Source organism: Taudactylus pleione, unplaced genomic scaffold (genome assembly GCF_031769625.1).
Source record: "Taudactylus pleione unplaced genomic scaffold, aTauple2 ptg000652l, whole genome shotgun sequence".
Lineage (NCBI taxonomy): Eukaryota > Metazoa > Chordata > Amphibia > Anura > Myobatrachidae > Taudactylus > Taudactylus pleione.
In genome coordinates, this window is record NW_028285054.1 from 2,040,994 (window position 1) to 2,178,809 (window position 137,816).

Below are 137,816 nucleotides of genomic sequence, written 5' to 3' on the forward strand. Positions count from 1 at the left end.
TCAGAAACTGAGCATAGTCTGGTAAATACAAGATCAAGGCAGTGGCCCTCCTTATGAGTAGAGGAGTCAGTCCATTGGGAAAGGCCAAGAGAGGAGGTTAGAGAGAATAGTTTGGAGGCATGAGGAGATTGTGGACTGTCAATGGGGATATTGAAATCACCTATAATGATGGTGGAGATGTCTGAGGATAGGAAGTGTGGGAGCCAGGCTGAAAAATGTTCCAGAAATTGGTGCGGTGGCCCAGGCGGGCGATAGATAACAGCAACTCGCAGAGAGAAAGGGGTGAAAGTCCTGACAGAATGTACTTCAAATGATGTAAATGTGAGTGAAGGTACCTGTGGGAGAACTGTGAATGTGAAAGATTGGGAGAGTAATATTCCTACCCCACCTCCTTTACAATTGCCAGGCCTGGAGGTGTGTGAGAAGTGTAGGTTACCATGTGAAAGTGCAGCAGGGGAGACAGTGTCTGATTGTGTTAGCCATGTTTCTGTTATTGCCAGAAGGTTGAGGTTGGTTGAAATAAAGAGGTCATGGATGGATGTTAGTTTGTTGCAGACAGAGCGTGCATTCCATAATGCACATTTTAGTGACTTGGATGGTGAAGGGAGGCATGCAATATTTATGAGGTTAGCTGGATTTATAGTTCGTTGTGGGTGTGGCATGTGGGTTGGGCCTGGATTTGGAGATATGTCACCAGCTAATAGAAGCAGCAGGAGAGAGATATAAATATATTTGTGGGATTTGACTGAATGTTTGTTATGGCGAGAGGTTGTGGATGTTATTGTCAATGTGTTTAGATAAGTTAAAAGCTCATATGTGTTTGTAAGAGATGAGGAAAGTACTGAGGCAGCAATATGTACAAAAGGATGAGCTGCAGGGAGAGTAAAGGATGTAGTAGTCTTAGAGATGATTCCATGGAGTGAGATCTTTAATAGAAGTTTCTGATACATTTTTGCAATACATTCAATAATGTACAACACACAAACTACTGGTAAGGTATGATATTGTAATTACCTTGTTGTAGATGGTGTTCAATGTTTGTTCAACTGTTTTTTTTAACTGTTATATAATTACACTTTGTGTTATAATAACACACTTAGTGCTTATAATACATGGCTGCCATCGACATCCACGGCTGCCTCTATACTGATTCTAAACTTAAAGAAAGTCTGATTGAGACATGCTACAGCTGAGCACAAATGCTAACTAATCAATGAAGAAATTTGGCACTGGGTTTGTGTAAACACAAGCAGTATCCTACCATAAACTAGGCATCACTGAACAACATCCCCCACCCAGGTAATACAAAATACAATCAAGTCATTACATCTAAATCTTTGCTAACAGAAATAAATTCCATTATGCAGAAATGTAAGAGCAATATGTTGCTTGCTAGATGGGAATGGGTAACATACTTTTTAAAATCCAAACAGCTGATCTGAGTGATTGCAAAGCACTAGTTAGACTATGCAGCTTGTAGAATGGGTAACATACTTTTGTTGCTGCATTGCTATGGAAATGTTATGTAGCTGCTGTGTCAGGCTCTTACTAAAAGGAGCCCATTTATGAATTATTGGGTTTTAGACCCGATTTGTGATTGCTTACCGCAGCAGTAACAAATTATGCACCACCGGGATATATTAAAATACACATGTACAGATAATGGCTCCCATGTATGGGGGAAGACCACTTTATTTATTATTATTATTATTATTATTATCCTTTATTTATATGGCGCCACAAAGGTTCCGCAGCGCCTTACACAGTACATAAATGAGCACACAAGAAAAACAGTTAATAGTAATACAAAACAATGCAGGACAAGGACAAGGTTATAAACTCAGCTGCAAAACACAAGCAGCAGGACATGAGCAACCAGGTGTTAGGTGCCGTTGTGGGGAGTTAGGAGTAAATGATACTATAAGTAGGGGGAGGAGAAACACGTGAGGATGAGGGCCCTGCTCGTGAGAGCTTACATTCTAAAGGGGAAGGGCAGACAGACAGGGGCGACACAGAGGGGTAGATAGTGAAGAAGGAGCATGGAGCAGTGGGTTAGGATATGTGCTGCGGAATGTGTGTGTATAAGATGACCTGATGTTATGTAAAAATTAAGTCATTCATACATCTATCTCTATGATAGAAAATAGATTGTTTGTGTTATTTACATGAGAGATGTACAAAGTAAAGTAGAAGCACTTTAATTTGTGTGTTACATTTTAGCATCTATATACAGCCTGACAAGAGAAAGATGATGTCTGAAATGCTTTGATAATATCTGGAGAAGTTTCTCTTTTTATATATAAAGCGACATCATTAAGTGACATCATTGAGAGGTTTCACATTTACGTGATCACTAAGTACCAGGGAGGGTGATTGAACTAGTCATGCACCCCCACATCACTAGTTATACACCCCTGGAACTCGTCACACCCCCAGCGGCAACATGCAATAGGCCCTTCAGCAATTTCAGCTCCAGGCCCACGTGGACCTTAATCTGGCACTGCCCTAGTCACAGGGAAAATGTCCGCCGCCATTTGCACACTAGATACTCCTGCAAAACGAACTTTCACTAAACTGAGCATTGGCCCCACTGTGGGGGCGATTCAATTGTTTTTTATGACGGGATAATTAATGAGCGCCCAGTGCTGCAATTCAAATGTTCTGGGTGCTCATTATCGCCCTCTTCACCCCCTGTGAGACCGGGTTTAGCCGTGTAAAATCCATCTAAAGTTCTGGTTAGGGCGTGCTAACTGCAGTTAGGGGGTCTCTCACACATTTCTGCTCGCAACCTCCTGAGGGTGCGAGCAGAAATGCCGGTGCCAGCGGCAAGTCTTGTGATGGCAGAAATGGATAGATAATAGAGACTGCGAGATATAACTTTGAGGGTAATGAACAAAACACATTGGTTACCCTCTGCTCTTGACAGCTATTTTAACGACAATTAAATGCAGTGCAGAACAGGTAATAACTGCTTCAGGTGATTGCAGACATGGTGACAAACGGCAGAGGTCGTGAAACAAGGGTTATACTGAACAGAACTAGTGATAAGGAACCGAGCAGTACATATAAAAAAATGAAACAAATGTTAAACATTAACATCTCTCGGTCAATTAGAGATCAGCGATGTCTGCTCAGGGTGTGGTAGGGCATTGTTCCATCATGCCATGCAAGCTCACCACTTAGTTAGGTCTTATATTTCTACATTTACAAAAGACGTGAGAGAGATTGGAAGCGTTTCACAAGTGGCTGATCTTACTATTAGTATATGGAATTAGCAGGATAAATATTCGCTGCAAACTGAACTTTATTATTGAAGACCTTGAAAAAACAAAACAAAACTGGAGATAAAAGTACCAACCAATCAGCTCCTGTCATTTAACAGACTGCATATTTGAAAAATAACAGTGGCTGATTGATTAACACTTCATCTCTCTCCAAGCTTTGATAAACCTTCCCCTAAAGAAGAATTCATACTCCCACATTAATATTTAGAGACAACCTAAAAGTATAAAAAAGCAGACACGATTACTGCCTCCTTTGTACAGTATGTACATGTTCTATACCAGGTTTGACGAAGCTGTGAGAAAATTGGTTTAATATTGTACATGCACCAGAGAAGTTCATAGACCAGCAGATTACAGATGAAACACACAGGGAATGAATCTAAAGGTTGATTTCTTGTGTGGAGACTTGGTAAGAAGGGGCGGATTATCACGTGACACGATCAACAGATCAAGTGAAGGCAAAGTTCACTTTTTACAATGACCAGGAAAAATAGCTCTTCAATAAAAAAATAAAAAAATACCAGCTTCTTACAACAAATGGGTTTATCCCATCAGGGGTGAATCCAGATCTATCCAGATATAGAAAACGTTTCCATGTGCTATCTGCAGCCTGGGTAGTTATAAATGGTCTCCGCCAACATCCTCGTACAGTGGACTTATCTCAATGACTTAACTTTAATAATTCAATGCTGCCGCAACATTTTCTAAAATCATACTATGAATTCCTTCTAAAAATGTGACTGATGATTTGCTATTTATCATTTTGTTCCCCCATTTGCTCCAATTTCTTTGCAGTGACACTAGGTTGCCAAGGTGCCAGAGTTTCAACCATTTACCCAGCTTCTTCATTTTTGCAAATGCATTTAAATCAGGCTTGCCTACCCTCCCGATTTGGCCGGGAGCCTCCCGATTTTCGGGTGCCGCTCCCGGCCCCCCGGAAAGGCAGGCAAGCCTCCCGGACGTTTGCGACCCTCCCGACCTCCCCCCTGAAAACAACGGACACCCCCGCAGCGGGGGGCCTGGTGACACGATTCGCGCAGAATCGCGTCATCGTGGCCCCGCCCCCTGCTTCACAACGCTGAAAATAGCAGCATTGTGAAGAGGGGGCGGAGTCACGATGATGCGATCGTGCATCCCCGCCTCCGTCCCCAGTGCACCACCAAATGGCCACCCCCACCCCCGGCTCCGCCCCCAATGGCCGGCCCTGCCCCCTGCTATTAGCCGACAATCAGCTCCCTCCCGGAAGGCTGGAGCTGATTGTCGGCAAGTATGATTTAAATGCACTGGAAAATGTGCAATGTCGGTGTAACATAACATCGCCGATTACTGAATAATTCCTATGGATGATTTCCAAAAACTGTAGGTACCGCAGTGCATGTACGTACTGCTTGCACTAATTTGTTTTTTTTTGCAAATGTATTCAATATTGAGCAACACACAAACACTCAAATGCAAAACTATTTTATTTAGCTGGCTGGTATTGTTAAGATAGTGGGTGGAGAAGGACCCTTTAGAAAAGGAGGTACAGTACATGTTTTCTCCCAACAAGGGACTTTTGTTTTCCATGTTTTCAGAAGTGGGGAAATGGGACCTTGATTTATTTAATATAATTACTTATATTTAATAGAAAGCACTTTTTACATCCTGGTGCATATAACAGCATGCAGATTTTATGAATATTCAAGCGGGTTGGGTACGGGATGCCGGTGGGCAGAATACAGAGAGCAGCACCCTGACAGTTAGAATCCCGACAAAATTGGGAAAGTATCCTAACCCTCCCCCCGTCTCTAACCCATTTTTCCCGCAGCCTAACCCTAACCCCTCCCCCCACAGACTTACCCTCCTCCTTGTGCCTAATCCTTACTGTAACCCTCCCCCTAACCCTAATACTTACCATCGGGATGTCAGCGGTCAGGATTCTGGAGCCGGGATTCCGGCACCGGTATTCTGACCGCCGGCAACCTGACCGCCAGTGCCAGCTACATCCCAACATCAGATACGTCCAACTCAGCATATGTGCGGAAATATGCTATTCTTACATGCAGTATTCAGAGTGCCGACATTCAGAAGATCGACGCTTGAACGCAAGTAAGCTAACCCTAACCCCTCCCCATGCATCCTAACCCGCCCCCTCTGCAGCCTAACCCTAAGCCTCCCCCACCACAGCCTAACGCTAACCCTTCCCTCACGCAGCCTAACACCCCCCCTCTGCAGTCTAACTCTAAGCCTCCCCCACCACAGCCTAACCCCCCCTCCTCTGCAGCCTAACCCTTCCCTCCCGCAGCCTAACACCCTCCCTCTGCAGCCTAACCCTCCCCCACCAGCGCCTAACCCTTCCCTCCCGCAGCCTAACACCCCCCTCTGCAGCCTAACCCTCCCCCACCAGTGCCTAACCCTTCCCTCCCGCAGCCTAACACCCCCCCTCTGCAGCCTAACCCTAAGCCTCCCCCCACCACAGCCTAACACACCCCTCCCCTCTGCAGCCTAACCCTAAACCTCCCCCACCACAGCCTAACCCTTCCCTCCTGCAGCCTAACACACCCCTCCCCTCTGCAGCCTAACCCTAAACCTCCCCCACCACAGCCTAGCCCTAACCCTTCCCTCCATGCAGCCTAACACTCCCATCTGCAGCCTAACCCTAAGCCCCCCCTGTAGCCTAAGCCTCCCCCACCACAGCCTAACCCTTCCTTCCTGCAGCCTAACACCCCCCTCCCCTCTGCAGCCTAACCCTCCCCCACCAGCTCCTAACCCTTCCCTCCCGCAGCCTAACACCCCCCCCTCTGAAGCCTAACCCTCCCCCACCAGCGCCTAACCCTTCCCTCCCGCAGCCTAACACCCCCCTCTGCAGCCTAACCCTAACCCTCCCCCACCACAGCCTAACCCTTCCCTCCTGCAGCCTAACGCACCCCTCCCCTCTGCAGCCTAACCCTAAACCTCCCCCACCACAGCCTAGCCCTAACCCTTCCCTCCCGCAGCCTAACACTCCCATCTGCAGCCTAACCCTAAGCCCCCCCTGTAGCCTAAGCCTCCCCCCACCACAGCCTAGCCCTTCCTTCCTGCAGCCTAACACCCCCCTCCCCTCTGCAGCCTAACCCTTAGCCTCCCCCTAGTGCCTAACCCTAAAATAAACTCTTCCCCTCCCTAATACCTCTGGTCGGGATTCTGGTGCCGGCATCCTGAAGCTGGGATGGTAGCTACATCTCATTTCAACCACTGCAATGAAATCCTTTAAATGTACAAAAATTTACATATCTAATAATGTTCTGATGCCGTTACTGTGAAAACTATTTTAAAACATAAATGAAGCTAGATAATACAGAAGTTGAACTGAATGAAGGGGTTATCCTAATAACGCTTTTACTTTTCTTTCAGGTTGCGCATGTAAAAATATGGGCTCCCTTTTATGGTGGCAGATCTGAAGACATTCACCTGACATTGCATAACAAGGAGCATTCCTGCAATGACAAAGCAGAGCCGGCCTGTGTTCTTGGTGGTAAATGACCTTCACGGTCTACAAATGATAGAGGAAAAAAAATGACAGGCCTATGATAAAGTAACAGATCCCATTCCAATTGGGGGCGGAATATTTTCTCGACACTGATATTATGTCAACATAGGGCTTGTTTCCGAGGTGTACGCTTGGCCGATATGTGCGCAGTTGGCCAATCTTTTTATTACAGCACAGGCTTCTAAGTCGCGCGGTGCATGTGCTCTGTTGTCTCTGCGATATCCCTCGAGGAGAGGATTTAGTCAGTTATGTACTGTTTGTGGGTAGTAACGGAGGGGTGGTTAGAAAAACGCGGCTGTGCCGCAACCAGTGTGTAAGCTCAAGAAACTGCGTCTATGTACGCAGCTTTACTGGTGCCGGCGTCTTAGTTCCGTCGTCCATTCTGAGTTGACATAGGGTTCCTCAGGAGGCTGATAATCGACTGATCTGCGACCAAAGCGGAGACCTTTTTTACGCAGATGCTGCAAGTGGGCGTCTCACTACATCTCCATTTCCATAATTTCGCAGCTAAATAAAAAGTCTCAGTTGCAACGGGATTAGCGTACATCTCTGCATCAGACGCATAGGGCGGGATGTACTAAGGGTGCAGTGACCATTCCGCCAGTCACCGCAACCTAACTAATCGCATATGTATTAACATATGCGATTAGTATCTCAAAGGACAGCTCTTGCGATAAGAGCTACCCTTTGCGAAATAGCCGAGGCCGGGTGACGGGGTCTCCGTGGGACCCCATCGACTCCAAGCCCCAGGAGCTTCCTGCTGGTCACATGTGCAGGAAGCCCCGGGCTCCTCCTCCTCCCTGCACCCGGAAGAAGATTAGGAGGAGGAGGATGACCCAGGAGGAGCGTGGGCCGGCGACAATGGAGTGCAGGTGAGTGGGGGCCAGCGCTGGGCAACGGCGGGGCGGTGGCAAACCGTCGGGAGTGGGGTGCGGTAAGAAGCCCATAGGCTTCTACAGGGTAATGCCAAGTTTTTCTGGAGTTACCCACCGTGCCGAAAAAAGGGTGGCCAGGACTTAGTACATAAGGAAATGCTGTATAAACCCCGAAAACAGTGTTTTTACCGCATTTTTCCTTTAGTACATCCCGCCCATAGTCTTTGTACTGTTATTCTGTCAGTAACACTAACCCAATTGGAAATACCAACATTCGGTCAACATTTTGCAGGTTATTTGAACCATATCAACCTCATCAATTTGGACCTATAGCTTTCCATATTGTAAATGTCGATTTCTGAAAGGAGACATCCTGACTGCAGACAGCGCCTTCCAATTACACTTAAAGACTAAAAAATGATTGAGAGAAGCCACTTGCTTTTACCCCTGCTAAATGTGTTATGTATAACCCATATTTATGACCTGACACATGAAGCAAGAAAGACAGCTATTGATATAACAGATGTGTATTGTCCCACTTAAATACCAGATAACAGGTAAATAAAGGCCCCATATAGTAAGTGATACTGCTGGTGAGATAAATGCTCACTTTCTAGGGCAATGCTGAGGCAGGTTACACAGTCACTGCTACTAAGAGTTAAATCACTGATGACTTAATTGCAATCACACGATTACTATGTAAAAATAGATCTATCTCCTAGTACAGGGAAAAAGCTGGTTTCTGCAATTAGGTCAGGAAAGTATCCGGTAGAGGGGAACTGTTGTATCATGAAACGAGGCAAGAACAATACATTTATGTTTAATCTTCCCATGAAATGATTGTCAGCGAATGCATATGAGGATTCTGGGTAAAAGTTAATATATTTGTATTCTCATTTGATGAATATTTTATGCATTTAAATGGATTTGCAAAAAAATGAAGACGCTGGGTAATTGCTTCTGCAGTTGCACAGGGTACTATTTGCCCAGAGCAATATTATGTCAATTGGGTTGATTTAGAGGTTATGAGTTTTTGCTAATCCCCTCCCCCCGACACACACACACAAAATGATATCCATTTATTGAAGACTATTGTGTTGCCTTCTTCGTACAATGGAGGAAGTCATTTTGCGGGATGAACCTATATTCATGACAGGCAGCCTCATGGACAATGGTTCAGGTCACAAAATGGCTGCCACTGCATATCAATGTTTTGGAGCAAATTTATGTAAACGCCTGTACATATCATTCACTAGAAGACACAGATCCCACCCTCAGAAAGCATTGCAATTCCTAAAATTAAAAGCACAGATATTGAATTTTCTAATCTTTGTCTCTCTCCCCTCCCACTGAAATGTTATAAATATACGAGTCTCCTTAATAGCTATGCAGGCCAAGTACTGTAGGGCAAACAGATGCAGACCAGCACAGATACATATATACGCCTGTGAACAGGGACGGACTGGGGCTGTATATCAGCCATGGCAGTCCGCCTTGCACTTCTGTGTAGAGGAGGGTGTGGTAAATTCAAGGGGGCGTGCTGCGAGTCACGGGGGCTGGCCTCGCGGCATGCCCGTCTCTTTTCGGCCCAGCACAGCCGCCGCCAGCTCATACACGCCTCCACCCCTTCTGGCTCCATGAAATCGTAATGATTTCGGAGCCGTTGGGTGGAGGGCGGGGATCTTTTCCTTCACCCCCTCCTCGAGCCGGTCCTTAGGCCATCGGCCCTTCTGGCATATGCCAGAAGTGCCCGATGGCCAGTCCGGCCCTGCCTGTGAAAGCCTTATCATTTGTGGGCAGTTGATAGGCTTAAATGTGGTTTCAAATATATAACAGGCATAAAATAATTAGAAATAAATTAAGGAAAAAAAAATAGCATTCACCTCACTTGATTGAAACTTTTGGCAAGCTGCACTGTTAGAGAACGGCACGTTGTATCACCCAAAACATATATAAACATTTCCATATTTTTTTCAGAATTGAAAAGGGGAAATATTGCCTGTTACAGAATTACTTTATGTTGCCTTTAAATGTTTACTACTATATACAGCATACATGCACAGAATTGTTTGCATATTCATAATGAAGTGAGTTCTGCAAAAAAAAGTAAACTTTCTAACAATAGAATAAAAGGTACTTGTGTACTTTACTGACTCATTGCAGAGAGAACCCAATAAATGTTTTAAATGGTACGTGTGTACTTTACGTACACAAGTATCGAAAGTTGTCCCCACCTAAAGGAGAAAGTTGTCCCTTCACGGGCTCGCTGCGCGTGCCACGCTTCTGGCTTGGTGGCTCGCTACAAGGTTATATTCCCCCTCTATGCCCACTTGGATGGTAGGGAATGACGCTGGAAACTGGCTGATGACATCATGGTCCTCTCCGTGAAGGGGATTTAGACATTATTATTATTATCATCAATCATAGTAATGAGTGTAGGACACTTGGGTTTTCTCTGCAATGAGTCTGTAAAGTACACAAGTACCGAATCAAACACACCCAGAGAAACCACTACATCTGGGCAAAGTTCACTCAGATCAACCCTTGTACTAAATCCTTCATTGCAGGTATCATTAATGACATTATTGAAGGATTTAGTTAGACATTAGAAAAAAAAAAAATGGTGAATGCCTACATTAGACAAAATTAAATAATCAGTAATAATGTGAAGTCATATTTGCAAAAAATAAAATAAAATGAAGATATCTGGGGATTTAAGGTATACAGCACGGATGGCCAAAGCGCCAATCGCAATAGACTGCGAACAATCTACAGGTAGATTGTGGTGATGTCCTGTAGCAGCCAATAAGAATCAGGCTGATTCTTACTGGCTTGCTGTGCTGAAGCAGCGGCTGTCACTTGACTGCAATAGCCAATAAGGATGAGGCTGATTCTTATTGGCTGGAGCAAACCTGTACCCGGCCGTTGTGTTTTCCAAAGCCGTGATCTTCTCCACCACCGACAGTTCCACACTGCATTCAGGAAACAGGCCCTGATTCAGACCCGCTCGCTGGTTCTGTGTGTTTCTTATTTTTTTTTGTTCTCCGGCCGCTCGCAAAGCTGTGGGAGACCACCCACAGCTTGTGCGAGCATCCAGGAGACCACCGCGATAATCACACCATCGGCCTTGCGACGAGACCATGCGGCATGGTCTAGGCTGCCGCAAAGCCTAGTGGACTCCCTGCTCTAATAGCGATGCCAGTTAGACCTCCCAACAAATGTCAGGCGTTCCTTAGGGAACGCCTGCGTTTGTTCAGCCACCCCCCCCCCCTACCTGCCCACAAAACGGGGTCGAGCTGTCACTCACCATCGACAGCCGCCCTGTATTGTTGCGAGACACGTAGCGACTGAACTTCAGTTGCTCAGCGGGGCTCGTGCACGCCAGACACGGCGCATGCGCAGCAACATCGGGCCTCTTGCGAGCGGCTCTGAATGAGCTCCACAGTACGCAGGTTGTTAGACAGCATCTCTGCATCTATAACTACAGCCACGCTGAGAGACACCACATCTGAGCTACACAGTGTCAGGCTCCCGGGAGCACGTTCTTGACAATCAAAAAGCGACATACTGTGTGTACTAAAAGAGTGGGGTGAGAGAACTATCAGCTCGCTGCTATTCAACACCACCTGTGCAAATAACACCTTTTTGCATGCAGTAATTACTAACAATCAGTTTACTGCCGGCTTCTATTCGCAGAATCTTTATCTATCATGCTGTAGGCATACGTTAGTACTGAAATCAGTTCACCAGATATGTTTGTTAGTTTACATCTCATTGGCTCAGAGACCTAAAGAGCATACTCCCCAACTGTCCCAGATTTGACGGGACTGTTCCCACGTCCTTCGCCGCAAGACCACACTTTTTTCGGGTGAGCGTCTACAGCACGTGCAAATGTCCCTATTTGGCAAATTGCTAAATATATTCACCCTTTAAAGTAGATCACAGGGAAGAGATGTAACCCATTGCAACCAACCAAGCATTTTTCACCAAGTCTGTATTGCTAACTAGAAGTGGGATGTGTTATTTTCTTACCTCAACAGAGGTAAACATACAAATGGTCCATCACTACAATTCACCAAAATAAAGGATAAATACAGTCAGGTGCATAAATATTGGGACATTAACAGAATTTTCATATTTTGGCCTCTATTCACCACCACAATGGCTTTGAAATGAAACAAACAAGATGTGCTTCAACTGCAGACTTTCAGATTTAATTTGAGGGTAATTACATCCAAATCAGGTGAACAGTGTAGGAATTACAACGGTTTCTATATGTGCCTCCCACTTTTTAAGGGGCCAAAAGTAATGGGACTATCATCTCAAAAGCTATTTCATGGACAGGTGTGGGCTATTCCCTCGTTATTTCATTATCAATTAAGCAGGTAAAAGGTCTGGAGTTGATTCTAGGTGTGACATTTGCATTTGGAATCAGTTGCTGTCGACTCTCAATATGAGATCCAAAGAGCTGTCACTATCAGTGAAGCAAGCCATCATTAGGCTGAAAAATCAAAACAAACCCATCAGAGAGATAGCAAAAACATTAGGTGTGGCCAAATCAACTGTTTGGAACATTCTTAAAAAGAAAGAACGCACCGGAGAGCTCAGCAACACCAAAAGACCTGGAAGACCACGGAAAACAACTGTGGTGGATGACAGAAGAATTATTTCCCTGGTGAAGAAAAATCCCTTCACGACAATTGGCCAAATCAAGAACACTCTCCAGGAGGTAGGTGTATATGTGTCAAAGTCAACAATCAAGAGAAGACTTCACAAGAGTGAATATAGAGGGTTCACCACAAGATGTAAACCATTGGTGAGCCACAAAAACAGGAAGACCAGATTAGAGTTTGCCAAACAACATCTAAAAAAGCCATTACAGTTCTGGAACAACATCCTAAGGACAGATGAGACAAAGATCAACTTGTACCAGAGTGATGGGAAGAGAAAAGTATGGAGAAGGAAAGGAACTGCTCATGATCCAAAACATACCACCTCATCAGTGAAGCATGGTGGTGGTAGTGTCATGGCGTGGGAATGTATGGCTGCCAATGGAAGTGGTTCCCTTGTATTTATTGATGATGTGACTGCTGACAAAAGCAGCAGAATGAATTCTGAAGTGTTTCGGGCAATATTATATGCTCATATTCAGTCAAATGCTTCAGAACTCATTGGACGGCGCTTCACAGTGCAGATGGACAATGACCCGAATCATACTGCAAATGCAACCAAAGAGTTTTTTAAGGCTAAAAAGTGGAATGTTATGCAATGGCCAAGTCAATCCCCTGACCTGAATCCGATTGAGCATGCATTTCACTTGATGAAGACAAAACTGAAGGGAAAATGCCCCAAGAACAAGCAGGAACTGAAGACATATGCAGTAGAGGCCTGGCAGAGCATCACCAGGGATGAAACCCAGCGTCTGGTGATGTCTATGCGTTCCAGACTTCAGGCTGTAATTGCCTGTAAAGGATTTGCAACAAAGTATTAAAAAGTGAAAGTTAGATTTAGGATTGTTTAGTTTGTCCCATTACTTTTGGCCGTTTAAAAAGTGGGAAGCACATATAGAAAACATTGTAATTCCTACACCGTTCACCTGATTTGGATGTAAATCTGAAAGTCTGCAGATAAAGCACATCTTGTTTGTTTTATTTCAAAGTCATTATGGTTGTGAATGGAGGCCAAAATATGAAAATTCTGTCAATGTCCCAATATTTATGCACCTGACTGTACATCTCAAAAATGGGATTTTGGTACCTACCGGTAAATCCTTTTCTCTGATTCCACAGGGGACACTGGAGGTGCTTACGCTGGGGTATAGAGGCGTGGATAACTGGAGCCGGCACTTTAAATAATTTAGAAGTGTGAAGCTCCTCCCCCTCTATGCCCCATCAGCCCTCAGTTTAGAAAATGAAGACCGAGAGGAGATGGAGAACAAGCGGAGTAAGAAAAGGAGAGAACAACACACAATAACTGTATCATACAACATACGGAACAAGCCGAACAGGCAGGCAAAGCGCGCAGAGGTGGGCGTCCAGTGTCCTCTGTGGAATCAGAGAATAGGATTTACTGGTAGGTACCAAAATCCCATTTTCTCTTTCATCCACTACGGGACACTGGAGGTGCTTACGCTGGGGACGTCCCAAAGTTTTTTTCCCCACGGGCGGGAGCGCTCTGAGGCGCCTGCAGAACTAGGCGGCCAAACCGGGATACCGAAGAAGGAAACATATCCAATTTGTAAAGCTTGATAAACGTGTGAACTGAAGACCAAGAGGTCGCACGGCACAATTGTGACAAGGAGGCTCCTCTACCGGCCGACCATGACGCACCCACAGAACGTGTGGAATGAGCCAAAATGGACGAAGGAGGCAGACGGTCGGCACTAACATAAGCCAGATGAATAGTCACCCGAATCAAACGTGCCAAAGTCTGCTTAGACGATGGAAACCCCTCCGAACAGCATCATAGAGGACAAAAAACGACTCAAACTTAAGGAGGGATGCTGTCCTGGCAACATAGGTGCGGAGAGCCGTAACCACATCCAAGGCAGAAGAACCACCAGAGTCCTCCACCAACGACGGTACAACAGTAGGCTGATAGATATGAAAAGCCGACACAATATTGGGAAGGAAAGCGGCTACCGTCCGGAGTTCCGCCCTATCAGCATGAAACACAAGGTAAGGTGCTTATCAGACATAGCCCCCCATTTTGAAACTCTACGAGTCGAAGCAAGAGCCAGGAGGAGGAACGTCTTCCAAGACAGGTACTTAAGATCAACATCCTCCAAAGGTTCAAACATGGGCGACTGAAGAAACAGAAGCACTAAGTTTAGATCCCAGGGAGCTATTGGAGGTACGAAAGGGTGCTGCGCGCGCAAGACCCCTTACAGAATGTCAGCATCTCAGGAAAGAAGGCCAATTTCCTTTGAAAGGAAAATGGAAAGGTCAGAGACTTGCACCTTTAAGGTTCCTAGACGAAGGTCAGAATCCAGACCTGTCTAAAGGAAAAGCAGAAACCGTGGATAAACTAAAAGTCCTAGACAGAAGACCCCGCATGGAACACCATGAGATATAAGCACGCCAGAAGCGATGATCATGTGCAGCCGAAACTGGCTTCCTGGCACGTATCATGGTAGGAATAACCGCGTCTGGGATGCCACTGCGTCTTAGGATATCGGTTTAAAGAGCCACCCCGTTAAACGCAGTTGTGCTAAGTTGGGGTGTATGAAAAAACCCTGCTGTAGAGGATCCGGGCGCATAGGAAAGGACCACGGATCTTCTGTCAATAGGGACCGAAGGTTCGAGAACCAACTTCTCCGAGGCCAGTTCTGAGCCACAAGAATTACAGAGGCTGTCTCGTTTATCCCCTTTTTAGAAGACAAGGAAGATGCGGAATCGGAGGAAAAAGATAAACAAAGTCGTAGATCCACTGACTTGTCAGAGCGGCTACTGCTTCCGTCTGTGGATCTCGAGTTCTTAACACGTATAATGGGAGCTGACAATTCAGTCGTGACGCCATGAGGTTCACCTGAGGACATCCCCATCGACGCATCAGCGCGCTGAACACGTCTGGATGAAGCTTCCATTCTGGATATCCTGTCGACTTAGGTAATCTGCTTCCCAGTTGTCCACACCCGGGATGAATACCGCCGACAGGATTACTTACTGGTTCTCGGCCCACCGGAAGATCAGTTACTTCTCGCATAGCCGTGCGACTCAGGCCGTTGATGGAAACGACTGCCGTCGCGCTGTCGGACTGAACTCTTACCGGATGAACCCTTTAGAAACTCCAGCGCCTTTATGGCCCACTTCTGTTCTAGAGGGACCCTTGAACCTGAAAGTGGTAATCGAGGACTACTGCTCTCCATCCTCGGAGGCTGGCATCCATAGTTACGATGATCCAGTTCCACACTCCGAATCTCCGGCACGCTAAAAGATTGGTGGATTGCGTCCACCAGAGAAGGCCACTCTGGTAACCAGGCTCAGACGGATCTGTCGTTGTAGAAGCAGATTAGACCCTGACCCCTGGAGTGAAACCAGCGGAACTGTAGTGCCTCGAAAGCAGCTACCATCTTTCCTAAGAGACGCAGACAAAGAAGCATTGACACCTTCTTTGGTCTGAGGACCAGCTGGACTAACCTCTGTGATTGATCTGATAGAAGAGATACTGATGGAGCCTTGAGCAACAGATCGTCGAAATAATGGATTATGTTCACTCCTGATGACCGAAGGAGAGCGATCATGACTGCTATGAGTTTGGTGAATATGCAGGGAGCCGAGAATATGATCTTTCAATATGGCAAAATGCAGAAAAGCTTGGTGTGGTTCCCATGGGAAAATGGCGATAAGTATCCCTGATATCCAGGGTAATAGGAACTCCCCTGGTTCCAAGCTCGCAACAACGGACTGCAGAGATTCCATTTTGAAACGATACATCTTTAGATACAGGTTTAAGGACTTGAGGTTCAAGATGGCCATGACCGCACCCTCCGGTCTGGGCACTACAAACAGGCTTGAGTAAAACCCCATACCTCGCTGATGCTCCGGAACCGGAACTAACACAGATGACACTACTAGAGACCTGATAGCCTCCTGTAGAATTTGAAATTCTTGCAAGTGGGCTCCCACCGCAGGAGACCCCAGGTGGGACGGAAAACCGTCATGCCACCTGTTTCTCAGCTGGTTTAGACTCTGGTCTACGTGCAACCGTGTGTGGACGACCTCTACCTCTTCTCGGTTGCGTAGGAGCACCTCTGGCTCTACCATGAAAGGAATGAGGGGCTCAAAAGGAATGAAACAAAGGTCCAGTATAAGGTCTTCTGGGATCTGGAGCAGTAGACGGGAGGAAAGAGAACTTACCGCCCCGTGGCTTAGGATATCCACTTGTCCAATTCCGGGCCAAAAAGCATGTCACCCGTGAATGGTAAACCCTCAACCGCACGCTTGGATTCTGCGACCGCCTGCCAAGCACGCAACCACAGAGCTCTGCGTCCTGAAATAGCAGATGCAGATATGCGAGCACTAATCTGACTAATATCCTTTGAAGCTTCTCCCAAGTAAACTGCAGACTCACGTATGTGTTCTGCTAATAGACATAATTCTGCTCTGGAAGTACCCGAGTCCAAACCTGAAATCAGCTAGTCAGCCCAGCAAACCACAGCCTTGTTAACCCCGGCGGTAACAAGTTTAGGACTAAGTTGAGCTCCCGTTGCGGTATATATAGATCTTAGTGTTGTCTCCAACTTACGATCCGAAGTGTCCTTTCAAACAGTAGCTCCTGGCACCGGAAGTGCTGTTTTCTTAGTGAGACGGGAAACAGACATCTACAGGAGGAGGAGTTTCCCACTTCTCCATCATGGATGATGGAAAAGGGAAGCTAGACTGAAAACTACGCCCAGATGCAGAACAGGTGCTTTACCCTCTGCACCATCTCTGGATACACATTAGTCAGTGGACGTGGGATCTGAACCCAGGTCTTGAAATTTGGTTGTTTTCAGGCCCTGTTCATTTCTTGTAAAACTTCCTCCAATTCACCCTCTACGGTATCCCCTGTGGCGAGGAATTCTTCGTCCGACTCTTCTGACTGGAGAACAGTCATTAGAGTACGCTTTTGAGACGGGCTTTGGTAGGAAGTGAAGTGTGTAGGCACCGCTGTACCCATCACCTGAACCAGGGTGTCTAGAGACTTGGTTAAGTCAGCTACCCAGGGAGGTTGAGACCTGCGCGCCTCAGCCAACTCCGATGTTAAATTTGACATAACTCCTACCATGACAGTGACCCATGGCGGAGCAGGATAGCTAGTAATCGCCATCTGTGAATCCGTTGTTATACAAGCATCACATAATGTGGACCCAGTGGCATGTGGCTTGGTCTGTTTGTTGTTACACTTGGAACAGAGAAACAGCCTTTGAGAGGCCTTGGTTCTGTTGGACATGGTACACACAGTCACTCAGAGAAACACAGCATAAAACAGAAAAGACACAGACATATAAAAACAAGAAGGCTGTGGGACACAGAGGAGGAGAAACCCCCCTCCCACAGATCAGGTTCCCCTGCACTTACACCCCAGTTACTTACAGCCTCTTTACCAGAGATGTAATCAGGAGATGTTGTCCTGCAGCACAGGAATGGCAGCAGAGGAATCCAGCCTTCTGTGTCTTACACTGCAATCCCCTTTATAGAGATGCAGTATGAAGCTGCTGTGTAATGAAGAGCGGCAGCCCTGCTGTATACAGCCGCTTGCCGCGTAGAGGAGAGAGACCCGCGCTGCCTTTAAGCTCCGCCCCCCTTCTTTATGCCCTAAAGGGCTTTACAAGATGGCTTCTGTGGCCACCGCGTGTACAGCGGACCGCTTACCGCCTCTCTGCCCCGCGTGTAACAGCGGGGAGAGGGAGAGCCGGGCGGAAGGAGGGAGAGCAGGCACCTGGCCGCGCTTGTAGCGCACTTATCAGCTGCCCCGTGCTACTGTAACAGCGGGGAGAGGAAGAGCCCGGCAGGTAGGAGGGAGAGCAGGCGCCTGGTCGCGCTTGGTGAGCACTTATCCCCTGCCCCACGCTACTGTAACAGCGGAGAGAGGGAGAGCCGGGCAGGAGGGAGAGCAGGTGCCTGGTCGTGCTTATAGCGCACTTAGCTGCCCCGCGCTACTGAAACAGCGGGGAGAGGGTGATCCCGGTGGGAGGAAGGAGAGCAGGTGGCCGCACTCAATCAGCTGCCCCGCACCAGGCTGAGCCGGGTGCCGTGCTTCCCAGCGGGAGGAGGGAGAGGGAGAGCATAGTGCTCTGCATTAGCTGCCCAGCATTCTAATTATGTAAAACCGCTGGGCAGCGGCGGGGCTGGGAGCCGGGGGATGCGCAGGTGTTACTGCGTGGTCCCCAATAGCAGTCTCTCTGTAGTCAGCACTTCTCCTCTTCCTTGTTGAGAATGTGCGGTGTTGGTAAGGAGCTGTCAGTGCTTTTCATATAAGCGCTGTGCACTCCTTCCTGCCTCCTATAAGGACAGGGCGCCAGGTACCCGGACCCCACCTTTAGAGAGGTGGCGAAGGGTACCTAAAAGTGTCAAAAGATGTAAAAATAAAATAACCTAAATAAATAAAATAGATGTGTTGCTGGAGCACAGCAAATTGGGACCAGCTCCTAGTAGGCACATTTTCTAAACTGAGGGCTGGTGGGGCATAGAGGGGGAGGAGCTTCACACTTCTAAATTATTTAAAGTACCGGCTCCAGTTATCCACGCCTCTATACCCCAGCGTAAGCACCTCCAGTGTCCCCTAGTGGATGAAAGCGAAATAAATTTTCATAGTTGCTGGTGAAGAAGACAGATATAAACACATCAAGTTATGGAAATCATTGTAGCTATATAGTTACTTTTAACATCGATTTGTAATGCCGCACATCCACTAGCAGACCAAAAAACGACTGCACGATTACGACATTGTTATCGCCAGATTGGTCAGGATGTTCACCCGATGATTGATGTCGGAAACGACCAGCGGGAGCGCACATCGCTGGTTGTTTACAACATAAAAGTGCACGATTACTGAGTGATTGCACGATTACGACATTGTTATCGCCAGATTGGTCAGGATGTTCACCCGATGATTGATGTCGGAAACGACCAGCGGGAGCGCACATCGCTGGTTGTTTACAACATAAAAGTGCACGATTACTGAGTGATTGCACGATTACGACATTGTTATCGCCAGATTGGTCAGGATGTTCACCCGATGATTGATGTCGGAAACGACCAGCGGGAGCACGCATCGCTGGTTGTTTACAACATAAAAGTGCTCGATTACTGAGTGATTGCACGATTACGATGTCGTAATCGTGCAATCGCTCAGTATTATCGGCATGTGGATGTGCGCCTTAAGTAGCCACAGTGCTCCGCAGCGCCTGACAGAGGGAAAAGCAGGACATACATAGTAAGCGCAGTTAATATAATATGCACCATGACAATGAAACAAACCGAGCTGCCTGCTCCCAGTGGTAGGTTTTACTTTTTTTTTTTGGCAGCAAAACACCGGACTGATAAAATTGATTCTCAATACCAACAAACCGCAGGGAACCATTTGATATATGGCACAAGTCGTTAAATTCTATTTTTAATGCATTTTACCCTTACGGTTCATAGATGATTAATGTCTGTTTGGGGATTTAGTTCGCTTTAACAAGTTAATTAAAAGGAAAAAAAAGAAAACATGATTGGAGAGTGATATGTGTGTGTGTGGCCAGTATAAGAGATGCTTAGTCCCGAAGTAGTTTCTTGCAGATGCTATTTAGGTTTTCCATCACTGTTTTCTCACTGTCAATGGTTGATGTGATTTCAGCAGAGCATCACTGCAGATCTCATATACAAGTACTGTGTATGCATGTAGATCTTTTTGTTGCTAACGGAATGTTTTTAACTTCTGAATAATTACAGGAAAATAATAGCCTAAAACCTGACTTAATGAAACTAACGTCCAAGGCTTGATTGATGTGCAGTGTGGCAATGAACCTGATGCAGTGATCACCCCCCTCCCGGAGACAGGTCAGCTTTTAGATGACCGCAGTGCGCAATAATCCTGGCTTATATAACTCAGTGCATGGTCAGGTGAAGCCTCTTCTCTCACTTGTATAACCAGCTTTTTACACAGCTCCCTCACCAGCCTCTGCATACTGGAGGTGCTCAAGCCCCTTCATCAACCAATATATAAATAGCCAATGTCTCATTTTAATTATGAGGGAGAGTAACTGGAATAGAGGCACAGAAATAATAGATTGTAACTTTGTAATGAATATAAAGCAAAGCGGATTTCCCAGCCTTTCATCCAATGATCAAAGATTCTACTGAAGCATTGTGTATACTTCTAATTATGCATAAATGGGCATTGCATATTTACATATATCATCTACCACGCTTATTGTGGAAGATAATATAGCAGTGAACAATCTGGAGGAACGTTCCACAAATAACACTCACCTGCCACTAGTGCACATGGATTTATTTCCTTTTTTGTTTTAGAACAGTTAGTATAGGGGTGGCCTAGAGCCTCTAACATGCTAGATGTGTCTCCAACATGGAGTGGCCATGGGGAAGGCAGAGGGGGGGGGGTTTGCCCCAATTGGATATCAGGAGGTGGTAGATGGGGTGGTGCCTCTGCCTTCAGGGGTTCACACCTGTGCGTGTGAGAACGCCAACTGTGGGACACTAGCATGTGGCATAAGTTGAACTGGTAGTAAATGGACCCCTAAGCCACACACTGAAGTATCTAAGCAGTGTTAGGAGATAAAAGTGAATGGTGATAAGGTACCAGCCAATCAGCTACTAACTGTCATGTCACTGGCTGTGTTAAAAAATGGTAGATAGGAGCCGATTGGCTGGTACCTTATCAACGGTCACTTTATCTCCTAACACAGATTAGTAAATAGATTCCTTAATGTCATATTATTGGTAGAAGATTCCACAAGTTAGTTGCCCTGGGACCCACACAACCCTGCCATTAAGGCACTGGTTCATACCAACTTGATACGTTAAATTAAAATAATGTGGCATCCCCAGTGTAGGGAACAGGTACACTTTAAAATATTACTATGCAGAACAACATGTCCATGTTTTCTGCTCTCATATTAATGCATTAATGTGTGAGTATGATAAGCATCAACAATGTAGATGCAATAGTAACATTCTCTGGGATTTTTGTGGGTGAGGGTGAAAAGCCCAACAATGTTTCTGTGATTTGTGGAGTATTTCTAAAGACCACAAAATCATGCATTCAACCAACTGCATCACTAATCACCAAACTAGATCAGTGAGCAAAATTCCCCTGAGGTATATATACATACATACATACATATACAGCAGACTTTCCAGTAACCGTTTTATATATTCACCCTCACACAAATAGGTAGGGGGTAAATTTACTAAAGTGGAAGTTTCAGAAGTGGATTTGTTGCCCATAACAACCAGTCAGATTCTAACTATTATCTTCTACAAGGTGCTAGATAAATGATAACTAGAATCTGATTGATTGCTATGGGCAACAACTCCACTTCTAAAAACCCACAATTTAGTAAATATACCCCGTAAAAACTCTTCTATAATAGAATTTTACTGGGTCTAAGTATTGTGCACTGGGTGAGAGATCATTATAAATAATAAAAAAAAAAAACGCCAGTCAAATGCGGAGATTGTAAATGTGATGTAAATCTGCATAATATACTCATGTATTAGCTTCCCACGTATGAATACTGCAGAGGCAGCTCCATGGAGTCTTAAAAGCTATGTTTTGTTCCTTTTTGCAATAGTTCAGTGATAGTCTAAAAAAGGAAATATTTTACCTTCATCTGAGGAGAGTGGGACTGACTCATGTGTACAAAATCAGACAGGACAGATATTTATTCAGAAATTATAATATGAACTAAGCTCTTTCCAGACTATTACTGAGGCTGCATTCTAGCTGGCTCAGAGTTGAACAGTTATATGTAATGCCTTACATACGATAATATGAAATATGGTAAGAACTTACCTTTGTTATCTCTATTTCTACGAAGTCCATAGGGTTCCACAGGATACCTTGGGGTATAGGTGATGACGTCAGGCATCGGGCACCATAGAGTTAAAGTTTTCAGCCTCCCAGGATGCACTAGGGTCCCCCTCCTATACCCCGCCCCCGAGCCAAGGCATCTCAGTTACGTACCAAGCCATAGGCCGGAGGAGGAGAAGGAAGAGAGAGAAAAAAGATCTGGACACACACAAGAATCACATTCTCACCAGAGGGAGACGGAAAAACCGGTGACCAGAGCAAAGCCCATCTGCAGCACAGGTGCGACAGGGCGGGAGTCCTGTGGAACCCTATGGACTTCGTAGAAATAGAGATAACAAAGGTAAGTTCTTACCATATCTCATATTTTCTACATCAGGGTCCATAGGGTATCCACAGGATACCTTGGGGATGTCCCAAAGCAGTATCCTTTAAGGGTGGGGACGCTCCTGTGCTGAAAGGAGAATCCGCCGCCCGAAGGAAGCATCCTGAGAGGCAAAGGTGTCAAACGCGTAATACCTCACAAAGGTATGGACTGAGGACCATGTGGCAGCCTTGCAGATCTGGACTGCAGAGGCACCACATCGAGCAGCCCACAAAGGACCCACAGACCTAGTGGAATGAGCCCTTACAGAGGAAGGAACCGGAAGGCCTTCATGAAGATAAGCTTCTGAAATGGCCATACGAATCCAGGCCGCCAAAGTTTGTTTTGAAGCAGGCCAACCCTTTTTACGGAAGCCATAGAGGACAAACAAGGCGTCCGACTTCCTAAACGAAGAAGTGCGGTCAACATAGATCCTCAAGGCCCGCACAACGTCCAAAGTGGCCTCATCCACTGAAAGATCGGGTGAGTTAAAAGCCGGCACAACGATTTCCTCGTTGATGTGAAAGCTGGAAACAACTTTAGGAAGGAAACCAGGACGAGTGCGCAGCACCGCCCTGTTCCTATGAAAAATCAGAAAAGGGGGTCTACAAGAGAGCCCCTAAGTCAGAAACACGTCTGGCCGAAGCAATGGCCAGAAGGAAAATTGTCTTAGCTGTCAGCCACTTGAGGTCCACTGAGCTCAGTGGTTCAAACGGCGGTCCCTGGAGAGCCCTCAGGACCAGAGCTAAATCCCAAGGCGCCACCGGTGGAACAAAAGGTGGCTGAATTCTGAGAACACCCTGCACAAAGGTGCGCACATCAGGGATTGCCGCAATCCTACGATGGAACCAGCCGGACAGGGCAGACACCTGCACCTTCAGAGACGCAAGGCGAAGCCCATGGTCCAGTCCCGTCTGCAGGAAGGCTAACACTCTAGACAGACGGAACTCCCGAGGGGCATAACCTCTCGGTCGACACCACTGAAAGAACGTATGCCACACTCGATGGTATATCCTTGCAGAGGATGGTTTCCGAGCCCTTAGCATTGTTTGCACTACAGAGCAGGAAAACCCCCTGGATCTTAACATGGCCGTCTCAACAGCCACGCCGTCAAAGACAGCAGAGTCAGGTCCGGGTGAAGACAAGGATCCTGTGACAGGAGGTCCGGTCGTAACGGCAACCGCAGAGGAATGTCCACAGACAGTCCCTGGAGGTCTGAGAACCAGTGCCTCCGGGGCCACGCAGGAGCTATCAACAGGAGCGTCCCTCCTTCCTGTTTGAATTTCCGGATTAACTGTGGAAGAAGGGAAAACGGAGGAAACAGATAAGCAAACCAGAACGTCCACTGGACGGACAGAGCATCCACCAGAGACGCCTTTTCGTCTCTTGTGCGAGACACGTACACCGGCAACTTGTTGTTGTGCAGTGACGCCATGAGGTCGATCTCTGGAAGACCCCACCTGTCCACCAGAAGTTGAAAGACGTCCTGGTGAAGAGACCATTCCCCCAGATGAACGTCCTGGCGACTGAGAAAGTCCGCCTCCCAGTTCAGGACTCCCGGGATGAAGACTGCTGATATGGCCGGGAGATTGCGCTCCGCCCAAACCAGGATTCGGGACACCTCTACGAGAGCCGCCCGACTTCGGGTTCCTCCTTGCCGATTTATGTAGGCCACGGTGGTAGCGTTGTCCGACTGGACGTGCACTGGGTGACCTTGGAGAACCCGATGTGCCTGCTGGAGAGCATTGAAACCCGCGCGGAGCTCCAAGATGTTTATTGGAAGCTCCGCTTCCGCCCGAGTCCACCTGCCCTGGAACAAGTGTGGACCCGTGACTGCTCCCCAGCCCCGAAGACTGGCGTCCGTTGTCAACAGGACCCAATTCGCCACCCAGAACGGACGACCCTTGTTGAGATGGGTCATCTGCAACCACCAGGCTAGAGACAGGCGAACCTCCGGAGTGAGCACCATCGTCTGGGATTTTAGACTCTGAGGCAGTCCATTCCATTTGGACAGGATCAATTGCTGCAGAGGTCTGGAGTGAAACTGTGCATATTCCACCATGTCGAATACTGACACCATGGAGCCCAGTAACCTCATCGCCGAGTGCAGAGACACACGGCGATTCTGCAGACAACTGCGCACCCTCAACTGCAAGGCAGAGATCTTTTCCCCCGTCACAAAGATCCTTTGCTGTCCGGAGTCCAATAAGGCTCCGAGGTGCAGAATCCTCTGAGACGGGATCAGGGTGGACTTCTGCCAGTTTATCAACCAGCCGTGCCGTTGCAGTACCGCAATGGTCAGGTCCAAGTGGCAGAGAAGGAGCTCTGGAGATCCTGCCACCAACAGAAGGTCGTCCAAGTACGGTAACATGCGGACTCCCTGCAGCCGCAGAGAGGCCGCCATGACCGCCATCACCTTGGTGAATACTCGTGGTGCTGTCGCCGCCCAAAAGGTAACGCCCGGAACTGAAAGTGGTCGCTGCGGATTGCAAACCTGAGGAACTGTTGATGGCGTAAAAGAATAGGGACATGCAGGTAAGCGTCCTGTATGTCCAACGACACCATGCAATCCCCAGGTTCCAGCGCCAGAATGATGGACCGCAGGATCTCCATCCAAAACCTCGGCACCCGCAAAGACTTGTTGAGTGCTTTGAGGTTGAGGATCGGACGAAACGACCCATTGGGTTTCTGCACCAAAAACAGATTGGAATAGAAACCCTAGCCCTTCTGGGAGAATGGAACAGGTACTATAACTCCAGCCTGGAGCATAGTGTGCAAAACCTTCCGCAGTTCCAAGGCTTTGTTCCGGTCTGATGGAAGACCCGTGGTGAAGAATCGAGATGGGGGCCTGTGCCGAAAGGAGAGGGTGTACCCGAGAGAAACCACCACGAGAACCCAATTGTCTGTCGTGGTAACCGACCAACACTGGGCGAACTGCAGCAGGCGGCCTCCCACTGTGGGATCCCCCAAAGGGAGGCCCGGACCGTCAGGCCGTCAAGCCTGCTTCTGGGGCTTGGCCGATTTTTTGGGGCCAGCCTGTCGAGGAAAGGACTGTGCTTTAGGCCTACCCTGGGCCCTATAAGGCCGAAAGGACGACGTACCAGAACTGGAAGGAACTGCAGCAGACGGGAGACATGCAGATTTGGCTGCCGCCAGCATGGCTACAATTTTGTCCAGGTCCGGACCAAACAGGACTTCTCCATTAAAAGGCAAAGCTTCCAAGCCCTTTTTGGAAACAGCGTCCGCCTTCCAAGATCGCAACCATAAGGTGCGACGAGCAGCTACAGCTGCCGAAGAAATCACAGAGACGCCAGGGTACTGATATCCAAGGCCGCCTCATTGATATAAGTGGCCGAGTCCCGGAGATTGCCTATCAACTCGGTCTGCTCAGTCGGAATCGAAAGACGCCTCCAAAGTATCAGCCCAGCGCCCATGGCTCTGGCTACCCAACAAATGGCCATAGCCCACCTAGCTGCCCCCCCGCAAGGGAATAAACGGACTTTAGGCAGATCTCCACCTTACGGTCCGTAGCATCCTTCAGGGAAGACGAGGGCATGGGCAATGTGGCACTACGGACTAGGCGTGTCACATGAGAATCCACCTGTGGAGGGGATTCCCACTTAGAAAATTAATTATCCACAAACGGATAAGCCACTGCCAAGCGTCTCTGAGGCTGATATCGTTTGCCAGGCTGTTTCCACGCCTCCTCTAAATGGTCCACTAACTGACCCAAAAGAGGAAACACTTAATATCCTTAAAAAAGGCATATTTAGATTTGGACACCGGAGGATCTTCGTCCTCAATCACTAAAGCTGCGTGGACCGTCCGAATGAGTTCAGGAATATATACCTTGGACCTAGCGTCCGACTCTTTAGTACGGAGAGGTTCCTGGTCCAAAAGATCCAGAATCTCCCCATCATCAGACGTCACGTCGTCATCCTCATAAGGAGCGGACAGAGACGCCACCGGCCGCTTATGTGGCCGCAACACAGACTCCCCTTGTAAAACGTTCGACAAGTGCTGTACAGAACTTGTCAGCGAATTAACCCACGCAGGCTCCTGAGAGACCTGGGGAGGAGAAATAGGGAGACTGTGGGGTACCATCAATTGTATCTGGAAACCCTGCATGGGTGACGACACCACTGACTGCTGGGACAATCCCATCTGTGAGAACGCAGACTGCTAACTGGCCCACCAGGGTTGTAAGCGCTTTGGCGAAACAAGCCCAGGGCGGCTCCTGTACCGGTGCCGTGACAGTAATTGGCTGCGCCAATAAATAACACTGCCGACATAGCCCCTCCGCGCTACCCTCCCCCTCCACTATCGGTACCTTACACGTAGTACACAGAAGCTGAAGAGGAAAGTCACTCTCAGACATGATGGTAAGTATGTGACCCCTCCCACTGATACTTGTTAGTATAGTGTGAGACCACCCTGCAATCACGGCACCGCAAGGGCTTTAGCAGAAAAGATCAGGGACAGTTGAAATGGCTGACAGTAGAAAATGAAAGTACAGGCAGCAGCGCTAGCAGAAGTCACATACAATGCAAAGAAAATCAATTCCTGCACTATCAGCGCTGATAATCAACTACGCAGACACAAAGCCTGGTAGGACACAGCGCTGCATACACAGACCTGAACCAAACGGAGGAGAGGTATGCCGGGGAACCCAGACAGCGATGCCACCGCTTCCAAGCTTCCAGCAGCGTTCACCATGCGCTTGTAAAGATGGCCACCGAGGAGCATAGAGGAGGCTGGCCTGGGGGAGGAGCGCTGCCACAGGGCCAGTCGGCGTGTGCAGAGGGGGCTGTGTGCAGCAGGGGAGGCGCCGGCTGTGAGACAGGGAAGGCGCGCTCCCCTGGCATGCATTTAACCCCTGGGACGCCGCAGCGCTACCGCTCTGCCGCGGTCCGCTGTCCCAGGGGGGTAGTGGAAGCGCAGGTTAGTACCTGGCTCCACGCTGCAGCCAGTCCCCAGGGAGCCCCCTGCCTGGGGACTCTGAACCATGTTCAGCAGGGTCCCAACCGCGGGACCCCGCTGCTTACCTTGCTATCCCCCTTAGATCCGGCCATGGTCCCAAACATCTGGGGTCACCGCTAGCTGTGACCCCAGATGCTTACCAGCATCCCCGGATCGGTACCGGCGTTCTGGTACCGGCGGGGGTGTAGGGAAGACAGTATGGACGTCAGAACTGACTGTCCATGCTGTACTTCCAGATGTGCAGCCACAGCTGCATTGTAGAAAAACTTCAGGGGCTCTTCTTAGCCCCCCTCTAACAGGTGCATCCGACTCCTGCCGGGAACCAAACGAAACTGGGATGCCTTGGCTCGGGGGCGGGGTATAGGAGGGGGACCCTAGTGCATCCTGGGAGGCTGAAAGCTTTAACTCTATAGTGCCCGATGCCTGACATCATCACCTATACCCCATGGTATCCTGTGGAACCCTATGGACCCTGATGTAGAAATCACGTTTATATTTTAGTAATAATTTTAAAAAAAAAGAAAAAATTTAATGAAATGTGCCCGTTACCTACGCAGACAGGAAGAGGTGCTTTTGGTGCCTAAACCCAAATAGTACACAATAGTAACAAAAGTACCCAAATGAATACATGACAGTGAAAAAAGGGTGTCCACAGTGGCAACGCCCGTAAGTGCTGAAGAAATCTTGCAATGAGCGTCTATCAGAGTGAGGCACCAGTCAGTGCAGGGCCCCCCGGAAGCTAATATGATTATTTTTCTGTTGGTGCCAAGGTCTGAGACAAGTGGAGCAGGCAGACGGCCTTGGTCACTGCCCAGATTATCCACATAACCCTTCCTCCCCTTGTAGGGATCATGGAGCCTGTTGCTGCATTGCATGGCTCCTGCCTCCTCTTCACCCTCTACACCAGGGGTTCCCAACCACAGTCCTCAAGACACACTAACAGTCCAGGTTTTAGGGATAGCCATACTTGAGCACAAGTGACTTAATTAGTACCTCAGTTATTTTGATTTAACCATCTGTGCACAATCATGGCTATCACTAAAACCAGGACCATTAGTGTGCCCTGAGGACCAAGGTTGGGAATCACTGCTCTACACTGTCTACAGGCACAATGGGACTTGCTACTCGTGGTTGGAAGAAGTCTATTTGAAGTCCATCTCCTGTTATTATGTTCCAGTGACAGTAGCACATAAGTACGAGATATCAGATCAGCAGGGGATAATCTGTAAAGTTTAGAGAAGAATAAAATGGCATGTTTTATGTGGCTTTTATTGTGAGGGTGAGTGATGGATTTACTAGAGCCATTTATGAGGGAGTTAATGTCTTAAATAGCGTTAAAGGTGAAGATTTTGCACTGGGCGAGAGATTATTTTTGTTATTAAGACAGTGAGGTTCTGTGCAGATTAATGAATATTAATTTAAATAATTAGTGATGCAGGGATTAATTAAAGGGAATTAATTTAAGGGGCTAATTATATTGAATGGGTTGTTACGACTATGCTGAAAAAAATTAATGATTTTTGAGGGGGGTTAATTAGTGATGAGGGGAATGATTTGTGTGTCTGCCACAAAAATGCTTTCCATATTGTATGGCGGTCTCAAGAATGCTCACAAAAATGTGCTTTGTATTGTATGGCAGTCACACAAAATCTCTCTCTGTATTGTATGGTGGTCACTGCAATGCTGTGTGTACTGTACGCCCATCACTGGAGGCTCTGCTTACTGTATGGCGATCACAGATCTGGCTGTGTTTCTTTATACTATTTCTGTGGTGTGTGTGTGTGGGGCAGTATTAATGTGATGTTAGGGGTAATTATTGATGTAATTTGGATGCAAATAATGTATTTATATGTTGATATTTGAATTTTGAAACACCTGGGCCACCTAATTTTACACCTTTGCGCCTCCACATGTAAAAAGCTGGCTAAGCCACTGGGTGCCAAACAGCTAAACCTTTATTGTCAATGTCAGACATCCATGGTCTTGCTACACTAAGCACTCCTGAACCTGTATCGATTGTTTAAGTATCCCCTTTGTTAAGGCTCATACACACTAGACAATGTGACCAAGTCAGCGACGGACCCGGCGTGGGTGTTGGCATCGGCAAAGTGCATACACACTTGCTGATGCCGGAAGGGGAAGTTCGATGGGCGGGACTGAATTCGGCAGCATGGCATCATTAACGAAATCCCCAGATTGAGCTGCATGTACAACGACCCCCGCGGGAGCCCGCATCTTTGGTCGTTCAGACAATACACACAAGACGATATGTACAATATATCGTTGAACGATATCCTTATCATTCACTAACATCATCTAGCATGTACGCGGCATTGGGGTTCTATCTCCCAACCTAGTGAAGTCCAGCTGGAAAGTTGACAGAGAACCTTGTCCACTTGCCAGTGACCAAAAGTTAAGGGCAACAAAGAGTCATGTCCTTCTTTTCCCAGAGAGTTCCAGCTTTGGGACCATGAACTGCATTAGAGACAGCGGGCCTGATGCAGCATGGATTGCCATTAATACCTCGCAGTCCTGTGTATACATCTGTAACATCAGCCACAGCTCACCCAGGATAGAGACGCCCACTACTGCTATCTCACATCCGTAATACCTCGCAGTCCTGTGTATACATCTGTAACATCAGCCACAGCACAGCCAGCATAGAGACGCCCACTACTGCTATCTCACATCTGTAATACCTCACAGTCCTGCATATACATCGGTACCATCAGCCACAGCTCAGCCAGCATAGAGATGCCCACTACCGCTATCTCACATCTGTAATACCTCACAGTCCTGTGTATACATCTGTAACATCAGCCACAGCTCAGCCAGCATAGAGACGCCCACTACCGCTATCTCACATCTGTAATACCTCACAGTCCTGTGTATACATCGGTAACATCAGCCACAGCTCAGCCAGCATAGAGACGCCCACTACCGCTATCTCACATCTGTAATACCTCACAGTCCTGTGTATACATCGGTAACATCAGCCACAGCTCAGCCAGCATAGACGCCCACTACCGCTATCTCACATCTGTAATACCTCACAGTCCTGCATATACATCGGTAACATCAGCCACAGCTCAGCCAGCATAGAGACACCCACTACTGCTATCTCACATCCGTAATACCTCACAGTCCTGCATATACATCGGTAATATCGGACCCTCACGCACAATTGCAGCAGGTCTGACCTGTCTCGGAATTTGCAAGTCTCGTCGCACGCATTGAGTACTCAAGCTGCGTATTCCGTCACAGTGGCTAATTTATGCACGCCCATACAACAGCATTTTACAACAGCACGACTGCGTTTCTCCGACCACTCTGCCGTCACCACCCCAAAACGCAATGTGGTGCAAGCGCAGTACGCACCATCGGCCAATCTGTGTACACCACAGAATCATGAATCAGACCCAATGTCTGAAGCAATAAGGCAGCCAAGACGGTCCTCGCTGAGGATTACCATTCTGGCTGAACAAGGTAGGAGAAGGAAAACAAACTCTTTTTGCTGCCAAAGTCCAAGATCCAAGGAAACCTGATATAGGTCTCTGGATAGAGTCAGCAGGATTGGAGCAAAATAAGCCACAAACATCAGTAGCCACTATCACAGAATACCCAGAGTTAGCGCTTTCTTTTGATCATGTGGTATAGCCTTACAACGCATATAATAAAAATACTGGGTTATTAGGAACACCTGCCTAGGTGTGAATATTTACACACGAAACAGTGCTGTATAAAAGTGGTAAGGCTGCGATCTAAGGGCCTGATTCAGAGCCGCTCGTAAGCGGCCTCTCGTTCGCTCCGAGCGATGTTTGCCCAACTGCGCATGCGTACGGATCGTTATACGCATGTGCGAACCAGTCAGTGCGGTCGAAATTCATGTGCTCGCAAAATAGCGAATGCCTGATAATTTGAGTGACAGGAGGAGGCGTATGTGGGTGGTAACAGGGGAAGGTGCTTGAAAACGGGGAGTGGAGATCCGAACGCAGGCGTGCTTAAAGGTCAAAACGGGCGTTTTATGGGTGTGCATAATTAAAACAGCAGCGTCATTGACCACCTCACTGGGTTATTTTATAGCCAGAACTGCTCGCAAAATTGTGGTAGCAAAAACCAACCACAAGAATAGTGAGCAGTTCATATGCTGGTCGATGTACTCGATTAATCTAATAAATAGCGGACATGACGTAGGATGCGAGCGGCCAGGGGGCGTATTTTTCCAAAAAACGACCGCAAGTTTTGTTCGCTCGTTCAGACCTAGAGGCGTGAATAGACTGCAGAGAGCAAACGGTTCATTTGAATAGCCACCCCTATTTTCTGGACGAGCGAGCGCTAATTGCGTCCGGCTCTGAATCAGGCCCTAAGCCCAGATAGTGTTAGTTGGGCTTCATGTGACATTGGATCTTTTGCACAATGTGCCTCTTCAGACTTTTCTGCTTCCCTGGAAACCTAGGTCCATTCTATTTTACAAAGCGGTTTACCCAGCGCGTAGCATTGGTATTCCGAGTGATGGGTACTGTAAGGCACACCCAGTGCACTTCATAAAGGGGGTCCACAGTCTTTACACCACTATTTGATCCAGGAAATCATGGTTTGTAATAATTAAGGAGGGTGCTGATAAGGAAGTAGTAGGGTGATTAGGGGAGATAAGTGGACTGATCACAGAAAGACCAATTAGTAATATACACACGATTCATTAGCCCACATTCCATATAAAACACTATGCTGTGTAGATTATATTGCGACAACGCTTAAATTTTGAAGACCGTTCCTGTGTAAAGCATGTCCCCCACAAACCTGCCATTGCACAACATAGCTGATGCCACAGATATTAGAGGAAATAATCAGCTTTTAGGGCTGAGACAGTTTAACAATAGCCAGCAGCAGTGTAAGACACTGTGCTGCTGTATATATACTAATATGGAGAAACGCCAGACAGGCATGCTCCCATATGTGGCCAATGTGCAAGCTCTAGTCACACACTCTAAATAAGGAAAGAGAAATACTGTACCCGCTCTGTCTGCAGTAACATTCAGGTGTTCGAGCCAAAGCCATGAGCGTATTGAAGACAATGTAAAAGGAACACTGTACAATGTATTCAGTGATTGGGGGAGAGCTCAGTACAGCCCCCATACCTGCAGTGGAATATAGGAGAGCTCAGTACAGCCCCATGCATGCAGTGGAATATAGGAGAGCTCAGTACAGCCCCATGCATGCGGTGGAATATAGGAGAGCGCAGTACAGCCCCATGCATGTGGTGGAATATAGAAAAGCTCAGTACAGCCCCATGCATGCAGTGAAATATAGGAGAGCTCAGTACAGCCCCCATGCATGCGGTGGAAAATAGGAAAGCTCAGTACAGCCCCCATGCATGCGGTGGAAAATAGGAAAGCTCAGTACAGCCCCCATCCATGCAGTGGAATATAGGAGAGCGCAGTACAGCCCCATGCATGTGGTGGAATATAGGAGAGCGCAGTACAGCCCCATGCATGTGGTGGAATATAGAAAAGCCTAGTACAGCCCACATGCATGCAGTGAAATATAGGAGAGCTCAGTACAGCCCCATGCATGCGGTGGAATATAGGAGAGCGCAGTACAGCCCCATGCATGTGGTGGAATATAGAAAAGCTCAGTACAGCCCCATGCATGCAGTGAAATATAGGAGAGCTCAGTACAGCCCCCATGCATGCGGTGGAAAATAGGAAAGCTCAGTACAGCCCCCATCCATGCAGTGGAATATAGGAGAGCGCAGTACAGCCCCATGCATGTGGTGGAATATAGGAGAGCGCAGTACAGCCCCATGCATGTGGTGGAATATAGAAAAGCCTAGTACAGCCCCATGCATGCAGTGAAATATAGGAGAGCTCAGTACAGCCCCATGCATGCGGTGGAATATAGCCCCCATGCCTGCGGTGGAATATAGGAGAGCACAGTACAGCCCCATGCATGCGGTGGAATATAGAAAAGCTCAGTACAGCCCCATGCATGCGGTGAAATATAGGAGAGCTCAGTACAGCCCCATGCATGCGGTGGAATATAGCCCCCATGCCTGCGGTGGAATATAGGAAAGCTCAGTACAGCTCCCATGCCTGCAGTGGAATATAGGAGAGCTCAGTACAGCTCCCATGCCTGCAGTGGTATATAGGAGAGCTCAGTACAGCCCCATGCATGCGGTGGAATATAGGAGAGCTCAGTACAGCCCCATGCCTGCGGTGGAATATAGGAAAGCTCAGTACAGTCCACATGCATGTGGTGGAATATAGGAGAGCTCAGTACAGCCCCCATGCATGTGGTGGAATATAGGAGAGCGCAGTACAGCCCCATGCATGCGGTGGAATATAGGAGAGCGCAGTACAGCCCCATGCATGTGGTGGAATATAGGAAAGCTCAGTACAGCCCCATGCATGTGGTGGAATATAGGAGAGCTCAGTACAGCCCCATGCATGTGGTCTGACATATGAGAGCTCAGAAGAATCCCATGCATGCTGAGGATATAGTACTATGCATGCAGTGTATGTATACAAGAGTGAACAGTACGAGTACCATAGTTAGTACTATATATAAGATTACTACAATATCATGCCCTGCATTAAAGCTTAAAAAAATAACCTCACTACAATTGAGAGACTGCGTACACAAGGCAATGTCACTGCCTTGCAATGCAGCACCATGGGCTCAGTGCAATGTACCATGTGATGTAATGATGCAGCTCAGTAATGATCAGTGTACTGTGCTACACCTGGCACCATGGCTCTCTCTCTTATAGCAGGGGAATAATGAATCATCAGCGCTGCGACACATTAATTGTATGGCTGTTGTAGCCATCCACACATTGCGCTTCATGCGTAACATGAAAGAGTGCTAAAATGACTCTTATTAGAGGTGCTGCATGCTAGAACATCATCTTGCCATATAAATATTTACTTTGGGTGGACACCACCTTAAATGCGTGTAACAATGCAATATTAAGCATAGAGATCTGTATATTACTGGGCAGTGCACTACAACACATTCTACACCAGTATTACATGAGAGCACTATGGCAGTACAGTGCAGTAGTTACTTGCAGTGCAGCAAAAAGCAGCCTAGTACAGTACTCGCTAACACTGTTCAATACATCAGTCTTAGCCCAGTTACAGTCATACGCTGACACAATAAGATAAAAAAAAAAAAAAAGTTTATTATTTACATACACTGATAAACGGATGCGATAGTCCTATGCTAGCAGAAAGGACAATCAGCACTGGAATCTCCAGCAGCCTCTGCCATGTGAATGTGCTGTTTACATGAACGCATTCTTCAGCTGAGCCTGGCTATATATGGGGTTCTCTGCTGACAGATGTACAGTATGCATGCTTCTCTGTCTTTCCAGAGGAATACCTAAAATAAACTCTTGGTGGCAAAGGTCAAGTAGCCAGTATGACCCACGGTTTCCCTGGGCGAAACGCCACTTTTAAACACTGTGCTCTCCTGTTGGAAAGTAGGGTCCTGCTTGGACTTCTTGCTGCTCTCTGTGCATCCTTTATCTTCCTCAATGGTCCCAAAGTTTGGGTTCTGCAAAGATACTGTCCTTACGTCATACACACGGAGGAGGATTTCCAGGGTGGTTATGTCTGTAAAGCCGTGTTCCATCAGAGCCAGGCAGGTTCTCTGCACCTGCTCAATGCAGGGAGAGAAGGAGCACACCCTCCCGCCTGCAAAAAGAAACAAAAAATACATGTGGATAAAATCGCTTTACTGATGACCAAGACAGATCCCTGACTACAACGTTCTGCGCTTTGCCGCAGGACGTCTATACAATATTATGCGGGCTTGATTACTTCTCTCAGGCAGCATGGCAATAAATCTACAGCCCATTCCGCTATAGCTAGAAGGTAATTAGAATCCTATACAAAACCAACCAAGGGAAGGGATCATTTAACAGCGGAGCATTAGTGGAAAGCAAAGCAGGTTTATAAAGCATTGTAATTCTAGGTGTTGCTCAAGACTGCATAAATATGGGCAGATCTAATAAGAATTCTTCAGCCAAAGACATCTAGTGCCTGCTAAACAGATAGAAAACTAATTACAAATAGTGTTTGATTTTAAATATGAGCTTATTTTATTATTAGGCAGATAATCTTATTTCTCGGATGTCATTGTCATAACTTTGTAGAGATAAACGTAAAATGCACGAGTCCTATACAACGGGGTGGCAGACATTTTACAGGATGATTGTTATGCATGGAAATACAGCCCCATCAATTCTCTAATGACCAGTGTTTCCAAATGATCTCACCATTTCTTAATGAACTGACATGATGCTGCCTAAGTATTGGTTTTGTTTACCAAGCAGTACATTTTTCAACAAAGCCTCTCAGACTAGGGAGTTTCCCCATTTTGTGCTGTATATATAAGTAATGCAAACAAATATAGACTACATAGAAAAAAAGGAGAAAAGAAAAACAAAATAAAACAAAAACATTCAAATGCTGGCAAGCAAATGTATAATTATGAGGGAAAATTATTTTACTTTTAGTAGCAGTAACTATTCTTTATTATTTGGGTTTATTTTTGCTCTTATGATGTAGATTTTACCACAAAATGGCAGCTCCCACTACAAAAGCATAGATAAATCTGTATAAACACATGACAGCATTCAGAGAGGCTCCAGTCCTCTATATAAAGCAAAGGACAGCAACGTATGGTTAACCAGGTGATTGAACTTAGACTGCCAACATACTGGGCCATCTAGACTGGGCATGCTGGGACTTGTAGTACCACAGCAGCTGGAGTGCCTTAAGTTGCCTAGGTCTGCTTCAAAGCATAAAATAAACTAGTGCAAAATCTGCACTCAAAAAGCAGGAACTATATTTCTTTTGATATTTTTCTTTTGAACAATTAAAAAAAAAAAAAAAAAAGAGCTGATGTTTCCACTTTTATTAGCATGAGCTACTGATCAAAGTCTAATCCGCAGATTTGTTTCTACCCTAATCAAAGAAATTATTGTTTAGATCATCATTGATCGGCTCTCCCGCTGAAAAACACCAGTATAAATACAATCCAAAATTAAAGAGCTAGCGTAAAAAAAAAAAAAAGAAAAAAGTTAAATGAATATGTGATATGTCAACTGGAAATGTGCCATATCCATAGTAATCAGCATAGATAATGTACATTTATAACGCCCTGTATATTCAAATGGATCCTAATAAGCACAATTTCAATTACAACTACTTTGGTCTAAATCAGGTGAACAGGAAAGACTACTTGGGAAGAATATGAGATAGGGGCCACAGAAAAAAAAGAAAAGGAAATTTGTGTGGGGGGGAAAAAAAAAAAAAAAAAAAAAAAAAAAGATTTCAAGTAAGCGCCCCAACCCCCCACTTCCAAATATTCCACAGGCCAAAGCCCCTGACCCCGAGCAATCCATTCTGCAAGGGTCCCTCACCGATGGGACTCAATGGACCGGGCATAAAATCCACCGCACACTACAGGAACCTAACCAGTTAATCTGCACATATCCAATTAACAGCCCTAGTTATGAACTGTACGTATACATTGCTAAATAGTGTGTGTTCTAAATATCAATTTCTGCAGACCATCTCAAGGAGTCTCTGAAAGTATCTTGAGGGGACTCAGCAATATTAATGAGGGACTATCAACATACTTCAGTGTACCAGTCATCTACATGAAGTGAAGGAGGCCATTTTGTAAGCCGAACAATTATCCATGAGGATGCTGCCTAATTATTTCACCAAGAGCTGGCAACACCTCTGAGACAAAAAGACAAAGTACCTCATGCCTCAGCTAGTATTCAATTCATTACAAACTAGACACACAGCTTTATGTCACAGTGGTGTGATAGCAAGAATTGTTATGCATATGGATCAAGCCCACAAAATGGCTTCATCCACTCTGTGTAGGCTAAAGGCACCGTTTAGCTGATTCATTATATAAAAAGAATTTCCCTACATCAAAAAGAGCTTTCAAGCGGCTGATTTTTCTTTTCAGTAACACTGACAACATAATGAAGACATAGAAGAATTTTCCTCATGTGGGGCTCCCTTTAAACATTAATGACTAATCCATTGTTTGTGACAGTCACAGTTACTGTAGGAACAAAGCAGGAACACTTATTTCCTCAGAGGGGGGGTTGCCAAAATGCTACATATATTTTATTAACTCTATTCACTATGCTACAAGCAAAGCAAATATACTGTAGTACATTCACAACACAAGTAGTGACCTGCATAGGTTTAGCTGCAAATAAATACATTTCTAGACACATTAATAATGGCCAGTATATTACAGGGCCCAGAGCTTCCAAGAGCCACGCCATGGATTGATAACTTTTTAAATCAAATCGGGGATATAAATGATGTATGCTGATTTTGCAGCTATCCAGTTTAGCATCGGGTTGATTCAATTTGCATCCTACTTTGCAGCGGATTTTAGAATGACCTTCAGGATTAATAGGAAACCTGGCTCAAGGGAGACCATGCAAATGAAATATTGAATTGTTTGTTCTTTGCAGGAGACTAGATCCTGAACCAGCTTTTGTCACTGTTTTCTTAAATGGAAGAAAAAAAAAAAAAAAAAAGGGTACAGCATGGCATATATAAAGCTCACACTTCTGGGCACAACAGATGCCAGGACCAATGTGGCAATGAAAAAAAAAAAGTTTTTATTTATACATCTATATTACACCCCCCTTTGTACAGTGCAGTGGTTCCATTTCTGTGGCCCACAAAACATTAAACAATACAGGGGGTCCCAGGACACAAATAATGCACCAGTATTGCTGTGACTGCATCCCGCAGTCTTTCTGCACATGTCCTGTAATTGTATCTGGTCTCCCACTGTCACTGTGGGGGAGAGAGATAAAGTAGAGTAGATGCCCAAAACAACCAATCAGCATCTGTCATTTCAAAGACTGTGCCAGATAAATGACATCTACAAGCTGAATAGCTGCTTTATGCAATGTCTCAACTTTATCTCTCTCCAAGGCTTGATACATCTGGCACTAAGGGGTCTATTTACTAAGCAGTGTTAGGAGACAGAGTGAAAAGTGATAAGGTGCCAGCCAATCAGCTCCCAACTGTCATTTTTCAAACACAGCCTGTGAGATGACAGTTAGGAGCTGATTGGCTGGCACCTTATCACTTTTCACTCTGTCTCCTAACACTGCTTAGTAAATAGACTCCTTAGGTCTTGATACTTCTCCCTGAGTGTCAGAATCACTGCCATACTATCCCTGTACAAATGTAGGGCTTAGAAACGCAAGACAGATAAAGGAGAACAGGCAAGAATGGCCGACAGCAGCTGGCTGGGAGAGGGAATGCTGCTCTATGGCTATGGAGAGGTGAGGAGGGAATGTGCTGCTAAGATTGGGGAGGGGGGGAGTGTGCCACTACAGGGGATGAGTGTATAATGACCTGCTACCAGGAGTACAAACATGGCGCTGCTCGGGTATTTGCTCCAGCCTCTAAATTAGCCTAATATGTCTATCTTTTGGCTCATTTTATTTGCATGAATTGAGGACATAAAAGGATATACACTATGAAAATGTATTCATTGGGTCGCTGACTTGAATCAATAATATGTCCTACTAGCACAATGTATGTACAGCAGACTCTTCCTACTGTTTTTACTGGCTTATGAGAAATTCAGGAAAAACCCCCAGAGCATGTCCATTATATTAGAATATTGTGTGTGCTCAGTATATACAGCATGCTACCACAGACTCAGAGGCATGAACGCAGCACCGGCTGCAGAAAGGAGGTACAGCAAGTCCCTATTGGAAACATATATTTGGTCACGTATGAATAAAAACTCACAAAGTTTTCAGTGTAAATCACCATTAGCAGCCAGCTATACAGACTCCATTTACAGCAACCATCCAATTACTAGTATTTGCACAGATGCAATTCCCTCAATTTTGCCTGAAAATTTATCTCCATATTCAATTCCATTCCGTTTTCGCCTAAGCGAAAAGTCAATGCACTGAAATAGGCGAAACTTTTGAATAAGATGAGAAAAAAAATAAAAAGAAGTGTAAAATCTATATATTGGGGTGCAGATGTTGGGAAACCATTCAGAACCCTTGGTACCCCCCACCAAAGGACAATCCACCCCCAAAAAATAAAAAATCCAGGAACACTCCAAAAAAAGCCTTAGAAATTTGGGGTAAAAATTAAAAAAGTGGGGGGACAACTTCAAAAACTAGCGAAATAAGCTTCTGGGGTGCTCTAGAAGGGGTCAAATATTTTTGGCATTGCAGGTGCTTGTATGTCGGAGGAATTTCACTTTTTCTAAAACTTCACTTTAGAGACATTAAAATATGCTAGTACCCATTTTCACACACCCCAAATTTGAAGGAACTACTTATTTTCACCAAAAAAACATTGCTTTATGCCATTCTTCCACACTTTTACCAAGACGCTACTAGCAAGCAATTACCACCACTTAAGTACCCTAACTAGTTCAATTAAGGCTAATACTAAACTACCATAATGATTTCCGAAGTCAGCCCATCTGTTTCTGGGGTACAGAGTGATTCCCCCCATTCATCCTGCACTTTTTGCCTGGTTCACATTCGAGTAAATCGGGAACGTGCACAAAAAGTTTTCGCCTCCAAAACAGGCGAAGGTGGCGAAAAGTCGGGCAGGCAGAACTTTCTCGCCTATGCGAAACTAATCGAATACGGCCCTGTGTTTGAAAAATGACAGGAGCTGATTGGTTGGTACTTTAACCACTTGCCTGGCATGGTTGCATTTTTCCTGACCACACCAGACAGTGCTTTATCTGATCTGGTCGCAATATTGCGACCAGATCAGATAAACAGTGTTGGCGACAGCATGAAGAGAATCTTCCCGCAGCTGCAGCTCTCAGAGGGACCTTCCCTTCCTGCTTGCCTACACCCTTCCCCCAGTGTCACCCCCCTAAAGTGTACCTGGTGCCTAAAGCCGCTGTGAAATGCAAAGTCGCAATGTTTTCTATATTCCGATGGTGGTGATCCAATGTTCTGATGATTGAAAAACCGATTGTTTTAAATTTTATATATATATATTTTTTTTTACAAAATATTTTTTTTTTTTTAAATCATTTTGCATTAGTTGAAATATATGTTCATCTACTTCACTCATATAAACAAAATGACAATTTCGGAGCGGTTAAAAAATAAATAAATAAAAAAAAATAAAAAAAATGGAGCCAGTTAAGTGGTCAAACAAGAAACTAATATTTAGACATCAACATTCCTGTCAAATTGGACTTTTTCCAAAGGAGTTCAACATTCTTCACGATGAAGTCCACACAATACTGAAAATGTAGCTTTGGTTGAGGTCGAATTTAATTAACAATAAGGTTTAATTGTTTCCATTCATGCAAGATTGGTCAATCACAGGAAAAATGCATCTGCCCCCGCCTAACCTTTCATAAACAGGCAGAACAGCAATAAGGACAGAGGCATGGGAGCATTAAAGTCATCAGGGAACCTGGCAGTTCTGGGGAATGGTGTAATCAAGGGGGGCAATTCAGTTCTAACACTGGAATTTAGCTCCCAGACTAAGGAGCTCATTCAGGCTGGATGTTGCCCCACAGCGCATGCGCACGATGGAGCCGGCCCCATCGTGCGCATGCGCGAGACCCGGCTAACGACGGGTGATCCGTCGTTAGGGGTCTCGTCGTAGACGGGGCGAGCTGTCGATGTTGAGTGACAGCTCGCCTCGTTTTCTGGGCGGGCCGGGGGCGTGCCTGGCCAAACGGATGCGTTCCAGTAGGAACGCTTGCCGTTTGGGGGCGGTCCCACTGACATAATCAGTGATGTCAGTGGGGAGCTTCCTGCTCGATCAGAGCAGGAAGCTCCCTGGGGCTTAAGGTTGACGAGACCCTACCTTAGGGTCTCGTCGTAAGCCCCGATGGTCGCGATGGTCTTGACCATCGTGACCATCACCCTTGTCGGTCGTTAGAGCTGTGGGTGTTAACGACAGTCATGGAGGCGGCCGTTCAGGATGCAAGCGGCCGCCCTGTTTCAGAACGACCGCTTGCATCCTACGACCGCCTCTGAATGAGGCCCTAAGTGCCTGGGAGCTATTTAATTAAATCCTGCAACTACTCCCCAAAGCATGCGTTTATCGCAGATTTCTGCTTGCACCGTTCTGGGGTGTAAGCAGAAATCAGCATTAAGTAGAGCTTTGGAACTGGTCTAAGAGCCCGGCACTTAACACGAGAGAGCTGGTAACGAGGCTAAGCCCGAGCATTCTCATGTGAAGTAGTGTAATAGTCGCAGGAATTATGTGAATAAGTTATGGAGCGTACACACAGTCAGATTTGTCAGATGAACGACTGAACGACTGAACGATTGAACCAAAGTTTTGAACGATTTGAACGATTTTTCACTGCATTAAAATGAATGGAATCGTCCAAGTCTGACTGCAAACCCATCAGATGTCAGATATCGTTATCTGACAAACGGGAACGCGCATCGTTGATCGTCCAGGCATGTCAGATATGAACGGTTTTCCTTCAGATATGAACGACTGAACGATTTTTAAATCGTTATCGTTCATATCTGAAGGAAAAATCTGATCGTGTGTATGCACCATAACCGGCACTTAGTCTGGAAACTATGGGCCTGATTCAGACCCACTCGCGAGCGGCTGTCCGCTCGCAAGTGGGTCGATGTTCTGCACTGAGCATGGGCACGACGGAGGGAGCTCCGTCGTGCGCATGCGCCAGACGCGACGAGCGAAGGATTTTCCTTCGCTCGTAGTGTCTCTTCCAAGGGGGCGTGCTGTCGATGTTGACTGACAGCACGCCCCCTTTGGTGGGCGTGCCTCCCTGACGGGGGCGTTCCCACGGGAACGCCTCCCGTCAGAAGCCGGCCCACTGACATCACTAGTGATGTCAGTGGGAGTGATTTTGGCTCTGATAGAGCCAAAATCACTCCGGAGCTTGCGGTTGAAAACCTCAACCGCAGGCTCCGGCTCGCAGTTTCGATGGTCGCGATGGTTACGACCATCGCGGCCAACAAAATGCACGCTCGTATAGGCTGTGGGTGGTGACCCACAGCTATACGAGCGTCCAGGAGGACGCTCCATTTTTATGGAGGGCGGCCCTCATTCAGAGCGTGCGCTCTGCTCAGAGCGTACGGCTCTGAATGAGGGCCTAAGTTTCTACTCAAGTCTTGAATCGCCCCTCAAGTTGTTTTAGACTTTAATATCTTTGCTCATCACGAAAAACAAAATTTTTAGATTAGGAATGCAATTATGCTTTAAAGTGGAAGTTATTATATTTTTAATTTATTTTAATATTTTAAACCAATTCAGTGCAATGAACAAGTCTTGCTCGTCCTTAACATGTATATCAAAAAAGTTATAGACAAGTCCCATCTGTCCTCAGCACTGCAGTAGGTAAGTAGTAAACTTACCACGCCCCCACCAGTAATTACTACTAAATGGGGAGTTGGGGGAAGGGGCAGCACTTTCACGGAGTGGGTGCATCTTACCCTACATTACAGAAGAAAAAAAAATAAAAGTCCCCTATCACCCATATACTGGTATCTACACAATTTGGGACGCCCTGATGTGAAAAGGAAAGTCCACTCTTATTAATCATACACAATGGGGGAGGAGGGGCTTTTTATTTCAGTGCGAGTTTGTTAAATCCCAGGATGAGTGCCTAGAGCAGGGGTGGGCAATAAGCAGCCCTCCAGGTGTTGTTGAACTACACATCCCAGTATGCCTTGCAACAGTTTTAGCATGGTCAAATAGGAAAACTGTGGGACGGCATGCTGGGATATGTAGTTTTAAAACAGCTGGGAGGGGGGCCGGTCACTTATTGCCCACCCCTAGCCTAGAGCTATTCAATTGCCCGCTCTGTAATTCGATGACTAGCACCCACCAAGCAGATATACACTAGTCGGAGGATGGCAGCACAGGCAATTAAATAGCTCCAGGCACTTATCCAATGAATTGAATGCATTTTTGAAAGCTAGCATAAAGAGGATGACAATTAAAAAACATTTTTTTTTTCCTTTTTGAAGTGCAGATTTTATGAAACCTACGTTTGTATTCTGGATTTCTGCCGTTTTGGAACGGTGGATTAGGACCAAAGCAAGAATTGTTGCGATTATTAACCTTTACTTATAAGCGCCAGTATATTCCTTTGCGCTTTACAAATGAAAGCAAGAAAGACCTTTGATAAAGCTGGGAGTTGCCTAGCGAAACGCGTCAGTGTGGAGCACCTCTACTCTGTTGGGACTTACTGAAATACAACTCATTGCATCGTGGACGTTTCATGACCTGAACCAGATTCCTGGACATTTTCTCATACTGAAAGTGGATAATGGTTGGATTGCTAGAACATAAAGTATCCGGGAAATGATTCTCCTTTACCACTCCAGGGGATCTGCCAGAGGGAGATTGCTGTTCCGCTCATCTACAAGGACCCTCAGCATCGTGAGTTGGTATGAGACTGTACATCCTATTTGGACCTACTACCAAGCCTTTAACAATTGCTGTCCATTACTAAGGAGTCAGATAGGAACAGGACATTTCCAACATTTAATAAGTCCACTGAATACCCACAATTGGAGTTAAGGTGCATAATGTCAAATGCTTGTTTAATTGCTACATGTGTGTTCAGATTGCATATAGATGAATTTGCATTTTAATTCAATAGAAAATAAATGTTTTTTATTTGTTTACAATACACTTCATCTGGTTGTAATTAGATAATCAAACATCCTCATTACCAGCGCTGTTCATCTTTTAGCTTTTCCTAATTCATGTTGGGACTAGCCCTATTTTATACAGCTGCTGTGGAAAAAGTACCTATTAGAGCGCCTGTTCCAGAAGATATCTTTAGATTTTCTTTTTTGTTTTTACAGGAGTAAATGAAGCCTACGTTTTTTCACTTGTATAGATTTGGAATCGCTGGGTGTAGTTCTCTGGTGTTTCTACAGGAACGCCTAGGTCTCACTGTATGAAATATGATCCTGTTCCACTTATTCCTGAGCTGTCTCAGAAAACACATAACACTATCAGCTAATTAGTCGTAACATTAAGTACCTATTATGCGCAGGACAGTGACAAGTGACAGCCATTGAGAAAGAGATGAGCAACATTGTAGTTCCATTAATAAAACCAGTAAAAAAAAAAAAAAAAGGACAGAGTTTACCATGGCAACTAAAAAAAGAGAGTGTAATATAGGGGACTTTAGAGTATTCATTCTACATTTTTGACCTTTATCTGACTATGCTAGGCAGTAACTCCACATCAGCCAGGAGGATATGACCTTCACAAGTCCGACTGGCCGCAGGGTCGCTGTCGCACGGCATCAATGATGTTCCGAGCAGATGCCCTCGAACCTAAACGCACTACAGACAAGCTGAGACATTTGGACCCATGGCGCAGATAGCTGAAGAGATGACAGGTGGCTTTGTATGGAGCTGCTGAGAGGATGGTGAGAGACTCAGGTAGCGGTTACAGTGCCAGCAGAGGCCAGCCAGGTAACACAGGCAGCACAATGTTCTCTCAGCAGCTGGGCAATGATCAAGACTAAACCCAGCGAGAGAGTTTTCTATATTTAGCCTAAATAGGCAGCATTATAGGTCTCCAATCCCATGTCTGCTGTGCACGTATCTCAGAAGCTGAACAAGAGTTGAAAATGTCATATTGCCCATTCATTTTCACAGCACAGTCGATGAAAGTGTCCCAGGAGATTCTGTATGTGTAGGCTGGAGAGAATATTAACACCTAGGAATTTCAGCTGTACCTTCTGTCTGCATCTACCAGAGGCAAGTTTTAATTGATCACTGGACTAAAAAATAAATAAAAAATAAATAAATATATATATATATATTATACACACACACATATATATATATATATATATATATATATATATATATATTATATATACACACACACACACACACACACACACACACACGAATTCAAAACAGCCCCCTGTGATAAGGACGCGTACAGTCCATTTACAGAAACTTTCTTTCTTATAGGTAACGCATACAGCAGTGATTCCCAAACTGGGTGCCGTGGCACCCTGGGGTACCTCAGGACATTTTCAGGGGTGCCCCAGGTTGGTGGTCCAGTACCAAATAAAATTATTTTTAGTCAGTATGATTGGCAGTTAGTAGCACTGCTTTTGCCTATCGAAAAATATGTGTACCAAAAGAAGTGCAGCCCTGACAACCACCACCTAACTGTACCCAAGGGTGACATCAGCACAATTTACTTCATTTAATGTTTGCTGAATTTTCCAATAAGAAACTTTTGGCCCAGGGGTCCCGTGGAAAAAAATGCCAATACTCTAGGGCACTGGTTCTCAAACTCGGTCCTCAGGACCCCACACAGGTCATGTTTTCCAGGTCACCCAGCAGGTGCACAGGTGTATTCATCACTCACAAAACACATTTTAAAAGATCTGCCACCTTTTTGATATAACAGCATGCTAAACCTATGTGTAGTGCATGCTGGGATGTGTAGTTCCACAGCATCTGGAGGGCCAAGTTTGAAGACCCCTGGAATAGAGAGAGAAACAAACAAGTGCAGAATGAAGAGGAGTTATGGGTATGAAATTTAAAGTACATTATGCGACCGAGGCAGCAAATCATCAAATGTACAGTTCTAGTCATAGAATAAAACGGATTATCAGAAAAATAAATGGCGGGCACGTAGCGACTGGTTGGCTGCTTCCTTGTTAACAGAAATGATCTGTACGGGCCACAGATTGGTGGATACATACATAGGGGTGAGTTACAGCAAGCTTAAAGCTACATATTGAGATTACCATGCGTCACAATGTAGTGCGCTTGTCGCATGCTACGCAATATTATAGAGGGCTGAATGCATGCATATATCGGCATATCTGTCCATGATGCCCAGATTGGCACAGGACATCCTATAATATATGCAGCTCAAACACTTGGGGGCCAAGACATGAAACAGACATTTTGTTTTTGTTCTAACTGGAGCTCATTAACAAGACCGATGAGAAATTAATTTGGAAGGATTCTGCAGAGCTACAGTAAAAAAAGGTCAGATGCCAGAGAGAGAAGTCTAATACTGGGAGTCATTAATCAAGAGGGAGTCTAGAGCCATCCAGGGAACACAGGAATGACTTAACCATTGCCTTATCCACACAGATGGGGCTTGTTGCTAATATATCTATGTTATTATATGCTCTAACAAAAACTTTTATGGAGTTGCTTAGAACATGAAGATAAATTGAAACAAAAACAAACCATACAGATCCACCATTTGCTCTGCAAACTGCTGGTTTGCATTTGACCTTTATAGCAAACCTAGAAACCTTTAATATCTGTTAGCTGATGTATAAGGAGATAACTCTGCGCAGACCTGCATCCGTGTACAACATGATTTACAGCACAGGTAACAGACTAACGGAGCTTGTGTAACGAGCCCCGCACAGACAGATAGTACTGGGAGAATACTGTAGCTATGATAGTATACAGTGGATTGAAAGGTTAATAAGGTAAAACGTAACAGCATCCGCTGGTAATATAATAAAAAACAAACATTCTGCTAATGGATCATTTATCCTTCTAAAACGGTTTAACTCCTCCGCTGCAATATTCTGTGCGCACCGGATTTTTCCGGCTTATACTGTAAAAGACGCACCGTAAAAGCCAGGCTATTTTTAAAAATGGGGTCACTCACACTGGTCATCTGAAAAGCCCTGCGCTCAGCAAGCAGGCCCCCGAAGGGAGCTTTGTATCTATAGAATATGCTGTATAGGTAATGGGGCTGCATCGATTGCTAAACATGGCTTGTATGGTAAACTCAGTGAACGGGTCCCGTACCATTTACTTATTCTGACCTACAACATAATGTATTGAATATTCCTCTGCAGTATGCACGGCACACCAGTGACAGCCATTTTCAATTAATTGGGCCCAACATAATCCTGTGCGCTATGTAATGTGTTATGTATGGCTCCTACACATCAAACCAGCTCAGAGGACCCATTAAAAAGTAGTGTTTCAGGAATGTAGCCTGATCAGGGGAGAGAGAGAGAGGGAGAGAGAGGGGGGGGAGAGAGAGGGGGGGGGGATATGAAAAGTCGACATTCTGAATGTCAACACCAGAATGTAAACACGGACTTTAGGTCGGCATGGCTAGGCAAAAGTATTCAAAAACCTATAGCACCAAAATGTACAGTCAACATGTTAAAAATGATATATACATACATACATATACACACTTTTTTTTTTTTTTTGTCGACTTATGCCCAGGTCAAGATTCAGAACCTGTCGACATTCTGACCAGCAACGATGTTTGTGGGATGTAGATAGATGATATTCACAGAATTACCGTTTCACAGTGGAAGTGACTGGAGACACCCCCTACTGTAAAACCTTGTTTGGCTGCAAGCGAGTAACGTTCCCCTATGGTGGACAGAGATAAATGCATCAGGATAAGATGCTCACTCAGCAAAAAGCGTAGGTAGGCCATCTGTTATTGCATTAGAGACCTCAGCATGAGAGGTAACCTTGTTAAGGAGGTGCTTTAAATGCTCAGATCACATTCTGTACAGCAATAGCAGCTGCGACTTTCGCCCAAGAGGGTGCAGCATTATTACGCAGAGTGTGAGCACATAACTGACCCCAGCCTGGGTCCCATCATTTCATCAGGTGAAGATTACAGAGAGACATGAAATTAGGGTGAACATGTAATTTAGTGTATGTTGGTTATAGGAAGCAGCAACATCAAGACCTTTAGTACAGTATGTGGATTCAACGTTCTAACATTTTAAACCCCCCTCCCATCCTTAAACCACAAATTCATCCAATATTAGACAAGTGTTTGCATAGCTGACCAGCTGCTCTGTACCCGTCACCGATTCCTACATGTGGGTGAGGAGGAGGCTGTTGCTTGAATGCAGAGGCATGAGTCAAGATTAGAAAAATATTAAAATATAATCACAAACAAGGAACAGGGTGCCCTCATAACTTCCATGCTATCTGCTAGCACCTCTGGAAGACCAAGTTTAAATGCCTGCTAGGCAAAAGAGAATCAATAACTGTTAGCAGGCAGGCAATGGAACATTTAACAACTGGTACACAGGTAACACTGCCAAAGAACATTTGCTCTGATTGACTGTAATGTATTACAGCCGACCGGTTCCTGTAGGTGTGTGCCCACCAGCTTTTATACCTGTCCCCCATTAGGATTGGCTACATTCAGTAATAAACAGATAAGGAGGTTCTGATTTGGAGTCTGACAAGTCAAAATGCGGACAGATCTCCTGGATATCGCCTAACTGCGCTCACGCCATACTACGCATATGCGCACAGGGAGGAGATTGAAAAGCGAAAGTGTGCATGGATTGATTCTTCCATTGACAGATCTCTCTGTGAGAAATGGGCGCTAATAGGTGGTAATCATGCGGACACATTAAACAGATTTATCTAATGGGAGTGTCCCGGGCGTATAGGCTGATCTCAGTGCTCTTTTATAGCGTGGGAAGGGGGGGGCGGAACAGGTTTCTGATGGATCATTGGTACCCAATATGGTGTGGGTGTACGTCCCACTGCTATCGATAATGTTTGTGGCCGAAAAAACTGTGGGCAGTCTTGCTATATAAAGACAGACTGATAATCGGCATGCATGGGTGGGTACTCGCTTTGCATTAAAGGTAGTGAGCAGGCTGCCGCAGCCGAACGGTGACGCGACCGCTAATGAGTCAGGCCTGACATGTATTCTCCCGTGTTGTAATGTACATTTACTCTGTTTGTAGCACTGAACAACATCGTAATTTAAGCACAATATAAATGACCCTCAATATTTTATACAGTTTTGGGTTTGGAATAACAACTGGTACCCGCAGGGGTGAGCAAATCCCAGGAGCCCGGTATCCAATGTTACATCAGTACAGTATTATTGTTGGAGCCCTCATATGTGTGGTAACATGTGTAGACCCAGTGTGTTAATTCTATTGACTGCTTCCTCCAATCTATATTATTTTGTCCACACCAATTTATGCACATAAACACCAGACATAACCTGCATCGAATGTACACACAGACATGAACACAATGACATACACAAAATGGTGAGGGCCAGAGTGTTGTAAATAACACATGATTGGCTGATGCAGTCATGTGACTTTGAACACTGGTGGCCCATAGCGACATAAAAAAGGGACAAATGGTATGGCATACTCCAAAAAGTGGAAATAATCTTTAGGCCCTGCGCTATTCAATTAAGCGCCATATCCCTACACATTAAACTTCAAGGGGGTGCACTTAAAGTGGATTTTTCCTTGCAGCTCCAAATATGTGTTAAATGCACCCTTTGGGGCTTAATGTATGGGAAAACCCATACTTAACGTGGAATCTATGGGTTAACGAGAGCTACCCGCGGGTTTACCACACAGGAAAATTGACTAATAGAATTGAATTGCTCTGGACACAATGTATACACTTTGAACCTTAGGCTTTTCTCACCACTCTGTTGAGCCTACTTTGGCACTTTTTTGCCTGGTCATATTCCAACATCAAGAGCTGTAATTTTGTTACGCATACTCACACAAATTCTACCTTGTTGGTTACAGAACACTTTGAATTTTCAGAAAATACTACTAGTTTGTTCATATCTCACAATACAGTAAAGAAAATATCTAATAAAAAAAAAAAATCAGAAAGTGTTATAGGGGTATTCAATATGGGTGCGATAACATCGTTTTTTGCGTTAATATCACTTGTTTTAGTTTTACACCGTATTCAATTTCAAAGACTTATCGCAGTTTTGAAAAGTCTTTGATAAAAAAACGGTGATAACTTTTCACCATTGAATAGGTGTCGAAAAAAAGTGCAGAATTGGGGTTTAGGGGTGCAGGCTTAAAAAAAAAAAAATAGCCTGCACCCCTGAGATTGACATTTAAAAAAGAACTGTGTCAAAAAAAGTAAAAAAAAAAAATAGGGACACCCCAAAAAATTATTTAAAAAATTGGGGTGCAAAAAAAAAAAAAAAAAGGGAAAAAATTGTTTAACAATAGGGAAATAGGTTCAGGGCTATTCTGCATGTATGCGGCAGATGTTTTCTAGAATAGAATTATAGCGGCAGGTGCACAAATGCAGAATTTTTTAAAAATTACTTTAGGGACACAAAAATATGCTAGTACCCATTTTCATGTACCCCAAATTTGATGGGACCACTTAAAAAAATGAAAAAAATAACCTAAGTGCTCTTCTGCATCACTTCTTCAATGTCGGGAAAAAAACACCTGCTGCGGCTATTTAAATCCCCGACTTTCAATTAAAGGCTAAAACGGGGGTACCCATAGTGTTCCTCCATGTTTTTACAACTTTAGGGGGGTCTTACAATTATTTTAAGGAAAAATTCATAACTTTACGCAAATCCAACTTCGGAGTTTGTCAGAATGGCAATCAACGGTAGCAGAAGGGGTGGACTTTTAGGCAATAGTCAACCCCCATCCTTTAAACTCCTGCAGTGTAACTTTGACAAAGCAAAGACAGCCACTTTAGAGTCTAAAATGGCTAATGGCACAAAACGGTAGCGTGCGTTCAAGCACAGAGCACGGCCAGCCTGGTCCTGGAAATGTATAAACATGTATCTTTATGCATGGCTTCTCATACTTCATACTGGGGGGGGCAGACTTTAGTTTTTTGTGATAAACGTTGATTTCTTTGTAGAAGAACCAGTTTCATGAGAACACGACCTAAAAATCCACTAACGACATCAATTTGACATTCGGTACATAAGTGCCTCATGCATCAGAGAGGTCATTAATGCCAACTGAATTCACAGGCTGCATTCTCAGATATTTGCTTGGCCCTGCATAAACTGTGCTTGTTGATTAATAGTATGATGATCAAGTGACATTTATAAAACGTCTGTCCGTTCCCCAGTGCAGGGCGTAACGGTCACTCTCTCACCCGTACCTTCAGTCTTTAAGGCATCCTTAGCATGACCGATGGCCTCCCAGGGTGATGGTATGTCTAGGAATACAGCATCTGCAATGTGAGACACTCCAAATCCATCCTTACATACATCCTGGTTCTTAACGGTGACAAGATGGTCCACCTTGTGCTGCTGGAATTCCTCCATTGCCTTCTCGGCCCTCTGCTGATGGAACTCCACCGTGTAAAGATGACCCGTCGGGGCCACTGTACGTATGATCGCATGGGAGAGCGAGCCACTTCCTGTACCTGAACAGAACACACAGCAAGTAAAACAGAGGCCCTCAATTACCCAGAATTCAAAGCATCAAATTCATTTTTTAACTATCTAGAACAGGGGTCTTCAACCTTTGGCCCTCCAGCTGCTGTGAAACTACAGATCCCAGGAAGCCCTGCCACAGTTTTAGCACGCTGTTATATCAAAACTGTGGCAAGGCATGCTGGGATGTGTAGTTCCACAGCAGCTGGAGGGCCAAAGGTTGAAGACCCATGATCTGGAGGTTTGTGGGTAAAAGATCTTCACTTTACACGCAAATAGATACATTAGAGTGAACTGGTGCATCTCACAGCAACCAAAATTTCCCTAGTACAATCTTTAAACGCTATGGGTAAGGCCACCTTCTTCTTTGCCCACCCTTACACTTTTGCCAGGCATTAAATATGTATTACTCTATGTCCATTTATTTATTAATTTTATGCTTCTATCTCCATTAAAAATAATGTATTCGTATTTAAAATCCTGGACTATTTTTCTTTATTCTGGCAGGCGAACGTCCAAACACACCAACGCCTCCAACACCAGCTGAAGTACAGAGGAGTCTGTGTATGTATTTCAAGCAAGAAAGGTGAAAACAAGGCGTCCTTATATTTCTACAGCAATAGTCCAGGTGCAGAGGCTGTAGATGTCGTGTGTGTGCTGCTTCACTAGGGAAGAGACTAGGATGGGTCAGGCAAACCAGTGAGAGCTGTGAGGGCAGGGAGGGGCCTTACTCCAGATCAGCGCAGTAACAGGGCATCAGTGCGACATGCCAGCCCCGCCCCCTGAACACATGAAGTCGCGCTGAGGGGGTGAGGCAGTCAGCACTGGGAAGTACCGCACTACCCACAGAGTCCAGAGTCCACCGAGCGGCTGTACAGGCTTGAGGGTGCGTGCCCAGAGCCTCCAAAGCACCCTGGTAGCCAGATGCAGGGGCCATGCGGCAGCAATGGCGTGGCTCCCAGGGCCCTGTGTCCCCCGCTCGCATTCCCCTAGCTACTGCCCTACTCCAGATTTCTAGTGGACTTGCGCTAGACACACAGCTCTAGTTCATAATAGAATAGTATTCATATGACTCAATCTTATGCCGGCCATACACGGTACGATATTGAAACGTCACAATATGTTGTACGATTTCCCTTGAGATTCTTCCATTGAAATTCTCCATACGATGTGTTGAAATGGTGTACGACTGATCGTTACGATCATACGGTACGGATGCTAATGTGTATCACATTGAACACATTAGATCGCAATGTTACAGTTTTGCCTTAAGATCTACGATCCAGCTATACGACGTCAGGGAAACACATCGGCATCGTAAACATAGCGTTCCTGCTAGGCTGTTTTAGTGGGGCGCGGTGCCCTGCCCTCCTTCTGGAGGGCAAAAAGCGCCCTGCCCTCACAGCCTGCGGGTGCCGTCTTCACCCGCGGGACGCAGTGTCCCGCGGGTGGAGAAATGTGCGGTGACCCGGTCACCACCGGAGAATAGACGCCGGGCGCATGCGCCCCGCATCTACTCTCCCTGTCTGCAGCGCTTGGGGGCTACCCGGAGTGTCCGTAAGTGCCAGGCATGCCCCCAAACATGACGAAAAGGGGACGCGTCTTATAGACACTCCCCCTTTTCATGGCCACGCCCTTTTCGAGCACACGCGCATAAGTTTGCCCTCTCTAGCTCCGGCGCCCTGCCTGCTGCCGGAGCTAGAGTGAACACTAGTAAATATACAGAATCAAAATCGTCCACGTCGTGCAAAAAAAAAAAAAACGCACCGTGTATGGACCACTTAAGAGAGCCTGGAGGAATTGACAAGTGAGCATGTGTTCCGAGGGAGAAAATCCGGAGCAGGTTAGTTTTTGCAATTTAAAAAAATTGCCGCTATAAATCTAGTGGCTAAATCACCAAATATCCCTCTGCTGCCCACAACTTGCAGACTAGAACATTTGGGCCTTCGAGAACATCGATCGTACAACACTGACCATACTCTTGGAATATTACTTTTTTTTATTTTTTAAACATTTTATTGAGCGAATAAAACACAATCCAGAAACTGGATGAGATGTACAGAAAATAATAATAATATATATTTTTTAACTTGATTCTATACAAAATTGTGTAATTTTTCTTCTAAGTTTTATCAACCTGAGATAGACCAAGCAATGGTCATATTATATCATAATCAATCAGTTAGAACATATGCCTATGTAAGCTAATACTTGCCACCACTATCGTATCAAATTGAGCTTAAGCGACAAGATTATATAGTTTACACTTCAAGCAGCTATATGTTCACAGCATCTCAGGGGGGAAATGGTCTCCCAACACATTTACAAGGAAGAGACGGGACATCTCCAGCCAGGTTTATTATGTGCCGTGACAATAAATCTTTAAAGGAAAAAGGTAAAGAACATAATTAAACCAGTTTTACACAACTCATAATCCACTGTCATCAGGACCCATAAAATGCTATAGAAAAACAGGTGTCCTAAAGGTTTTTCTGCATATAACGAATATCTTTAACATAAAGCAATGCAAATACTTATTTAAATTTACCTTTGAAGTGCAGCAGCCATCCACACACAGTAATGGGCTAAAGTTATATTCATGAGAAAGGAGGTAATCAATTCACTAGGAATCTACACCTCATCAATATAACAGGCAAAAATTATTATCAGTCTCTTTTATTTATTGCAAATTAAAAAGCTACATCCCACAGAATGTGTCACAGGGCAATGTTTCACAGCACTGGGGTCTTGAGTTCAATTACCAACCAGGGCCTTGTTTTTGTAGTGGTCTGCTCTCCCTGTGTCAGAGTAGGATTTCCCATGGTACTCCAGTGTCTTCCCACACTCCAAAAACATACTGGAAGGTTAATCGGCTGCTGACTAAACTATAGTGTGTGTGCGCTTGTGTGTGTTAGGGTTGTGGTTCCCAAACTCCACCATTACAGTCCAGGTTTTAAGGATATCCATGCTTGAGCCAAGATGGTTAAATCAAATTGACTAGAGGTACTAATTTAGTAAAGTTGGGTAGGAAATACCGGCAGCTGAATATCCCGACAGCGGCATCCTGATAAATGAAGATCCCGACAGGGATCCTAACCCTCCCAACCCGAGTGGCTAAGAACTAACAGGCCCCGCTTATCTTCGTTCAGGACGCCGGCTGTCGGGATTTCGGCGCCTATCTTTAGACCCAGGTTGGGATTCTGGCCGCCGGTAATATAAATACATCCCAATTTAGTCAGTCACCTGTGCTCAAGCATGGATATCCTTAATATCTGGACTTAATAATGGCACAGTTTGGGTATTTCTGTGTTAGGGAATTGAGGGGTCTATGTACTAAGCAGCGATAAGCGATAGAGTGAAAAGTGATAAGTCTGTGATAAGTGCCAGCCAATCAGCTTCCAACTGTCAACTTCCAACAGGCTGGGTTTGAAAAATGACAGTTGGGAGCTGATTGGCTGGCACCTTATTACTTTTCACTCTGTCTCCTAACACTGCTTAGTAAATAGACCCCTGAGACTGAAAGCTCCAATGGGGCTTTGGACTAAACATGACAAACATTCACTGTACAGCGTTGCGGTATTTGTGACATTATAGAAATAAAAGTAAATACCAAAATTCTACAATGACAGAATGCTGCTGAATCAGACTCCGCCCCCTAATTATCATATTGGAGCCACCGGCATTAAGAAGAAGATACCAGGATACTGAGAAGAGAATTAAACATTTACAGTACATTCCTGTGCCATGCCGATAACTCGCAGCATAAGGATCTCTTGCCGACTGTTCCAGGATAATGGCGTACAAGTTAAAAATCAAAAGCACAGCTCAGCTTAAGGTTTTGCGGAAAACATGGCTCCCTTCGTACTTCCTGAACCACCACTGGCAGCTGTCCCCTTCACCTTTATGTAGCTGCAAATCGTTCAAAGCAAGAATCACAGATGATTAAATATTTTTTTATTCTAAAGAGGAGGGCAGGGCTGACAACAACATTGCAGGGGAAAATCGAGCGCTTAATCTCTCCTCTAATTCATCGTGCAGGAAAGGATCAATTATACATTCACAACAGTTTTGTCCAGGACGTGCAGCGCTGAAATGTGTGTTTGCTTTGGCACGTCTCAGGTATGGATAAATCAATGCATCAGCGGTTACATTAATGGAACTAAACAATATGGCTGTTTGCAGGCAAACATAAAAAGGCGTTTTCTTTGTGTGTTTGTGGTGAGCAACGTCCCTATGCCCTGTACACATGCACACAGCCCCGTCAGATAGCCTTTGTCTCTTGTTCCGAGAACAATGTCTCAAGTGACACAGGGAAATATGTTAATGCTGACTGCCAAGCAAAGTGCTGCTTAATGTGACTCCAGAGATATCAGGCTGGCGGACTGTGTGTCATGTAACAGAAACGGTGATTAAAAAACAACTTGTGTTTGGTATGTTTTCATACAAAATCTATATTTAGGCTTTATTTGATGAAATCATCAAGTTAAAACAGCCACCAATTTCTAGACGGATCTTTGACATATTAACAGTAGGTAATCATTTTGGCACCAAAGTTGCTTTTTAGGCCGCTTTCATTTTATATCCGGCTTTTCTAGAAGTCCTGCTAAGTGGTGCAGCGAGGACGTGCATTTTCCACAATAAAAAAAGCAGAAGAGAAAATAAAGTTTGATACGCCATCAAATAAAGTACATGAAATAATTTCCTCTATCCAAAACAAAGACGGCGGGATCCATCAAAAAAATCTAAAAAAAAATCCAGCAGAGCGACTTACTAGCTTAAAAAATTAATAAAATCCAAAAACCCTCAAACTTAAAACCTGCAAGAGGAGAGATTTTCGTTCCATAGGGCCTTATGTAATAGCCCGCAAGTTTCCAGAACGTTCAAGAATCCAGCCATTTAGTCTGTAGATTCAAAGCGGTAATAATTTAAAAAGCGGAACCAGGTTGTTTTTGCCTTTAAAATTATTGCCGCTTTAAGAGGGGTACTCAATATGAAACGTTAACTTCACTGTCGAAGTTAACGTTTCATATCAGAGTTTTTTCCTGCGTTAAAGTATGGTGCGCGCTCCCGCTTATCCCCGTATTCAATATAAAATTAACGAAAACGGGAAACTCCGAAGGTGGATTTGCGTAAAGTTACGAATTTTTCCTTAAAATAATTGTAAGACCCCCCTAAAGTTGTAAAAACATGGGGGAACACTATGGGTACCCCCGTTTTAGCCTTTAATTGAAAGTCGGGGATTTAAATAGCCGCAGCAGGTGTTTTTTTCCCCGACATTGAAGAAGTGTTGCAGAAGAGCACTTAGGTTATTTTTTTCGTTTTTTTAAGTGGTCCCATCAAATTTGGGGTACATGAAAATGGGTACTAGCATATTTTGATGTCCCTAAAGTAAGTTTTTAAAAATTCTGCATTTGTGCACTGCCGCTATAATTCTATTCTTCAAAACACTTGCCGCATACTTGCAGAATAGCCCTGAACCTATTTCCCTATTGTTAAACAATTTTTTCCCTTTTTTTTTTTTTTTTCACCCCAATTTTTAAATACATTTTTTGGGGTGTCCCTATTTTTTTTTTTTTTTTAAACTTTTTTGGACAGTTCTTTTTTAAATGTCAGTCCCAGGGGTGCAGGCTATTTTTTTCAAGTCTGCACCCCTAAAACCCAATTCTGCACTTTTTTTTCGACACCTATTCAATGGTGAAAAGTTATCCCCGTTTTTTATCAAAGACTTTTCAAAACTGCGAAAAGTCTATTATATTGAATACAGTGTAAAAACTAAAACCTGCGATAATGACGTCATAGCTCCGATATTATCGCACCCATATTGAATACCTCCGTAAGTCTACAAACTAAATGGCTGGAAAGTTCTAGAAACTCGCAGTCTGTTACATAAGGGTCATAATATGTACAACGCATACAGAAGCCAACTAGCAATTAAGGGGTGATCCTAAGAGGTATATTAACTAAAGTGCAGGTTTTTAGAAGTGGAGATGTTGCCCATCACAACCAATCAGATTCTAGCTATTATCTTCTAGAAGGCGTTAGATAAATAAGTAGAATGTGATTGGTTGCTATGGGCTACATCTACACTTCTAAAAACACACACTTTACTAAATATACCCCTAACTCTTGAGATATACCCAACAAAGGACTGTATTCAATTCTTTTTGCACCTGCGATACTTTTTCGCATGCAAAACTGGCGATGTCGGCGAAAAAGTATCACGCACGCTCTCGCTATTCGCCGTATTCAATCCCAAGGGATGCGAAAACACGTCCTGGCAAAACTCAGACGAAAAGTGCTGTCGGAATTGGGGATATCAGGCTGACACCCCCAAAAAATATGAGATATGGTAAGAACTTACCCTTGTTATCTCTATTTCTACGAAGTCCATAGGGTTCCACAGGATACCTTGGGTATAGGTGTGACGTCAGTCGCTGGGCACCATAGAGTTAAGCTTTTCAGCCTCCCAGGATGCACTAGGGTCCCCCTCCTATACCCCGCCCCCGAGCCAAGGCACCTCAGTTAGTTATCAAGCCATAGGCCGGAGGAGGAGAAGGAAGAGAGAGAAAAAAGATCTGGACACATACAAGAATCACATTCTCACCAGAGGGAGACGGAAAACCGGTGACCCAAGCAAAGCCCATCTGCAGCACAGGTGCGACAGGGCGGGAGTCCTGTGGAACCCTATGGGCTTCATAGAAATAGAGATAACAAGGGTAAGTTCTTACCATATCTCATATTTTCTACTTCAGGGTCCATAGGGTATCCACTGGATACCTTGGGGATGTCCCAAAGCAGTATCCTTTAAGGGTGGGGACGCTCCTGTGCAGAAAGGAAAATCCGCCGCCCGAAGGAAGCATCCTGAAAGGCGAAGGTGTCAAACCTGTAATACCTCACGAAGGTATGGACAGAGGACCACGTAGCAGCCTTGCAGATCTGAACTGCCGAGGCACCACGTCGAGCTGCCCACGAAGGACCCACAGGCCTAGTGGAATGAGCCTTCAGAGAAGGAGGAACCGGTAGGCCTTCATGAAGATAAGCTTCAGAAATAGCCATACGGATCCAGGCTGCCAAAGTTTGCTTTGAAGCAGGCCAACCCTTTTTACGGAAGCCATAGAGGACAAACAAAGCGTCCGACTTCCTAAACGAAGAAGTGCGGTCAACATAAGTCCTTAAGGCCCGCACAACATCTAAAGAGGCCTCACCCACGGAAAGACCCGGTGAGTTAAAGGCCGGAACAACGATTTCCTCGTTAACATGAAACTGGGAAACAACTTTGGGAAGAAACTCGGGCCGAGTGCGGAGCACTGCCCTGTTCCCATGAAAAACCAAGAAAGGGGGTCTACAAGAAAGAGCCCCTAACTCAGAAACACGTCTGGCCGAAGCAATGGCCAGAAGGAAAACAGTCTTAGCTGTTAGCCATTTAAGATCCACTGAGCCCAGTGGTTCAAACGGCGGTCCTTGGAGAGCCCTCAGGACCACAGCCAAATCCCAAGGCGCCACAGGTGGAACAAAGGGCGGCTGAATGCGGAGAACACCTTGCAGAAAGGTGCGCACATCCGGGATTGTAGCAATCCTACGGTGAAACCAGACAGATAGGGCCGAAACCTGTACCTTCAAAGAAGCAAGGCGAAGCCCATGATCTAGTCCCGCTTGCAGGAATGCGAGAATCCGAGACAGACGAAACTCCCGCGGTGCATAACCTCTCAGTCGACACCACTGGAAGAACGTATGCCACACGCGATGGTATATCCTCGCGGAAGACGGTTTCCGAGCTCGCAACATGGTACACACCACAGAGCTGGAAAACCCCCGGGACCTCAGCACGGCCGTCTTAACAGCCACGCCGTCAAAGACAGCAGAGTCAGGTCCGGGTGAAGACAAGGACCCTGAGACAGAAGGTCCGGTCGTGCCGGCAACCGCAGAGGACTGTCCACGGACAGACCCTGAAGGTCTGAGAACCAGTGCCGTCTGGGCCACGCGGGAGCTATCAACATGAGCGTCCCTCCTTCCTGTTTGAATTTCCGGATTACCCGTGGAAGAAGGGAGACTGGAGGGAACAAGTATGCGAACCGGAACGTCCACCGGACGGACAGAGCATCCACCAGAGACGCCCCTTCGTCTCTTGTGCGAGACCCGTACACCGGCAACTTGTTGTTGTGCTGGGACGCCATGAGGTCGATCTCTGGAAGACCCCACCTGTCCACCAGCAGTTGAAAAACGTCCGGGTGCAGGGACCATTCCCCCGGATGAACGTCCTGGCGACTTAGAAAGTCCGCCTCCCAATTTAGCACTCCCGGGATGAAGACCGCTGAAATGGGCGGAAGATTGCGCTCCGCCCAAACCAGGATCCGAGAGACCTCTACGAGAGCCGCCCGACTGTGAGTTCCTCCTTGCCTGTTTATGTAGGCCACGGTGGTAGCGTTGTCCGACTGGACCTGCACCTGGTGACCCTGGAGAAACCGATGTGCCTGCTGGAGAGCATTGAAGACCGCACGGAGTTCCAAGATATTTATTGGAAGCTCCGCTACTGTCGGCGTCCACCTGCCCTGGAACAAATGTGGACCCGAAACTGCTCCCCAGCCCCGAAGACTGGCGTCCGTTGTCAACAGGACCCAATTTGGAACCCAGAACGGACGTCCCTTGTTGAGGTGGGTCGTCTGTAACCACCACGCAAGGGACAGGCGAACCTCCGGGGTGATCACAATCGTCTGGAACTTCAGAGACTGAGGCAGCCCGTTCCACTTGGACAGGATCAGGTGCTGCAGAGGTCTGGAGTGAAACTGGGCGTATTCTACCATGTCGAACACAGACACCATGGAGCCCAGTAACCTCATTGCCGAGTGTAGGGACACCCGGCGGCTGTGCAAACAACTGCGCACCCTTGCCTGTAAAGCAGAGATCTTGTCCTCCGTCACGAAGATCCTTTGCTGTCCCGAGTCCAATAAGGCTCCAAGATGCAGAATCCTCCGAGACGGGATTAGAGTGGACTTCTGCCAGTTGATTAGCCAGCCGTGCCGCTGCAGCAGTGCAATGGTCAGGTCCAAGTGGCGTAACAGGAGCTCTGGAGATCCTGCCACCAATAACAGGTCGTCCAAGTACGGCAACATGCGGACTCCCTGCAGCCGCAGAGAAGCCGCCATGACCGCCATCACCTTGGTGAAAACACGTGGTGCTGTCGCCAGGCCAAAAGGTAACGCCCGAAACTGGAAGTGGTCGCTGTGGATTGCAAACCTGAGGAACTGTTGATGGCGCAAAAGAATAGGGACATGCAGGTAAGCGTCCTGTATGTCCAATGACACCATGTAGTCCCCAGGTTCCAGCGCTAGAATAATGGACCGTAGGGTCTCCATCCGAAACTTCGGAACCCGCAAAGACTTGTTGAGTGCTTTGAGGTTGAGAATCGGACGATACGACCCATTGGGTTTCTGTACCAAAAATAGATTTGAATAGAAACCCTGGCCCCTCTGGGAGAATGGAACAGGCACTATAACTCCAGCCTGGAGCATAGTGTGCAATACCTTCCGCAGCTCCGTAGCCTTGTTCCGGTCTGATGGTAGACCCGTGGTGAAGAATCGAGCATGGGTCTGTGCCGGAAGGAGAGGGCGTATCCGCGGGAAACCACCTCCAGAACCCAAGTGTCTGTCGTAGTGGCCGACCAACACTGGGCGAACTGCAGCAGGCGGCCTCCCACCCTGGGATCCCCCAAAGGGAGGCCCGGACCATCAGGCCGCAGGCTTGTCATCTGGCTTGGGAGCCGGACGTCTGGTACTCCATGCCTGCTTCCGGGGCTTGGCCGATTTCTTAGGGCCAGCCTGTCGAGGAAACGACTGTGGTATGGGCCTGCCCTGGGCCCTAGATGACCGAAAGGACGATGGTCCAGAACCAGAAGGAGCAGCGGCCGACGGGAGACAAGCCGATTTGGCTGCCGCCAGCGTGGCCACAATCTTATCCAGATCCGGACCGAAGAGAACTTCTCCGGTAAACGGCAACGCCTCCAGACCCTTTTTGGAATCTGCGTCCCCCTTCCAGGATCGCAGCCACAAGATGCGACGAGCAGCCACCGCTGCTGAAGAAATTCTAGACACCAGAGTACTAATGTCTAGGGCCGCCTCGTTGATATAAGTGGCCGAATCACGGAGATTACCAATCAACTCCGCCTGTTCGGCCGGACAGTCGGAATCAAAAGAAGCCTCTAATGAATCCGCCCAGCGCCTATCGCTCTGGCAACCCAGCAAATGGCCATAGCCAGCCGTGCTGCCCCCCCTGCAAGGGAATAAGCGGACTTCAGGCAGATCTCCACCTTGCGGTCCGTAGCATCCTTAAGGGAGGACATAGATGGCATCGGCAATGTGGCACTACGGACAAGACGGGTCACGTGAGAATCCACCTGTGGAGGGGATTCCCACTTTGCAAAATAATTATCCGCGAACGGATAAGCCACCGCCAGGCGTCTCTGCGGCTGGTATCTTTTGCCAGGCTGTTTCCATGCCTCCTCTAAATGGTCCACCAACTGACCCGAAAGAGGAAAGACTGTGGCATCGCCCTTCACATCTTTGAAAAAGGCATACTTAGATTTAGCCGCTGGGGGAACTTCGTCCTCAATCACCAAGGCTGTGCGGACCGCCCGAATAAGTCCAGGAATATATACTTTGGACTTAGCATCAGCGTCCTTAGTATGGAGAGGTTCCTGATCGTAAGGATCCAGAATCTCCCCATCATCAGACGTCCCCTCGTCATCCTCATAAGGAGCCGACAGAGACGCCACCGGCCGTTTATGTGGCCGCATCACAGACTCCCCTTGCAACACACCCGACAAGTGCTGTACAGAACTCGTCAGGGAGTTAACCCACGCTGGCTCCTGAGAAACCGGGAGCGGGGAAATAGGGAGACTGTGGGGTACCACCAATTGTCGTGGGAAACCCTGCATGGGTGACGACACCACTGACTGCTGGGATAAACCCATCGGTGTAAACGCGGGCTGCGGAGCTAACTGGCCCACTAAGGCTGTAAGCGCCTGAGCGAAACAAGCCCAGGGCGGCTCCTGTACCGGTGCTGTAACCGTAAGAGGCCGCGCCATGGACAAACACTGCCGGCAAAGGCCCTCCGCGCTACCCTCCCCCTCCGCTAACGGTACTTTACACGTAGTACACTGTAGCCGGAGGGGAAAATCACTTTCGGACATGATGGCACCACGTATGTGACCTCTCTCACCAATTATATCTTAAATAGGCGAGAGACCACCCTGCACCACCGCACCGCAAGGGCTTAGCAGAAAGAACAGGGACAGTAATAAAGCTAACAGTTTAGAGAAAAGTTACAGGCAGCAGCGCTAGCACAGTCACATACAATGCAAAGAAAATCAATTCCTGCACTAACAGCGCTGATCACTCAACTACGCAGACACAGGGCCTGGTAGGACACAGCGCTGCATACACAGACCGACCACAGCGGAGGAGAGGTATGCGGGGGGACCCAGACCACGATGCTTCCTTCCAGGCTTCCAGCAGCGTTCACCATGCGTTCTGGAGAAGATGGCCGCCGAGGAGCAGAGAGGAGGCTGGCCTGGGGGAGGAGCGCTGCCACAGGACCAGTCGGCAGCATGCAGAGAGGGCTGTGTGCAGCGGGGGAGGCGCCGGCTGTGAGACACGGAAGGCGCACTCCCCTGGCATGCATTTAATCCCTGGGACGCCGCAGCGCTACCGCTCTGCTGCGGTCCGCTGTCCCAGGGGGTAGTGGAAAGCGCAGGTTGGTCGCCTGGCTCCACGCTGCAGCCAGTCCCCAGGGAGCCCCCTGCCTGGGGACTTAGGACCATGTGACCAGCGGGACCCACCGCGGGACCCCGCTGCTTACCTTTGTCCCCCTTGGATCCGGCCATGGTCCGGAACATCTGGGGTCACCGCAAGCTGTGACCCCAGATGCTCACCAGCATCCCCGGATCGGTACCGGCGTTCTGGTACCGGCGGGGGTGTAGGGAAGACAGCATGGACGTCAGGACTGACTGTCCATGCTGTACATCCAGATGTGCAGCCACAGCTGCACTGAAGAAAGCTTCAGGGGCTCTTCTAGCCCCCACTCCGACAGGTGCACCCGACTCCGGCCGGGCACCAAACTAAACTGAGGTGTCTTGGCTCGGGGGCGGGGTATAGGAGGGGGACCCTAGTGCATCCTGGGAGGCTGAAAAGCTTAACTCTATGGTGTCCAGCGACTGACGTCACACCTATACCCAAGGTATCCTGTGGATACCCTATGGACCCTGAAGTAGAAAGATGCACTGACATTGGGCATCAATGTACAGGAATCGGTATGATTTCCCGGCGGCTGCATGGCCAGGAGTTCGAATCCCGGCAGCGGCAGCCCGACAAAACAGCAGAGCGGAAGCCTGACAGCGCTGGAAATCCCAATCATCCTAAGGTAAGTATCTACTAACCTAACCTAACCCTCCTTAAGGGTGCCTAACCCTAATTCCCCCTCTAAGTGCCTAACCCTAACCCCTCTCCCTCCCCCTAGCCTAACCCTAACCCTCTTTAAGGGTGCCTAACCCTAACCTCCCCCCAGTGCCTAACCCTAATCCCCCCTCTAAGTGCTTAATCCTAACCCCTCTCCCTCCCCCTAGCCTAACCCTAATCCTCCGGGGGGGGGGTGCCTAACCCTAACCTCCCCCCGGGAGCCCTAAACCTAGATTTAGACGCCTGTCATTTAACCCTCGCCGGGATAATGCAGTCGGGAAGCCGGCTGTCGGGATTACGTCAGCCGGCTTCCCGATTGCATCCCAATGTACATGCCACCGAATAGCCCTACTGAAGCCATTTGGGGTTCTTAAGTGCTGTCAATTGGCTTTAATTAGTGTCTTTGCTCAAGTGGTGAATAATAGCATTAAGCTGTGTTTTTTGGTGTAAATAAGTATTCCTGTCAAATTTGGGGTACATGAAAATGGGATGCTAGCATGGTTTAAAATCGCTAAAGCTAAGCTGTGTGTTGCAATAAGCGCACCTTCAGCAAGCATCTGCAATCAAAAAATCACCTCCCCCATACATGCAGACCCCCTAAAAGTCTATTTCGCTAGTTTTTATGTTTGTAACGCCACTTTGAACTTTGGGCCTGATCCAGAGCCGCTCGTAAGCGGCCGCTCGTTCGCTCCGAGCGATGATTGCCCAACTGCGCATGCGTACGGATCGTTATACGCATGCGCGAACCAGTCAGTGCGGCCGAAATTCGTTTGTTCCCTAAATAGCGAATGCCTGCTATTTTGAGTGACAGAATGAGGCGTATGTGGGTGGTAACAGGGGAAGGTGCTTGAAAACGGGGAGTGGAGATCCGATCGCAGGTGTGCTTAAAGGTCAAAACGGGCGTTTTAAGGGTGTGCATATTTAAAACAGCAGCGTCACTGACCACGTCACTGGGTTATTTTATAGCCAGAACTGCTCGCAAGATTTTGGTAGCAAAACCCAACCACAAGAATAGCGAGCAGTTCATACCCTGGTCGATGTACTCGATTAATCTAATAAATAGCGGACATGACGTAGGATGCGAGCGGCCAGGGGGCGTATTTTTCCAAAAAACAACCGCAAGTTTTGTTCGCTCATTCAGACCTAGAGGCGTGAACAGACCGCAAAGAGCGAACTGTTCATTTGAATAGCCACCCCTATTTTCTGGACGAGCGAGCGCTAATTGCGTCCGGCTCTGAATCAGGCCCTTTTTTCGCCCCCATTATCAAAGTCATTTTTTTGGGTGTTCCTTTTTTTTGTGTTTTTTTGACGCAGTTATCCTTTGCGGGGCTGTCCAAAGGGTGCAGAGTGTGTTCAGCACCACTGCACCCCAAAACAGCAATTCTGCACTTTTTACCGCCAGCAATTCAGAGGCTAAACGTTTTCGCCGGGTACATTGTATTGACTTTCCGCACTGGCGAAAATTCGCAAGAATTGAATACGGCGGAGAGGTCAGTCAATTCAGTCACATTATAAGGGATTAACTTTATTTCACTTTCATTATATTATTTGCAGTTATGATAAGCTAACACCCTGTAAATGGTCGCTGGCTTACATACATGTTTCCAGCAAAAGTGAGTTTTTTATGTTATTTTCTTGTTTAAAAAGAATGAGATTAACGATAATCATAATAGTTGTGGGAAATTCATGTAGCACAGGAGTTTTCTACAGTATCACTGTGTACTGCTGAGCGTATCTCCCAAAATTTCTAGATGAGAGCAGGTGCAGAAACAAAAAGACAGAGGCCCTGATTCAGAGGCGCTCGCTATTTGCGAGCGCTCGCTCTGAATCAGGGCGGGCCAGTTTTTCTTTTCCCACCGGCCTCCAGGCTGCCCGCTAAGCTGTGGGTGACCACCCACAGCTTTAGCGGGCGGCCTGGCGATGGTCGCGATTATCGCGACCATCGGGTTTGCGACAAGACCCTTGTGGTAGGGTCTCGTCCACCGCAAGCCCCAGTGAACTTCCTGCTCTAATAGAGCAGGAAGTTTCCTTACTGTTAGTTTGAGTGCTAGGAAGGCCCATACCTATATTTTTGTCCTTCAGAATTAGTGAGGTTGTGCGAGAGGATATGTCTCACTCACACGATTTTCAAGTCGAATATAACCATGGGGTAAATGAACGCTTGCGTTCATGCAGCCCCAATAAGCCACAACAACAAAAACAACAGCTATATCATTCTGCATTAGAAACAACAAATTTCATGAATATAAAAAATACACAAACAAAACTGCTACTAACACTGGCTAATTGCATTCATCTTATTAGAGATGAGCGGTTCGGTTTTGGCTCAGATCTTCCTGCCAAGTTCAGGTCTGAGAACGAGGCAAATCATCTTTCACGGAGAAAAACTATAACCGAACCGCTCATCTATATTTCTAACTAGCTGATGTGTCCGGTTTCACCCGGGTAGACCATAGACATTTACTGTGTCAATTTTCATCTCAACACTCCAGTAACACATTAATCCTTCACCGCTATAGTAAGGCATCCCTGCTATAGTAAGACATTCCCTTACCTGTGTACTAACACATTCCACTCCCTCACCTCTGTAGTAGCACATTATTCTTGCTTACCTCTGTAGTAACACATTTGACATTCCCCTCTCTCACTTGTGTAGAAACACATTCCACTCCCTCACACCTGTTGTAACACATTACCCTCAGTAGTAACACATTCCCTGGGACTTTCCAGAGTTTCTATCTGGAGAAAACAGGAATTTGCCATGCATTCAAATTAGGTGCAGACATTTTTAGAACTAAGGATCTCAAGATACAGAACTTTTCTACATCACTCTGCAGAAAGGGAAAGAGCATTTTTACCAAAATTAATGTAACCCCCCCCCCCCCCTCCTCCCACACACAATATTCTTTCATCAATTATCTAGTTAAGATATGAAACGTTCCACACTTAAGGCTCCCATACACGTTGTGATATAGCAGCCGATCCGATGGATTGGTACGATATCGCTGCTATATCGTACCGTGTGTGGCCAGGATATCGGCCAGTGCGCGCTCCTGTAGGATTGTACATCGCACTCCAGATTTTACATGCTGCACATAAGATCTGGTGATGCGATGTACGATCCAATGCAGAGATATGCAAGGGGGGAGGGGGTGTCGGGATATCGGGCAGCAGATCGCTCCATGTGTGAGGACCACCCGATATGTCGGCCATCGGATCGGCCGTCACGTCGCAAGGTGCATATCGCACAGTGTACGGGGGCCTTTAGAAGGGACTGTGAAATTGATATAACTTACAAGGGCTTAATCAGTGTTCACAGATATGATTTCATATCAAACCTAATCAGCCAAATCTGCGTTTACCAGGCCCACCAGCAGCACAGGGGTTAAAGGACGTGCAGAGCTGAAGGAGCGCAGCATTCTGCCGATTCCCCACAATAAAATGTTCCTGTGCTGCAGCCGAGATACCATCTGTGACCTCGAGCACAGCGCAGATCACATGTCCTGACTAAGCTTTGTGAACATCGGCTTACAAAGAGGCTTGTGAGCGCCAGACCATTAGCAAAATCAAATATGCAAAAGGTGCACTATGGCAGTGACAGAGCAGAATATGAGCAGGAAGCACGTAATGATCTAGGCCTGTAAAAATCCATATTCAAAGCAAATGCAGATCAACTACAGTAAATGAATAAAACATAAATAAGATTGGGGAGGTGATAATTGCTAACTCCATAAACTGCTCATGTTCAGTATTAATACACAGAATAATAAATATTCAAATAAAAAGACCAGAGGTTCTAGAGCAATTGACGAGTTACTTCATGGGAACTATTGTAGATATGTATGAAAATAATCTTGGCTTCTGCATTTTTTTTGCTATTACTGGTTTTAGTTTTATTCATTATGAAAGATTATATTTTTCATATGGATGAGCGGTTTGCTCATCCATATTAAAAATAATAAAGTCTTGCCATATGAAAAGTTACAACTGACTAAATATCACTAATTTTGAAAAGATGTGTGTGTTTTGTCAGTTATAAGAATAAGCATTGCCGTCCTTTAAATCAGTGCCTCACAAATCCAATCCTCAGGACACACTATGCAATTAGACGGCCCATCAGCAAATTATTGGGAAATCGGGCCATTTTTTCTGTCGTTTCTAAATGGTTTTGTCGAAATGCTAATTATTCAATCGTCCAGAATTTCTGATTTATATCGGCCAAAATGTCACAACCTAGTGCTGTGGGTATTGACGATAATCAGACCATATTTCCTCAACATCCTTGTAGCGTTCCCGCTAGGCTGTTTCAGCAGGGCGGCGCACCCTGCCCTAATTCTGAAGGGCAGAAAGCACCCTGCCCTAATTCTGAAGGGCAGAAAGCACCCTGCCCTAATTCTGAAGGGCAGAAAGCACCCTGCCCTAATTCTGAAGGGCAGAAAGCACCCTGCCCTAAAGCGCAGCGCCCCGCTGAAACAGCCTGCAGGTTCTGTCCTCCACCCGAGGGCCACAGTGTCCCGCGGGTGGGGAAAATGGCGGAGCAGCGGTCACTGTCGGTGAATGGACGCTGGGCGCATGCGCCCAGCATCCATTCACAGTTGTCGCGGTGCTTGGGGGCTGCCTGGCATGTCTGTAAGTGCTGGACACGCCCCCAAGAATGACGAAAAGGGGACGAGTTATAAAGACATGCCCCCTTATCGGCGCGCGCAGATGTGCCCTAGCTCTGGCGCCCTGCCTGCCGCCGGACCTAGAGTGAACACTATCCTTGTGTGCGTACACATGCCAAGTCACTGTGGAGAATGCAGGCTGCCTGTGAATTGAACAAAAATTAAAAATAGCTTAGTGTGCAGCGCCAATATTGGGAACTTTCACTGGCAGAAAAGTTGAGCCATTTATTGGATTGATAGAAAATTTACACTAGTGTGTACCCAGCTTTACAGCGCATGTTTTCCAGATCCCCTTGCTGGAGCACAGGTGTATTCATTACTGACCGACACATTTTAAAAGATCCACAGGCGTTACTAAATATCTTACTTGGATTCTGTGAGAAGACCTGAAAAACATGCACTGTTAGGGTATCTTGAGGATTGGACTCAAGAAGCACTGCTTAAGGTCTCCGCTTTGCTCACGCGTGGGAAAAATTGCGGTGCATGCGCACACCATCTATTCACAGAGAGAGGAGAGCTTGGGTGCAGTCCAGCATCTCCGTAAGTGATGCCCCCCCCCCCCCCCAATAGTGATGAAAAGGGGGCGCGTCTTAGACATGCCCCTTTTCTGGTGGGCCGGACCTAGAATGAATCCTAAAGACGATACTGAACCAAAAGCATAATAAAAAATGGTTTCCTTCCAGCACTTTTGGTAGCTAACACTTAAATTACAGTACCCAGTTTAAACAGGAAATAATATAGTAATTTGATTCATTGTACTAAACTGCATGGATTGTAATATCCAATGTGAACGCCATCTTTGCCATTTGTTTTACGAGACGCAGCCTTTTCAGTAGCCGATGACTAAAATATACTCGGACTACAATTACAGGAGAGACTTCTACAGACTTAAAATTGCTACTCCCCTCCATCACTATGTAGACGTGACCATAACTGATCATTCACCTCTACACTTTGTAATGAGAAGTGACAATTTAGCAGGAAGGCTAGAATACTGGCCAATATCTCTGTAGAGAGCCAGTAATATAGAACAATGACAGCATTACACCGGCCAGAGCCATGACTGCGGGTCCCGTCATCCAGGGCAGGACACGCCCCCTCAGCATGACATCATGCAGAGGGGTGGGGCCACAACCACCAGGAATGGCAGCAATGCCATGGAGCATACTCAGGTTGCTCCGGGGGCCTTTAAGGGCAGCAGCGTGCGTGTCTGAAGCGTCCTAAGGCTGTTTTGGGTGGCACTGCTGCAGAGATTCCGGCTGCAGGGACCATGGGTAAGCGCCTGCAAAGCTCTGTAGGGCAGCACTGCTCACCCACCCTTAGTTACGGCCCTAACACTGGCACACAGTAAGACCTTCCTAATTGTACTCGTAAGAAAACATCAGTACCTGATTCACAGACCACAGATCCCGGTTTTAACTCCAGCATCATAGTGATCATAGAAATGTCCGTAGAATACAGAATCTGCGTGCGGTGAGGAAGGTTCATGGTCCATAACTCCGGGGTTGGATACAAGATGTAGACCCAACCTCCTTTGCTGCAGGTCACCTTGGAGCCATATTTTTTCCCGATTAAATCAGTGGAATGCCTGAGAACTCCGTATCTAGTTTGCGTCTGGCCTCCGTGTTGGATGATCACCGGGGCCATGGAGTCATGGCCCGTATAGATGATAGCTGTGTCTCCATCTTGTATGAACTCTCTGTATTCCTCAAAGCTCATGATGGCGGCAATCAGCTTGGTGAAGCTTAAAAAAATAAAAATAAAATAATAATAATTTTAGTAGGAGTTAGTAGCAATAAAACAAACTAACCAGTAACTCTCACATTAAAACATAGTATTATCAGGCTTAAATAGGAACTACACCTCAGAATACTGTATCAGCCAGAATTGGTTATATTTGTAGTATACTTGGATACCACATTTCAGTAGAAATGTACATTGATATCTAAAGTAGAGACCTCCTAGTCTGGATATATCAGAGTGCAATAAATATAATCTGCCTGGACAACAGAATTCTCTAAAAGGTAGAATTACCCTTTAATAATATATACAAAACCAACAAAATGCATTGCAGAGGATAACTGTTGGCGACTGGTTAATCATTGTAAGTCTTTAATTGTATGTAAAGTGACAAAGCTGTATGTATATATATATATATATATATATATATATATATATATATATATATATATATATATATAAGCTGGGATAGCCTGGTTGAAGACTGGACCCTGTAGTACACCTGCTGCCTTCATGTTTTTACATTGTCCTCACCTATAACCAGGATAACTATGAAAATTAGGAGTAAATGACAGCGCAGGCAGCATGTTCTCATACTGTTTGGAATGCGATATATAAGCAGTAGAATGACTTACAGAACAGAAATCAGTATAGCTTCCAAAATTACTGAGTATCAGAAATCACTGCAGAATGGAGGGGCCGATTCATCTGCGGACGGATAACATTCTAGCAGCGGCGATAGCTGTAATATGGTAATGCAGCAAGAGGTGTTACACCTCCTGCTGCATTACTGATCAGAGCTGCATCCAAGGAAGCAGCATCAGATCATCTGAAATCCCTTCGGCTAGCTGAGTGACCATGGGGTCACACAAGGCGGCCGCTGCAGATGAGTAAAAAAGGCCAGGAAATCTCTATCAGCCAAAGGAGATCCTGGCCTCTTCCGTCCCCCCCCCCAATGGTGGTGACACGGAGGGAGTCACCACACGCTCCCCAGCCAGAAACTACATGCGGGATCGTAGACCTGTACTGCACATGTGCTGTACTGGTCAGGTGCATGCACGGATTCCCGATAATCGGGAATCTGCGTGATCCCAGTCGTGTCCACAGCTGAATCACCCCCTGAAATCACTCTGCAGATCAACATTGAAGACCATGTCTAGCACGGCTGCCATCATGGGAGGGAATGCAGGGACTGGAGTCCTGATCCAGCACAGAAGTGGGCCCGTTCTCAGTTGCTGCGAACTCCCCTGCTGTTTATAATCTCCACTTGCTAAGCTTTTGCCAGGATCAAATATTGTGGATTGTTTATGTTGTCTGCCGCAGTCTGAATGTATGGAATGGAATGTATCAGGTGCTCAGCTGCTCATAAGCCTGCCAGAATGAGTGTGCGTGTATAAAACGAGCCCCAAAACCTGTGTGATTTAAGAGTGTTTCAGTTTCATGGGATTGTGTGACAGTGTGTGGCCCTGACGAAGGTCAAACCTAGGCAAAAACCTAATCCTGGTCAAACTACTGTACACCACCCTGCCAAATTTGGTGGAGCTAGGTCCAAAACTTTGGCTGTGCATAAAAGAGGAAAAGACATGCTTTCTTGCTATAGATAGACACTGACGAATGAGGTGCAGACATGAGACACAGGGTAAAGATTGCCCAGAATGGGGTTACAGCATGCTTTCCGTGCTCTACTTGTAACATTTTACTAATTGTGCACATACATGGCCAGAATTTATCATATCAAAACTTTTTACAGATCTTCTAAAGTAGTTCTCCAGAAAATGTATCAATATATGATTAAAGATGATAAAACATAGCATTAACGTTATGGTTGTTATAAAAGGGATAACACAGAAAGCCAGTTGCGGTGGGCACCTCCTCCCTGCATTATGAGTTACAAACAGGAAACACCCCCCAAACTTCTCTACCCAGTGCCACTGTGCAGACCACTGATACTATTACTTTACTGACTGCATCACTGTCCCCGAAAAGGAACACACACAACTATTTCGCATATATATCAACTGTCCTTAACATCAAGGGACAGCAAGTAACAGGAAGTAAAGACGTGTCTATGAGAAGTGAAAATTGACCTATTGAGTATTTACCAATATTACTATAAAATTGTGATACTTGTTAATTATAATTCCATCCTCTCTAAAACATGGACTATAAACATCCTGGTTTCGCATAAGCAATACAACTCTGCCTGGTGGTGTCGGGGTCAAGATATAGTGGTGGTGGTGGTGCTGGACCTGAGGAGACAGTATAGTGTGTCACATGCTCACACAGCGGCAAAGTGACCCTGGAAACTATTATAAAAGGTTGTCAACTAAGAACCTGTCACCTAAGAAATGTACGGTGGTCTTGCACTTTGTAACACTGGCTTCTAAACAGGACAGATTCGCGTGCACAAGGTTTTTATTTACCATTGCCAAAGACCAGATTTTACAGCAGGAAATGAATGGGCTGATCATTGAATTAGAACATTATATATATATATATATATATATATATATATATATATATATAACGAAACCTGAAGCTAGAGATATGCAATAGCAATACGAGACGATGTGACGATGCACAGATCGGGAACAATGTCACTGGAGGGTTTCCTTTCATGCCTCCGTGTGTCTAATAATCAATACATCAGCTTTCCGTCCGACAGCCGTGGACCATGAACACATCTGACATATACAATTACCTGCAAAGCCTGAGAAGCCGCCCAATAGCCAATGCTAAAATGCATGTACCGAGAACAGAATATAGCTGTCACCAAAGCAGCCGCCGCCTCTGTCACTCTGCTCCGGCTCATACACGTGGTGATGTTGTGCCGTTTCCGGGTCGCTCTGTGATGACGTAGACAACTTCCATTTTTACAAATGTGCAGATTGAAGTGATATATATATATTATATATATCTATCTATCTATATATAGATATATATATATCTATCTATATATCTATATATATATATCTATCTATCTATATATCTATATCTATATATATCTATATATATATCTATATATACACATATATATATATTACACCCATTCAGTACATATGTATGTTGCTTGCCTCTTATCGGTATCAATATGTATGATGTTAGAATTATAATTATGATAGACTGTAATCATCAAAGCCTGACTTCAGATTGTAAAACTACTCTGCTTTTTTTTTTTATCCTTAAGCTTGCCATATACCAGACCAACTTTCCGCCAACCATCTAGTCGGTTGGAGGGGATGAAAAATTCGGTAATGCATGGGATCAAATGACAATCAGCCATTTGCTCCCAAACACTGGAAAACAGATGAAAGCTGTTGTTCAGAAAATTATTTTTTTTGGTACTTCCGTATCTTTGCGGCCCCCTGGTTACGCTACGTAACGAGGAAATACTATTCGGCCCGCTCACTCGCTGCGCTCGCCACGCTGCGGGCACGGTGGCTCGCTTCGCTCGCCACATGGATTTGTTCCCCCTCCATGCCCACTTGGATGGTAGGGAATGACAGACGGTAGGGAATGACGGACACTGGCTCACCTTTACGCTAATGTCCAACATCATTCCCTACCATCCAACATCATTCGCTACCATCCAAGTGGGCATGGAGGGGGAATAAATCCATGTGGCGAGCGAAGCGAGCCACTGTGCCTGCAAGGGGCCGAATGGTATTTCCTCAAGTTTACCCTACTTACGAATCTTCACTGAATAGTGAAGATACGTAAGTAGCGTAACCAGGGGGCCGCAAAGATACGGAAGTACCTTTTTTTTAATCAAACAGATTTAAAAAAATTTGCCTGAACGACCTTTTTCGTGTTTTCTGGTGTGTGAGCAAATTGCTGATTGTCATTTGCTCCCATGCATTACTGGATTTTCATTCCCACCAGCCAACTAGATGGATGGTCGGAGGAAAGTTGGTCTGGTGTATGGCAAGCTTAACAGTTGATACAGTTCAGAATTGGCTATTGGAATATAAATAGGAATATAAATAGGAAAAGCAGAAGCACTTGATTGTTACATTGAAAAGAAAGTATGACTGACCAAAGTGCAGGTTGCATTTATAAACAGTTATTTATACAACGCTTATTTATTCAGTAGCGCTTTTTTAGGCTATCACATCAGTCCCTGCCCCGGTGGAGCTTACAATCTACATTCCTTACCACATGTACACCATACATGCCTACACTCCCGGGACAGTCGGGAGGCTCACGAAAATCGGAAAAGGAGGCAAATCTCCTGGCTGGCCGCCACCCTTTGCATATCCCCGCATCCACATACACAGCACCTGCAGCGGGGGGGGGGGGGAGATTACGCACTTTGCGCTGAATTGCGTCATCATGGCACCGCCCCCTGCTTCACAATGGTGATAATCTCACCGTTGTGAAGAGGGGACAGGGCCAAAAATTGCAGCAACCATGCAGTCACGCCCCCTGCTCCGCCTCCAATATTTTGTCATTTCCCCGCTACACCTCCCTATTGCCGAGTCATGCCCCCCCGCGTACAAGCCCGAGATAAATGCCGGCAAGTATGATGTATGCATACACACTAGGGTTAATTTTTTTTTCAAAAGTCCAATTTATCTACCAGGATTTTTTGGGGATTGTGGGGAGAAAATACGAACTCCACACAGTTAAGGTGCCCATCCACTAGCAGACCTCAGAACAACTGCACGATTACGACATGGCAATTGTGCAGTCGATTGTCAGTCTGTGATGAACCTACACTGAGCGAGCAGTCGTTCAGTGCAGGCTCATCAATCATCTGCAAACATGCTGAACCTGACGTTATCGTCAGGTTGTCCAGCATGTTTGCCCGATGATAGATGTCTAAACGACCAGCAGGAGCGCACATCACTGGTCGTTTGAGACATTTATCTTATCGATTTGCAAACGATTTATGAACGATTTAACAATAATTATATCTTCAGCGTTCAATCGCTCAATTTAATCGTCTAGTGCAGTGGTTCCCAAACGATGCGCCGTGGCACCCTGGGGTGCTTCGGGACACTTGCAGGGGTGCCTCAGGACACTTGCAGGGGTGCCTCAGGTTGGTTGTCCAGCACCAAATCAAATTATTTATGTGGACAAAAAAACCGAAAACCTGTCCACCACCACATAACTGACGCGAAGGATGACAGGTAAGCACAATTTATTTAGCTTTACTACTTTACACATTTTTTTCACAATTTCTCAATAACAAACTTTTGACTTAGGGGTGCCGTGGAAATAATGCTGATACTTTAGGGTGCCGTGATTCAAAAAAGTTTGGGAACCACTGGTCTAGTGGATGGGCCTCTTAAGTGCGGTGGTGGGAATCAAACCCAAGAGTCGACCTCAGTACTCGAGGGAGTAATGCTAACCTAGACACCAACCATGCTGCCCCAGTGGTGTTATCCAGACAGTTGAAGGTAAAATAATGAAAGGTGGTAGATTGAGGAAAGAGAAAGGTTGTCAGAGACAAAAAAAAATAAAAATATTGATAAATATTTAAAAATCCTAATAAATCAATGCATGCATATATTCCAGAATGTCAGATGATGAACAAAGGAATTCCTATAACAAGACACTGTTTTGCACACATTACTGGATGTGTGTACATTCTGTGGATGAATTTTAAATGCAAATCACAATATAAAAAAGGTTTAACTTACACAACTGCAAACAAGCTATTGAGACCTTTGAACTATGGATATTTTTTTTTACTGTGTGATCCCCACTTCATGGTTTTGTATGTCACTAAAATGTAAAATTAGGAATCCTCATAGGAATAATGTGCACAAATAGAGAAACTGCAGACGTGCTTTGCCCCCCCCCAAAAAATGATAATTAGCTAATTGCATCATTAGCATGTCTCCTATTTTACTTCATACACCCATTTATAATACAATAGGCTCACAATTGCCTATTTGCCTATTGCGGAGGCAGCAATACTTACTTTAGCATTGTGGAAGACCAAGTAAATAAAATAGGCAAAATTTTTTTTACTATCCAACCAATCCAAATATGTAGTTTACATCCTTTGGCAGCCCCAGCTGATGGAGCCAACCCCACCATGTAAGCATGCCTTCAGTTTTTGCTTTAGTTCATTGCTTTTTAGTTAATTGTGTTTTAGTTCATGATTTAATCATTGATGTATTTTATTTTAGTTAACCACTATCAGTGTTATCCACATGCACACCAACCGATGTCATCCGTGTCCTTTGACTGACTGTCCCGTGGGCCGATCAGATCTTGGGGGCATGGCTTCATGGATATAAGGGGTGGAGCTATGCTTTGTATCCCGATATCTTGTAAAAAAACAAAACAAAACCCAATTGAGTTATGCTGCTCCATCGATGGAGGGAAACCATCTGGTTCCCCCCTATCGATGGTAAAGAATTCAACATTGGCCATAAACCATTGATGGTTATGAATCATCAATGGTCGATGGCCATCCCTCTTTCTTAGTGGCAACGCTGCAATCACATGCAAGAGATCTGCCTCGTGGGAGTGTCATGGGTGTGTAGCTAGAGGTCCTGCATACAGGGAAGGGAAGCCTGATTCTGACAGATCTCTTGCACCTAACATGGGTCTGGGGCACGTGCCGATACTAATGATGACGGGTGCAGCTGTGGAAAACTCTAGGGGGTATATTTACTAAGGTGCGGGAGTGGAGATGTTGCCCATAGCAACCAATCAAATGGTACTTTAAATTATCTAGCACAGAGGTTCCCAAATTCCACCATTACAGTCCAGGTTTTAAGGATATCTATGCTTGAGTCCACATGGTTAAATCAAATTGACTGAGGTACTACCTAAGTCACCTGTGCTCAAGCATGGCTTTCCTTAAAACGTGGACTGTAACGAGTTTTTGGAACCTCCGATCTAGAACCTTCTAGAAGATAATAACTAGACTCTGATTGGTTGCTATTGGCAACATCTCCACTTCTATAAGCCATACTAGTAAATATACCCCTTGTGATTTAGATCTCCAAGATGTTCAATTAGTCACTGGAAAATGTTGGAATTTGTTTCCATGTAATAATGAAACAATACAGAGACCCATCATTTTGCGGGTAAGTTAACAAAAAACACGTTACTAGGCATTAAGCAGCACCAGGTTACTACATACTTACAGACTTTTAGCTCCCTCCTTCCGGGAGGGAGCTGTCGGTTTTTCACAGTGGAGGGCGTGTCGCGGCAAAAGGGGGCGTGGTGTGGCAGCAAGAGTGCGTCATAGTGGCCTGCCCCCTTTCCACAATGCCGCTATTAACGGCAATGTGAAGCAGGGGGCGGGGCCTCGATGATGCGATTCTGCCCGAATCGCGTTACGTGTCCCCCCTGCTGCCGGGGTTTATCATGGAACTGCGGAGGGGGTCGCCAGGGGCCGGGAGGCTTGCCTGCCTTTCCGGGGGGCCTGGGAGCGGCACCCGATTTTCGGAAGGCTCTCCGGCCGAATCGGGAGGATAGGCAAGTATGGGTTACTATCAGTTTGCAGAGGAAACTTGTCTGTCATCTAACAAGGAGAACTAAAAATAAATTATTCTAAAGTTATGACTACAAATAAAATTGCATTATAGCAAACAGTGCATGAAACATACACAGGCTAGCCTGTTTGTGTATAAGATATAGACAAATTACAAGCAGAGTAATTGTTGGAAGTATTGTATCACTATTCTGCAATAAAAAGCACTGATGTGCTACACAGGATTTGATACCAGTGGAACTGCTGGATGAACGACTTCAGCTCCTATTTATTTAGACCAGGGGTGGCCAGACTTTTGGACTTGGTGATCTACTTTTAAAGCTAAAAATCTTTTGTGATCTACCGAGTATCTACATTAGCATAAAAAATGTGGCAGGGCGTGCAAAACAGGGTTTGTGACCTCGCAACAAGGAGCATGGGGACTGTCGTGACAAAATCACACATTGACCCCCACAGTAAATAAATTAAATACATGGGTCCACACAGGAAAAAAAACAAAAAACATTGTCCCTCACATAAAAAAAATAAACCTACATTAAATTGCCCCAGGCCCCCCCCCCCCACCCCCCACATAATACTGAGCTGCCTGACAATCATTCACTGTGGCCGGGAACCCTCCTGCTTGTTGTGGCTGTGTACTGCTTTAAAATACACACAAGCAAGCAGTCTCTCTCCAGTCCAGTCTCTCCACTGTGATACGGCCGTATCACAGCCTGCTCTCTCCCTCTAACTTTGGCCCTACAGGGCTTCCCTAGCCCCTCCGCAACCCCCTGCCCCCGCACGTGAAAATGGGAGGTTCGGGGGCTGATGGCGTGATTCGCGCTGAGTCGCATCATCATAGACCCCTGTCTGCTTTACAATGCCGGTAATATTGGCATTATAAAGCGGGGCAGAGCCGCGATCGCGCCGGCACACCCCTGAACCGCCCACTTAAGCTGTTCCCACCTTCCCTGCTGCACCACCCTGGCAGCCCCCTCCCAGAGAGAGAATGCAGACTGTCGGTAAGTATGACATAAACAGGAAGCCGGGCGGTCACAGTGGAGTGTGAAACCGCGGCCACCGACAGCTGGATCGAAGACACTGCTCAGATCCCATCAACCACTGGACCACCAGGGCTTTTTTTGTGAGGAGGCGGCCCGACACCCCAAGTGACGCTGTAGCCCGTGGGTACACATGGCACCCTGCACCCTGCCCTGGAAGCTGCTAACTAGTCTGGATCGCAATCAACTGGTTGACTGCAGTTGACTGCAATCTACGTTTTGCCCACCCTGGATTTAGACTCTTGCCATTCCTGAATGTGCCTACTCACCACACATTTGCGTATGTGCAGAACTGGTTGTATGTGCACGCAGGCCCCCATATCTCTCTGCCTGATTGACAGGCGTTTGCGGGGGCAGAAACGGCCTGCGTTCCTGGAAATGGGGGCGTGCACCCCTGTTTTCTGAGAGTGGCAAGGCCAGGATCTGCGTCCACAGACTTCCTTGCCTCGCAGGCTGACAGGACCCAGCCAGGCTGCAGCTAGCTCCAGCTATCACAGCCTCACCAAAAGGGCAACCATCATGACAGATGGTCGCGATGGGTATCCCAGGCTGCGGTAGACAACTCCTGCTGCATTTGCATTATAGCAGGACGGAATGGAAAAGCTACTTGTGTGCGGCTTTGCAATTCCGTCCTCTGCTGAATCAGGCTCTTAGTTCCTTTATCAGAAGCAGGTCAGGGCTTCTCTGTCACTACTGTAAACTAGAACACTGACAGTGCCTAGGAGGCTCTTGTGCCATGTGATACCTTCTGTTTTATATTTCTGAACTTATTCCCAAAACTTTATTTTGCTTCAGAGCCTCATTCAGAGCCCATAAAGCCTAACGTGCTCCATACATCAGGCAACCGTTTCCCCCAAACTGACTGGAACCGCCGATCCACCGGTTGGAAACGCCGTTTGGCGGCCAATGATGATCGTTGATCTGTCTGAGAACCTGGGAATTTCTTCATGTTAAAAATCCCCGATCCTATTTTGGTCGGGATCGGCAAGTCAGGCAAATCCGTTACTGATGTATTGGGCCCTTTAGGCAAGATGTAGTTTGGGCAGGGGCAGTTTAATAGTGGCCATGTCCTGAGTAGACTGAAGAGCGTGCCATAGTCTACTGCACCGATATCCGGGTACATGGAACATGCAACATTTTCCTGGTGATTTCAGATCTGCGCATGTGCGGATCTAAGAGAAAAGGGCATCTGTGCCATTTCCCATTGATTTCTGCGGCGTGATGTAGAGGTAAGTATCATGAATGGGTACAGTGTTTGCTCCCCTGGCCCGATTGCACCACACAAACCGCACCTATTATAGATACACCCATGTATTTGAGGCTCCCTTGCGTCTTCCACTTGTAAAAGAAAACTCTCCAAAACCTCACAAAAACACACATAAAAACAGGTTACTGATATATGGGTCCCTAAGTGTCCCCTGTGCCCTAGGTGGAGGCATAGGTTTCCTAATCAGAGATTACGCTCTGTTTTGGACTCACATTCACAAATTATTCTGCCAGCCATGAAATATTGATATTGAAATAAACTCAAATTTTAAATCAAAAAGTTTGAAACGAGTAGCTTGAGTGTTGGACGTCAGTAAGTAACACTACCTACTGCCTCATAAGACGCTCATCCCATTTGCAGATAAATCAGCGCTATTTGCCTACAAGGTGCTAGATAAATGCTAAGTAGAATCTGATTGGTGGTTGCTATGGGCAACATCTCCACTTCTAAAAACCTGCACTTTAGTAAATATACCCTTCATTCTCTATGAAGAATCCAAAAATGAACTTTAAAGACATTATCACTTCATTCTGTTGCACACTTCCCACTGCAAAAAGCTCCGTGGTTTAGCTGTTCCGTTCCCATTCAGGAATTAACTAGTTCCTGTTGCAGATATATGTCTATTAATATTGCTGTGGAAAAAATGAAACGATACATTGAAGCAATTTTTTCCTTTGATACAGAGAATAACAAACATTATAATAATATAGAATTAAATTGAACTCAAAGTAGACCTGTCACCTACACACTACACAGAGCTGTGAGATAACAATGAGAGCAATTTACTAACATTTATGTGCGGTCTTGTGCTGAACAGTAGGAAACATTCAGATACTGCTTTCATGGAATGGCTCTAGGCCAGTGGTTTTCAACCGGTGTGCCGTGGCACACTAGTGTGCCGTGGCCGGTTGTGAAGTGTGCCGTGGGGCTGTCAGAGCCACCGGGCACATTTTACTGTACTTCAGCATCCCGGGCCGCTTAGCTCCTCTGGGAGACTCAGGCGCGACCGGGTAGTGACCTGCAAAGATGCGGCGGCGTGACATCACAGGTCACGCACGCCGCGTTCACTGCCCTCCAGCCCGCTCTGCCAGCCAACGCCCTGCGCCAATCAGCCAGCCCGCGCTGTGTCCAGGCAGGCTCTGCAGCCTGCCTGGAAGCCCGCCCGCACGCGATCCTGCTGCAGTGTGAGTGACAAGGGGGGAAGAAATGTGGGTTTTGTGGGGACCAGACATTTTTTTCTTCTTCGTGGGTACCAGCCATAGTTTATTTTTTCGTGGGAACCAGTAATGTTATTTTTTTTTACTGAGAACCAGCCATATGTTATCCAGCCCTATATTTGCCTATTTAGTGGGGAACAATGTGTTTTGTTTTGTTTTTTGTTTCTGTGGGGCCAGCCATAGGTTTCTTTTTCTGTGGGGAGCAATTCTGTGGGGTGCAATGTGGTATGGTTGTTTTTTTTGTGGGGAGCAATGTGGGTTTTTTTTCTGTTAGGCCAGCCAGTGGGATTGTTTTATTCTTGTGGGGGCCAATGTAGTGTGTTTTTTATTCTTGTGGGGGCCAATGTAGTGTGTTTTGTTCCTGTGGGAACTAATGTAGTGTGTTTTTTCATAGTCCGCGCTAGGGGTGAGCGGGTTCGGATTTCTGAAATCCGAACCCCCCCGAGCCCCCCCGATCCGAGTCCGATCCGAGTCAGGCTCGACTTTTCCCGCCTGACTCGGATCTGAAATCGAGGCAAAACGTCATCTTCCCGCCTTCCGAGTCTCGCGGGTTTTGGATCCTATATAAGGTACACACGTCGGCGCCATTTTCTCACTCGGCTGTGGACAGTGAAGAGGGAGGGTGGGAGTTAGGGCTGTGTAGTGTAGTGTAGTGTAGTGCTGCTGTTGTCCACTACTTCAAAGTCCATAGGGGCTGGCTGTGTTGTGCTGTGCTGCTGTTGTTAATAGGGGCTGTGTCCACTACTTCAAAGTCCATAGGGGCTGGCTGGACTGTGTTGTGCAGTCAGTTCTCCATAGGGGCTGTGTCCACTCCAAAGTCCTGTGCAGTGTCCCAGTCCTAAAGGAGTGCTGTAGTGTTGTCCAGGGGGTGCTCTGTCCATCAGGGGTGCTCCCCCAAGTGCTAAAAAAATAATATATTTTCTGTGTTTGTGAATTGTGTGCGCAGTAGCCGCACGTGCATCAACAAAGTAGTGCCAAGCGTGCGCCTGTGTCATAAGTAAAGGGCCGGCTGGCTTGACCGTTAAGGGTGCTGTAACCCCCGAAAGTACACTCCAGTCCAAACCAAAAAAAAAATTATTTTCTGTGTTTGTGAATTGTGTGCGCAGTAGCCGCACGTGCATCAACAAAGTAGTGCCAAGCGTGCGCCTGTGTCATAAGTAAAGGGCCGGCTGGCTTGACCGTTAAGGGTGCTGTAACCCCCGAAAGTACACTCCAGTCCAAACCAAAAAAAAAATTATTTTCTGTGTTTGTGAATTGTGTGCGCAGTAGCCGCACGTGCATCAACAAAGTAGTGCCAAGCGTGCGCCTGTGTCATAAGTAAAGGGCCGGCTGGCTTGACCGTTAAGGGTGCTGTAACCCCCGAAAGTACACTCCAGTCCAAACCAAAAAAAATATTATTTTCTGTGTTTGTGAATTGTGTGCGCAGTAGTCGCACGTGCATCAACAAAGTAGTGCCAAGCGTGCGCCTGTGTCATAAGTAAAGGGCCGGCTGGCTTGACCGTTAAGGGTGCTGTAACCCCCGAAAGTACACTCCAGTCCAAACCAAAAAAAAAATTATTTTCTGTGTTTGTGAATTGTGTGCGCAGTAGCCGCACGTGCATCAACAAAGTAGTGCCAAGCGTGCGCCTGTGTCATAAGTAAAGGGCCGGCTGGCTTGACCGTTAAGGGTGCTGTAACCCCCGAAAGTACACTCCAGTCCAAACCAAAAAAAATATTATTTTCTGTGTTTGTGAATTGTGTGCGCAGTAGTCGCACGTGCATCAACAAAGTAGTGCCAAGCGTGCGCCTGTGTCATAAGTAAAGGGCCGGCTGGCTTGACCGTTAAAGGGTGCTGTAACCCCCAAGTACACTCCAGTCCAAACCAAAAAAAAAATTATTTTCTGTGTTTGTGAATTGTGTGCGCAGTAGCCGCACGTGCATCAACAAAGTAGTGCCAAGCGTGCGCCTGTGTCATAAGTAAAGGGCCGGCTGGCTTGACCGTTAAGGGTGCTGTAACCCCCGAAAGTACACTCCAGTCCAAACCAAAAAAAAAATTATTTTCTGTGTTTGTGAATTGTGTGCGCAGTAGCCGCACGTGCATCAACAAAGTAGTGCCAAGCGTGCGCCTGTGTCATAAGTAAAGGGCCGGCTGGCTTGACCGTTAAAGGGTGCTGTAACCCCCGAAAGTACACTCCAGTCCTAACCAAAAAAAAATTATTTTCTGTGTTTGTGAATTGTGTGCGCAGTAGCCGCACGTGCATCAACAAAGTAGTGCCAAGCGTGCGCCTGTGTCATAAGTAAAGGGCCGGCTGGCTTGACCGTTAAGGGTGCTGTAACCCCCGAAAGTACACTCCAGTCCAAACCAAAAAAAAAATTATTTTCTGTGTTTGTGAATTGTGTGCGCAGTAGCCGCACGTGCATCAACAAAGTAGTGCCAAGCGTGCGCCTGTGTCATAAGTAAAGGGCCGGCTGGCTTGACCGTTAAAGGGTGCTGTAACCCCCGAAAGTACACTCCAGTCCTAACCAAAAAAAAATTATTTTCTGTGTTTGTGAATTGTGTGCGCAGTAGCCGCACGTGCATCAACAAAGTAGTGCCAAGAGTGCGCCTGTGTCATAAGTAAAGGGCCGGCTGGCTTGACCGTTAAGGGTGCTGTAACCCCCGAAAGTACACTCCAGTCCAAACCAAAAAAAAAATTATTTTCTGTGTTTGTGAATTGTGTGCGCAGTAGCCACACGTGCATCAACAAAGTAGTGCCAAGCGTGCGCCTGTGTCATAAGTAAAGGGCCGGCTGGCTTGACCGTTAAGGGTGCTGTAACCCCCGAAAGTACACTCCAGTCCAAACCAAAAAAAAATTATTTTCTGTGTTTGTGAATTGTGTGCGCAGTAGCCGCACGTGCATCAACAAAGTAGTGCCAAGCGTGCGCCTGTGTCATAAGTAAAGGGCCGGCTGGCTTGACCGTTAAGGGTGCTGTAACCCCCGAAAGTACACTCCAGTCCAAACCAAAAAAAATATTATTTTCTGTGTTTGTGAATTGTGTGCGCAGTAGTCGCACGTGCATCAACAAAGTAGTGCCAAGCGTGCGCCTGTGTCATAAGTAAAGGGCCGGCTGGCTTGACCGTTAAAGGGTGCTGTAACCCCCAAGTACACTCCAGTCCAAACCAAAAAAAAAATTATTTTCTGTGTTTGTGAATTGTGTGCGCAGTAGCCGCACGTGCATCAACAAAGTAGTGCCAAGCGTGCGCCTGTGTCATAAGTAAAGGGCCGGCTGGCTTGACCGTTAAAGGGTGCTGTAACCCCCGAAAGTACACTCCAGGCCAAACCAAAAAAAAATTATTTTCTGTGTTTGTGAATTGTGTGCGCAGTAGCCGCACGTGCATCAACAAAGTAGTGCCAAGAGTGCGCCTGTGTCATAAGTAAAGGGCCGGCTGGCTTGACCGTTAAAGGGTGCTGTAACCCACAAAGTACACTCCAGTCCAAACCAAAAAAAAAATTATTTTCTGTGTTTAGCCGCACGTATATATCAAATCGATATAACATAAATGGAGGACCAAACTTTCTCCGATAAAAATAAAATAGAGAAAGATCAAGAACCACTTCCTCCTAGTGCTGAAGCTGCTGCCACTAGTCATGACATAGACGATAACATGCCATCAACGTCGTCTGCCAAGGCCGATGCCCAATGTCATAGTAGAGGGCACATACAATCCCAAATGGCAAAGTTCAGGAAAATGACCTTGAAAAAGACATTTAAATCAGCTGAAGAGAAACGTAAACTTGCCAATATGCCATTTACGACACGGAGTGGCAAGGAACGGCTAAGGTCGATCCCTAGTATGTTCATGACTAGTGGTTCAGCTTCACATGACGATGGAAGCCCTCCTCCCACTAAAAAAATCAAAAGAGTTAAGCTGGCAAAAGCACAGCGAAGAACTGTGCTTTCTAAGAAGATATCACAAATCCCCAAGGAGAGTCCAAGTGTGGTGGTGGTTGCGATGCCTGACCTTCCCAGCACTGGACGGGAAGAGGTGGCTCTTTCCACCATTTGCATGCCCCCTGCAAGTGCTGAAAGGAGCACCCACAGTCCACTTGCTGATATGCAAATTGAAGATGTCACTGTTGAAGTACAACAGGATGAGGATACTGGTGTAGCTGGCGCTGAGGAGGAAGTTGGCGAGGAGGATTCTGATGGTGATGTGGTTTGTTTAAATCAGGCTCCGGGGGAGACAGTTGTTGTCCGTGGGATGAAAAAGCCCATCACGGTCATGCCTGGGCAGAAGACCAAACATTCCACCTCTTTGGTCTGGCAATATTTCTATCCAAATCCGGACAACAACTGTCTTGCCATATGTACCATATGTAAAGGTGAAATAAGTAGGGGTAGGGACGTCAACCACCTAGGAACATCCTCCCTTATACGGCACCTGCAGCGCGTTCATAAAAAGTTACTGTCAAGTTCAGAAACTTTGGCTAAGACCGTAAGCAGTCCAGGGACACCTAAATCCCGTTGTCCTGTTGTATCCAAGCGCCTGCAAACCACACCGTCAACTCCCTCCTCGTCAATTTCCTCCTTAGTCAGGATCGGAAGTAGTCCTGCAGGCCATGTCACTGGCATGACTGACTCTCCTATCCGGGATTCCTCTGGAGGATCCTGCATTGCTACGCCTACTGCTGCCGCTGCTGCTGTTGCTGCTGCTGGGAGTCGTTCATCATCCCAGAGAGGAAGTAGGAACACCACTACTTTTACTAAACAATTGACCCTCCAACAGTCCTTAGCGAGGAGGATGAAGTACGACAGCAGTCATCCTGAAGCAAAACGTATAACTGAGGCCTTGACTGCTATGTTGGTGTTAGACGTGCGTCCGGTATCCACCATTAGTACAGTGGGATTTAGACAATTGATGGAGGTAGTGTGTCCCCGGTTCCAAATACCGTCTAGATTCCACTTCACTAGGCAGGCGATACCGAGACTGTACAGAAACGTCAGAAAAAGTGTCCTCAGTGTCCTGAAAAATGCCGTTGTACACAATGTCCACTTAACCACGGACATGTGGACAAGTGGAACAGGGCAGACTAAGGACTATATGACTGTGACAGCCCACTGGGTAGATGTATCACCTTACGCAGCAACAGCAGCAGCGTCACCAGTAGCAGCATCTCAGAAACGCCAGCTCGTTACAAGGCAGGCTACGCTGTGTATCACCGGTTTCAGTAAGAGGCACACCGCCGACAACCTCTTAGAGAAACTGAGGGAAATCATCGCCCAGTGGCTTACCCCACTTAGACTCTCCTGGGGATTTGTGATATCTGACAACGCCACCAATATTGTGCGGGCATTACATCTGGGCAAATTCCAGCACGTCCCATGTTTTGCTCACACAATAAACTTGGTGGTGCAGAATTTTCTGAAAAGCGACAGGGGCGTGCAGGAGACGCTTTGGGTGGCCCGAAAAATTTCTGGCCACTTTCGCCATTCAGCGACTGCGTGCCGAAGACTGGAGCGCCAGCAAACACTCTTGAACCTGCCCCGCCATCACCTGAAGCAAGAGGTTGTGACACGGTGGAACTCAACCCTCTATATGCTTCAGAGGATGGAGGAGCAGCAAAAGGCCATACAAGCCTATACATCCACCTATGACATAGGCAAAGGAGGGGGTATGCACCTGACTCAAGCGCAGTGGAGAATGATTTCCGTGTTGTGCAAGGTTCTCCAGCCCTTCGAACTTGCCACACGTGAAGTCAGTTCAGACACTGCCAGCTTGAGTCAGGTCATTCCCCTCATCAGGCTTTTGCAGAAGCAGCTGGAGAAAGTGAAGGAGGAGCTAAGACGGAGCGATTCCGCTCGGCATGTGGGACTTGTGGATGAAGCCCTTCATTCGCTTTGCCAGGATTCCAGGGTGGTCAATCTGTTGAAATCAGACCACTACATTTTGGCCACCGTGCTCGATCCTAGGTTTAAAGCCTATGTGGTGTCTCTCTTTCCGGCCGACACAAGCCTGCAGAGGTGCAAAGACCTGCTGGTGAACACACTGTCAGCTGAAGCGGAACGTGACACGTCAACAGCTCCTTCTTCATTTTCTCCTGCAACTGGGGCTGCCAGGAAAAAACTTAGGTATCCTAAGCAACCCGCTGGCGGTGATGCAGGACAGGCAGGACCAAGTTTGGACATCTGGTCCGGACTGAAGGACCTGGCAACAATTTCTGACATGTCTACTGTCACTGCATATGATACTGTCACCATTGACAGAATGGTGGAGGATTACATCGGTGACAGCATCCAAGTAGGCATGGCAGACAGTCCATACCTGTACTGGCAGGAAAAAGAGGCAATTTGGAGGCCCCTGTACAAACTGGCTCTATTTTACCTGAGTTGCCCCCCCTCCAGTGTGTACTCCGAAAGAGTGTTTAGTGCAGCCGGGAACCTTGTCAGCGAAAGGCGTAGGAGGTTGCTTCCACAGAATGTGGAGAAGATGATGTTCATCAAAATGAATTATCAGCTCTTCCAGGGAGACCAGCCTCCAGAAGGTACAGAGGGACCTGTGGTGGTGGATTCAAGTGGGGACGAGTTAATACTTTGTGAGGATGAGGATGTACACACTGAAGAGGGTGAGGAATCGGTGGATGAGGAGGATGAGGATGACATCTTGCCTCCATAGAGCCAGTTTGTGCAGGGACACATTAATTGCCAGCTTGTTTTGTGGGGGCCCAAACGAACCAATCATTTCAGCCACAGTTGTGTGGCAGACCCTGGCGCTGAAATGATTGGTTTGTTAAAGTGTGCATGTCCTGTTTATACAACATAAGGGTGGGTGGGAGGGCCCAAGGACAATTCCATCTTGCACCTCTTTTTTTTCTTTGCATTATGTACAGTTTGGGGCCTAGTTTTTCAAACTGCCATCCTGTCTGCCACTGCAGTTTCACGCCTAGATGGGTCACGTGTTTGTGCCGCCCACTCGTGTCGCTTAGCATAGTCATCCAGCTACCTCGGTGCAACGTTTTGGACATAAAAACACTATTGTGAGGTGTGAGGTGTTCAGAATAGACTGGAAATGAGTGGAAATTAAGGTTATTGAGGTTAATAATAGCATAGGAGCAGAAAAACCTACAAATTCTGTGATTTTAGCTGTTTTTATGCTTTTTTAAAAAAAAATACAGATCCAAAACACAAAACCCAGAACCCAAAACACGGAAGGGTGGTTTTGGCAAAACCAATCCAGATCCAAAACACGAAGAAAGATCCAGATCCAAAACCAAAACACAAAACACGAAAAGTGGCCGGTGCACACCCCTAGTCCGCGCACACCGCATCGCCGGATAGTGTGCCTTGGCAATTTTAAAATCTTGTGTAGTGTGCCGCGAGTTAAAAAAGGTTGAAAATCACTGCTCTAGGCAGATAAAATAATGCTGTTTGGTTGCTATGACGTTGAGCAAATTTGCACCTAAATGACCTAACAGACGGTGTAGTGGTTAGCATTGCTGCTTTACAGCACTGAGGTCATGGGTTCGATTCCCACCATGGCCCCATTGTGCGGAGTTTGTATATTCTCCCTGTGTTTCCTCCAGGTACTCCAGTTTCCTCACACACTCCAAAAATATACTGGTAGGTTAATTGGCTCCCAACAAAAGAAAATTAACCTGTGTGTGTGCATGTGACAGGGAACATAGAGTGTTAGCTCCACTGGGGCAGGGACTGATGTGAGTGGCCAAATATTCTCTGTAAAGCGCTGCGGAATATGTGTGTGCTATATAAATAACTAGTAATAAATAAATATCATTGGGCCTGATTTAGAGATAAATACCATGTCACTGTTTGTGGATTTGAGTGTTTTTATTTTGTACTATACATGCCCCAGAGTCACACTGTGCACGCGCCACATTATATTACTATTGGCAGTCACGGGGAGGATTTGGACTCATAGTAATTCACAATCAGTGAGCATTTGTGTAATGGGGGGTGGAGAGTCAAAAGAAGGTGTGTTGCAACCGTTTCGAGGGTGGGGTCTTGGTGAGTCAAAAGCAGGTGAGCCATGACCGTTTTTGGGACATTTACATATTGTAGTACCACTGCTTACGGAATCGCAGTTGTGACGGGATTTGCGTTCAACACTCAACAGGGGAATATTAATGCAGCGAGGGGGAGGGCTGTGTGCGGCAGGCTCCCCCACCCTACTGACCATGGCCAGCACCACCTATGATGGTACATACGCCAGGGAGAGCAAAGTGCCAGAGTCTTTGTTTTCACCACACAGTGCCATCTTTCTGAAGATATCACTGAGAAGATGCCGTCTCCTGCACGTCATACAGCGAGGAGACCTGCTTGTTGTCACCGCCACACCAGGCATGTATCTGGGTGCAGGGCGTGCAGTACGGGGCTCCCCTAGACCCAGGGACCTGTGTGTATCACACTCCTTGCATCCATTATAAATACACCTATGACACTCAACTCTCACTCACTGGTCCTGACAGTGAAACAAGTAGCAGAAGCATAGAAACTGGTGAAGACTCTGGGGCTGCTGGGGAATGGGATGTACACCTGTTTACACTATGCATGCCGCATATGCGGAAATGCAGATATGTGTACATATGACATAAGAGGCAAATCAGGGGATGGCTGGGGCAGATTGCAGTTAGGATGTGCTCACACAAATGCAGGCTTGCAGGGACATACAGATACACCTGTCAGTGGGCGTGTATTTTACAGATGCCTGAGGCTAGTGCAGTGATCCATTCTGTTGATGATGATCAGTAGAAAGGACCTTTCAGTGGCGTAACTCCCGGTGGCAACTGTCGGGGGCACAGAGGAGGTGCAGACTGTTTGAGGCGCACTCTGGGCTGACTCTGTTACTTCCCTAGCCATTGGGCACTATAATCCAGAGCGGCTTGCCAGAGGTGCAACCTCCAAACTGCACCTTCTGTGCATGCGAGACTCCCCGTTGCGTCTTTCTTCTCCATCTGTCAATATCCATCCGTCAATATAGGATAGGGCGTACAAGACTAACATGGTGCACATACAATGTTACTGGCCAGATCTGTTTTACATTAAGTGCATGTGTATTTATAACATTATTTCTATACACGTAGAACATCTTTTAATGTTGTAATTGCATTTTATAATTTGCATAGTTTAGTATGTTGCAATTCTTCTGTTTTGTAGTGAATGCCCCCAATGTGCCTCGTGCCTCACTAATTCCTGGAATTCTTGGTTTGTCAGTATAGGAATATTTGAGTGTAAAATATACAGTATATGATATGTATTCTCACTAAGCTCAGTGGAGTTAAACAGATGTGGAAAGCATGCTAAGCTACTATCTATAAAACTGAATCATTATGATATAACGCTGGACGGTATGCTGGCGCTCAGAAGACCGACAGTGGTATCCCGATCTTCAAAATCCCGTCAGAGGGCGGTAAGTACCCTACCCCTCCCCCTCTCCCCCTTAACCCTCCTTCAGTGGTTCCTAAACCTAACCTCGCCCCGATGCTACCTGACCCTCACCCCCCCTTCCCGCACCCTAAACCTAACCCTCCCAGGGGGTGCCTAGCCCTAACCTCCCCAGGTGGTGCCTAACCCCCTCTCCCAGCAGCCTAACCCTCCCCTTACCCACTCAGGGGTCCCTAATATTAACCCCCTCATCCCTGGGCTAATGCTAGTATGCTTCGTGATGCCGACATCGGTATCTTGATCCCTTCGGAATCCTGACGGGCGTCAGGATTTCGGCATTGGTATATCGACATCTGGCATCCTGTCTGCCGGCATCTTAACCGCATCCCCTATAAAACACCATTCATAGTACATAAGACCGTTATTCCAAAACGTATGGAGTAGAACATCCTTTGCTATTGGCGATTTCCCATCACCTGGTAAATCACCATACAGTAAGACATTGGACAACGGTTTATAATCTTCTCCCATCACTTATAATCCTTAATTTATATGGTGCCACACAGGGGCGTCTTTAGAGAAGTGGGGGCCCATGTGCACTCCCCGTGCGGGGCCCCCTCCTCTCCCCCCGGTGGCCGGCAGCCGACTTACGCGGCTGGCCAGCCACCGGAGCATTAGTAGACTCCGGGCACTAGAGTGTGCCCGGAGTCTACTGTGCATACGCAGAACGCTGGGAAAATGGCCACGGCGGCCATTTTTCCGGTGTTCTAAGCGGCGCTGACAGCCGCCGCGGGACCACGGACAGGTAAGTTTAAAATAATATGGGTGCAGGGTGTGCGGTATGGGGCCTCCCTGGACCTGGGGGCCCGTGTGCCACGCACACACTGCACCCATTATCCTTACCTAGTACAGAAACAGTATAAAAAATTTACTTTAAAAGTACAAAACATTGCAGAGCATGGACAAGGTTTATAAACATTGCTGCAGGTGTCGGAAGAACCCAAAGGTTTGGTGCCGTTGTAGGCATTGGGGAGGAGATGATGGTATAAGTGGGGGAAGGAAAAGCACACGAGAGAAGAGGGCCAGGTGGGCATTTCCATGGTTTGCCCAACTCCAGATCACATTAATTTGTTGGCTTCCTGCAACTTTCACTATAATTCATTGTTTTATTTTCATGGCTTCCTTCTATGTATTGAGCCATGTATTTATATCATCAGGCAACATTGTCTATTTTATCTGCGCTGGTTTCTGACACAGCTCAGTCGCACTCTGGGCCCGATTCAGACCCGCTCGCTAGGAAGTGTTAGCACGCAGCCGATGTTTGCATTGTGCGCATGCGTACGTATCGCAGTGCATGAACCAGTCCGTGTGATCGAGAAGCATTCGCTCGCTGCGCATAGACAGCTCGGCTAAATGAGTGTCAGGAAAAGCCGTTTGTGGGAGGCGACAGGGGTTGGTCGATAAAAACGGGGGAGTGGTGGTGCGAACGCAGGCGTTCCCGAGCATCTTAACGCTGTTTCAGAGGCGTGCATAATTAAGACACAGCGCCATAGTACACGTCACTTTGCAGATTATTACACTGAAGTGCTCGCAATGCTTGCGGTTAGGTATGGTCAACCACAAGTGCTGCGTTCGCTTCCGATGGTACTCGATGTCACCGATGGTTGCATATACATCCTGGAGATGATGTGCATAAGTGAGCATCTTAAGACAGGCTGGTGGGTGTCTGCACACACAGCGCGATCGCACGCCAAGACATAGTGGGCGTGCTAATGCCTTGCCGTGCGATCGCCTGCCTTGCCGAATTTGCATATCTTGGCTGCGTGCGAACGCATCTAGCGAGTGGGTCTGAATCGAGCCCTCTATCCATTGCATGCAGTTGTATTCTGGAAGCAATTTTTTTTTTTTTAATGCAACACAATCAAACAACTCTGCCTGATAATATAAGCACTTGAATGAAAAACACAGAGAAACACTAATATGAAAAACCACCAAATTCAGTAGGAATCGAAAGATGTCAAGGAAAAGCTAATAAACTAAAATTACATGAAGGGGAAAAGCCCTTTTACGTGCAGTAATAGCAGAATTATAATGAAATAACACAGCATTGCACTATACAAAACGTAAAACGTGGTGCTGCGTACCAGAAAACACCTGGTTCTGCACTGCTGGATGATCCTTCCAGCGCACAATAAAGGTGCACACCTACCACCTGCTCTCAGGAGAATCCTAAGTCCCCCAGGTGGTCCCTAAACCTAACCCTCTACCCCCGCAGCTAGATGCTAAGACACCCTGCTTACCTTTTGTTCAGTATGCCGGGTGTCGGGATTCCGTGGTGGGGATAATGTTAGGCATCAGGATTTCAACGCCTATCTTTAGTCCCATGTCAGGATAGCGCCCGCCAGTATCCTGACTGCACCCCGTGTGGGGTTGAGATTGATTTAAAGCAGGGGGATGATAGTGTGCGTATGTGGTGGATTTCAGAATGAGGAAGGGTGACAGCAGGTGGTGGGCAAGGTGGAGGTTTAGGGCCTCATTCAGAGGCGGTCGTAGGATGCAAGCGGTCATCCTGAAACAGGGCGGCCACTTGCATCCTGAACGGCCGCCTCCATGACGGTCGTTAGGCTGTGGGTTAACACCCACAGCTCTAACGACCGACAAGGGTGATGGTCGCGATGGTCAAGACCATCGCGACCATCGGGGCTTACGACGAGACCCTAAGGTAGGGTCTCGTCAACCTTAAGCCCCAGGGAGCTTCCTGCTCTGATCGAGCAGGAAGCTCCCCACTGACATCACTGATGATGTCAGTGGGGCCGCCCCCAAATGGCAAGCGTTCCTACTGGAACGCCTCCGTTTGGCCAGGCACACCCCCGGCCCACCCAGAAAACGGGGCGAGCTGTCACTCAACATCGACAGCTCGCCCCGTCTACGACGAGACCCCTAACGACAAATCACCCGTCGTTAGCCGGGTCTCGCACATACGCATGACGGAGCCGGCTCTGTCGTGCGCATGCGCTGTGGGGCAACATCGAGTCTGTCGTGAGCGCTCAGCGCTCAGGACCGACTCTGAATGAGCTCCTTAGTGTGGTGTGGGTGGAGAAGAGGAGAGGTAACTTGGAGAAAAGGGATCTACAGTTAAGCTCACTCCACCTCTCTATGGGGCATAATTATAAAGTTAATTCTATCCTTAAAACATGCAAAAATGTCTGTTTCCTCATTGTATAAGGATAGAATTAAGTATCACTAGTATTACAAGGAGGTAAACAAGGGGGAGAGGTTGCAGTTGCTAAATTCTATATTATATAAGAGCTGGGATACCCAATGTTGCCTGGGATGAATACTGGACCCTGAAGTACACCTGTAGCCTTTATTTTATTTTTTTTACCTTGTCCTCACCTAACCTGGATAATTATGCATATTAGGAGTAAATGACAGTGCAGGCAGGCGTATTCTCATACCGTTTGGCAAGGCCTTCTCGAGGCATGTTCAACCAGTGCGGTTGAACAGGGGCGCCACCCCTCAACCATCCTGATTTCAGCGGGACAGTCCGGGTTTTCGGGCACTTCCCAACTGTTCCACCCATGGGCCGAAGTGTCCCGCCGGTGGTCAGGAAGTTGGGCACCCCCTCCGCCGCAGCTGTGCGGCGGTGCCGGCTCCGGAGAAGAGGAATGAGGCATCCATCCAGTGGAGGGAGAGGGCGCGGGGGAGCCTAGCTACTGACGGAGTGCTCGGTTCGCCCCCAATCGGACGTGAAATGGGAGGCGTGCCATACAGGCACGCCACAAAATAGCATAATTTAGGGGCGTGGCCTATGGTGAGGTCACGCCCTTTTCAGGTGAGCGGCTTCGCCATGCACAGATTAAGGGGGCGTCGGATTGCGTGGCTGCACAGTGCGCGGCTCCTCCTGGAGCCGGCCCTGCCGGTTAGAGTGTTGTATATTAGAAGCAGACTGACTCACAGAACAGAAATCAGTATAGCTTCCAAAATCACTTGAGTTTCAGAAATCACTGCAGAACAGAGGGGGTGATTCAGCTGCGGATGGATATGCTATTGCAGCTACTAACATTCTGTGATAGCTGTAATATGGTATCGCAGCAGGAGGCGTTACGCCTCCTCATTGCATTACTGATCCGAGCTGTGTCCAAGGATGCAGCATCGATCATCTGCAATCCCTTCGGCTGGCTGATTGACCATGGGGTCATGCAAGCCAGCCGCTGCAGATGAGTAAAAGAGGCCAGGAAATCTCTATCAGCCAACGGAGATCCTGGCCTCTCCACTCCCCCCCCCCCCCCAACGGCGGTGACGCGTCTCCATTTTAGGAGGCGGAGGATGATTTGGCCGCCCGCTCCACGGCCAGAAAAGGCAGTAGACTGACAATCACTGTAGTGTAATGTGTGAGGAGAGCGGGTCCAGGGTGAGCGGTAGGGTAGGTAGTGTGTGTGGGGGGAGCGGGTGCAGGGTTAGGGGTAGTGCGTACGACGCTGAAAAAGAGACGTAAGAGGACAGCGCTGCAGAAGGTGAAAAATTAAGGACTAATTAAAATTTTTCCTTAAAATATGGATTTTAGAAAAAATTAGACCTGCTCTGGAGGCGCTCAAAAAAAAATGTAAGCACTCAAAAAGAGAAAAAAAATTATCAAAACCTTGCACCCAATTTAATACCAAAAAACTTGCACCTGTGGGATATAAACTACTTGGGGGATGCAGTCAATAGGGGATTCTGGCGGTCAGAAAGCCAGCCCCAGAATCCCAATACCTGTCAGAATACCGACCGCCGGCATCCCGAAGGTGAGTAGCGAGGTTAGGAAGTGGGTTAGCGTTAGGCACTAAGGGGAGGATTAGGCACTAAGGGGGAGGGTTAGGTTTAGGGTGTGGGCAATGGGAGGTTAGGCTTAGGCACCTGGGAGAGATGGTTAGGGTTAGGGTAGGGAGAGGGGCAGGGTTTGGATACCGACCGACTGACAAAGCTGTAGATAACTGGAAACTCGTTAGGCAGACCCTATATACAGATCCCGGACTTTTTATACATGAACATACTGGTTTATGAAGATTAAACATCAAGAGACTTTCCTCTCCGGTCCAATCGTATCCTAATTTTGAAAGACACAGGAGCTCAGGAATTACCCTAAGCGGGACTGCACAGAGCTGCAGGAAAGAATCTAACACCCCAGGAATCCTCTTCGTATTTGGTATGGACTCCTGGTTTTGGACACGGTAAATCACTTTACAATATCTACCTGCAGATCAGGAACTTTGTCAACCAGTGACTTTCATTATATTCAACTCAAGTGTCAGGATTTCTGTACATAATACTTTATAATTATTCTCATTCTCACCGAATGTCATATTTTATTTTATTATATTGTTTTATTTTATCTATGAAATGTGAATAAATGTACCTTTTTTATATCTACCTCTGTGCTGTGTTCTAATATACACAATATATTGCGCTGTTCCAACCACGTTAACCTTAGATGTCGGTATCCTAACCCTGTTGGGATACCAGCATCAGGATTCTGACCGCTGGGACCCAAACATGGCATCCCATACCCATCCCCCTATTTGGATATGCCCCTAGATCTGTTATCCCAACTGCTAATTTTGACTGGCGTTAGAGTAAATCTAAGTGTATTTTCTATAGATAAACAATTTATAACTGGAGTACCCGGTCAGAAACCAGATAGAGGAGGGGGTGGGTCCCAGAGGGTATTCAACCAATGCGGTCGAACAGGGGCACCCCTCCCCAACATCCCGATTTCAGCGGCCCCGGGTGGTGAAATCGGGAGGTTGGGGACCACCACCACCACAGCTGTGCTGGACCCCCGGAGTGTGAATGGATGCGCGCGGCATCCATTCACAGACGGGAGAGGGCTGGGGGATGCCCAGCCAGTGACGGAGGGCTGGGCTTTACCCCAGGCTGATGTTATTTGGAGGTGTGCCATGCGGACACGCCTCCAAATAACGTCATGTAAGGGGTGTGGCCTATGGTAATGAGGTCAAACCCCCAATGTTGGTCGCGCGCGAGCAATAGCAGGGCGCAGCGTACCGGGCCAGCACAGGGTGCTCAGACCCCTGGATCCAGCCCTGGGGCAGGGAATATAGATTGTAAACTCCACTGGGTCAGGGACTGATGTAAAAGGTTAGATATTTTCTGTAAAGCACTGCAGAATATGTGTGCACTATATAATTAACTTGTAATAAATAAATAATAAATAAATAATTAGGGTTTGACTGTACCTCAACTTCTCTCAGGTTTTGCTGCACATAAATGAATGTCATTAATTGCATGAGAGAAAAATAGCGACAGTTGCCAAGATCAATGTATTATTATACTCTTATTATTCGTATTGCATATGATATTGTGCCTTTGTCCTATTGCATCTCACAGTATGTTATGTGTTTTTTGCATTGTTAACCTAGTACCATAAAATGCATGCATATCTGAATAAATGACCTGCCTGGCGTCACATAGATCCTGATAGTGATAGATAGTGCACCTGGGAACAGGTGCCCTTAGCAGACACCGCTGCAGGTCGCTATCAGTCACCTGAATGACATTATACAGTGCACAATGCAGCCAGGGCCAGATCTGGCAACATGGAAGCACATTGATTAGAGGTCGGACTGACACTTCCCTCTCCCAGCCTGCCAATCCAATGAATGGAATATAAATAGCAGCCAATGGCAGGGTGGTATGTACATGGTATATAAAGGGGATAGAAGCAACATTTCACACACATCCCTTCAGGTCTGGGTGCTTGTTGGTCCTGAAGTGTAGTCAGGGTCTTTAATAATTTGTCTCCAGTAACAAAAAATTACCAGGTAAGTAACAATTACTGTTACTTGCTGATCATGTATGGAGATGGAAGGGAAAGCAGGCTGCATTTTATGCGTGCATGGGATACAAACGTTCTGCAGATGATGTCTGCCTCTGCAATGACTGGAAGATTGCATTACTGCTCTGGCTATGAAGGGGTTATTGTGGCTGGTACGGAGGCGTTATGCTTAGCAATGTCCCGATTGTTTGGAGGCTCTGGTCTTGTGCTTTATCCGCTAGTCCAGTTTGGATCAGCACACAGTCCTCTGCTGCTGCGTAATTGTCTTTGATCGGGGTGTTCCTGGCGTTATTGCGCACGGGGGGAGCGCACAGGGGAAGCTCCTGGAGGGGCTCGCAGATGGGGAAGCTGCGCTGGAAGCGTAACGTGTCTCATGTCCTTGGGATGTGTCCCTGTCTAGGCTGGGGCGTTGCAGCTTTTGCATTCCGAAATCTGCTGCTTATAGTGGATCCGCAACTGACATTATGTACACTTGCGCGCATGAAATCGCCCTTTAGCCAAGAACGCAGGGATTTTGTGAATGGGTGAGTCAGCACAGGCTGCACCTCTTGCTACACTGTATTTCTCTGCTGCTATCATGATTAGAATGTGCTACTTAGTGGAGGAGGTGGGAGGCAGTCTTCTGCAAACAAAAATGTCTTTACATGGAATACCGTTAAATAGTTAAATTAACTGTTTTGTATTTTTTTTTTTCTTCCTGTCCCAGCTCTACAGTGCCCCCTACTGATACTATTTTATGCTATGGTGCAGCCTGTAGGCTCGGGGCCAACAGCACTTGGGGTGACTTATTATTGCAGCATAGACCATTTTCACTACTAGGCCGTAGAACTGATAGCAGGATAAGGTGTATAGGATGGATACAATCCATGCCACCACTGAATTGCTTTACAAGCCTTTAGTTTCATATTGCTAACAGTTAACTATGTTGCGCAGAAATGAATCTCTATCTGTATTCTGCATCTCCTGTTCCATTGTGTCTTCTGGTGGCTGCTTAAGCATGCACTAGACAAATGCCAGCTGTCTTTACATCTCATATTTATCTGTAAAAGGCGGTTGCTTTTCTGTGATATTTAAAATGTTATAGTCCATTGCTATAGAATTAGTGGAAGGGGTTTATGGGAATATTCTATATGTGGCTCTTTAGCTGACGTTGAACTAAAAGTCCCAGCTTACATTGACTGGCTTTGGCGTATATTTTGTGGCTTCAGGTTCTTAAATCCTACATGTCTGCCTTTCTAGATCAAAATACTATAGTACAAACCTGTTTGGGGACAAAGTGCATTAGTTCTTAATTTTTGTAAATATTGGATATATTTTGTTGGACTATTATATGGGTCTTTGACAGCCAGAATTGCTGCACCTCCTGATTATGAAATGGACACTGATCAAATGTATTGGGCTCTGATTTGCTGCCACCTACGCGATTCTGACCAAATAGCGCTAGATTTAAACAGGTTTTTTTTTTTTCTTTTGCCGGAAAATTGACACTTTAAATCTAGCTTCTATATCGCTGGAATCTGCAAATATGAGCCAATAACATATGGCCAGTGTGATTAAATGGTCACACTTGTTTATCACATAAGTAACCTAGTTTAGTTTCTTGCTGGAGTGTAGGCCATTAGCTGCTCAAGTATGTTAGGCCTCCCTGTGATCTATAATGAGATTACCAGGCCTGTATTCTGTCCAAGGTTTACAGAATGTGTAATACCCCTGGGTGCATACCAACCTCTTGTTTGGGGGCAAGGGCACATATAGTCCAGCAACAGCTAGTTTCTAGGCTGCCCTTCATTGGCATGGATGGAGAACTACTACAGTGCTTCTCAGAGGTCGTGCGTAAAGGTCATGCACTAGATGTGTGTAAAGTTTCACCTTTTGTTCCTCATAATCTTACAGTAAAGTGCAATCATGCCTTTCGGCAACACCCACAACTTGATGAAACTGAAGTTCTCCGTGGACGAGGAGTTCCCAGACTTGAGTGCCCATAACAACCATATGGCCAAGGTGCTGACAAAGGAACTGTACTTGAAACTGAGGGAGAGACAGACGCCGAGTGGATTTACGGTGGATGATGTCATTCAAACTGGGGTTGATAACCCAGGTAAAAAGTCTCTCTTCATCCACTCTGCCATCTGTTCACCCTCATTACTGGAAGTGCTCAAGCTAGATCTCTATTCCGTTCAGTAGGACTTAAAGGACTAGTCCTCTAACACAGGGGTTCCCAACCACGGTCCTCAAGGCACACTAACGTCCAGGTTTTAAGGATTACCATTCTTGAGCACAGGTGATTAAATTAAGACCTCAGTTATTTTGATTTTAACCATCTGTGCTCAAGCCTGGATATTACTAAAACCAGAACTGATAGTGTGCCTTGAGGACCGAGGTTGGGAATCACTGCTCTAACATATAAGTGGTGCTAATATTCTATGATTTATCTGAACTTTTTTTATTTTTAATTACAGCAAACTTTCATGCAAGTAACCTTTTGAAGCACTTCTATTAACAAGGGAGATCAGATTTTAACCTGTACAGTGTTTTACTTTCACTCCAGCAAACTTAACATGGCCCAGCCAATCCCCTTGAGGCTGTCAGCAGATGAAGAATTTCCTGACCTATGCAAACACAACCACCATTTGGCGAAAGTCTTTACTTTTAAAATGTACAAGACCTTGAGAAACAGAATGACCCCCAGTGGCTTCACTCTGGATGGTGTAATTACAGACCGGGGTAGACAATCCTGGTAAAATTAAAAAGCATGCCTGTTAACCTGGTTTAAAACTCAGCCATCGTTTACACACCGTGTGGGCAGCCATTTTGTGAGCAGAGACATTCTGAGAACTCTGTCACTAGATCCTTGGAAATTGATAGGCTGAGGGATAAAGCAACGTGCTTCATGTCTGACTGACTTCTCTAGATCTAATGAATGGAGACTGACTTCTCATGAATACTAGATAAGCCCAAAATGTCTGCCTCCTCTGTGTAAGCGATTAATGTGCTCTATAATTGAGGTTTGCTGGTTTTAAAGCGTGTTTGGAAAAATGTATTCTAACAAGGATATCTGTTTTAGACTGACATTCATAGTACTAATTCTCTACGGTAGAGACTATCTTTGACTGGCGCGCACATTCCAGACACAACTTTGGCGCAAGGAAGTATGTCTGTACTAACAAGCCTTTTTGGTAACTGCATGTAGGCCTATGTCAAAGAACATGTAAGTTTTATCTAAAGGGTATATTTTCAAATTAAGCTCTTGTCACTAAAAATAAGGTGCACGGCGTAAAATGTTGCATGAACGCAGACTCTGTGGTAGTGCGTTAAAGCTGCTTTAATGTGGGAAATATAGATGTAGTCCTTGCGTATGATAGGACACTAATTTTGCATAGTAACTTATGGTAAACGAGTAAAATGGGTCACTTTAGTCTCCGCCTTCCTACACACTCCCATACATACCCCGGTGGCCAGCACTCCTCTCAAGTCTGTCCGGTCTCCATCACAGTAATGGCCGTCGGCACGGTTCCCCAGCCCTGAGCATTGAGGTGACTGACCGGGCCATTTGAAATTGTATATATGTCTGTGTTTCATGGTGGTAGCACACCAGCCAGACTTGCCCATAAACAATATGGAAGCTCAGGATGCGAGTGACAGAACTAGTCCATACGGCCTGTGGCGGAGACGGATGGAGTAGGCCCAGTGGTCATTCTGCCTTATTAAATGAATGCACTTGCACATAATGCGGCTGAATGCAAGGTGGATGTAATTACACTCGCGTTGTGTGCACAGAACTAAATGCAAATGTATGCCTACATGCAGCGTTTTAAGCATCTCTGCGGCTGGACAGCCCTTTTCCAAACTCCCAAATGGCGTGCAGCAGGATATCTACCACTGCCCTTCAACCGTGCAGTGGCCCAGATTTATCAAGGAGTGATATTCTTGTTGGTTATTATTAGTTATTATCCTTTATTTATATGGTGCCACAAGTGTTCCGAAGCGCCTTACTTAAAATGAATAAGTAAACAAATAACTTACAGTACATTACAGTGCAGGACAAGCACACTATTTATATACATTGCTTCAATAGCGATTAAAGCACTCACAATAAGCAGCAGGGCAGTCAAGTGTTAGGTGCCCTTATGGGGAGTAAGGACTAGAAGAAATGTAAAGAGAATCATAAGGGAAGAGGTCCCTGCTCGTGATAACTTACATTCTAAATGAATGTTATCACTTGTTACTAATCTTTTTAAATGGTGCTCCAACCAATCAGCCCCTAACTGTCATGTGTTTGAAAAATGAAAGTTAGGAGCTGATTGGTTGAAGCACTATTTAAGACTAATAACAAGAATATCACTCTTTGATAAATCTGGGCATGTCCTGGAAACTGGGACAATTTGCGTCAATGATTATACTACCCTGGAATGATATGTGCTGTAAATGTCTGCTCTCTGCAGGCTTGTATTGTAACGGCACATGATTCTGAGTGGACTACATAACAGCCTCTTATCTGGATGGGTTTGGTTGCACTTTTCATAACCTGTATCTTAGTGATACGAAAGCTTGGACCCATAGGCCACCCAGTTTCATAAAATGCACGTCTGAGCCTCTTTACACGGTAATGGGCAGGTTAGGGGATCTCTGACAGACTTCCAAGTCCTTCGCCTAATGACTGCTGTACTTGCACAGGTCACCCTTATATTATGACAGTGGGATGTGTCGCTGGGGATGAAGAATGTTATGACGAGTTCAAGGAGCTTTTTGACCCCATCATTGAGGATAGGCATGGCGGCTACAAGCCAACAGACCAGCACAAGACAGACCTGAACGCTGAAAATCTGAAGGTGGGTGGAGTCTGCAACTTCTCACAATCGGCGAAACTGTTGCAGGAGTTTAAAGTAAAATAACTGGTATAGCTTATGCCAGGACAAGGCAGCGTGAAGAACTGCACATCCCAGCATGCCCGAACTGCAAGCTGGAGTTCCACATGTTGCCTACACCTGGTTTATGCAATCTATAGCACAAGCCCAACATTGCCTTCATTACACTTGCTGGCTTGTTCAGTTGCTGACAGCTTTGCTTTAAAGTGTGACTTCTCTAACATCTGTACAAGTGCTTCCCTCAGGGAGAGTTCTATGTCCTGTGTATTGGTATTGCATGGTCTAGAATTCTGAGATTTTGTAATTTATGTATGGGCAAGAGCATCCAAACTTAATATATTTGCAAGTGACATGGAAAAAAATGTAGTGTTTGCCACCACCCATTAAATGTTTTTATGATGTCTATACTTCATGGAGCTTGGTATAGAGAGATATGAATTAGCATGTTCACCATCTGTATTGGGGCTCTTTAGTGCAGGCTAGTATTGTACATGGCAGCCTTGTTCAGCTAGTGAGTAAATCAATGTGCCACCTAAACTACATTTCCCAGAAGTCCATTCTCCAGAGTAATAGTTTTGTGTATTGTCACCTAAAATATCATCTTCCCACTCCTAAAGTTGTATTAAAATATTTACCAAACACTGGGAAATTTAAAGAACTTTTATCTTAATATACCTGAAAATGCCAACACAGAACTAATGTTTAAAGCCTTTTAACCATGTCGGCATTATAACTTTAGACATCATGGTAAATCGTCATGCTCAAAGTTTATAATGCTGACACTGGTCAACATTTTCACTGTCTACCAACTACCTCACCTGTAGACTGCACTATTGTTGTAACATTGTCATTTTATTTTTTAATTTTTTTTATAATAACTCCTGTGTATAAATTAGGGTGGTGATGATCTAGACCCAAATTACGTCCTCAGCTCCCGTGTCCGAACCGGTAGGAGCATTAAGGGGTTTTGCCTACCGCCTCACTGCAGCCGCGGAGAAAGACGAGCCATTGAAACACTCTCCATTGAAGGTAATCTCACTCCTGTAAATAGATGATGAGCCTTACTTTAATTAGAAGTTAAACCTCCGAGTTCTTTCCGTGTGCTCGGTGACTTTCCATTGGTAGAATCTGTAAATAGGACAAACTGAAACCCTAAGCAGAGTAAGGCTGTAATATGCCTGTACATTTTGTATTGATGGCAACCAGTGAGTATGCTCCTGCCATATAAATAATAAACTGTGACATTGTACAACTCCTCGGGTTATCCTTTCATTCAGTAAGGGATACTGAAATCTGGGTGTCACTTTCTAGTAACATACCTTTTTAAGGAAGTAACTTCCTTCTTCCAGATCCTACTGAATACCTGTCTGTATATGGTAATGTCACATAATGGAACTTGGCTTATAGTGGGGAAAGAAAATTCTTTCCGACTTGCTCTAATATGGAATAGGATGGGAAGCTCTGTATCCCGAGTATCGCACATCTCCGGCTCCTGTGATGTCCTTAAGATATATTTGCAGTCTTCTGTTCCTCTTCAAGCATTTGTTGCAGCTATATACTCCAGAGCTGTCGTGGAACTACAGGTCTCAGAACGCCCTAACAGCAGCAATATGAGATTCTGCTTGCTCTAGAGAGCTTATACCCAATATAAGGTTGGTTTGTCCTTGTTTGTGGGGTTCATTTTCTTCCTCTTACACCCCGTCCATGCAGTTTAAATAAACACATTGTACCTGGTAAATATAAGAAATTAATGCTGTCTTATGATCTACACCAGGCCTGGCCAACCTGTGGCTCTCCAGCTGTTGTGAAACTACAAGTCCCAGCATACCCTCACTGATCATCTGGTAAAGCATGCTAGGACTTGTGAAACTACAACAGCTAGGAGCCACAGGTTGGCCAGGCCTGATCCACAATGTGGGATTGTAAGGTGAGGGACATTACCTTATGTATTTTTTTTCAATAGTGGGGAAAAGCGTGTGTTTTGTTGTTGTTTTTTTAATACATGAAGGGGTATGTACATCTGACCATATTTGGAATAGATTATCGGGAACAGAGAAGAAACCTCAGACTCTGATAGTGATGGCACCACCTCCAGGGATTGGCAGAGAGTCGGGGAAAATCCACACTGGCAAACAAATTAAATGTATATAAGGTTGTTACTACATGATGTTTATTCACACAATGGATGCACTTGAATGTGTTTATAGTGCACTCGACACTCATGACTTGGAAACTGATGCAAGGGAAGGGGTGTTTTTTTTTTTTTTGGATCATTTATTTTAGGAGTAAATGTGCAAAATAAGTATATTTTGCAAATAGAACCCCCTATACTGTATCTAAAGCTGGTATATACTATAAATTGTGTGAACCAGCTGACAGTGCGATGTAACATTACATAATCTCTCATGCCCTATACAATCGCACAATCCGGTGAATGACTGTGCAGTGTGTCATTACATTGTGCGTGTAGCACTTGTTGTTCATCTGCACAGCAGATGGGATGATGCAATGAACGAACGTTGTGCATGCGCAATCGGGCGTACACACTGTACGATTGTTTCAATGCGGTTCGGAACAATATATCGTGTAGTGTGCACCCAGTTTGACTGTAAGATACCTGCTCCGGAGTGTATCGTACATGAGCAGCTGCCGCAACAGTTACTTTGTTGCGTGCAGCCCTCGGTCTACTCCTGGCCCAACAGAACCGGGAGCTGTCATTGGTTCAATCTGAGTGGATCGAAAATTTATTTGTTACTCTGTTCAAAGCTGCAGGACAGGGTTCTAAAGTGACTCCAAGGACTGCCATATCAATTGCATTATGCTGGGGACGCAATGACTGACATATCGGCCGTTCAATTGAATGGCCGATATATCGTGGGCATGTCGGTGTTCAGACATATCGCGTTGTCTGGGCAGCACATCCGATGGCCGATACATAGGCAGCTATATCTGCATTGTCTTGTGTATGGGCGGTCAGCTGACAACCTGTACACTTGCTGCAGAGGCCGCTGGTGACTGCCCACCCAGACGTCTGGCAGGACACATCTGGGCGACGATTGGTAAGTGCATACACACTTGCCAATCATCGGATAAGATGGCGGATCAGCCGGAAGCATGGCATCGTTCACGATATCCCTAGGTTGGGCTGCATGTACAGCCGATAGGCGACCCCGTTAATGACTCGCGGGAGCACGTATCATTGGTCGTTTGGACCATACACACTAGAATATATGAACAATATATCATTTAACGGTATCATTCAGTTTTATTGTCTAGTAAAGTGGTTCCCAAACTGTGCGCCGTGACACCCTGGGGTGCCTCAGGACACTTGCAGGGGTGCCTCTGTTTGGTGGTCCAGTACCAAATCAAATTAGTTATGGTCAATATAATATAAATATTACCTGTCCTCCACCACATAACTGACCTAAGGATGACAGGTAAGCACAATTTATTTTATTTATATATATATATATATATATATATATATATATATATTTTTTTTTTTTCTTTTCTGAATTTCTCAATAACAAACTTCTAGCTTAGGGGTGCCGTGAAAACAATGCTGATACTCTAGGGCAGGGGTCTTCAACCTTGGCCCTCTAGCTGCTTTGGAAATACACATCCCAGCATACACTGCCATAGTTTTAGCATGCTGTTATATCAAAAAGGTGGCAGTGCATGCTGGGATGTGTAGTTCCACAGCAGCTGGAGGGTCAAGGTTGGAGACCCTTGCTCTAGGGTGTCGTGATTCTAAAAAGTTTGGGAACCACTGGTCTAGTAGGTATGCCCCCAGGGTTCTGAGCACCCTGTGCCGGCTGTTGAGAGTGCGCCCTAACCTTGTGCGCTGCGAAGCCAAATTAGTGGCGTGGCCTAATTACCATAGGCCACGCCCCCTGTGTGACGTTATTTGGAGGCGTGCCCGCATGGCACACCTCCAAATAACTTCAGGCTGGGGGTAAAGCCCAGCACTCAGTCACTGGCTGGGCTTCCCCCAGCCCTCTCCCGTCAGTGAATGGTTGCCGTGCACATGTGCGCGGCATCAATTCACTCTCTGGTAGTCTGGCACAGCTGCAGTGGTGGGGGTCCCCAGCCTCCCGATTTGACCACCCGCGGGTGGGACAGTACTGTCCCGCTGAAATCGGGATGCTGGGGAGGGGTGTGCCCTCTACGGGTGGCGCCCCTGTACGACCGCACTGGTCGAACACCCCAAGAGCCGGCCCTGTATGCCTCTTAAGAATAGCTATTTTGTATATTGTAATTTTCAAATCTCTTTCCTTATATACTCTGGCTGCAAGTCTTCCTGTTTAAAAGCACAACCTTCTATTACTGGTTTTACCTGTAGCCATTGTAAAGGGAATATAAATGGCCACATATACTAAAGTGTCTTTTTGGCCAGGAACTGTGCAAGCTGTTGACATGTAGCACATTCATTGTGGCAGTGTAACATGGTTTATAACTGAATGGTAACTTGTGTCCTATGTGGGGGCAGAGGGGGCTGCAGTGAGTCTGGGGGCTAGATGTTGGCAGCTTCTAGGAGGAGGTTGAGGTTACAAGGTCTAATTCATAACCTATCATGGAGAGCGCAGTCTACTCTGCACTATAGTGTCTTTCTTTTCCTTTTGGGTAGGTAAAGTGACTTGTGTGAACCCTGTCTTCCAGCTCTCGCTAGTCTGGACGGTGACCTGAAAGGAAAGTACTATGCTCTCAAGAATATGAGTGATGAAGAGCAGCAGCAGCTTATTGATGATCACTTCCTTTTTGACAAGCCAGTCTCTCCTCTCCTCTTGGCCTCTGGAATGGCCCGCGACTGGCCTGATGCCAGGGGAATCTGGTGGGTGATGTAACACTTTTTTTTGTCCTGAATAATACTCAGCCAATCCATTAAGTAGAACGTGTGATATTCAGAACCTGATTTCCTATAAAGTAGTGCTGCAATGATTTCCTTTGCTCATAGTTCATGGGCTGAACGTTATTTCAGCCAGAAAACATCCAATCTGAGAGCAATTATCCCTGCTGGGATGAAATATGCAGATGGGAAGGTGACTGGTTCACTTTAAGACTTTAAGTCTGGTTCTGAGTCTCATGCACGTCCAAGTGCGGGTGGATGCACCATAAAAAGCAATTGCATGCTCTATATTATACATACACACATGGACGGAGATGTTAATGGGAATTCCTGGGCTGTTACTGTGCGGACACATGGAACAGATCAGTCTCCTGGCAGTGGTTTGTGTGTGGGCCAACTTCTGTGATTGTTTTGAGCGTGCCTACGGAGACTGACACCTGTTTGTGATTGCTCTTTTGCACCCAGCATGGAGTGGGCGTAAGTCCTGTTACTAATGACTACTACGGATGGAACAGAGGTGGGAGGGCAGGCCATCTGTATGAAGACTGATAAGCTCTATAGCCGTGTGGATACCTCATTAGCATATGGTAGCAAGCAGGCAGCCACAGATGTGCCCGCATCAGATTTGGGCCCTTTATTAGGAAGTAGCATCTCTGCTCTGGGTCCCCTTCACTACTTGTACTATAATCCCCCACGTAGATCTGTAATGGAACATGGGACGGATAAGTTACACACAACCTTGTGTCCGTTTGGGAAAGCTCCTCAAACCACCTAACTCAGAGGTTCCCAAACTCTCTCATTACAGTCCAGGTTTTAAGGCTATCCATCCTTTAATCCAGATGGTTAAATCAAATTGACTGAGTTACTAATTAAGTCACCTGTGCTCAAGCATTGCTATCCTTAAAACCTGGACTGTAATGGCGGAGTTTGGGAACCTGATATAACGGCTGTCTTGAGTCTTACTGGCTTGCTTCCGGCTTTCACAATAAGCTGGATAAAAGCCTTAATCTGGGCTTCTGCTCACAACCCCTGCACCTTGACCTATACTACAGCTACTTATGAGCTATTTGCAGATGATTGTCATGGAGTTACAAGTTGTGCATTTCAGGATGACTACCACTCATTAATTTAACACCTTCTAGCCAAATGTAGCAGGTTCGGGGGATTCGTCTAGCAGTAATCCGTTCAGCCAGGACTGAGTAGTTGGAACATGCAAAACCATTACTATGAGAGGTGTGAGCAATGCATGAGCCAATTGAATATATTATGTGGAAGTTCTAACAAATGCACTCTATGCTCTATAAGGCACAATGACAACAAGACTTTCCTTGTCTGGATCAATGAGGAGGATCATCTTCGTGTGATCTCCATGCAAAAGGGTGGTAACCTGAATGAGGTCTTCAAGAGGTTCTGCGATGGGCTGACAAAGGTGAGTGGTAAAACATTGCACATTATGTGATTACTAACTGCAGAAGGTGCATGCCAAACAAGAGACCTCCCCTTATTACTAACTGCAGAAGGTGCATGCCAAACAAGAGACCTCCCCTTATTCCTAACTGCAGAAGGTGCACACCAAACAAGAGACCTCCCCCCTAAGCTGTACAGGAGTGATACAATGTCCAAGCTACTCTTGTTTCTGACAGATTTAGCTCATTGTATGTGGTTTTGCCCAGTAGTAAAAAACTTTTGGGATGCAGTCCAAAACTACATTAATATTGAATTTTGTGCATCATTCACGGTTCACATGAGTTGGGCTTTTTGGAATTACAATACCATACCAAACAATCTACATTCTCAAGGCCTTTATTAGTTCAGGTTGCAGTGGCCTCAAAGAAAACTATTTTATCTCATGCTGATCCCATCCCCACTTCTCTCATGCTACCTAGATTCATGGACTTGTATCAAATGGATTGGTTGGTATGTTCATTAGATGTAGAATCTCGAGCAAAAAAAATTCCTATTTGGCTTTCTTGTATATGTCTGTTTCGTTCCCCCAACTAAATTCTTAGGAAGGCAGTTAGTCTTACCACATGGTACAACTTGGTGATACTATCCACAGGATCACCCCATTTTAGTGACTTTAGATATTAACAGAACACCATATTGTCAGTTAGTTATGGCATCAATGCATTGTTATATTATGCCGAATATATTTTCTTTGTACTCTAATTGAAAAACGTTGAATTGTTATCATTCCATATGTATTGTGAAATGTCATACATCAACAATGGACATGGAAAAGGGTGCAAAATAAAGTTGTTTTTTTTATCAATAAACACAATTGAAAAAAAAAAAAAACTTCTACTGACATAACAGATGTGACCGTTTACATCTGATTACTGGCATCCAGCTGTATCATAGATCTGGGGCCGTGCTCCACAGCCAAACTCGCCACATTCATAATGGCTCCAACCATTTACACAGCATTACTGGTGTCGGACATCTTTTTGTGTTTTTATATTGGTTATACAGGTTTTCCTACAAATAAACACATGATTGGTGTAGTCACTTTCATCTTGTGCATGTTCTACTTCCAGCATTATTTACCACATATTGTATATTGCACTGGTGGTGCCAACATCCTATGAACATTCACATATGTACAATGTTCTCTGCTCTCCCCATTCCTCATTATCATTTTGCTTATACATGCAGCGACTAGTGTTTGGTCAAAACATTCATGGTCCTACAAAGGTAGTAAAAATACTTAAAATGTTTTTCCAATACAATTAGCAATTGCCAAGCAGCCTCATCTGACCAGTGCTCAGGGGAGAGCCCACTCCAGTGACCCTATAATAGAGGACCTTACAGGAAGTTATGCAGTACTGGTACTACAGTGAATAGTGAGAATCCTCCACCAACCAGTGCTGGGCACTTCTAATGCATTGGTTGGAGAATTGTAGATGGCACCAGCCAATCAGTGCTGAAAGTGATCTAACGGCTGTGGTAAAGTTAAAAGAGGTCTGCATGGCTGCAGCAGTTACAATTCTTTCTATAAACCAATGAGATGACTGGATTTTCCCATTGTGATTGGGTGCATTCACATGAATATTGGTACAGACTTTTCATTGTGGTCTATTCACAATATGTATCATCTCCATTTCCCACTCCACCCAGCCCGAAACGTGATTAATTGATTGCAGGTTATGACTTTTGAATGTTCTATATGGGAGAGTCATTTTTTTTGGATGCTGCAGATACTAATTTATGGGTCTCCTCCTTGGTTTTTCTCTTTAGATTGAATCTTCTTTCAAGAACAAAGATTACAAATTTATGTGGAACCAACATCTTGGGTATGTTCTAACCTGTCCCTCCAACCTTGGAACTGGCCTCCGTGCTGGTGTACATATTAAGTTGCCAAATTTGAGCAAGAGTGAAAAGTTTGGGGAAATCTTGAAGAGGCTCAGGCTGCAAAAGAGAGGAACAGGTAAGGCCTTGACAATGACCATGGAAACAGGATTGTCTTTTGTATGGTGGATCTAGTCCTTTTTGAAACCTAAATAAAAATAATTGATCATAAACTGTTCTGCTGCCCATCCACTAGAAGACAGGCAAGACTGCACGGTTACGACATTGTAATCGTGCAGTAGTTGGTCGTTCAGTGTAGGCACATTAGACTGACAATCATCTGCAAACATGCTGAACATAACGTTATCGTCAGGCTGTCCAGCATGTTTGCTCGATTTCCAAAACTACCAGCGGGAGTACACATCGCTGGTCGTTATTCATTTTTTGCAAATCGTTCACTAAAATGATTATCGTTTAATCGCCTAGTGGATGGGCAGCATTGGACAGTCTGTCCCAAATTCTACTTAGTACTTCTGCACCCTTAATTTTGAAGATATAATGGAGTTAGATTTCAGGTAGAAAAGGAATGGTCTTGGGAAAAATGGGGACCTAATGGATGCAAACTGTGGCTTAAATGGTTTTGTTTTTTTGGAACCCCGATGTTCTGCTACCTCAAACTTCTCTGATCAGATTTAAATATATCTAGCTTGTGTCTACAATTCCACGCTTCACCAATTTGAATAGGTGTTTAATTGAAGACTCTGTTGGTAGTACATTCAGAGGCTGAATTTCTAGATATTCTAGAAGCCGAGAAACACTACTTGGTGGTCCGATTGTCACACACTAATTCCCAAACATGGTCCTCAAGGCTCCCCAATAGTTCAGGTTTTAGAGATCCATGGTTAAGCAAAGGTGGTTAATTCAAATTGACTGAGATATTAAGTCCCCTGTGGTCAAACATGGATATCCTTAAAACCTGAATTTAGGGAGCCTTGAAGGCTGAGTTTGGGAACCTCTGGTCACAGATTTTACTTATCTGTATCTCTTAAGAGGGGGAAAATTTCCACCTGGTATGAGCAGAGATTTAGGGGGTATACTAACTTGTACAGATGTGTTCATACACCTTTCCTCAAGTCATTAGTCCTAAGTTCATAGTACGCTATTTGCGGACTAAGGGCGGGATGTACTAAAGGAAAAATGCGGTAAAACCCGTTTTCAGGGTTTTTACCGCATTTCTATATGTACTAAGCCCCAGCTGCCCTATTATCAGTGAAGAGGATAACTCCACAAAAATCTGGTGTTACCCTATAAAAGCTTATGGGCATACCGCACCAGATGCTTCGCCACTGGCCTCCACTCACCTGAGTCCTGGTCGCCTCCTGGGTCCTGCTCCTCCTAATCTTCTGGGTGCAGGGAGGAGGAGGAGCCCGGGACTTCCTGCACCCGGCATCCGCTGCTTCGCAAAGGGCAGCTCTTATTGCAAAAGCTATCCTTTGCGATACTAACCTCATATATTGGTACGTTTGCAGTGACTGGTGGAATGCTCACCGCAACCTTGGTACTTCCCACCCTAAGGGCCATATTCAGATTTGTACACTATATGCATCGCCCGGCAATACAAAATTATGCTAATGCCGCAGGAGGTGTCTAAAGGCAACACACCCACTGCTGGCATCACAGATCCTAGGGCTGCATCCGAAGACATCAGGCAGCCATTAGCCATCTGAATAAGCTTGCTTAGAATAGCTTCCTGAACTCCACTGCTGAGGCCAGTAAATCTGCGTCCAGACGTGGGTCAACACTCCCCCATTTTATGACATGGACAGCCTCCCTGCTCCCAAATGGCAGGCTGTGGCTTCACCGAAAACTGACACGAGCTCCATCTCGGCACTGGCTCTGTCACATGTGCAGTCCACACACCATCGGAGTTGTGCGTAAACAATCGGGTTTGCATGCAACTCTGAATCGGGCCCAAAGATGAGAGAACACGGCAAGGAAATTGCGCTGGGCTTCTTGCACTATGTGGTGGAAAAGGGATGGGTGTATGAGGACACAACGTAATTTCAAAACTGTACAAATATAATGGCAATGAACCATTTAATTTGTGTTCTCGGTTTCGTTAAACTCACAGTGCAGCCCCTGGTCTAGGTCTAAAACTCTATTTAATATCCAATTAATGAAAAACAAAACATGGCACCAATTAGCCTCAGTGCGGTGTGTCAGCTATCTGCTTTCTATAATTAAGGGAGTACTCAACCTAAAAAAGGATCATTTAAATAAAACCGATGGTGCTGGCAAGCCATATTTTCACAGGATATTTATTTAAATTCCCAATTTTACTAAAATATGTAAATATATAATATAACACCGGCCAGTATATAATTCTATTTAATCTGAATTTATAGCATTGCTAAAAGAAATACTAGCATTAGATTTATCTGGCAACAATAGTTTTCTTGTCCAATGTGTATGTTATGTAGCAAAAGTAACAATTTCCTAACGATTCATCCAAAATCCCATAAACCTCTTCCTAATGACTGGCTATTATGTAACTAGCATCAATAAAAGATGGTGCCGAATATTCAAGATACTTTTGATCTTGTATAGCTTTCTTTTGTTAATTATAACTTGCTGTTAATAATGGTTATGTAGCAAAAGTAATAGCTATTGTTACCAGATCATTTAATGATGGTGTTTTTTTTGTTTTAGCGATGGACCTGGTATAAATGAATCGAGTGTTAAATAGAGATCTATCACCCTACCCCCCAACCCCCATTTTAGTATAATTGGTGTTAAAGTAAATATCCTGTGAAAATACTGCTTGCCTTTTTATTTATAATATCTATTAGTGTGACTGACTGGCAATTCTTTATTTATTTATTTTTTTAAACCGAATTGGTTCATAAATGTTTTCAAACTGTACATGACTATTTTATTTGGAAAAATTTTTCATGGTACATGTGCAATCTGGGATGTACACACTGTGGATTAAGTAATTTGTAGACTGTTGACTCACTAAACCTAATGTTGTGATTTCCTAGTTTAATATTGATTAGTCTGAAAGATGGGGGGGGGGGGGGGCGTACTGCTCCTCCAGGAAAAGGGGAGTAGGTGTATAAGGGGGTGATTGCCCCAAACTCATATATATATATATATATATATATATATATATATATATATATATATATATATATAATTTCCCCCCGCCGGTCTCAACCAGGAAGAGGGATGTGTGGTATAGAGGGCAATTTCCCTGATTGCTCACCCTTCTCCCTCTGGATTCACTACTGAGAGTATTGACATGGTCTGAATGCTGACATTGTCAACTAACCCTAACCTTCGCTGTCAACATTGTCAAGTCAATTGATAAAATGTATTGTTGACATGCAGGCTGTCAGCAATCTGGCAGCGTAAATATTTGACATTGTGACATGGTAGAACACACCCACCTCAAAGAATGGCGCCTTCACTGTGTGGAAGCAAACAACTGAAACACTTGGGTGTCACTGCCCATGAGGAGTTAATATATATGCAAACCATTGTGCTGGCAGCCTTACTCACCACCAGGTACTTACACAATACTGCCCTCACTATCCGTTCTAGTCTGTATTAACCCTAACACCACAGCCGGGCTTTCTCTGTACATCAGTGTTGGCCACCTTTTTGTATAAATCTGTCTAACTTTATGGCATAGACACTTACCCAATGTTCTCCTTGTCAGGTGGCGTTGATACAGCAGCTGTTGGCGGAATCTTCGATGTTTCAAACGCCGATCGTCTGGGCTTCTCAGAGGTGGAATTGGTTCAGACGGTGGTTGATGGTGTGAAACTCCTTATCGAGATGGAAAAACGCCTGGAGAAAGGCCAGTCCATCAATGACCTCATCCCAGCACAGAAATAAATGCACTTTAATGGCCATGCTTTCTAATTTATTGGATCAATAGCCTCACTGAGACCTTGGGACCCAACTCCTGCTTAGTAACAATGTAGAAATGTCTTCCATCTGTTCATGTTTGGGTTTTATTTTTATTTTTAATTTTTTTTATTTTTCTCGATGGCTGCAATGTTACTGAAATAGAACATTAAACAATGGTCTTGCCTTGATGTGTCTAATTTCTGCAGATCAGATGCAAAATGCAGTTACTGCTTCGGCTTTGCGTCCCTCTTAGAATGTTGACTAAGCAATCGTCCTTTCCTGACACTAAGAATATGCTGTTATTTTATTTATGGATAAAAGCTGCTATTCTGGAAACAAATGAGAGCACAGTGTCTTTTATTTATGTAGCACCTACATATTACCGAACACTACACAAAGAATCCTATCACATTGCTCCCTGCACCAGTGGAGCTTACAATCCTATATTGTCTAATTCAGTGGTTCTCAAACTCTGTCCTCAGGACCCCACACAGATCACGTTTTGCAGGTGCACAGGTGTATTCATTACTCACTGATACATTTTAAAAGATCCACAGGTGGTTATAATTCACTTTTGATTCTGTGAAGAGAACTGGAAAACATGTGGGAGACCTGAGGACAGAGTTTGGGAACCTGTGGTCTAATTCATGCACATGTTAATTTAGTCATAGCGAGAGGAAAACTGTGCATGCATGGGGAGAACATACAAACTCTACACTGTCTTATTCAGAATTGTACCCATGTCAGTGTTGAGAGGCAACAATGTTAACCATTGTGACACCCTCAATTCACCTAAATGTATTATGGCATTGGTTCCCAAACTGTGTGAGATACCTGCAAGGGTACTACAGGTTGGTCCAGGACCAATCAAATTATGGTCAATTGGATCGTCAAAACCAGTGCTGGTGGTTGGCAACAACAAAATATGTTGACAAATAGAAGTGCAACCCTTTGCCCCCCCCACACACACACAAATGAACCTAAGGATGACTGGTAAGCACACTTTTGATCAATTGCTAAAACTTTTGGCCTAGGTGTTCTGTTGAAACAAAACAAAAACTGATACTCTAGGCACCATGATTTTTGAAAAGTTGGGTACTACTGCATCAGTAATGCGGTTGATGGAATAATGTATCTGGATTATAAGGAGTTGTGGCTATCGTAAACAATAAAATCTCTGCAGTTGAGACAACTATATGTGGGACAGTAAATTTGAGTGTAAATTGATTGTATATTGGAAGCAAGCAAGGTGTTGGGCCTATATAAAAACAGAAGGTTGCATGCAGATCAGAGGTGACTCCATAATGTACTGTACAGGGTGCATTATATTAAACATAGAATAGAAGTGTGTTTTGCCATTTTTATATGACTAGTAAATTCCTAAAGCATTTGGAAAATGGCGTGCTCTGCAGGTGAAGTCTGATAGTGTAGCCCGGTAGTAATGACATGACCTGTGGGAACGTGTACGAGCAGAGCTGTAACTAGGAGGTGCTGTCGGGTAGGACCTTGGGTACGGCACATGCATGTGGCTTACAGGGTACCTTGACCTACACTTAGGGCAGCTCTGCAGTATTGCTACTTGCTACAAAGTGTCCGGGCTGAACGTATGTAGAGCAGCCTGGAGCGATGCTCTGTGCAGTGCTCTACTTTCCATAGGCAGCAACTCTGTACCCTATTGTTTTAGGGGGTGTGGCTGGCACTGGGCACACTGCCCCCCCCTGTTATGGCACTGTATGTGTTTTACAATATTAAGCTCTACTCACTGTCACTATATAGGCTGGATGGCATCACTCAGTGCCAGGCAGCTGCCACATGAGCTAATAACACCCAGGCAGGCATAGAAATGTGGCTTTATCATGTTATACATCACATCAGTTTTGAGCAGCTTCCAAGAAATTTTGAAATAGAAAACCGATATCTTACTGAGGACCTAGGGGCTATTTACTAAACCTTGGATGGAGATAAAGTACCAACCAATCAACTCCTTATTGCCATGTCACAGGTTGCGTTTGAAAAATCACAGGAACTTTTTGGTACTTTTTCTGTCCACTGCTTAGTAAACAGATCCCCTAATGTGTTCAGAAGCGATAGGACTGGTGTAAGGAATTTGTCATACCAAGTATGGTGCAGATAACAAGGACACAAGCTTTTACTGTCATGTTTTCTGGATTGCTATAGAAAGGATCTTTTAAGGCAGGGATTCTCGGCTCCAGTCCACAAGTACCACCAGCAGTTCATGTTTTGTGGATTTCTTCAATCATGCACAGGTGAGTTAATCTATTTTTGCTGGGTCAGTAATTATCCCACCTGCTTCTAGAGACAGAAATCCTGAAGGTTGAAAACCACTGTACTAAATGGTACATGATAGCTCCTGTTATGTTACATGACAGGAGCTGATTGATTGGTACTTTATCTGTCCAAGAATGATACATCTTCCCCTTTGTACTTTGGCACAACAGCAAAATATAGGAAGAGACTGTCACTCTGCACTAGTTTAATAGTACAGTACTGTCGGATATATTCTTATTGGGGGTGGAGGCACAAAAAATAGGGTCTGTTCCTTAAAGATGTGGACACCTGATAACCATAGTAGTGAATGTAGCTAAACCCATTTGCATATATTGCTGAATATTATACAACAAAAAAGGTGTAGCACATTGCCTAGTAAACAGTTTGGTAACCATCTTCGACCCGTATTCAATTAGCGGTGAAAAGTCAGAGAAGTTTCGCCTGTCCGATTTTCCGCCCCCTTCGTCTGTTTCAGAGGCAAAAACTTTTCATGCGCGTCCCCGCTTTTTGCCCTATTCAATTCCTAAACTTGAAAGCGGAGAATATGGAACAGGTGGAAAGAACTGTCAGAAGTGGGGTAATCAGTCTGTACCCCCCCAAAAACATGCACTAACATAGCAAATCAATGTAGATATGTCCTAAAAGTGTTTGGGGTACTGAAGTAGTTAAGTTGCTTCTTATTAGCACCTCTGTAAAAGTGGTGAAGAATGGCTAAACAGTATTTTTTGGTAAAAATAAATAGTCCAGTCAAATATGGGGTACATGAAAATGGGTCCAAGCATATTTGAATGTTTCCAAAGTGCACTTTAAAAAAATTTAAACGCACCTGCAATCCCAAAAACACCTGACCCATCCTTGCAGACCCCCAAGAAGTCTATTTCACTAGTTTTTATGTTTGTCCCCCACTTTTTACTTCTCACCCAAAAATGAAAGTACTTTTTTGAGGTGTTAGGTTTTTTATTTATTTTTTGCCAGATTTGGGGGAGTGTGCCAAGGGTTCTGGGTTGTTTGCACCCCAAAATAAAGAGATTGCACTTCTTTTCACACGCTATTCTTTGGAGAAACTTTTTCGACCTATTACATTGCATTGAGTTTCCGCTTAGGCGAATTCCGTCTGGAATTGAATTTGGAGATAAGTTCCGAACAGGCGAAAAGCGATAATAGGTGAAACTTTTTCGCCGATTATGGATTTTCGCCTCTAATTGAACATGGCCCTTAATATTTTAGCCACAGGCCTGTCTGAACTAGCCTGTGTCACCTAACTAGTGTGAGGAGTACTCGGGGACTGGCCAAGGCTCAGCGTACACACACGCCATGTTCCCAGTGCCGTTAGGATGTGTTAATCGCTAATTTCAACTGAAGTTTACAAAGTCTTAATAAAATCTCTGTTTAAGAACTCACGCAATTAATTACACAACATTTCCTCTGTTATACACCCTCAGGCCCTCTGAGCAGCAGTAAAGGGGAGGGGAAAAATAATCTGTTCCATAAATGAATATCTCTGGTAAAGAGTTGTGTTGTTGCCATGGGAACCATGATAATGTCCTCAAGGTTAACCAACCCTTACAATGCGAATCTGTTCTCCTGTTAATATTTAACTACTTTGGCTGATCTACATGATTAACTGTATGTTGTGCTTAAAATGCGAAAATATCAGCAAGAACCTTAATCCAGTGTATGTTCCGTGGATATTGCTCTGATGGGAGTAACCACTATGGTGCTGTGAGTGCCGACACTGAAGGTGGTAGATCATGCCTGTAAGTCCTGTGCAGCTTTTTCCTTCCTTCTTTGTAACTGTAACTGTACTGTGATACCATATACTGCCTATAGACAGGACTGTATTTGTAGAAGCAGCGACATTGTCTCTTTCCTTGCACAAGTCAAACATACATTATTTCCTTTAAGCGAGCTAGCTGCCAAATATGTAAATATGGCCCTATTAATTACATGGGATACAGTCAAAATGGAGACAGCCAGGAAGCTGACTGACTAAATCCCAGAGTTGAAATCCCAACAACCGTCTATATCCGGACGCCAGAATCTAGACAGACGGCTTCCCGAAAGAAGGTAAGCCGGGCAGTGTTAGCGCTTAGCCGCGTGGGGTGGGGGTGTTAGGTTTAGGGACCTCCAGGGAGGACTTAGGGCTAGGCACCACCCCGGGGGGGAGGGCTTGCGGCATCTGGATTTAGTCATACGGCTTCCTGGCCTTCGGCATTTCATACCCAACCCAATTGCATTATATTCTGCTCTGTAAGCCATCAAGGAGTTAAGGTTCAAACACACAGCATAATTTGGTTGTGTGGTTTTATTTTATTTGAAATGGCCAGAAAGCTGTGAGGGCTGCAATCACATGTAATCAAAATTCCTATTGGGTGAATCTTTCACTTCATAAATGAAGGTTAGATGCAGTATGGATATAAACTAGACAGGTCTTAATGTGAGGAAATTGCAAGTCAGTTTACTCAATGAAAAATTATTATTGGTCTAAGGGTATCCTTTTCTTGTTTTTGAATGGGACCAATAAACGGCACTTAATAAAGACATCTGTATGTATATCATAATAATGACCTTTATTTATGGCATACAATTGTTATGCTTCACTGTAGGTAAACTAACCTGGCACCATGACTTTGCTTTTCTGCAAATATAGTTTGGATAATTAAAAAAAAAAAAAGAAAGAAGCAAAACTACTTGTACATGATGTTATGATATCATTTTATAGCGTTATAGGCAGGATTTCTAGAGGGGGGTTTCTAAATGCTTGGTTTCACAGTGTGACCAGCCCAGGAAGAATTAGCACTAGATAAGTCTGCCTCATGCAAAGTGCAGTAGATGTAATACTTCAGACATATACAGATCCAGTGATCACAGTAAACCATTAGATGAGGCAGTAGAATTAGTCTGCCTGAACTGAAAGTTTTTTTTTTTTTTTCTTTTTTTGCCGGAAGTGGGCATCATTCCACACTGGTCTATAGCAGGGGTCAGGGAACTTTTTTATCTTTTACCCTAAAATATATTTAGATACGCCAACGTTACCCCCTTGATTTGAAAGGAAGGAAATCATATAGTAGTGCCCCCATAGTTATGTCCCTGTACTAGTGGCCCCATATAATCCCCTTGTAGTAGTGCCCCCATAGTTATGCCCCTGTAGTGCCGCTTGTAGAAAAAAAAACCCACTTACCTTAATCCCCGCTCCTGCATCTGCCGCCGTCCTGTCCGCCCGCCTGCTCCTCGGAACTATGGGAGAGACGTCATGACATCTCTCCCATAGTGCGCATGGAGATAGGCGGAAGCAGGAGTTCAGAAGAGAACTCCAGCCTCCGGCTAACGCGGCGCTGCAGGGAAGGAGCCGGACGCCCGCTGGTAATAACATCTCAGCGGGCGTCCGGCTTAGAGCCTCCCTGCAGCACAGCCGGGCATGCATATGAATCATTCTATATTATAGAATGATTCATATGCATGCCCGCCTGTCCGTCCATTACCCCCAGGAATTTCATTTTTACCCCATGTGGGGTAATTTACCCCTTTTCCCTGACTACTGGTCTATAGTATAGACTGTAGGTTAGAGTCTAAAAAAATTAACTTTATAAAAAAAGATTTAACTTCTATAAATAACTTGCGTTCAGGAAAAGGTTAAACATCCCATTATAACGATACATGTATAGTAACAGAACTGAGCTTTCTAAGCACACATTCTCCCACTTCATGGTAAGACACCTGTCTTTTCTTACTGGCAGCTGCTCTCTGGTCTCTGTAGTCCACTGCTGAATTACCTCTTTGCTTCAGACACAGCAGACTTGGTAGAAGAAGATGCCGGCACTGGGAATGTGCAACAGCTGCATTCAGTCTCTGCATGTTCTGGTCAGAGCTATAATAACTTTGTATTATATACTACTGCTATTTTAGTTATGATTTGAGTCACTGGCAGTCAACTGCCCGCCCCCTTTTCTCCGAGTTTGCCTATGAGATATATATATATATATATATTATATATGTATATATAATTTGTATTTAGCATTTATGTGTCATGTACAATATATGCCTGTATCAGTGTTTCCCAACTCCAGTACTCAAGGAACACGGACAGTGCATGTTTTCCATACGCCATGCTTTAGCACAGGTGTATTCATTACTGACTGACACATATTAAAGATCCTTAAGGTAGATTTAATTACTTCACTTGTGATTTTGTGACAAAAACTTATAAAAGACATGCACTGTTAGGGTTCCCTGAGGACAGAAGTGAGAAACACTGGGCTGTATGTTGACTAGAAAGCAAAATAAAAATTAAATCTCTTCACCTCCCATTAAAATCTGGTGTTTGTCGCTAAACCAAGGGTGAGAATGAATTAATGGGCTTGACCTGCCAGTTCTAGATTATAAGCAAGAACAGAGGTACCTCACTCACTAAAGTCATGATGTCACAGGTTTAGGGGGCGGGGCCTGCACAGCACCCTGTTATGGCCCTGCAAACAAATATCAGAGATCTTGCAGTTTCCTGCTGGTCCACATGGTTTTATACTATAGGCTACGTGGCTAGCACCAATATTTGATGGGTAACCAAAGACATGCTGCATCGGATCCTTATTCCATACTTACATTCGGGCAAGTAAGTTGCAGGGGGTGAGGCAACGTGAATCTTGTCATTATGGCTTTGCTACCCCCAATGCAACAAATTGTGTCAATGTGCAGATGGGACAGGGCAATGTGAACTGTGTCATCCTGCCCGTGTCCCACCCATTTCACTAAGAAGTCGGCGGGATGCAGGAGTTTGACCTGCTCTCCTAGGTGTCCAGGAAGACTAACCCAAAAGTCAGGAGTCTCACGGGAGTTCTATGAGAGTAGTTAATTATGGGTGTTGATTGAAAGATCTACAGTAAAATGGTCGACAATGTCTAGATAGACATCAGATGTTAGACAGTCAATAGGTTGACAGGGACAACAAGTCAACATGGACAGAAGGTCGACACACTAAAGGTTGACATTTTGTGTCGACCTTTTGACCCCGTCAACCCTCTTACATGTCGACATTTTGTTTGTTGACCTTTTGTCCCTGTCGACCTATTGACCGTCTAGCATCCTGTTGTCTATCTAGACATTGTCGACCTTTTTACTGTGGATCTCTAGACCGGATCCCATTAATTATGTTTAATGCTGGGTACACACTAAATAGATATATCTGCAGATGATGGTTGTTCGTACACACTGAGCAACATCATCTGTGTTCAGTGTGTAGGAGGGGGTGGGTCACACTGGCCGAGGGGCGGGTCTGGCCCCCCTCTCCCCGCCCCTGCATGTGTACAAGCGGTCTTCTTGCATCAGGATCTTCATATCAATACCCTGTGCTACATATAACATATAGAGACTCAGGTAATTATACTGGAAGTAGGCTGAGCTAAGCCAACAGAAATCCAATCTACTTTATAGACCTGACCTCTGGGAGATTCTAGAAGGGCAAGTGAAGTGTCATCTGAGACCCAGTGGACGTGTCATCTGATGACTCAAATGATGTTATCAAGTCCCTGCTCCCACTTCACAAGTAAGAGCAACGGAGTCAGCGACACAAAGCAGTTGGCTGAGCCAAGTCACTCTGTGCTGCTGGTACATTTCTTCCGATTGGCTAAGGCTTGTTCTAACCCCACTCTCACAACGCTGCTCTGCTCTCCAATCTAATCCCTTCCAGCAGCAGTCACTGAATGTGCGTCACTTGACACATGCACAGAAGGACTTCTGGGTCATAAACCTGGAAGTCCTTCTATCACAATGAACAGCTCTTCCTGGGATGAGTGGCAGGATGATTCACATGCAAAAAGCCATACTGCATGCATCCCACCCACACACACTTTTGAAAGAAGAATTGTAATATTTTAATTTTGCAGCACCTCAAACCTGGTACCTCATACAGTTGCTTAACTACATGTAATACAGTATATGGATTTCTTGCCATAGGAAAGATGGACAGAATTGAAAGAAGATTCCCCTGTTTGACAGAATTTCCCAGAAGGACCCAGTATAGGAATTACACCGTCATCTTTCACCAAAATGATACACAGGCAGACCTGTCATCTTGATTTTGTTTTAAATGCTTATCGTTCCAATAGTCACTGTGTGTAGGTAACTGGTCTACAGTAACATTGATATTTAGCGTTGTGGTATGACATTTGGCATTCAGAATGACGACAGTGATATTTTACCCTAACTTCGCGTGACAACATCCTGACATTTTGACAATGTTAACATTATGTCAGTATCAACAATGTGAATGTCAACATGTTATATGTCGGCATTCAGATCATGTCTACATTATGGTGTCAGCATTCTGACTAAATTCCAATGCTTACGACTTACAGTTTCATAGCACTTGTGCCCTTGACATAATGTCCCGGACTGATAGAGCCAGACGTTTCATTGCAGCAATTTATCAACTGGTGAATGTTTGGTCAACCTCTGATTCCTAATCACTTCAGGTCTCCTAGCAACCTATCTAAAATAATGTTCCGCACTATTAGGAAGAAGTGTAGAGCCGTCAAGAGTGACTGATTGCTAGTGTGCAGGCAGAACTGGTTTAGGGATGAATGTAGGTTGGACAATAGGCAGCATGGAACCATTTCTTGCCTTCTGGTCCTCTCCCTTTATAGAACATGTTCCAGAAGATCTCACTCATCCCAACAGAACTTCCTGCTTCGCTATTAAGTCAAGTTCTGCTTGCACAATAAATTAAGGATGGACCAGGACCATACAGAAGGCTGATATAGTGGCCATAAGGAACGGACTGGAGGCTTTTAAAAGGTGGTTGATGTTGCACTTTTTATTTATGACTGAAAAATAACAGCAAGTGTTTTTCAGCAAATTAAAGTATTTCCAGCATTTTGGGGTACAGAAAAATGTCTGTATAGCAGTTTTTCAGTGTTTTTATACCAGTTTTGAAAAAGTTTGAATAAACACTTATACCCCCATCTGCAAGTTAAAAAACAAACCTGTCTTTCATCAATACAACAACCCCAATTGGATTGCAAATGAAAGGCCTGATGCAGCAAGGAACGCAGTTGCTAACACGCACGTAATCGGTTGATTAATTTGCATTGCGCATACATCGCAGTGCGTGTGCGCAAACTAGCAATTGTGATGGGAACTGCATTTGCAGAGGTTACGCAGACCCACAGCAGAGTGATTGACAGGAAGTGGCATTTGTGGGTGGTGATGGGGGATGGTCGGGCAAACAAAGGCGTGCCAGTGCGTTTCAACACCGTTGCATGGGCGTGCAAAATTAGCCACTGCGATACCAGATACCTCCTGAGGCCTCATAGCGGGCTCTGAACTTAGCAATTCCTGAGTGAAGTCTGACCTGCCTTAACTGTGCGTATGGGTCCGATGTTACTGACTGTTTCGCTGTGTTGCATTGGCCTTAAGAGGTGCAGAATCTCCATCTGCAAATGGCCAACGGTGTCTTGCAAGTAGCCACCGTTACCTCCCTGAAACGACCACTGGAATTGTATCTCTGCATGGAATTTCCATGTGTCTCACTAATAACCATCAGGGTGTATAGACAGACTGAAAACCTCAGCCGCTTGTGTGCATCTGAACCAGGCCCCTAATCTCTATAAGATCTGGAAATGAGGGGAGGACTGAAATTAAAAGTCAGTAAGTAAAGAGACATAGCCCCCCCCCCCTTCCTCTAATGAAGTTTATTTTAAACACCCGGCAGAAAAATAGTATGATGTGATTATATTATAATTTGTGTTCATCAGTCATTATTTTAGTGCATCCAATCAATTCTTCGGAAAATATCTGAAAATAAATTTTAATTTTCAGTTGTAATTTCTGAACACTTACCCCTCATGCAATCAGTAGGGTGCCCGGTGACGGTTTTACGGGGCATCACTGCATGCGGACCGTTAATGTGAAAAGAATTAGGTTACTAGCTTAGAAAATAAACACTGATGAGTGTGAGGGCACAAATATGTCACTGGGACTGGTGGCTGCCATATTATTGGTGGCAGCAAAGACTGAGCTTTGATGGATGTCTCGTGTGTATAACTGCAATGGTTAAGTCAGTGTAAGGTTGTATGTGTCAGTGGCTGTGAGACGTCTGCTGTCACATGCTCAGGGTGTCGGTAACTGTATTGTGAGGGACTATGGGTGTGCCTGCAGGAGTCATGGCCGTAGCTTGCTGCTATAGAAGCTGCTTGGACACTGAAGAGGGAGCAGAGAGTTACACACTGCAGATACTGCCATACCATAATATGATCCTGAAATGGTGGTGTGTTTTTTTTTCTATCTAAAACCATACTTGCCTTCTTTTGAAAATGCATTTCAGGGAGATTGTGAAAGCAGCACCTATGAGCATGGCGGTAAAGTGGGCGTGTACTGCTACATCTGAGAGGCGTGTCATAAAATTGACTTGCATCCAAATGCAAATGAGCCCCAAAGCAGTCAGTAAGATCTATTTGTTGATGAAAACACACTATCACTTTTCAGAAAATACATGTAGTCATAGGGATCATTCTGCCTTATAACCAATGCAGGAAAATGATACTAATGATCCAATTTGAATGTAAATATCTCTGTTTCTTTTTATATATAACATTCATAACGGCAGTAAGTTAGAATCAGGGAGATTGCTAGGCTATTCAGGGAGACAGGGAGATTGCTACTGTTTCAGGTAGTCTCCCTGACAATGAGGGAGAGTTGGCAAGTATGTCTAAAACCCATAATTGGACAAACATGTAAAATAAAAAAAACCCATATATTGGCTTGCCATAATTTCCCGTTAATCCCAGACATCTATGATTTACACAGGTTCTGTGGCTGATTAAAACCGAGTGAAATCTTACGGCTATATATAATAATTCTATACTAAGTTGTTCTCAGCATGTGAGACATTACACTAAGAAGAACTGCATGCACTTTGGAGCCTCCTTGTGGTTGGTTGATTTATATATTTTTCTAACATTCTTACCAATGATCTGTGCCAGAGGTAGGCAATGCGTGGCACTCCAGCTGCTGTGGAACTACAGAACCCAGCATGCCCTGCCACAGATTTAGCATGGCCTAACAGCAAAACTGTAGCAAGGCATGCTGGGAGATGTAGTTCCAATGCTGGATTAAGGCTATTAGATGCGCAGAATCTTTAGGGAATAAAATTAAGAGCATAGTGTCAGCATTCATGAGAGAGTTATTAGTAGGTGGTAATTATTGAAAGGCGGTTTGACCAATTCCATCCTAAAAATGTATTTAACATGTATCTACACTATACTCATCATTATACACAGGAAGCCGATGGACGGATTCCCGACTGTCTAATCCTGGCAAGGGGTTAAATGACAGGCGTCGATATCACAACGCCTGTCATTTTACCTACGCCGGGAGCCCGACACCCGGTTTACCGATCGAAGGTAAGCGGGCAGGGTGCATGGGAGGGTTAGGTTTAGGGTTCCCGAGGGGGGGGGGGAATTAGGGTTAGACACCCCCATGGGAGGTTACTTTTAGGCTAGGGGAAGGAGGGTTAGGGTTAGGCACCCCCGGGGGGAGGTTAGGCACTTAGGTTTAGGCGGCGGGGAAGGGGGGGTTAGGTTTAGGCACTTAGAGGGGTGATTAGGGTTAGGCACTTGGGGGGAGGTTAGGGTGTAGAATCAGGTTAGTAAATACTTACCTTTGACGATCAGGATTTCCTCCTCTACCGGGATGCGGCCAGCGGTAAATCGTATGTATTCCATTATACACAGATACTGTGTCTACATTTTGGTTGTCGACATTAGGACTGTGTCAATATTTTCGAGTGTCGACAGTTAACTAAAAAAATTTTGGTTGTCGATATTTTGACTGTAGGCCAGATTCCGAGATTTACACAAGGCTGATAAATACACAGATCGGGGGGTTGTTAGTCATTGTGCATGTGTGAAAACCATACTGCGCACGCAGCGAGAGGTAGTCAATGTTTGGTGATGGTAAATGCTGTTTCATGGGCGAGCATAACTTAGTAATTGCAATCTCCTTCACAGCATGAGAGCTCTCTGCGTGTCAGGATAGCTGCAGTGTTTGTGGCTGGTCAGACTTGACTTCAGTATCGTAACTGGGGGGGGGGGGGAGGCAGGGCTCAGCATGACGTCTTTCCCATAGTGTCGAGCGGGCCGGGATGACGGTGGAGCGGATGGCTACGGGCGCAGGAGCAGGGACTCAGGGAATTATTGGTTTTTGTTGTTGTCTGTGCCTCTGTATATGTAAGGGGCACTGCATAGGGGGGACACTACTGGGGGCACTGCTACTGGAGACATTGCATAAAGGGTACTACTACAGTGGGCATTGTAAGAGGGGCACTACTACTGGGGGCATTAAGGTGCATATGGAATGGAAAGGAATGTCTCCAGAGTGACGAGAGACGGTGGCGTGTCATGTTGAAACCCCCACATTTTTCAGTGGCCATGCCCACTTTTTGGCACGCACACGAGGGGAGCTACATTTTTTAATCTTTCCTTGGGCTCCAAATACCGTAGTTACGCCACTGATTTACATGCCGCATGACTGCCCGTTACGAGTCAATGGTACCGAAGTTACGCTGTTGGGACGTCGTCGGCTGGATATGAGAAGGCGGCAGTGGGTGTCTCTATGCTCAGATAAGCTTTGGAAGGCATTAGCCCATTTTAGGAACTGCGATCCATAAGAGATTGACGTTACCATTGCATTAGCGTTAATCTCAGAAACAGGCCATGTGTCTACATTTTAACTGTTGACCTCATGTCCATGTCGACCCTTTGTTGATATTTTGACCATATCAACATTAGGTCAGTTGACATGTTACGATTGTCTAGATCTTCATTGTCAACTTTTTGTCTACATCCCATAGCAAGTTTGTATCAGTATAGAGAATAGATTTTGTTTTGTTTGCAGTGATATAGTAGTTGGTGTTTCTATGAACGGTGTGTCTTAGAGCAGTTGCTAATTTTATGGTTTTTAATAGATTTTGATAACGTGTGTTTTAGGTTTAACGGAGGAAGCATTGTGATTTATTACATGTAAATTAATTTTCAGTTGTGAAGGGAATTATTAGTTGCACAGCATGGGTGAACAAGCTGCAGAAGTGTTAAGCTGGGTACACACTAAACTATGTGTTCCCGCCGATGTGTCGTGCGGCGGGTCCCGGCGTCGGTAAGTGTGTATACATGTGCCGATGCCGGGAACGACGGCGAGACAACGGGTGCCATGCTGCATTCTGAAGAATTGCCCCCACTGACAATATCACCCGTCGGACCTGCATGCGACATAGCGGGTGCACACTGCCCGATATGTCATCTGATCTGCCGATCTATTGTGTACCCGGCTTAAAACTGTAGTACAGATCTGGTTACATCACACGATCAGGCTTTTTACAAGGTAATTAGATTTGTGGGCCACGATAGAGAGGTGTGTGGAGGTGCAAAAGATTGCAGAAGCCGACCGAAGGAATTGGGCAGGTTGCGAAGCGCAGTCTCTGCCTTACTATAGGGGACACATTTATAAGTAAGGTAAATACATAACTGCAAATAGATCCCATCAGCCTGTGTGTGCGATATTCTTCCGATTGCAGAAACAGGCCTCAGTGAAGACTAGTTTGGTCTTTCACATTTGTACAGACATCAGTTCTTGTGTCTGGTACTAATACCAAGCAACAAGATCAGCCCCTGCCTGGTTCATTCACAGGAAAACAACGGTATGTTTGCTTTTGTGGGTGGGTTTTCAGGGAATTAATTATAACATGGTAAAGTGAGATCAGCCCATCATTGGAAAGGGGGCTACAAAATGTATTATTTCCAGGTCTATAAAGTGGTTTATAGAGGTATATAGAGGCATTTTCAACATCTTTATCTTGCTGTATTTCTATGAAACGTAATGCCAGGACAGTACATATGTTACCGGACTAGCAATTATAGATGTGTCCTCCTACATCTATCCTCAATACGCCACGCAGCGCGACATGCCTGGCGTGTTTGAGCTACCGGGTCCCGTCCTTCTATGCTAGCGTCGGGCATCTTCTTTAGCCAAAAATGCGCCTTGGACGTGGTGCGGTCTGACTGTGCCACACCAAGAGACTGTTGCTTGGTTTGATTTGCAACCCTTGTATAGCTGTGTGCGAGTGAGACTGTATATGGAACTTGGGTTGGAGAAAAGCTACGGCTGCTAGTTCGTAGCACTTTGTACGCTGATTGACAGACTCAGTCGTACACAGAAAAAAACGGGTTTCGCATGTCGGATTGGTCAGTACGTTCTCATGGTGCGCCCTAGTTGCATCGCATTAAGTCTTGGACGCATATTCGTCAAAAAGATACTCGGTGCAGGCAGAGAGAGAGGCGACTGCAGCAAATATGTGCGAGAATACATCTGTAGCTCTGCCCCTGCTTCTGCCCTTAGCTCTCCATACACTGGCTGTTTCCTTATGTCTTCCATTCGTCTGCCCCTTCCCTTTAGAGTGTAAGCTTCGTGAGCAGGGCCCTCCTGTTCTCATTACTTACTTATCTTGCACACCAGCTACACTCTACACCTCCTCCTTGGGTTCTCGGACCCTGGACTTCACTCCTATGGCCTAGTCCCGTTTTATTCGCCCATGCCAATAGTTACAGGTTTAAGCTTACGCTGAATATTTTATATTGCATTCCTTGGCTGTATTGAGAGTTGTAGTGCTAATTGTTACTTGTCCACTGTATTGTACTGCCCTCTGTACTGATCTGCAGACCACTTGTGGCACTCTATAAATAAAGTTTAATAACAACACTTATTTGCATCACACACAGGGGCGGATTGGGCCGCCGGGCCGTTTCCCGCTGGGCCGGTCCCTTTGTTCCCCTTTTGTGGCCGCTACCCTTTGCTCACCCCTGCACCGCTGGCCGGGCTGCCGCGATCCTCCGATCGGGCAGCTCACTGAAGTAAAGAAAAAAAAATGGCCGACGGGGGAGCTGCTGCGCATGCCCAACTGCAGCAGCTCCTCCCATAGGCCATTGCGGAGTCCGTCAGTAATCACTGACGGCTCCGCTTGCAGCCCGCCCTCTCTCCGGCTTGTACATCAGCCGCTCTCCTCTCTCTGGCGGCCACATCAGCCCGCCCCCCTCTCCGGCGTCTACAGCAGCAGCGGCAGCTGTCCCCTGCACAGTGCAGAACACACAGAGCACAGGGTCAGGAGGAGCCGCCATTCTGACAATAAGTAAGTAAACTAAACTTTATGTGTGTGTGTGTGTATATATATATATATATATATATATATATATGTGGGTGTGAAAATCTACCTGCCTGTTTATGATAGGCTCAGCTACTGTGGCAAGAAAAGTAGTGTGTGTGTGTGTATATATATATATATATATATATATATATATATATATAATTATAAACACATACTACTTTTCTTGCCACAGCAGCTAAGCTATTATATACTATATTAAAAAAAATATATATCTATATATATGATTATATATATATATATATATATATATATATACACATATACATACATACATACATACATATAATTACACACACACGTCCAGTGCCGCCCAGCCATTTGCTATATATATATATATATATATATATATATATATATATACACATATACATATACACACACACACACACACACACACACACATGGCCCCCCCTCCACAGACCCCGCCCCCTCAACAGATCCGCCCCCATTAGGGCTGCTACCGGAAATTTCCCGGGCTGGTTTTCGATCCCAATCCGCCCCTGATCACACATCACACACCTGACATTCATAGGTCACACACCCCAATAGACATTGATCACTAGACACAGGCCAACATTCTGTCTGGAAAATTAGGTGTCCACCCACATCCCGCTCTCTTCCTCTGCATAGTCGGGACGGGGGAAAGGGGGGCATAATACGGGGAATCATGGGTCCATGTGGAAGGACAGGGCAGATATGACAATTCTATGAGAATAATGTAATTTTGCCCTGCCACCTATACACAGACCCACTACATGCAGCGTTATGCCAGAAGGGGGAGGGGCCTGATAATGAGACGTGCTGGCTTCATCTCCTCAGTGATAAACCGCATCTCCCCTCACGTCAAACTCCCAGCAAGAAGAAATTTGTCACACTCTGGTATAAATATCACACCTGTCAGTAGCTGCTATAAGTATTTTTTTATATCAAACATATTTTCCGCCACAGAGGTCATGATTATTAGTACATGTACAGTGATTTTTGTGCAAGTATTTTGAAAAATCGATGCTCGGTATATACAAAAGTAAAGTCTTACATATAGTCAGTGTAATGAGAGATCTAGATCTATACACAAATGAGCTTATGTTATTATGACCGAATGCTATGCAAATATGCTGCAGTGTTTGGGTCACTCTGGTAGGAGCGGGTCTTAACCAGTGGGCAATTGCACAATGCCCGCTAGGACCATAAAATGCACTACAACAGAATAAGCTTCTATCACAACAAACACCTGCATTCTTTACTTGTATAACATGGTGGAGCTTACACCAGCTGTCACAGCAGGATGTGCTGCTTACAAACTCCTCCACGTGCCACCTGAATTGCAGGATGTAAGCAGAACCAGTGCAGGGTTCCATCTAGCAAGTTGGGAAGTATTGTAGAGTGCAGGCAGAGCTGGGGCAGAATAGAGGTGGCACATGACCTATGCATAAATCTAGAGAAGGGGCATGACCTTAAGCAGAATCAATAAAGAGGGGGCATGCTAGGGAGTCTCTCCCCTACAAGCATTATGGCAATAGTAATGAGGCCCATAATGGGGTTGACCCCCACACTGTGATAACAGGGCACAGCTTCAGGTGACCACCATCCAGTACAGGGATCAGTTTTCAGAAAATAAGCTGCAGTATCCAAATCTCCCACACCAACATCACTAATCTGACAGAGTCCAAACTCCCTGTGATGTAGTGTCTGCACAGACCAGAGTAAGACACCGAGGAAGCTGCCCAGCACTGGTCATTCTCCCTACGATTGTCAAGCTGGGTACACACACTACGCTATAATGTTCCGATCTGCGTCAGAATGATGCATCATACACATATTGTGTGTATGCCCGATCCGTCGTCCATTGCATTGTCCCATTTGCTGTTCTGCGTGGCAAGTGGGACGTTGCGATGAACAAAGCTGTATAGTTACATGGAGCATGTAACGACATTGCGCCATAGTACGCCGGATCGTGCACTGTGTACGGCGAGCACAATGTAGCATTAAATCGGATCATACAGTTGGCTAGGTCACATATTGTATAGTGCGTACCCAGCTTTAGAAGCAACTGAAGCTTTATAGATTTATAATAAAGATTTAAAATATAAGATAAAAAAAAAAAAAGTCTGGCTGTGGTCTTCAGGCACTCTCTTGTACGCCCCCTCTAATCCAAGCTCTGTACCCATCATAGTGCCAGGGTATACACCGTAATATAGTATGTGGCAGAGGACATGCTTTTTTTTTACTTTAATATGAACAATAAAAGGAGCAATTGCAATGAGCCATTTATGGAGGCAACCTAGTGATGCCAACACCCAGCATAGGTGAAAAAAGGACCAGCGTTTCCCCCTGAATTATAAAGAATGGATCACTGATCACCAAAACTAGCTTGTTCCCCAAATGTCTTAAAATGATACAACACTCATGACAAAAGGGTACTTATCACACTGGTTAAAAGACACAAAATACAGAGGCAACTTTTTTTTTTTTTGTGAAAGCCATCCATTACTCACACAAGACCTGCACATGCTTCATCAATCCTCAACCAGTGCTAGCCATTCTGCGTGGCCATCAAACATACTTGTGGGTTAATCTGAATCTGACTAAATGCACATTAGGAAATTTAGACCCTAAGCTGCAATGAGGCATTGTCTGATGTGATTACATATTCTCTGTACAGCAATACGTAATAACATCTACGCTACAAAAATGAACAAGAAAATATCAGATTAAGATGGGAGACATCAAACATCCTCCGCAAGCCCCACCTATCCTGATCTGAAACACTGAGTTTATGTTATGTTTATAAACACTAAATTTTGCCTTTGGTTAACAGTCTGACGGGCATTGAAAAGGGTACAGGTGCACTGGTCCTCGATTTCAGAAAAACATTGCAGGCACTGCATAACTATAATCATCATACTGCTCTATTCTTCCAATATAACAGGTGAAGTTGCTACTGGAAACACTGTTTCTTCCTACATTATCTATGCATAGTGGTCAAGAGAGCACATTTTGTAGTCCAGGGGCAGGCAACCTGTGGAACTACACATCCCAGCATTAGGATGCCGTATCAGTAAAATTGTGGCAGTGAACGCTGGGATGTGTAGTTGCACAGCAGCTGGAGTGCCACACGTTACCTACCCCTGATGTAAACCATAGTATTTTATCCTTATAAGCTTTGAGTAGGTATGGCTGATGGGATTGAGGAGGTAGACACTGTGCGACCTTTAGTGTTATATATTTGTGCCACATTTTTAATACAGAAATTTTAGAAGGAAAATAGTAAAAAAAAAAGAAAAATCTACCAATCCACTAAATATTATATATATATATATATATATATATATATATATATATATATTGAAAATGCTTTCATGTAGAGCAAACACTTTGTACATCCTAAAAGGGGTAATACTCAATTCAGCTTTAGTACAGCTGCACAAACTAGTGTTTCATCGCAGTTTATGATACGGACACTAGATGTCTCCCAACCTACTGCATAAGGAACCACTTGAATGGGAGAGAAAAATTAAAAATAAATAAATGAGATATGGTAAGAACTTACCCTTGTTATCGCTCTTTCTTCGAAGTCCAGAGGGTCCACAGGGTTGACCTTGGGGGTATAGGTTGGGAACCAAATCCGGGCACCACGCAGTTAAAGCTTTTCAGCTCCCAGGATGCACTGGGTCCACTCTCCCTATAACCCCGCCCCCAAGCCAGAGGCACCTCAGTTTGTAAGTAGCCAAAGGCCGGAAGAGGAAAGAAAGAGAGAGAGAACACTGGAACACTCAAGTACCATACTCACAGAGAAGGAGACGGGAAACCGGTGACCAGTAACAGTCCATATGAAGCCAGGTGCGTCAGGGCGGGTACCCTGTGGACCCTATGGACTTCGCAGAAAGAGATAACAAGGGTAAGTTCTTACCATATGTCTCATTTTCTTCTTCAGGGTCCATAGGGGATCCACAGGGTTGACCTTGGGGATGTCCCAAAGCAGTCCTTGTAAGGGTGGGGACGCTCCTGCGCTGAGAGGAGAATCCGTCGCCCAAAAAGAAGCATCCTGAGAGGCAAAGAAATCCAATGCATAGAACCTTAGAAAGGTCTGGACAGAAGGCCACGTGGCCACCTTGCAAGGCTGAACAGCTGAGGCGCCACAGCGAGCGGCCCACAGCCCGAGTAGAATAAGCATCAACAGAAACAGAAAGGCCGTCCTGTGACTTGGCCCCTGAGATAGTCATACGAAGCCATCTAGCCAATGTTTGTGTATTGGCCGGCCATCCTTTCCGGTGAAATCCATAGAGCACAAATAAGGAGTATGACTTCCAGAAGGAACTGGTATGGACCACGTAAATCCTGAGAGGCCGGACCACAGTCAATGAGGCCAAGAGGATTGGTAACTGAAATGTCGGTACAATAAGTTCCTGAATAATATGGGACTTAAAAATCACTTCAGGAAGAAACACAGGACAAGAGCGACTCATAACCCTGTCTTCGTGAAATATTCAGAAGAGGGAGCCACATGAGAACACTCCCAATTCCGACATTCTCCTGGCAGATGCAAACACTATAAGAAAGTCTAAGCTATAAACCACGTAAGGGCTATAAAACTAGTGGCTCAAATGGAGGCCCCAGGAGGGCACGAAGAACCACTGCCAAATCCCAAGGAGCCCCTAGGGGATAAAGAGTGGTAGAATCCAGAAAATACCCTGAAGGAGGGTCTGGATACCCGGGAGTATAGCAATTCTACATCTGAACCATACTGACAGTGCAAAGACCCGCACTTTCAGGGAGGCCAGGCGGAGGGCTAGACCCAATCCAGCTGGAAGGAATGCCAGAACTTCTGGAAATTCTAAACACCTGAGGATCGTAGCTACAGATACGATACCATAAGAATTATGTATGCCACACTCTGTGGTAGATCCCAGCAAAAGCTGGCTTAAGCGCTCTAAACATCCTGATGATGACAGAGCCTGAGAATCCTTAGGACCACAGTAGGGACGCAGTCAAAGACAAACAATCCAGGTTCAGGGAACAGCAAGGACCCTGAGACAACAGGTCCAGATATTGAGGCAGCAGGAACGGAGTGTAGATGGAGAGACTCTGAAAATCTAAATACCAGTGATGACTGGGTCAATCTGGAGCCACCAGCAGGACAGTACCTCCGTCTCGATTGAACTTCCGAAGAACTTGAGGAAGAATGGAGACCGGAGAAAACAGGTACACAAATTGAAAAAGCTGCTAAATGTGCAGCGAAACGCGTCAGTTGCCTGCCTCTATCCAACAAGTGTTTAAACTGGACACTGTGAATAAGCCTGGACCAGCTTCCTGGTATCTTTGGAATTTTGTTTGGGAATTATCCTGTGTATACACTTTGGACCTAACCATCCAATCTACACCATGAACTTGTGAGGGCTCTGAGTGCAGCGTATGGACAATATGCCAATAGGACCATCCCTCTATTGGTGACAAGACTTGGTAAATATTGCAGGAATTACTATACCTATAATACATCCTTTCCAATTGAGACTGCCAAAATTTGGTATCTACCATCCAGGGGCGTATACAGGAACAGGCACTCATTATACTAATTGTTGGAAGAGGCTAAACGCTCAATCATTGCTCATTCAATATTTATTTTTTATTTCTCATAATTTGGTGTATATTTATGTGATTTGTATTATTGAATATGTTTTAAATGTATGTCTATTAAATATTTTTAATTTACACATATTCCAGCGCTGCTATCTTTTTATATGTTTATATTACCTGAGTGTCTGACGAACCCCCTTTTTTAAGCAGCCGCTTAGTTAAACAGACCACACCAACGCCTGTATAAAATATCTAATACTTACCTTGCTTGCACACAAATTGGAAGGTCCACTTCACTGACAACGCGTCACCGAAGGTTGCTTCGGTATCTCTAATCCTGGATCCTAACACCAACAGTGTGTGATAGAGTCAGGAGACCCTGAGGACCACCTCTGGGAGGCCCCCTCTGCTCACTAGGAGTTGAAACCTCTCTTGGTGAAGAGACCAGTCCCTGGAATGCACGTCGTGACGGCTGAGGAAGTCGGCTTCCCAATGGAGAACTCCCGAAATAAACACTGCAGAGATGGCCGGGAGGTGACCCTTGGTTCATGCCAGAATGTGTGACACTTCTGACAGTGCTGCCCAACGTTGAGTGTCTCCTAAATGGAAGCCACTGTTGTGACATTGTCGTACCAAAACCTTACAGGTTTACCATGAAGTAAGTATTATGCCAGAGTGATGGTCTTAAGACAGCTTAAAGTTATAAAAAGTTGATTGGCAGGGGCTACCCTTGTCAGATGAGATGACCATAGCCACCCAAATAGAGACAGAAGCACTTCTGGAGAGAGCATAATCGTCTGAACATTGATCCGACGAAGAAACCCATTCCACCTGGAGAGGATCAGTCTTTGCAAAGGCCTGGAATGGAACTGAGCATATTCCACCATTCCGAAGGTAGACACCATGGATACCAGAACCCGCATTACTTAGTAAGGACACTCGTCCACTCTGCGCACTAGTGGAAGAGTGGAGATCCTGCATTCACCACCGGAGCGGCTGACCATCTGCACGGATATTTCCCAGCAATAGGAGGCTGTACTCCCTATCAGGAGATTACATCATCTCTCTGCATGGCAATACTTACTTTCAGAGTAGCATTCCGGACACTGCACTTTCGTTTCCAGACAGATTCAAGGGAGCTATATTAAACAGGTCAGCCCGTATTTTACAGTCATACTGGTGAATTCAGCCCATATTAAGGCTATTATGAGTGCTTTGAACTATTGATTGTGTTGGACCAATTGACATTATTATATTTGCATTAACCATTTGGGACTTTTTCATCACATGCACAATACTGCACATTAGTGCATGGACGAATATCATATGTACATTGGAGTATGATCGAGACAATTATTTATCAATTTTGTATTTTATTTTTCATTAATTTTTATTTTTTAATTTTACTTTTTGCATTATAGTGTCTAATAAGGCCTTTTTTCTTTCTGGATTTACCAGATTATGTGGTACCCTTGATATGCATTTCTCACCATTATGCAATTTATTTACAGATACAGTGTAAATCATTATTATTTGGGTTACCCCTCATATGATTCAGTTTTATTTGTGTACTATATGTATAGATATTCATTGTCTATAGACTGTTTTACTTTTATATTAAACAATATCAGTTTGTCATCCCATTGCGCTTTCTTACAATATTTTTGGTTTCTTCCTTCTAGGGGTTAGCCACCCCTCAGAGAGCTGCATAAGAATACCAAATTCCATCCCTTCCATAACTTAGTGCCCGTTTGTTTTGTGTTGCACTTGTTTTATATCTGACTAACAATCATCGAGGAAATATCAAGCAGCGCTATACTGGTCCTGACTGAAGCCAAGGTAAGCTGCAGGGACCCATTACCAGCACATGCAACACACAGTTCCATCTAAAATATGGCAACGTGCAGCACGCAACAGTGACAAACCTCACAAATATTGACATTATATATATATATATATATATGTGAGGCCTCAGAACCACCCTAGGTACACCTGTATTAGGGCAGATTGTAAAGAAAAGGGATAGATATAAACTGACAGGTGAGAGACTAAAGCACAGAC

General features: G+C 45.5%; 2 protein-coding genes across 2 annotated transcripts; one reads left to right on the forward strand and one right to left on the reverse strand.

Annotated features, from left to right (window-relative positions):
• Positions 1 to 34,695: 34,695 nt before the first annotated feature.
• TRMT61A (tRNA methyltransferase 61A) lies at positions 34,696 to 73,448 on the reverse strand. The gene is made up of 4 exons (XM_088455296.1): positions 73,295 to 73,448; positions 70,242 to 70,597; positions 51,464 to 51,730; positions 34,696 to 35,228 (listed from the first exon to the last, which is right to left on the reverse strand). Exons 2-4 carry the CDS (start codon positions 70,570 to 70,572, stop codon positions 34,915 to 34,917), a joined length of 912 nt encoding a protein of 303 aa, XP_088311422.1. The 5' UTR covers positions 70,573 to 70,597; positions 73,295 to 73,448; the 3' UTR covers positions 34,696 to 34,914.
• A 24,201-nt stretch (positions 73,449 to 97,649) lies between these two features.
• CKB (creatine kinase B) lies at positions 97,650 to 115,025 on the forward strand. Its single transcript, XM_088455354.1, has 8 exons — positions 97,650 to 97,757; positions 99,665 to 99,869; positions 102,446 to 102,600; positions 103,533 to 103,665; positions 107,296 to 107,467; positions 108,788 to 108,911; positions 110,720 to 110,909; positions 114,492 to 115,025. The coding sequence occupies exons 2-8, from the start codon at positions 99,677 to 99,679 to the stop codon at positions 114,668 to 114,670; spliced, it is 1,146 nt and encodes a 381-aa protein (XP_088311480.1). The 5' UTR covers positions 97,650 to 97,757; positions 99,665 to 99,676; the 3' UTR covers positions 114,671 to 115,025.
• Positions 115,026 to 137,816: the final 22,791 nt, after the last annotated feature.

Excerpts from the sequence above, each read along its gene's own strand:
- TRMT61A (XM_088455296.1), bottom strand. The coding sequence starts at position 70,572 with ATGAGCTTTGAGGAATACAGAGAGTTCATACAAGATGGAGACACAGCT. Across the intron at positions 51,731-70,241 it reads ATCTGTGGTCTGTGAATCAG|GTACAGGAAGTGGCTCGCTC; the intron begins GTACTGATGTTT and ends TGTTCTGTTCAG. Across the intron at positions 35,229-51,463 it reads GGATGCCTTAAAGACTGAAG|GCGGGAGGGTGTGCTCCTTC; the intron begins GTACGGGTGAGA and ends TTCTTTTTGCAG.
- CKB (XM_088455354.1), top strand. The coding sequence starts at position 99,677 with ATGCCTTTCGGCAACACCCACAACTTGATGAAACTGAAGTTCTCCGTG. Across the intron at positions 102,601-103,532 it reads TGAACGCTGAAAATCTGAAG|GGTGGTGATGATCTAGACCC; the intron begins GTGGGTGGAGTC and ends TGTATAAATTAG. Across the intron at positions 110,910-114,491 it reads GCTGCAAAAGAGAGGAACAG|GTGGCGTTGATACAGCAGCT; the intron begins GTAAGGCCTTGA and ends TCTCCTTGTCAG.